This window comes from Heterodontus francisci, chromosome 31 (genome assembly GCF_036365525.1).
Source record: "Heterodontus francisci isolate sHetFra1 chromosome 31, sHetFra1.hap1, whole genome shotgun sequence".
Classification (NCBI taxonomy): Eukaryota; Metazoa; Chordata; class Chondrichthyes; order Heterodontiformes; family Heterodontidae; genus Heterodontus; species Heterodontus francisci.
In genome coordinates, this window is record NC_090401.1 from 54,140,372 (window position 1) to 54,284,550 (window position 144,179).

The 144,179-nt window shown below is 42.9% G+C and overlaps 3 protein-coding genes across 9 annotated transcripts; 1 reads left to right on the forward strand and 2 right to left on the reverse strand.

Annotated features, from left to right (window-relative positions):
* Positions 1–4,190: 4,190 nt before the first annotated feature.
* Positions 4,191–26,508, reverse strand: znf593 (zinc finger protein 593). 3 transcript variants are annotated; one of them, XM_068011646.1, is made up of 4 exons: positions 26,271–26,508; positions 6,719–6,931; positions 5,372–5,434; positions 4,191–4,482 (listed from the first exon to the last, which is right to left on the reverse strand). In XM_068011646.1, exons 2-4 carry the CDS (start codon positions 6,916–6,918, stop codon positions 4,350–4,352), a joined length of 396 nt encoding a protein of 131 aa, XP_067867747.1. In that variant the 5' UTR covers positions 6,919–6,931; positions 26,271–26,508; the 3' UTR covers positions 4,191–4,349. The 3 variants fall into 3 exon arrangements, with proteins under 3 accessions (XP_067867747.1, XP_067867746.1, XP_067867745.1); XM_068011645.1 differs by lacking the exon at positions 26,271–26,508 and adding an exon at positions 8,202–8,284; XM_068011644.1 differs by lacking the exon at positions 26,271–26,508 and adding an exon at positions 7,584–7,899.
* On the forward strand, positions 26,286–100,482 carry rlf (RLF zinc finger). Its single transcript, XM_068011643.1, has 8 exons — positions 26,286–26,435; positions 75,885–76,039; positions 77,963–78,044; positions 81,666–81,801; positions 85,409–85,611; positions 86,399–86,535; positions 89,214–89,355; positions 92,511–100,482. Exons 1-8 carry the CDS (start codon positions 26,307–26,309, stop codon positions 98,196–98,198), a joined length of 6,672 nt encoding a protein of 2,223 aa, XP_067867744.1. The 5' UTR covers positions 26,286–26,306; the 3' UTR covers positions 98,199–100,482.
* A 7,105-nt stretch (positions 100,483–107,587) lies between these two features.
* LOC137347284 (dynein light chain Tctex-type 1) lies at positions 107,588–121,788 on the reverse strand. Of its 5 annotated transcripts, none has more exons than XM_068011648.1 (5): positions 121,690–121,788; positions 112,970–113,011; positions 112,760–112,883; positions 110,135–110,283; positions 107,588–107,786 (listed from the first exon to the last, which is right to left on the reverse strand). In XM_068011648.1, the coding sequence occupies exons 1-5, from the start codon at positions 121,714–121,716 to the stop codon at positions 107,619–107,621; spliced, it is 510 nt and encodes a 169-aa protein (XP_067867749.1). In that variant the 5' UTR covers positions 121,717–121,788; the 3' UTR covers positions 107,588–107,618. The 5 variants fall into 5 exon arrangements, with proteins under 5 accessions (XP_067867749.1, XP_067867748.1, XP_067867753.1 ...); XM_068011647.1 differs by lacking the exon at positions 121,690–121,788 and adding an exon at positions 121,107–121,420; XM_068011652.1 differs by having other exon boundaries at positions 107,631–107,786; positions 110,206–110,283; positions 121,690–121,775.
* Positions 121,789–144,179: the final 22,391 nt, after the last annotated feature.

A 144,179-nucleotide genomic window follows, 5' to 3' on the forward strand; every position in this document is an offset into this window, starting at 1 on the left:
ACACTGTCCTGAGGAACTACTGCAGTGATGTCCTGGGACTGAGATGATTGACCTCCAACAACCACAACCATCTTCCTTTGCTTTAGGTATGACTCCAGCCAGCAGAGAATTTTCTCCAATTCCCATTGATTCCAGTTTTGCTAGGGCACCTTGATGCCATACTTGGTCAAATGCTGCCTTGATGTCAAGGGCAGTCACTCTCACCTCACCATGTTTGGACCAAGGCTGTAATGAGGTCAGGAGCTGAGTGACCCTGGCAGAACCCAAACTGAGCATCAGTGAGCAGGTTATTGCGAAGCAAGTGCTGCTTAATAGCACTGTCGACTGCCCCTTCTATCACTTTACTGATGATCGGTAATAGACTGATGGGATGGTATTTGGCCGGGTTGGATTTGTCCTGCTTTTTGTGCATAGGACATACCTGGGCAATTTTCCACATTGCTGGGTAGATGCCAGTGTTGTAGCTGTATTGGAACAACTTGTTCTGGAGCACAAGTCTTCAGTACTATTGCTGGAATGTTGTCAGAGCCCATAGCCTTTGCAGTATGCAATGCCTTCAGCCGTTTCTTGACATCATGTGATTGTCAAACAAGAGATGCAATAGCAATCATCAGAGCTATTATGGTGATCCATTGTGTTGAGGACGGCTGGATCAAGTTTCTGAGGTCCTCCCACATGTTCACCGTTGAGCAATAAGTCTGATACAGAACCTGTATAGGACAATAGAACACAGTGTAGGACAATGCACTTGGAGTTATTTGGTTGTCCAGCCATCACGTGTTTTTGCAGTTTTCTACTCCCAGCTCATGCAGGGAATAATTTTTGAAGTGGAACACTAGCACAGAATGCAGTAGCCCACTGCATGCTATATCCTTCCATTTAGATGCAATATGACAATTTGTTATCTTTGGCTTGTTTTGGTTTGGTGTCCATAACAAAATGATCCAGAGATTTTTACAGCCTCATTTATGAGGTGTTGTTGCCAGGGAAATACCAAAGTCTAATTTGGTGATACTGCAAATAAAATGTCAGGCTTTTGGTATTCCCTTGAACATTTGGACTGGATTTTAAAACGTGGAAGAGAATACAGCAAAGCATGCAACTGTCTCATCGAAGTGCAGCAGCAGGGATGCTTGGCTGATTTTAACAGCTGAGACTCATCAACATGCAGCTTGCTGACTTTCTGCTTATGTAGTTAAATACAAACCACCTATGCACAAGGTCTCACAAACCGCGAATGGGGTAATTGACCAGCTGATCTGGGTTTTATTAGGCATTGTTTGTTGATTTGAATATTGGCCAGAACAAAGCAAAATCACTCATGTTCTTCAAGTACTGCCACTGAGTCGTTTACACCCATATGACAGGCAGACAGGGCTTCAGTTTAGCATCCAGCCAAAAGACTGCACTGCTGACATGCAGCAGGCCCTCCAAATGGCATTGAAGTGTCAGTCTAGCTTATGTGCTCAAAACCTGGAGAGGTCCTGTAACCCAAAATCTCCGTACCCAAGCTGACACTGCAGGGCACAGATCAGGAGAATTTGGTTTCAATCAGGGACACTTGCATACAGAAAAGGGGGCTTTTGGTAGTTAGGTTCAATACTGGTAAGTACTATTTGCAGTTTGTGGGAAAGATGACCATTATTGCTAAGTAGCGCAAATTAAGATTCATAAGGATTCTGGAAAATACTTTACGACAAAGGATTCCACCTAAAATACTAACCAATTTTCTATGTAAGTTGGAACTTCAATGAAACTGGTATGTAAACCCCCATTAAAACTGTTGCATTTATATTGCCTCTCCTCATGCTTCCTACGACTTCATTGCACTAAATTTCATCCAGCATGCATCTGCCTATTTCACCAGTGTCTATGTCCTTCTGAAGTCTGCTACTATCTACATTTCCAAGTTTTGTACTATCTGCAAAGGTGAAATTTTGCCCTATCTTGGTCACTAATATAAATCAAAAACAGCAGTGCTCCTCATACTGACACCTCTGGGGGACAACACTGTATTCTTTCCTCCAGTCTAATAAACCACTATTCAACATTACTCTCTACTTCTGTCTCTTAGCCAATTTCATATTCATATTGCCAAGCTCCTTTGATTTTGCCAAGTCTATTACATCACCTCATCAAGTGCCTTTTGAAAGTCCGTATACACATCAACCACGCTACTTTTATAAATCCTCTCATTTTATTGAAGAACTCCATCAAGTTGTCAAACACTATTTGCTTATAATAAATCTGTGTTGACTGTCATTTCAGCATTTCAGCCAAGAGCGACGTCTCAATTCATTCCATCTTCGCTGCCTCCGGAGAATACCTGGCATCAGGTGGCAGGACCGTATCTTCAACACAGAAGTCCTCGAGGCGGCCAACATCCCCAGCTTGTACACACTACTGAGTCAGCGGCGCTTGAGATGGCTTGGCCATGTGAGCCGCATGGAAAATGGCAGGATCCTCAAAGACACATTGTACAGCGAGCTCGCCACTGGTATCAGACCCACCGGCCGTCCATGTCTCCGCTTTAAAGACGTCTGCAAACGCGACACGAAACCCTGTGACATTGATCACAAGTCGTGGGAGTCAGTTGCCAGCGTTTGCCAGAGCTGGCGGGCAGCCATAAAGACGGGGCTAAAATGTGGCGAGTCAAAGAGACTTAGCAGTTGGCAGGAAAAAAGACAGAGGCGCAAGGGGAGAGCCAACTGTGCAACAGCCCCGACAAACAAATTTCTCTGCAGCACCTGTGGAAGAGCCTGTCACTCTAGAATTGGCCTTTATAGCCACTCCAGGCGCTGCTTCACAAACCACTGACCACCTCCAGGCGCGTATCCATTGTCTCTCGAGATAAGGAGGCCAAAGAAGAACTGTCATTTATTAACCCATGTTCTTTCAAGTGACAATTAATGCTTATAGTCTGCAAGTTTCCACAGCACCAATGTTAGGCTGACTGGTCTGTTTCCAGGGTTATCCCTCTCCCTTTTTTACATTTGCAATCCTCCAGTGCTGACACTACTCCCATATCCAAGGAGGACTGAAAGATTGTGGGTAGATACACCGCTATTTTCACTCTTACTTCCCTCAGCAACCTGTTGTGCAACCCATCTGAACCAGGTGACTTTTCTACTTTGAGCACCATCAACCTTTCTCGTACCTCTATTTTTATCCTATCCAATTTCTCTACTTTATTTTGACATTAGCAGGATCCTTCTCTTTTGTGAAGCCAGATGCAAAGTTCTAATTTAGTACCTTAGCCACGTGCTAACCCTCCACAAGATTTCATTTTTGATCCTTACTCAGTCCCACCTTTCCTTTGACTATCCTTTTACTCTTTGTTTATAAGACTCGGGGTTTCCTACTAATCTTTTCACTCTCTCTCCCCTCATTTCAGATTTCTTCACTTTCTGTATTCTGCTTGAATCTCCATTGTATTAACCTGACATTCATTTCAGCTATAATTTCTTCCGTCATCCAGAGTACTAGTTTTGATTGCCCTTCCTGTCCCTCTTGTGGGAAAGCTTTTAGTCCATACCGAATTACCTCCTTGATGAAAGATTCCCATTGCTCATTTACTGGTCAATCTTTGTTTCCAACCCACCTGGGCCAGATACCTTGAAGGCGGCCAAGTGAAAAGTATCTTCACCTGTAAATGTTCCTCGTCTTTTTCCATTCACTGCTCTAAACTCAAAATATTCATTATCACTTTTGCACAAATGCTCTACCACGGAAACATGCACCACTTTACTTTCCAGAACTAGATCTAGCACTGCTTTTTTCTCTCTTTGGGCTGGAAACATTCTCATCAAGAATGTTCTCCTATACACATTTCAAGAATTCCTCACCCTGTTTGCCCTTTACAGTCTTTTTCCCACTCTAAGTGCCCCCCATTAGCACTAGGCTATTGTTTTTACATCTTACTGAAATTTGATTACAGATTTTCTCCACCATCTCCTTCCCACTAACTGGTGTTCTAGAAGTATACACCCAGCAGCGTAACAGCCCCTCTTCTGTTATCAATTGACACTCATGCATTACAAATCATAATGAACAGCAAATCCAATTGGGCTTCCACCAATTTAAAGAAATAGCAAAATACTGTATTTAGTTTTTCATTGGAATTTTGTATTGTTCTGTAGCCAGTTTACACAACCAATACAGTCCTATGAAAGAATAAGACACAAGTCACCTTTAAGTTACCAGCTTTAGGTATATTTTTACTAACATGCTGCTGTTATTTAGGATGGTCAGCTAAATCAATAAGATCAAAGCCAGCAAGTCTTAATAGGGAAAAATATACAAGCACTGAACAATATTTGGAAAAAAGTCTCATCTTTTTAAAAGATCAATTATGATAGTTTCATTTCTTCCTCTATTGTCTGTGTCTCGACTTTGACTTTCTTTGCTGGTATATAGGATCCCATTCCAGCTGCTCGTTCTGCTTCTTTCTGAGTGTATGGCTCTTCGCTCAGCTGTTTTAGTCTATAAATACATACAAATTCACAAAAAATAATACAAGAATTGATTTTATAAATGAACAAAGACCATCTGATAGGTTTCTTTCATGTCCTGTTGTCAATGGGCTCATTTCTTCCAACTCAGATATTAAGTTAAACATCTTAAACTGATGCAGACTTGCCCAATAGCTCAGCAAGTTTATCCAGTGAGCAGCAGACACAGACCAGGCTAGATCCCTGGTCTGTGCTCAGGCACTATAACAGGCCTCAGCAGGACCAAGCTTTGGGAAAGGAAAGCTGGTCTGGGTTTTCATGACTGACCATTAACTAGTGACCTCTGTCAGAAGTGCGCACACATGGGCATCAGAAAAGGATAAAATCAAACTCTGCTTTGAAGCCCCCCGCCACAGTTCAATAACGTCAGCGCTCATGGTCAAGGCTCATGTGAATCAACATCATAGGGGGTTGTATAATTGGCCTTCATGTCCCCCCACTGAATTGCAGGAGGTGAGGGACAAGAGGAAACAAGTGAACCTGGGTTTCTACTCCTAATTGCTAGCCAGTGACCCCCTGCTGAAATGTGAACTTATATTGTCAATGGGAATAGTAAGACTCAGGCAGTCTGTGATTCCCCCGTAGGTTTTGCACATCCACTTGTCCAATTTAATGGGTGCTAGCAACCCTCTGGCACTTTGTCCATCAGTATTAGTCACTGACTGTAATCAAAATTAAATGAAATATAATATCCCCTATCATGCTGATTTAACAGTTTATGACTCCATCTCAATAATAAAGCAGTCTTCTCTTTGGCACACCCAAAATAATGCATATTTTGTAGGGTTCCCAAAGATGTATAGAATATGTCTACTATTCACAATGATTAGTCCTGGATTGAGTTTTAGAACAATTATTACCTTCGTTTGTGAACTTTTGTCTTAAAATGCTCTTTGAGACTTCGCTGGTCAATGAAGTATCGCCTACAAATGAAGCAAAAAAAAAAGTGACTAAAAAGAAAAGGGAAGGATTTTAAATCCTGTGTGGCTGCCCAGGAAACCATATTCATTAATTAATTCACGTGACGTGAGCGGCACTGGCCAGGCCAACATTTATTGCCCATCCCAATAGGTGATGGCGAGCTGCATTCTTGATTACAACTTAGTGTCTTCCTAGGCCAATTCAGAGGGCAGTTAAAAGTCAACCACATTGCTGTGGGTCTGGAATTACATTTAGGCCAGACCGAGCAAGAACAGCAGATTTCCCTTGTGAAAGGACAATAGACAACTAGATGGGTTTTTATGATAATCCGATAGTTTCATGGTCACCAATACTGACCTAGCTTTTTATTCCATATTTATTTAACTGAAATTAAATTCCCTCAGTTGCCATAGTGAGATTTGAACTCATGTTTCCAGATCATTAGCCCAGTCCTCTAGATTACTAGTCTAACATAACTCCCATGCTACCCTACCTATATTTTTCTCCTCCTCCCCCATTCAAACTTCTTGTTAATGGTCTCCTCTCACTTCTGTAGGCACAATAAAGCCACTCTTGTTTTGGTCATTACACTACATCAGAGAAAACAGCTCTACTTTCCCCTTTGAACCAGCATCTCACCAGGTGGATCAAGCTGTTGTCCAGGAAATGCCCAACATAAAGGTAAGCTGTGACTGAGGTTCAAAACTGGGGTGTAATATCCACATTGGAAACTGGTGTAAACTCCCAGTGTTTTGAACGTGTAGACATAAGCTGGATTTAATGTTCCTGATTCTTGTTTTAAGATTTGCTCCTTTTGACCTCATTAGCAAATTCACTTTTCGAACTGCAATTCTAAATGAGACGTTGCCAGAACATTTCACAGTAGTGCAGTGATGGGAGCTGAGTCTTTTTAAGGCAGCTCATATTTCTAATTGTAGAAAAAATTTGAATTATGAAAATGTTTGTAAATGACTCCTTGTAACCATATTTGGTTTTTCACAGATGGAAAATTGTAGACAGCACACCCTCGATTTCTCAATATATACCAGTGGGTGAGATTTCTTGTCCTCGCATATTCCCTCCCTTTTGTAAACTCGGCCCAATTGCGTTCACAGAAATTCTAAGCCAAGACATATGGAGAAAGGGCTGAAGAGACGCAGCAGCACAATACACCTGTAGCGGCAAAGGGGTGCAACAATCAAATCTAACACACCACAGGAAATAAATTATACCCTCCTTCCCATGATTATTAATAATCCAAAACGTAGAACTCGGTGTTCACTTACGCGCAGTGTAAGCAATAGAATTGTGCACTTCCAATGGCGTCGTAATCTATTTCCTGGTGCAGTAATTTGTCTGCATTTTCAGGTTTCATATCTTCATGAATCTGGTCCAAATCTTTTGTTCGCCGTTTCGTTTTCCATAGCTTTGATACACTCTTCTTTTTGTCGCTGTTGTGATTGCGTATCCTCTTCGACCGAGTCATTTCCGCCAATGGCCTTGAAATGAAAACCCATAGAAATACCCTTTTACACTTCAAATATTTACCCACTTTAAAAACCATTATGTTTCCATCACGGTTTCTGGTAGGACACTCCATGTACTTACAATGCTGTGCAAAAAATGCAAAAATCCACACACTTTTTTTGATGAGCTTAAATTGATGCCTTTTGGTTGCTGATTCACAGACCAGTATCCCAATGTTGAGTTATTTTGACTGAACTGTCTTTGTAACCTCGATTATTAATTCCATCAGTTTAGCAATAAAAACCAAATAGTTAGTACTTTAATATTCAAATGTTTCTATTTGTGTTATAAGTGTTAAATTCGGGTGCTTACCTATATTTTAAATAGGGACTTAGTGTAAGTACTAATGGAACTTGGACTGGATGATGAAAGATGCTGCAAGCGAGCCAAGTTTAGGCATCCAATACCTCCCTTGATGTAGACTGTGCAGTAAGGCCCAGACAGTTCCTTGGAATGGAGTTATATCTTTGCCTGGTGCCTTCTGATTAATCTAATAGTTCATAATTCCAGTGTTCTTATAGGAGCCCAAGCTCCTTCTGTACTCTAGGCTCATATTTATAAAGCCTAGGATCCCATACACTCAACCTGTCCTTCCATTTTAAAGATTTGTGTTTCAGAACTTACAACTCTCTGTTTGTGCACCCCATTTGAAGTGCACCTCCTCTCCGCATCCTTCCTTTCAAAATTTCTCAATTAAATTTCACCGAGCTCTGGAATCTTCTAGTTTTTTTAGTTCTCCTGAAGTTGGTCACAGTATAGATCATGCGCCCTATCTTGCCAGGTCTGCTAATTTTGCCACGTATACCAATAGGAACCCAACTTGAAAATTTCCAATAATATCTAGACATGGGTTGAACTATTTAGACCACTTTGCAACAAGTATCTAAGCAGTGACTTAGAAAGAATAGAACAGACTTGTAGTTAAACATGACAATCATGGTCCAGATGCCAGACAACTAACAAGCAAAGGAACTGGACATCAGATACTTAAAAAAAAAATCAGGGGATTGGGGCGGGGGGGGGGGGGGGGGGTGAGAGAGAGAGAGAGAGCAGGGGGGGGGGGGGGAGGGAAACACGAGAAAATATGCCGCTGGCCCTGGTCGAATTGCCCGCACGCACTCTTCAGGCTGACACGGGAAGACCTGCGGAACCGCAGCCAGAAAAAGCGGCGAGGAGGGAATTCGAGACCTGGTAACTCAGCCACAAACTCTGGAGTGAAGCGGCCTCCAAATAGACACTCACCCTCACCGCCTCCCGCCCGGAAACAGAGAGGAACTACTTCCGGGGTCAACGCGCTCCCGGGTGAAGTTCTAAAGGTCACCGAGCAGCACGCGCAACCCACTGGATGTTGCATTTTCACTGAGCCCCAGGGTCATCCAACCAAATAACACCTAGCCAAAACTAACCTCCCCTTCTTTATAGAGTGCACAGCTAATAGAAAAATAAACCGTAAGTTTGCAAATACTTATAATTCAGGAATATTTAGTTACGGGGGGAAAAAAACTACTTCGTCTGCAAAAAATAAGTCTTGCATTTATATATCGCCTTCCACAACTACCGGAACTCCCAAAATGCTTTACAGCTAGTGAAGGACTTTTGAAGTGTAGGCACTGTTGTATTGTAGCAAAATGCAACAACTAATTCGTGCATAGCAAGCTCCCACAAATTGCAATGTGATAATGACCAGATAACCTGTTTTTTGTGATGTTGATTGAGGGATAAATATTGGCCAGGACACCTGGGATAACTCCCTTGCTTTTCTTGGAATTAGTTCCCTGGGATCTTTTACATCCACTTGAGAGGTCAGATGAGGCCTCAGTTTAACCTCCGACAGTGCAGCACTCCCTCAGTACTGCACTGGAGTGTCAGCCTTGAATTTTGTGCTCAAGTCCTGCAAGGGTGAACCCGCAACTTCCTGACTCAAAGGTAAGAGTGCTACCAACTGAACCACTGTAAAAAAAAATTTAAGTGTTTTTAAAGTATTTTAAAAAAAAATTAGTTGCAAACAAATTTATGTAATTGTAGCCCGTACATTTTTGTTGTGCAAAGAGATGGCCCTGTATCACTAGAAAATGTTGAATTTGTTCCTCCTTGTTTTCCTTTTTATTAAAATTTTTTAAAATTCAATTGAATTTACAGTTTGTCTCCCTCCCTGGTAGCTGTAGGTACTGTGCGTGCACACAAAATGTTACTTCAGTTTGTGATTGCATCCATCAATCTTTTTTGTGAAGGTTGTAACAATACAGTTTGTTCAGGAGCAGCTCCAGTCTTGGGTCTTGTGGTGTAGTGTCTCAGGTGGCTCATTACACTCCAAAGTGACAACTTGTGAAATGGCAAATGCCTTAATGTTGCTGCTGGAGTTTATCATATATACATTTTTAAAATTTTAGAAGTGCAGACTTCTCTCATTTTAAACAAAGGTGTTGCATTGACAACCCTCGAGTTCTCTCCAACAATAGAGAATCTAACCACCTCCCCTTGACATTCAACGGCATTGCTATCGCTGAATCCCCATACCATTAACATTCTGGGGTTACCATTGACCAGAAACTTAACTGGACCAGTCATATAAATACTGTGTCTACAAGAGTGGGTCAGAGACTGGGAATTCTGCAGCAAGAACTCACCTTCTGATTTCCCAGAGCATTTCTTCCAATGACAAGGCACAAGTCAGGAGTGTGATGGAATACTCTCCACTTGTCTGGATGGGTGCAGCTCCAACAACACTCAAGAAGCTCAACACCATCCAGGACAAAGCAGCCCACTTGATTGACACCCCATCCACCACCTTCAACATTCACTCCCTCCACCACTGACGCACAGTGGCAGCAGTGTGTACCATCGACATGATGCACTGCAGCAACTTGCTAAGTCTCCTTTGACAGCACCGTCCAAACCTGTGACGACTTCCACCTAGAAGTACTAACGTCATAGGCAGGAAGAGAGATGAGGTTCTGCAAAGTGAATATAGGGAGTTAGGCAGAAGGTTAAAAAGCGGGATCTCTAGGGTTGTAATCTCAGGATTACTTGCTGTGCCACATGCTAGTGAGGGTAGGAATAGGAGGATTAGGCAAATGAATGCGTGGCGGGAGGGCTTCAGCTACTTGGATCATTGGGATCTCTTCTGGTGCAGAGGTGACCTGTACAAGAAGGACGGGTTGCATCTAAACTGGAGGGGGACCAATATCCTTGCAGGGAGGTTTGCTAGCACTACTCGGGAGGGTTTAAGCTAGTCTTGCAGGGGGGTGGGACCCAAAATAGTAGTCTCTCCGATGAGATAGTTGAGGCAAATGTAGAGGTTAAAGCAAACAAGTCCAGTAGACAGGCCGGCAGGGGCAGGACAGGGAGCGTGGAAGGTCTGGTAGGCTAAACTGCATTTACTTTAATGCAAGAAGCCTTACAGGTAAGGCAGATGAACTCAGAGCATGGATCAGTACATGGGATTGTGATATTATAGCTATTACGGAAACATGGTTGAGGGATGGGCAGGACTGGCAACTCAATGTTCCGGGGTACCGATCCTTCCGGCATGACAGAGGTGGAGGTAAGAGAGGAGGGGGAGTTGCACTATTGATTAGGGAGGACATCACGGCAGTACTTAGAGAGGATATCCCTAGGGAAATGTCCAGCAAGGCCATATGGGTAGAACGTAGAAATAAGAAAGGGGTGATCACTTTGAATGCATTATATTATAGGCCCCCCAATAGTCAGAGGGAAGTGCAGGAGCATATATGTAGGGAAATCATAGATAGGTGTAGGAATTACAGGGTTGTATTAGTAGGTAATTTTAACTTCCCTAATATTGACTGGGACTGCCTTAGTGCTAAGGGATCAGATGGGGAAGAATTTGTCAAGTGTGTCCAGGATAGTTTTCTGAAGCAGTATATGGATGGCCCTACTAGAGAAGGGGCTACACTCGACCTCCTCTTAGGAAATGAGGATGGGCAGGTGGTTGATGTGTCAGTGGGGGAGCACTTTGGGACCAGTGACCATAACTCTATTAGCTTCAAGATAGTTATGGAAAAGGAAAGGACTGGTCCTCAGGTTGAAGTCCTAAATTGGGGGAAGGCTAATTTCGATGGCATCAGACAGGAACTCTCAAAAGTTGAATGGGAGAGGCTGTTTACGGGTAAAGGGACATCTAGCAAGTGGGAGGCTTTTAAAAGTGAGATAGGAAGAGTTCGGGGCCAGCATGTTCCGGTTAGATGGAAGGGCAAGTTTAGGGAACCTTGGTTGACGAGGGATATTGAGGGTCTGGTCAGGACAAGGAAGGAGGCATATGTCAGGTATAGACAGCTGGGATCGAGTGAGTCCCTCGAGGAGTATAGGGGATGTAGGACTACACTTAAGAAGGAAATTAGGAGGGCGAAAAGGGGCCATGAGATTTCCCTGGCGGATAAGATAAAGGAGAATCCTAAAAGATTCTATAAGTATATTAAGAGTAAAAGGGTAGCTAGGGAGAGAGTCCCCTTAAGGATCAGTGTGGCAATCTATGTATGCAGCCACGGGAAATGGGATAAGTCTTAAATGAATATTTCTCGTCCGTATTTACCATGGGGAAGGTCATGGAAGCTAGTGAGTTCAAGGGAGGGAACACCGTTATCCTGGAGCAAATCAACATTACAAAGGAGGAGATGTTGGAGGTTTTGAAGCACATTATGGTGGATAAATCCCCAGGGCCTGACCAGGTGTATCCTAGGATGCTATGGGAAGCAAGGGAGGAGATTGTTGGGGCCCTGGCAGAGATTTTTGTATCATCGTTAGCCACGGGTGAGATACCGGAAGACTGGAGGATAGCTAATGTTGTGCCTTTATTAAAGAAGGGCGGCAGGGATAAGCCAGGGAACTACAGGCCGGTGAGCCTTACATCAGTGGTGGGAAAGTTATTGGAAGGGATTCTGAGAGACAGGATTTATATGTATCTGGAAAGGCTCTGATTAGGGATAGTCAGCATGGCTTTGTGCGTGGGAAATCATGTCTCACGAATTTGATTGAGTTTTTCGAGGAGGTGACCAAGAGGATTGACGAGGGCAGGGCGATGGACGTTGTCTACATGGACTTTAGCAAGGCCATTGACAAGGTCCCGCATGGTAGGCTGGTCCAGAAGGTTCGAACACATGGGATCCAGTGGTGTGCCGCGGGTATTGGCGCTGGGCCCTCTGTTGTTTGTCATATATATTAATAACTTGGATGTGAATGTACGGGGCATGATTGGTAAGTTTGCAGATGACACCAAAATTGGTGGTATAGAGGACAGTGAAGAAGGTTGTCTAAGGTTACAACAGGATATAGATCAACTGGGAAAGTGGGCAAGGGATTGGCAAATGTAATTTAACGCAGGCAAGTGTGAAGTGATGCAGTGAACCAGGGCAGGACATATACAGTGAATGGCAGGGCCCTGGGGAGTGTTGTTGAGCGGAGAGACCTTGGGGTGCAAGTACATAGTTCCCTGAAAGTGGCAACACAGGTAGACAGGGTGGTGAAGAAGACGTATGGCATGCTTGCCTTCATCGGCCGAGGCATTGAGTACAAGAGTTGGGACGTAATGTTACAGTTGTACATAACGTTGGTTAGGCCGCATTTGGAGTACTGTGTACAGTTCTGGTCGCCGCACTACAGGAAAGATGTGATTAAGCTAGAGAGGGTGCAGAAAAGATTCACAAGGATGTTGCCTGGTTTGGAGGGCCTGAGTTATAAAGAGAGATTGGATAGGCTGGGTCTGTTTTCCCTGGAGCGAAGGAGGCTGAGAGGGGACATGATAGAGGTATATAAAATTATGAGAGGCATAGATAGGGTAGATAGCCAGAGGCTGTTTCCCATGGTAGGGGTGACTAAAACTAGAGGGCATAGATTTAAGGTGAGAGGGGAGGAGGTTTAAAGGGGATCAAAGGGGTAAATTTTTCACACAAAGAATAGTGGGTATCTGGAATGAACTGTCAGAGGAGGTGGTGGAGGCAGGAACAGTAACGACATTTAAGAGGCATCTGGACAGGTACTTGAATGAGCAAGGCATAGAGGGATATGGAATTAATGCAGGCAGGTGGGATTAGTATAGCTAGGCATTATGGTCGGCATGGACGCAGTGGGCCGAAGGGCCTGTTACTGTGCTGTACGACTCTATGACTCTAAGGACAAGGGCAGCAGACGCATGGGAATACCACTATCTGCATGTTCCCCTCCAAGTCATACACCAGCCTGGCTTGCTGTTCCTTCACTGTCGCTGGGTTAAAAACCTGGAACCCCCTTCCTAACAGCACTTTGGGTGTGCTTACATCACATGGGCTGCAGTGGTTCAAGAAGGCAGCTCACCGCCACCTTCTCAAGGGCAATTAGAGTCGGGCAATAAATGCTGGCCTAGCCAGCGACTCCCACATCCCATGAAAAAATAAAAAAACTTAATGTTCATTTGCATTATTAGCCCTAGATATGCCATATATTTTTTTCTTTAAGTCCTATTTTAAATTTTAATTTCTCTCCAGCTTTTACTGCTCACCTTCAGTTTCCTTTTTTATTTTAATTTTCCCCTCTCTACTCCACCACCCGCCCCCCCGGAGTGGTGACCTTATTTGCAGCAACCCAACAAAACAACTGTCCCTGCTCACCACAGACCTTGGAAAGAACCTGAGATATTTCTGCTCTGCAGGCTTAGTGATGTTACCCACTAGGTCACCAGGAATTTTCAAGTGTGCCACATGCTTAAGACCAGCTCTGCTCCTATGTTCCACAGTGGTAGGAACATAGGAAAAGGAGGAGACCATTTAGCTCCCTCAAGCCCCTTTCATTCAATGGCTGATCTGTGACCTAAGTCCATATACCCACCGTTCCTCCATATCCCTTAATACCTTTGGTTAAAAACATTCAGTCTCAGATTTAAAAATTAGCAATTGATCATGCATCAATCAACATTTGCCAAAGAGTGTTCCGAACATCTACCAGCCTTTCTGTGAAGCAGTATTTCCAAATTTGCTGCGGAAAAGTCTGGCTCTAATTTTTAGATTACTCCGCCTGGTCCTAGACTCCGCAACCGGTGGAAATAATTTCTCTTTATCTATCTTAGCTGTTCCCCATAACATCTTGGAAACGTCAATCAAATCACCCCTTAACCTTCTAAATTCCAGGGAATACAGCCCTAGTTGTGTAATCACTCCATATAATTTAGTCCTTGGAGTCCAGGTATCATTCTGGTAAATCTTTGCTGCACTCCCTCCAAGGCTAATATATCCTTGCTAGGGTGTGGTGCTGAGAACTGCTCACAGTAACTCCAGGTGTGGTCTAACAAGATTTGACAGGGTAGATGCAGGAAGGATGTTCCCAATGGTGGGGGAGTCCAGAACCAGGGGTCATAGTCTAAGGATATGGGGTAAACCTTTCAGGACTGAGATGAGGAGAAATTTCTTCACCCAGAGAGTGGTGAGCCTGTAGAATTCGCTACCACAGAAAGCAGTTGAACGGCGGAGCAGGCTCGAAGGGCCGAATGGCCTACTCCTGCTCCTATTTTCTATGTTTCTAACCAGGGCTTTGTATAGCTCTAACCTAACTTCTACCCCCTTGTATTCTGGTCCTATTCTGGTCCATTAATCTTTTGGATTATTTTATGTAGCTATTTATGTTATTTTATTGATTTATGTACTTGGACCCCTCCCCACCCCCACCCAAGTCTCTTTGAAATTCCATTTGGTCTCGAGCTTTTCACCAATCTCTACCCGTCAGGAGGGACTCCTGTGACAGTCTCATTCTGACCCCATTTACATGTTGCGTGTTATTAGTGGGTGCGCATCTGTTTTCTACTTAGCAATAAAATGTCAAAATTGTAATGGGATTTCTTTTTTCTTTTGGGCCTCCTTATCTCGAGAGACAATGGATACGCGCCTGGAGGTGGTCAGTGGTTTGTGAAGCAGCGCCTGGAGTGGCTATAAAGGCCAATTCTGGAGTGACAGGCTCTTCCACAGGTGCTGCAGAGAAATTTGTTTGTTGGGGCTGTTGCACAGTTGGCTCTCCCCTTGCGCCTCTGTCTTTTTTCCTGCCAACTACTAAGTCTCTTCGACTCGCCACAATTTAGCCCTGTCTTTATGGCTGCCAATGGATGTAATGGGATGGATAATAAAAATGTATTGCTCAATAAATCTGTAGTGTAACACAGGCCATCCTGGCAGCCATAAAGCGAATACAGTTTGGTTTGGCAGGTGCTTGGGAATGCACAGATCTGGAAAAGACCATGACACTTCATCAGGTCTGTCCCAAGGTACGGACTGATGTCATTCAGTGCTTACTCTGTTGCATCCTTTGTAAAATATCCAAAAATAAAAGTGTTAAAGTGGTACATGATGTGAAGCTGAATCATGAGACTGGGAGGGTCTCAATTCTCAGCAAGAAAACAAGAAGTTCAGAAAAGGAAGAGGGGAGCAGTGAATTTTGGAAATTACATTAAATACGTTTTGTATTTGGTCGAATTGATATATCTATAACAGAATTAATATTCAATGAGATCAATTATAGTGGCAACTCCATAGTGACATATTTTGAAAGCCTCAGAGGTAAAAAAAAAAGAATTCTCTAATGATTAAATTAAGCTAGGAAACATTTAATGTCACCTAACAATTCACCAGTTAAATTATACCACAGGGCATAAAATTATTCATTTATCAATTCAAGCTGCAAATTAGATTCTGTACTGGAGGTAAAATCATAATCCTTTTGATACAATAAATGCAGCTTGCAGCTTATGCTCATGAGGGAGTTTCAGCCATTACTGAAATCTCCTGAGGTCGGGTGGAGACCAAATAGATTGAGTGAAGAAACTCTAGTGGCGGAAAATGCTATAGACCAGAATAAAATAATGCAGTCATGTGTCCAAAAGCCAGATTGCTGGGTTATTCTCTGATGGTTTAGTTGGTAAAACACGGCTGACTTACTATTCAGCCTTTCAGATAACGATGGTTCCCAGGTTCAATTCCTGGTCTGCACTGAGTTTGTTGAATTAAGAGAGTAATTATGTCTTACAATTGGCCACATTCCCAATGGACGAGGAAAGGGGGGGAAGAAAGACTCTACCAGGATTACTGATTATCCAATGACTGCTGTTGGAAAGTGGATGCTGGGTGGGGGCAGAATTGGGCTCAGAAATGATAATCCCTTTGGCAGATTAAGTGCCAACTGTGACTGTAACAATGCATTCAGGAAACGTGTGGCAAAAAATAATTAAAAAGTACACACAACGCCAGGTTGCCAATTACAGTGGGTTAAATCTGAACATTTCTGAAGCTGTTTTATCAGACAGTCCTTCACTTCAAAGGGGGGGGTTTGCAAACAAGTTTTGTCGGAGACATCTAAAGTCAATGAAAACTCAATTTGCATAATTATTTCTTTCCTTTTGAATTGTCATTAGTTTTTCTTTCTCAGTTGCATTCTTCATTTCTTTTATCTTTTTTTGTTATCTTTTATCACCCTCATGCATTAATTTTATCTCTCCTTCCCTTTCTCTTTGCTTCTTTACAAATCCACAATAATTTCCTTTAAATTTTATATTTGGATTTGAGGAAAATAAATTTCACCCAGAGGGTGGTTGGAATGTGGAACGCACTGCCTGAAGAGGTGGTAGAGGCAGGAACCCTCACAACATTTAAGAAGTATTTAGATGAGCAATTGAAACGTCATAGAATACTATGCTGTGGGCCACGTGCTAGAAAACGGGATTAGAATAGATAGGTGCTTGGTGGCCGGCACAGACATAATGGGCTGTATAACTCTATGACTCTATATTCCTTATATGTCATATTTTAATGACATATATCAATAGCATTTCAATTTTATACTTCAAAAATACTTTATTGGCTGTAAAGTGCTTTTTGAAACAACCTGAGGTTGTGAAAGGTAAAATATAAATTCAAGTCTTTCTTTCAACGTTTTTGGATGAATTTGATCTGAAATAGCCCTTTGTGAAGTGCTGGTTCTTTAAAGTTTATTTAATTAAAAAATTGAATTTGTCCTTTTTGCCAATGTCCTTTCCTGAATGTCCTGACTCCTGCTGTGATGTGCTAGTACATGGGGAATTGACAATATGTTTGCAATAATGCACACTCTTTCCAAATGCTGCCCCCACCATCCCTGTAAATACCTGGAAATGGGGCAGCAAATCTAATCATAAATCACACATTCAAATTACACTGAGCTTGAAATAGTGTAAGGGTAGATACACTCATTCGAATAGCCATATAAGCATTTAGACTTAGTATACTAATTATATGGCATTGTTCGGGTCAAACAGGACAAGATCAGTGACAGAGTACCGTAACAGGCTGGATTCAGTAACAGTCTGTGAAAAATAATGTAAAAGCATGTTAATTAATTTAGGGCAGCACAGTGGCGCAGTGGTTAGTACCGCAGCCTCGCAGCTCCAGCGACCCGGGTTCAGTTCTGGGTGCTGCCTACACGGAGTTTGCAAGTGCTCTCTGTGTCTGTGTGGGTTTCCGCCGGGTGCTCCGGTTTCCTCCCACCTCCAAAAGACTTGCAGGTTGATAGGTAAATTGGCCATTGTAAATTGCCCCTAGTGTGGGTAAGTGGTAGGAGAATGGTGGGGATGTGGCAGAGAATATGGGATTAATGTAGGATTAGTATAAATGGTTGGTTGTTGGTCGGCACAGACTCGGTGGGCCGAAGGGCCTGTTTCAGTGCTGTATCTCTAAATAAAAAATTAAAAAAATAAAAATAGGCAGGATGCCAGATAATCAAGAGTGACATGTTAGGAAAATGTACTCATGTATATTAGACATAGTTATTGCTGATGTAATAGCACCACATTAGGAAGGTGCAATTGACCTTATAAAGATGCAACAGCAGAGTCCCTCAGAGATGTTTATCTAGTCTTGCTTAGACTATAGTGAGCAGACAAGACATCACCTGATAAGCCCATTGCCTGTGAGTTACTTTTGGTATCAGCCGCATGGGCACTGCATATAATAGATCAGATCAATGAATTGATGAAGAATACAAGATATTAATCAGATGTCTCGGTATTTCCTAGTCCTTGAAATTGTATTAAGGGTAAGGACAACTGATTATTCCCATAAACTCAACAATAGAATTGTCACAAAAGGTAAAGTATTACAATGTGCCAATGCAAAATTCTTTACTCTCTCTCTCTCTCCCCCCAAGTTTTCTGATACATATATTGCACTTTATTCAACTTAGTCAGATGTGCAAATCTCTGCACATAAAAACAGAATTTTAAAAATCTACAGACGTTTTTTCTTAGAAACAGAAAATAGCTTGCTAATTGACCTCAGAAATCAAAGATCTCCCTAGAAATAAGTAGCCTCTAATTAATTCAAGGATTGGATTCAGAGTATCCAATGTGCCTTATTTGTATTATATTTCTTATTTGTTCTCTTAGCACTTTATGAGCCAGGAGGTTTGGAAAGGGCTGCTGCACTGCTGCCTCGTTAATTAATAAATCTGAATCAAAACAAGACTTCTTTGTGTCATCAACTTGAGAGATAGAGAAAATAATAGTAACTTTCTTTTTAGCCATTGTTCTGTTGCTAGCACTCTTGCCTCTGAGTCAGAGGTTGTGGGTTCAAGTCCCACTCCAGGATTTGAGAACAAAAGTCAAGGTTGACAGAGAACAAAAGTCAAGGTTGACACTCCTGTGCTGAGGGAGTGCTGCACTGTTGGATGAGATGTTAAATCAAGGTCCTGTATGTCCTTCCAGGTGGACGTAAAAGATCCCATGGCACTATTTGTCCCTCAATCAACATCACAAAAAACAGATTATCTGGTTGTTATCACGTTGTTTGTGGGAGCTTGCTGTGCACAGATTGGCTGCCACATTTCCTACATTACAACAGTGACTACACTTCAAAAGTACTTAATTGGCTGTAAAGCACTTTGGGATGACCCGTGGTTGTGAAAGGCACTATATAAATGCGAGTCTTTCTTTCTTTAACTGTACATGTGGCCTAAGATACTTACACAACCAACAAAGACAAAAGTCTTAATTATATCTTAGTCAGATCTTAATTATAGAAGTTATGATCTTAAAGGGAACACAGAATAATCCAGTATAGTACACATTTTTATAACATTCGCAGTGAACCATGTAAAGTAACGGGATTACTGCAGCATTAAAGTAACATCAATCAGAAAATCTGGTTGCAGAATTCGTTGACATTGTACTCCTGTACTTATAAACCAGCACATCCTCTAACCTACTGTGAACAATGCCATGGGAGGTCTATTAATATGTATAGAACATGACATAAATGTTTGAAGACTGGGACATTGTGATTTTACTGTAAATTACCTGAGGACTCATCTGAAACTTGCCTTTATATACAATATAATTTCCTATGTTCAAATTGCATGTAACAATGTTTTTCATTTTTACTGATTTTTCACTGTGGTCTGTTGAGAAGCTTGTAGCTTAAGTTCATGGAAATTCCTGAAACCACCAATATCAGCTTATAAGAATCAAAGTAGTGGACTACAATTCACAGCATTCATCGATGACAACAACTCCCTTAAAATGTTAAGATTGACAGCAGGACTGACCATTCACAGAACATGCTGGGATTTGTTGTTTGTAAGCCTTTCCGCATCCTCCACTCCTGTACATCTTTGAAAAATTACTCTTCAGATGGATGTAAAGGATCCCTTGACTATTTGAACAAGAACTGGGAATTCTCCTTGGTCAATATTCCTCCTTTAACCAACACCACCGAAACAGATAATTGGTTATTTATCTCATTTACTGACCTATGTTGTGTACAAATTGTCTGTTGTGGTTCTCCACACACCAAGAGTGACTGCAATTTCCAAACTGGTGAAGTGCTTTGGGACTCCCTGAGGACATGATAAGTGCGATATAAATACAAATTCTTTCCTTCTTCCTGAGAACATAAACCTCCCAAGGAACCTATTTTAAGGAGCAACGAAAGTAGCCAGATTTTGTTTCATAGTAGACGTCAAAACACCTTGAAACACAAACGTTTCCTACATTACACCAGTGACTACACTTCAAAAGTACTTCATTGGCCTTGAGATGTCTGGTGGTCGTGAAAGGCGCTATATAAAAGCAGGTCTTTCTTTCTCTTCAACCTTTCCCCAGTTAACTTTCCTAAAAGCACAATGTTGGTTACTATATTCCAGAAGATATTTATTTAGAATATACAGTATGTAGCATTTGTATCAAATGAAATACATTACTTTAAAATTTGGCATTGTTTAATCTTTATATTTTGTTACACCAGTTGCATTTCTTGCATCTCAAAGGTCAAAAACAAACAAAAGAGATTAATACAGATTGCAGAAATTCTGGGATTGTGGGATTTATTTAAGTTTGAAAGGAGGTTCTGGATGGAGGTCCTGCTTTGACTAAGCTTTTGGTAATCTGCCCTAACACCTCGTGTGCCTCAGTGTCAAATTTTGTTTGATAATGTTCCTGTGAAGCATCTTGGAATTTGTATTACGCTAAAGGCGCTATATAGATACAAGTTGTTGTTGAACTTAAACAGGCTTCTTCAAGTAGAATTGTTTATGGACACTGAGTACTTGTTACAAAGAGTACTTGTTACAAAGGTAAAGGACAAAAGAGTGACATCCTAGATAAAGTAGCAATTTCTCCAAGAAATATATTTGGCAACTGTGGTACATCATGGAACAAGTGTATTTATTTATCTATCTGCCTTTAGTGGGGAATGAAACCACTGTTTATTTTCCAAGGGCAAATCAAAGAACGCTTACTTCGCTGTTTCTGTGCTGATCTCTTTAAAAACTACTTTCCAAATCCAATTCTTTTCAGTAGAGGCATGAACCATTCTACGCCCCCACCCTCTGCAATTGTGTAACCATATGCTATATCATGGGAAATTACTAATTAACCTCCCATGGCATTGCACATCTGGAGTCAAGATCAGGTGTAGCTTTCAGGTGGAGAGAGCTCAGAGGGCAAAGGGCATGCAAGGGTAATTCATTCCTCATCTTTAATGTCATACCTTCTATACTTATTTTTATATGATGCTTTGATTTTATATTATTTACAGTTAGAAAGTAAAATTGTCCTGGCCAATATTTACCTCTCAACTAACATCACGAGAAACAGATTACCTCGTCATTATTACGTTGGAATGTTCTGTGAAAGGTGCAAATTGTGTTTCGATAATGCTCCTGTTAAGTGCTTTGGGATGTTTTACTATGTTAAGGGCACTGTATAAATTACTAGATATTGTAAATAAATGCAAGAGTTCCTTTTTTCTTTCTGTGTTTTCTCTCTGGAACTTGTTCTCTAAATCTTTCCGTTTTCAAAAGCTTTCTGATTTTTTTTTTTTTAACCATAATTCCCCTAGACTCAATTTGTTTCCCTTTTTTTTATCTCCTCAATGTTTAACCTTTTACTTCCAGTGTGTAAAGTGCTCTGAGACACTCAGATATTTTCTATATATTGTATAAATGTAATTTTGTTGTTCTCAATATCCATTTTGAGGGTAGTAATTTTAAAACTAAAATAGGGCTGTATAATTTGCTACATACAGCCTCCAAATGTTGTATTTTTCTGATGATCAACTGGCAAAGACCTGAAAGTTGACTTGGTTGCATAACAGATGTGTCCTTGCCAATCTTTGTTGTACTTACTGTGTCCATCAAGAATAGTTTGCTGATAAATGAATAATTGTGCCTCTCCCAGAAGATTAAATTGTAGCGATGGGGTAGGAGGTGTCTAGTCACAATGCTTTAGGCATCATGAGTGTGGATAAGTATGATGGACCAATTGCTAAACACTTCAGTGGCACTGAAAAGCCCTGCACTTGCCCATCAGGGGAATTCTATATTTTTAATTTTACTTACTCTATAATGAGAGGTTAGTTGTCCTGCCCCCAAGCAAGCGTAGTAGCTTTTTTAACACTTTGACCTTCATCTTGGGTTGTGTGTGGCACAATAACAGCTGGAAATAGATAGATTAAGGGATCACAACTATTTAAATATGAGAACATTGACATGCCATTGCTCATTGAAAGACAGATGATATAAAAAGGTTTGAATTGATATAACATCTTTCGTGACCTCAGGATGTCTCAATGTACTTTACAGCCAATGAAGTATTTTTGAAGTGTGGTCACTGCTCTAATGTAAGAAACCCGACAGCCAGTTTGTGCAGAGTAAGGTCCCGCAAACAGCAATGTGATAACCAGATAATCTGTTTTTGTGATGTTGATTGAGGGATAAGTATTGGCCAGGACACCGGTGATACTCCCCTGCTCTTCAGAATAGTGCCATGGGATCTTTTACGTCCACCTGAGAAGGCAGATGGGGCCTCAGTCTGACGGCACCTCCAACAGTGCAGCACTCCCTCAGTACCGCAGTGAAGTGCCAGCCTTGATTATGTGCTCCAGTTCTTGGAGTGGGATTTGAACCTACAACTTTTAGGATTGTAATTACAGGCACTGATTGTGGAACAGATGGAGTGAGAACAAGAAGTAATTTGGTGTTGGAGGACAGGAGGGTGGATGCAGAAATGTGTGGCTGCAGAAGAGTTTGAAAATGAGATGAACAATCATAAATTCAACTTTCTGGGATACGGAGAGGCAGCAAACCTTGCTTAGGATTGGGTAATGGGAATGGAGAACTTCTGCAGAGAGAATACAGGCAACAATGTTCTGAACAATACATTAATTTTTATTTTTATTTATTTAGAGATACAGCACTGAAACAGACCCTTCGGCCCACCAAGTCTGTGCCGACCAACAACCACCCATTTATACTAATCCTACATTAATCTCATATTCCCGACCACATCCCCACCATTCTCCTACCACCTACCTACACTCGGGCAATTTACAAAGGCCAATTTACCTATCAACCTGCAAGTCTTTGGCTGTGGGAGGAAACCGGAGCACCCGGCGGAAACCCACGCGGTCACAGGGAGAACTTGCAAACTCCGCGCAGGCAGTACCCAGAATCGAACCCGGGTCGCTGGAGCTGTGAGGCTGCGGTGCTAACCACTGCGCCACTGATAATTTTAAAAAAGTTATGTCTTAAAGAAAAAGTAAAATTAAAACAAAGTTTATACAGAACAAAAGCAAGTAAACAAAAAAAGAAAGGAAATGAATGAGTGATCATATTTAACTAATTGATGTAGGGGTGGTGTTGGATGATACAGAAGTGGAAATACATTGTCTTAGTGATGGCACAGATATGTGATTGGAAACTCATCTCGGGGTCAAATATAACACCAAGGTTGTGAACAGTCTGGTTCAGCTGCCGACATTTGCAGGGAGAGGGATGGAGTTGGTGGCCAGGGAACAGAGTTTGTACCGGCGACCAAAGGCAATGGATCCGATCTTCCCAATATTTAGTTGGAAGAAGTATCTGCTTGTCCAGTACTAGATGTCTAACAAGCATTCTGGCAATTTAGAGACAGTAGAGGGGTCGAGAAAGGTGGTGGTGAGGCAGAGCAAGGTGTAGTTAGCGCCAAGGGCGCTATATAAAGACCACACCTAGAGTACTGTGAAAGTTCTGGGCACCACGCTTTAGGAAGGATGTATTGCCCTTGGAGGGAGTGCATCATAGGTTTACCAGAATATACCTGGACTCCAAGGGTTAAATTACGAGCAGAGATTATACAAACTAGGGTTGTATTCCCTGGAGTTTAGAAAGTGACGTTTTTAAGATATTATGGGGTTAGGGTAGAATGAGAGAAACTATGGGGGGGGGGGGAATTTTATCCTGGGGGCGGTGGTCTTGACATCGGGAGAAACCAAAGCCAATATTCCCGTGTCGCCTCTTTTCCGTAAGGCCTGCCGAATTTAGTGCCAATCAGGCACTTAAGTGGACAGCGACCATAGGATTCCATAGGATTCAGGACCCTGTCTTAGGAAGTCCTGCCCATGGATAGCTGCTGGCCAATCAGAGGCTGGCAGCTGCACCATCATCACAGAAGAGCGTTGTTGGAGCCAGGCATCAGGTAGGTTAAGGCGGGAGGGGTCTTATGGGGTGGGGCCATGGAGTAAGGGGAGAGGGCCCGCCTCTTGCTGATGCTGGATGCCTTGTTCAGGCCTTTTAATGATGACCCCCCACACCCCCGAGCTGGGAAGCAGCCCGCACAGTTTTTCCTCTGGTGCTTCATGTGCGACGACAGGGCCACCTGCCACACAGGTAATTGTGGCTATGGTGGGAAGAGGCCCTTAATTAGGAGTTAATTGTCCAGTTAAGGGCCTCAATTGGCGGTTCACAGGTCTTCCCGCCCCGGACTAAATTTTAACAAAGGTGGGATGATGGCGGCAACCCCCCCTGCCACCATCCCACCCAATCTTATGCTCTTCCTGCCTCCAAACCCACCACAGAGGAGAGCATAAAATTCCACCCTATTTCTCCTGGTTGGGGAGTCTCGGACTTGGGGGGCATAGTCAAAAAATTAGAGCCAGACCTTTCAGGAGTGAAATTAGGAAATACATGTGCGCACAAAGGGTGGTAGAAGTTTGGAACTCTCTTCTGCAAATGGCAATTAATGCTAGATCAAATGTTAATTTTAAATCCGAGATTGATAGATTTTTTGTTAACCAAAGATATTAAGGGATCTGGGGTAAAGGCCCCAGAAATGGAGCTAGGTTGCACATCAGTCATGATTTCATTGAATGGCGGAACAGACTCAAGGGGCTAAATGCTCCTGTTCCTGTGTTTTATGTTCCTATGACCAAGAAGTCCATGAACTCCTCTCACTTGTTGGAGGTAAGGATGGAAGAGACAGGGGTGAAGAGTGGAGAAATCTTTGCATTCCAGGATGATCTTGGAATAGTGAGTAGTTTTGACAGATGAGAGCAGTGTTTTATGTGCTTTGTGTTCCAGCCAGATCCTGAGGGATCTTGACAGGGTGGATGTGACAAGGATGTTTCCCCTTGTGGGAGAATCTAGAACTAGGGGTCACTGTTTAAAAATAAGGGTCGCCCATTTAAGTTGGAGATGAGGAGAAATTTTTTCTGAGGGTCGGAAGTCTGTGGAACTCTCTTCCTCAAAGGCAGTGGAAGCAGCGTCTTGAAATATTTTTAAGGCAGAGATGAATAGTGGGCGAAAGGTTAACAGGGGTAGGCGGGAAATGTGGAGTTGAGGTTATTATCAGATCAGCCATGATCTTGTTGAATGGTGGAGCAGGCTTGAGGGGCCAAGTGGCCTACTCCTGCTCCTCATTCGTATGTTTGTATCTGGTGGTGAATGACTAAACCAGTTGTCTGCCACGTCCATTCAAGTCTGCATCCCTTAGACTTTAGAGAGTGAAGATGAAGGCCTTACCAGGGTGAATAGCCAGGGTGAAAGAGAAATGGTTTTAATGGGGACCAGGGCATTGAAGGTGTGGTTGAACAGATTAGTAGCTACAGAGGTGTTGTGGTGAACAGAGGACCAAAGTCTAGAAAGTTGGGAATTTGAAAGTGCAGTTGTCAGTGAACTGAGAAGAGTTTTTTCCCCATCTAATTCATAATAAGCAGGCTGTTCAAAGAAAAGACTTGCATTTATATAGCACCTTTCACTTCCTCAGGATGTCCCAAAGCGCATTATGGCCAATTAAGTACTTTTGAAGTGTAGTCACTGTTGTAGAAAACGCCAATTTGCACACACAAATTTCCCACAAACAGCAATGTAATAATGAGCATGTAATATGTTTTACTGATGTTGATTGAGGGATTAATATTGGCCAGGACACTGGGGATAACTACTCTGCACTTTGAAATAGTGCCGTGGGATGTTTTACATTCACCTGAGAGTGCAGGCAAAGCCTTGGTTTAACATCTGATTGGAAAGATGGCACCTTGGACTGAACAGCACTCCCTTGGTACTGCACTGCAGTGTTAGCCTTGATTTTTTTTTGTACCAGGGAGTGAGACTGGAACCCACAACTTTCTGACTCAAGAAACAAGAGGGCAACCCACTGAAACATGGCGAGTGGGGGAGGCAGTGGAAGGCAGGACAGCAGAGTTAAGGTCACATTAAGATCAAACATGATCTTATTGAATGGCGGAGCAGGTTCGAGGGGCCGAACAGCCTAGTCCTGCTCCTATTTCTCACGTTCTGACTACATAAAACAGATGTGCCTGTAAAGATTGCGATAAGAATTTGGTTTGGAATGGAGAGTGCACTGATTCACGATAAGACAATGTGATTTTGTTTCTATCTATGTAAACATGAGGAGTGTCACAGGCCTGCTTGAGCGTCAAGCCAGGGGAGGGGTTGTTGTGACGTCATAAGAAGGCGCGAGCGAGCGTGCCCTCTGCGTTGTGACGTCACAAAGGGGCGCTTCCTTCCGCGGAGGGGGGGGGCGGGGCTACTCACGTGACCGGTGTCTACGCGCAACAGTGGAGAGCGAAGATGGCGGACGGCGAGAGCGAGCAGGCCCTCGAGCCTTTAACCGAGCGACTGAGGAGCGTCCTGGGCGACTTGCGGAGGGGCGGCCGCTCCGAGGAGTCCTCGTCGCAGTACTGCCAGCGTTTCTGCGAGGTGAAGTGATAGCTTTCGAGCGGCACCCGAGCGAGTGGCGTTGGGGGTGTTTGTGGGGAAGCTCGGACCCGGGGACGGCCGGGCAGGGAGAGGGAGGAGGAGGGAAGGGGGATGTACTCTAGCGGGGGGCACCCTCTCGGGCCTCGCCCACTCTGGGCTCGAGTGTGAAAGGGCAAATCCGCATAAACGGCCTTCCCCTCTCATCCCTCATTATTTTGATTGGCTTCTTTTCAGACAGTATAATGTGTAGGAAGCATTGCGGTTCAAAAGTTAACCGTTCAGCCAGTGCTTGTTTTCTTTGCTGAGCGCACGCACTCTAGTCCCTAATAGTTAAACGTGTTTCTCCCCCCCCACCCCCCTAGTGTTGCCTCAGCACCGAACAATAGCCTGAGTAACCTTGCAACCACTGATCAGGGCAAATGAGGGTTACAAATAATAGTTTCTGAAAAAAAATATAGACTTTCCCCTCCCGAGAAAAAGGTGCAATCTCGAATCTTAACATCTGATGGTGAAGGCTAGTATTTTATAAAGTATCTCTGATGTAAGTAAATCTAGTGGTGCTGCAGTGTCTGATTTCCATGGTTTACCCTTCGACTGCCGTCTGTTTAGGTCGTCAGTTCCTGATTTGATTAACACTCGCCTCGAGAAATGCTAAGTTTTGTGGGTTTTGTTTTGCATAATTGAACTTTTAAAAAGTTAATATTTACTAAAGTCATTTTTTTAAAAAAGCCTTCATTAAAAAAGTGAATAGCCGCAGTTATTTGTTTATATTGCATTGGAAAAATTGTGTTTAATTTTATTGGTTGTGTATATATCGCAGTTCACGCGTGTATGCTGTATTTATTTAGATGCGTTACAAGACTTGGTTAAATATGTCAGTGTCCTAATCTGTCAAAGGAAAATGCAAATGGTAATTTCATAATTATTACACCTTATTGTATTATTTTATTTAGGCTCTTTGGGATAATCCTGTTCAATATTTGTCTAATCTTAGACACTGTACGTTATTACCACAGTGCCATTTTTATTGTTTATGATTGATTTTGGTTTTCTTCATTGGTTTGTCATGTTTCTTCTGACATCCTATTCTTAATGTGTTTGAGTTTGCCCTAGTTTGTAAGAAATGATGGATACAATATTGAATGTAGTTTAGTGTAATTTGGTAGAAATGGGAAATTAGTTATTTTATTACTAAGGCTTAATCTTATTTCAATTTACAAGTGCAAAGCGATGCATTTGCACTGTGGGTATGTGTGCATATATAATGAATATAGGAGCAGTGTGTTATCCTGAGTGCTACAGAATTCCAAATGTGGTACAGGGAGCTGTGCATCTTAATTCTTCATGTTTAACCCTATTTTGTGTGCCAAAAATATTTGGGAGAAGCCATGGAGGCAAACATTTTGTGCAGAATTCTGCCACTGTAACATTTTGAAGTTCCACTCTGATATAATGAAGAGGATTGTGCACTCCACATTCTGGAGCTTTCAGGAGTAGAATTTAGTAAGGTCACAATAGGGGGAGTGTGACACAAGATCTGATCTTGTCTGCAGTAGAAGTCGTAAAATGTGAAGCACATTGAGGGGTGATACTCTGATTCTTGAAAACATTGTCCTGAATTCCTTAGATAAGCTCATTTGGATGCTTGAACTGTGAACTTGTCGCTCACTCTTTTCTTCCCATTACCTTCTGCTCCACTCTGTTATCCAAAAGAGAATTTGTGTGGTTAATATTGCTTACCCGATACAATGATCTAAACTGCAGGGCTTGACTTAAGCATGTATGTTTTCCTTTCTACCATTAAACAAACAAACCAGATTGAACTGATGGGAGTGATAGGTGTTTTTAGATCTATGTGGAAATATATTGATCCCAGACAATTAATGAAGGATATCTGAAACAAAAATGATTCATTACAGTTCTGGATTAAACATGGCTCTCTAAAAGGTTAGAAACTGGAATGCTTGAGAATAGTATGCAAGTGTACAATATAATTTAGTAGAGTTAAAATTTAATGAACTCTGCAAACAGCCCTGTTCACATGGCAGTTTTGGTTGAAGGCTCAGTTCCATAATAAAACCTGAAGTGTACATCATCTGGGGTGTCTATTGACCAGAAAATTCCCCATAGGTCCAAGCATGCTGCCCCCCCCCCCCCCCCCCAAAAAAGATTGTTTATGCTTGGGTCAATACAAATCAATGCTCAAATTATGCTGATTATATCAGTTCTGAAGAAGGGTCACTGACCTGAAACGTTAACTCTGCTTCTCTCTCCACAGTTGCTGCCAGACCTGCTGAGTATTTCCAGCATTTCTTGTTTTTATTTCTTGAATTATGCTTGTGTATTTATGAGGTTGCTTGGAATATTAACATTGATGAAATGGAATGTGATATCACCCTGGTTATCATACTTCTTGGTGAATTGGAGGAGTAGTTAGTTGGGCAGAAGAGTATAGTTTATTAGATGTTTAAAGTTAGTGTAATGCATGGTGATGGGATGTATTTGGGCACAATTTCCTGACTGTGTTCAGAGAGAAAGTTGCACCAGAATCTCTACCGAGTTGCTGTTATGTTGTACGTTACTTAATATCGGCGACATTGTAAACACGTCACATTCCATGTGTTCACCGATGACACCCAGCTTTATCTCGCCACCACCTCAATGGGTGAGCAGAAATTTTCTCCAACTAAATACTCGGAAGACCAACGCCATTCTCTTAAGTCTCTGCTGCAAACTCCGTTCCATGGCCACCAACTTCATCACTTTCTCTGGCCACCATATGAGACTGAACCAGACCATTTGCAACTGTATGGTCTTTTTTGTCCCTGAGGTGAACTTTTGGATCCATATCTGCTCCATCACCAAGGCTACTTCCACTTCCGTAACATCCCCCTCTCCGTCCCTGCTTCTGCATTGGCTAATCTGCTGAAATCCTCATCCATGCTTTTGTTACCTGTAGAATTGACGTTGAGTGCTGACCTTCCACTTGTTCACAAAACTGCCCATATCCTAACTTGCGCCAAAACCAATTCACTCGTCACTCCTGTTCTTACAAGCCTATATTAACTCCTGGTCAATTTTAAAATTATCCTTGTTTTCAGATCCCTCCGTGGCCTTGCCCCTCCTATCTCCATAACCTCCTCCAGCCATACAGCCCTCCGCGCTTTCTGCATTCCTCTGATTCTGACCTCTTGAACATCTCTGATTTTAATCATCTACATTCGCAGGTCATGTCCTTTAGCTCTGGAATTCTCTTCCTAAACCCCTCTACCTTTCACCTCCTTTATGATGCTCCTTAAAGCATGCCTTTTTGACCCTGTTTGGTCACCTGACCTAATAGCTCCTTATGTGATTCAGCATCTAGTGTTTGATCCTGTGAAGCCCCTTGGGACTTTTTACAATTTTAAAGGTACTATATAAATGCAAGTTATTTTTTTTGTGTCAGGCTAGTGGTGCTGGCTCTGAATGGATGCAGCCAATGGCAACACAAGAATAAAAATGTCTGCCTTGCTAAGACAGGTAGTTGACCTTTGCGATCTGGCAATTTTTATCTCTGCTGACTCTCTCAGGCATCTGGTTGATGTCAGTGGGTACTGAAGCAAGAGATGCTTGTTTTGCTTTGAAATTACATGATTCTAATGATTGGAGAGATTTTGGTCATGGTAAATTTGTAAGTTTATAGTTCATAGACAGGAACAAATTGTAATATGGTTGATTGACTGGTGCAAAAAGATATGTAGTGAGAATAATAGGTATAATGTGGACAGTCCTGGAAAGTTACCTTCATATCGAGATAGACCTGCTTCAAGGTCTTGTCTAATGACGGTTTAAAATAACAACTATGCAAATATTAGAGTCCCTCATGTAAACACAACTAAATTTCCCATTTGCTGTATGAGCTTGCATCCTCATGTAACACTCGATGGGACTATCTTAAGTAGAAATAATTCTCCTAGGAAATATTTTTCCTTCTCCCACTAGAGAGGAATTTTTACTGCACTACTCTCAGTGGGTAATGGTTCACCGAGCACGTGTGTATTGTGGCAACATATGGCACTTGTCATTTAATTGTCAGAAGTTAATTGATATAGTTATGTGAAGAGGTTTGTTTCTTTATAAGACAGATATAAAATAGGAGGCAAACTAAAATCCTGAGCAGATTCCTCATAATGCGGCAAGTTTATCCAGTAAGCAGTGGAGCCAGGCATTACTGGAGGTCCTAGGTTTAATCCCAGAAAGGTGCTTGGTTCAGTTTCCCAGTTTGTACTGTACTGACTGATTTCAGTCAGTAGGGAAATTGGCTAGGATTCCTGGTTTTGATTTCTATTCAGCCTCTGCTGGAAGTGTGGGTGTTTGGATGTCAGAAGAGCACAATGCTGGACGTTGGCTGCCATGCCATCCATTTAAGCATAGACGTGAAGACTGGCCAGTTTTTCCTGTTCCTTCCCACACCGCAAAGTGACTTGCACTGGGATACAAACCAGCTTGTATAGGCAGCCATCCAGTACTTTTTCCAGGAGGTCATTCTTCAGGTATGAGCGGAGAAAGTGGAAGTTCCTGTGGACATCATAGTCAAGACTGATTTCTTTTTTTATTATATTTTTATTATATCCTCATATTAGGAAGGCCAGTTAGCTCATCTTATTCACCCAGAACACTAAAATAGTTCCCCACTCTTTTTCCCCCCCCACCCCCATAACACATTATCCAAAGTTTAATTTATTTTATTTCTCTCTTGCCCAACCTACCCAGAGGTCCCTTTTCCTGCCTGGTCAATATGTGAAATCCTTTGAGAATGTTTGTTTTTTTTTTAAATGTTTTTTTGGACCCATTTTAGCTATGCCACCTTGTCCTAAAGTCAGGCTGTAGTTTGAAGCAGTGTTCCCAATGTTCCTTTGCAGTCATGTTAATCTTGTATACTCTCACCTCTTATCACCTCCTTTCAAGGCTGAAATGACTAAGTTTGCTCTGTTTTTCCTCAACTCAGTCAGTCATCTGACACTAGGGATCAGTCCTTTTAACTCTTCTTTGGACTGCCTCCAGAATTTGCATTCCTGTCCAGTATCTTGGTGACTGGAACTAGGGCACAGTAATAGAGACTTGGTTTGATTAGAGCACTGTTCTGGTAAAGCATAATTCTACTGTCAACTCTAGCATTGAATAATCTATTTGCTTTGATTGTTGGCTTGTAGCAACTGGAGACATGTTGAACATGGAGCCTACTAAAACGTGGCTATCTTAACCTCATCCGTGGCTATCTTCACACATTTCATGTATTTATATTGTCTTCCTACATGCAGTATTTTACACTTGTCTTTATTAAATTTAGCTGTCACTCTTCTGCCACTTAAATATTTGTCAAACCTGTTTTATAGTTCCTGTGCGCCACCCCAGATTCATTCACATGTCCTTCGTGGCTAAGTAGTGAATTTGACCCATTTGCTATGAATGTCTCTGAATCAAAGTCAATAATGTTGATTGCTAACAGTGGACGTCTACTACCAATCCTTGGAGAAATCCACTCGGCAGTCTCTCTTTTCCCTCTTCCTTTCACCCACAGCATAACTCATCTAAAAGTATCTGCTGCTTCAAACCTTCAGCCATTTTTTATTATCTGTTCCCATGGTGTCGCTTGAATCTCCTTTAATCTTTAGAAGCTATTGTGTGTAATTTTGGCATTCCTTAAAAGAAGTCACAAGATTAGAGCCAGATAGCAGAGACCTGACCCTAGTCTAGAAGTGATCCGTTCAAGCAGAGATTGGCTCAATACAGATCTAGAACTTTCTAGCCCGTACACTGAAGGATCTTTTTAACATAAGAAATAGGAGCAAGAGTCGGCCCTTCGACTGTGTGCCACCATTCAGTAAGATGAACGCTGACCTACCTCAACTTCTCTGTCCTGCACTATCCCAATAACCTTGATTCCCTTATTATTTAAAAATCTGTGGATTTCGTCTTGAATATACTCACCCGTTACTATCACAGTTCCAGGCTAGAATGTTAGATCTACATATAGGGCATCACTGGAAGGGAAACAAAGATAAGGGAACAGATTCTGGGCCATGGATGGGGAGATTAGGAGGGAAAACTGAGAGCTTTGTGAAAAACATGTTTTGAGACTGTTTTCAAAGAGGAGGAGGCAGAGGGAGTTCGAGAGAAGGTCTGAGGTTGCTGAAGGCACTGTCGCCAATGGTGGGGTGAAAGAAATGGTGCACATAGGGCCAGAGTCAAATGTTGCTGGAGGGGATATAAAACTGGAGGAGGTTGTAGAGGTGGGGTGGGTTGAGGTTGCAGAGGGGCTTGGAGACGAGGATTTTAAATTTTATAACATTGGGGGTGAATGGAGCCACTGCAGGTTAGTGAGGAAATTGGGTGAATCATCCATAGATCTTCATGCAGAACTAAATATAGATGGGAGGTCACCAAAGGAGACCTGGTAAAATTGATTCTGAAGATAACCATTTTCCTGATTTCTGTTCTCGTGTAGTAGGCTCACTTTGTATTTGGCAATAGATCCTGGATGGCATTGAATTTTCTCTCGCCCACTTGGTATAAAGGATGCACTGTTTAATCTCTGTACAAGTTAGGCAATGAAAAATATCTACAGTATTTTAAACCCAAGCAAACAGTGGCTTGGGTTGTTTGAAAGAGTGGCATGACGTTGAGACTGGAGCTTGATCTCAAACTTCTATTAATTTCTGAATAATGGCATTTGATAGAAATGTTAATATTGTCACTAGGATATCAGTAAAACATAATGGTGAGTTTGTGAAATCTTAATATTACATACACTTGAACCATGGAGAAAGATTTGACAGAATAATTGTGCATCTGGCTTTCCAAAATTGTTATCTAAAAACATTTTAAGCTATATAACACAGTGGTGGAGCCCAATTCTTGTAGGTCTGTTGGTTATGGGAATGATTTGAGGTAATAAATTAAGAATATCTCACAGCAATGAAGTGTATTGGCTGAGTCTTTATTTGTGCTATTTTAAGGCTGGTGTTTTCTTTTTAGCTTTGATGTCTGGCTTCTAAAACTAATACTTCCAGGAATTGGCAAGATTTATTTTGAAGGGCCCATTTTCCTTAGTTTGTAATCCTTCACAGATCATAATGGAGGGTAGTATGTTTTTGGTTCCAGCTACTATCTTGTACCATCTTCACCTGCGGTAAAAGTATTGATCTGAATTGGCTTCAGTTTGCTTACCGCTGCTTTTCGTAACAGTATTCCTTGTAGTTGTGAGGGATCCATTGAATGACTGGATGCATTAGTGTGCTTGTTCTTTATTGCATGAATGGTTGCAATTTTTGGAATTTTTACGTTCCAATATATTAGCATTCTTGGGTAGGGACAGGATTATGTAGATATCTCGGTTTATGTAGACACTAACTTGCCATCTTGATAACTTCAGTTGAACAAGGTTTACAGATAAGTAAAGAATTGAATCTGAACTTTCCATGTGCTTTCTTCTAACCCTCCAATCTACATGTATTTAAGATGATGCAAAAAATGTGTTTGGAAGGGTGGGGGGGGATGAAAGAAACAGCACATGAAAACTAAATATTAATAATTTTTTGGAAGGGTACAGTTGGAAATTAAATGTAGTGCCACTGCAAAGCTACCAGGATTTTAGTAACATCAAGTGTAATGGACAATGAAAAGCACCAGATAGTACTGTTAGATTGTGAATTTTGTTTTTCCAAATGTCAGTTTTATCTGGAATCAGAACTCTGGAATCAGAACTCTGAACTATCACTTGGGTGAAATACCAGAGGTTATAGGTCTTACAGGTGGTGGCTGTGATCTTAAAGTGGAGTTAGATGTAATAAACTAAAACTACTTTGGCACACAATTAAAGCTTTTAATGTATTTGTTGTTTTGCATTCCATGACTGTTTTGCCACTGTCCTATATTGGATAACCATGAGCACCTTCTTTTCTGTAAGTGCATTTTGTCCTACAAGGGGATGCAGGAACAGTCTTTGAAGGTGGCAGGGCACAGTGAGATGTGGGATCTTTGGCTTTATGAGCAGAGGCACAGAGGACAAAAGCAAAGAAGTTATGCTAATGTTACGAGCAGGTGAGAAAGAGGTCTAGGGCTCCCTTTTCAGCCTTCACCTGGTCTTGCTATAACAAGTTTTAATTTTTAAACACACTGCTTTTAGCTCTCCCTTGGTGAATCCTTGTTCACTGCTTTCCAGTTATAAGACAAAAAAAAGCACAAACGGGCTTTCTTAGGTTTAAAGAAGAAAAGTTGAAATTTATTAAACTTAAACTCTAATTTGGTTGATGCTTACCGATACACGACGCGCCCATGCTAGCATGCATATGCGATACATACGTGCAAATAGAGACAGAAAAGAGCAGAAGAAAAGTAAAGTGGAAAAGTTTGAGGCAATATCTGAAGAGTTTTTGTTACGGTTCTTCGAGCTCACTGTAGAGTCCTTGATTGTAGGTAGATCTTGTTTTTCGTTGGGGCCCAGTATTATTCTTAAACCTTAAAAATCAAACCCTATTACAATAAGACCAGGTGAAGACAGTAAAAGACTCCTAGACACCTTTCTCACCTGGTTGTAACAATGCCAAAATTGATGTCCCTCATTCTTGGCAGGTGAGGGCCCAGCATGACACCTCCACACCCAGCAGAATGAAATGCAGTTTGAGAAAAGGTGCATTTCATTAAAAGGGTAGAAAGAAAAATATAAGATACAGGAAAAAAAAACATGCATTTCTCTCATTCATTCATTCACAAATCCTAAAACTTATTAAAATTGCCCCATTTTTGGCATCCTAATAAACATGTTCCTTTTTGGGGAAGTTTCTCTTCCGTTTGCCCATTTCCATGGCTGCCTAGGGTCTTCATTCATGCTGAAGTAATTTTATTTTCAGGAGAGTCAGTAGTGGGCGTGCAAAGGCTTTTGACTTTAGGGGGATGGGTGTTTTTCTTTTTTCTGACTGCGGGGGAGGATTCTTTGCTAATCTCCCCTTTATCCCAGAGGACACTCCTGCCTGCAGGTATTTGTGCAGACTCTACTGCACTCCCCTTTGGCACCTTGACTAGGTGAGGCATCACCCTCACTAATTCTGTGCCCCCTCGAGGTCTGTCTTTGTCTCTGCAGGTTCCTGTAAATGCTGTTAGCAACTCTGGTGGGGTGCTTCTAGTGTCTGCATTTATGTCGGGGGATGTGGGGTCTACCTTTTCACATTTTCTGGAGCTGGCTGACCGGGCAGTAGGGGCTTTCACCCAGAATTCTTCCCGGACTTCCTTTAACCTGCCCTGTTGGTCACTTTTTCCCCTCCCCTGTCTAACCTTTTGCCAGCCTTATACCTGCCTGTCCCTTTTGTTCTCGGCAGGGGTCCCTTATAGTTCACCAGCCCTCTGCTGGAGGGTCCTCCTAACACCAGTACAGGACTTAGTGGTGCAGGTTTTACTGTAGGTTGGGGTTTCCCCTCAACCTGGCACATGTGGCAACTCCATCAGTACTCAACCACAGCTTTGTGGAGCTTTGGCCAGTCAAGCTGCTGTCTTACGTGGGCTTTGGTCTTTCACATATATGCATGTACAGCCACTGTAGTCCTGTGGGCTCTTAATATTTCTTTCTGGTCCTCTGCGGCACCACTAACTGCTGAACTACTGTCCACCCCTTGCTCTCAGGTCTGTGAGGAGAACTCCATTTCCTCATCAGAACCTCATTCTTTAAATAGTAGCAATCAGGGACTCCCTCTGCTTCACTTTCATACTGGGCAGCCTGTGCTAACTCTTGCAATACTGGGTTGGTTTGCTGAGCCTCAGCTAGGGAAAATCCATTTAATTCATTCCCTGGGTCTCCTAACTTTCCAAAGAAAGCCTCAGATAGACAGGCCTGGTCATCTGCCTGCAGTGCTAATTCAGGCTCCTTTGGGGGAGCTGGTTTGATCATGGCCTGATCCACTACACGTTCAGGGAAACTGCAGGGGTCAGTCCACTGCCCTGTCTGACCTCCTGTGGTCTTTCTTTCACTACTGGGGGTGGGGGGGGCTACCACCTTCACCCCCGCCAGATCATTACCTAGGAGCAGGTCAACCCCAGGTAAACTGGGGACAATTCCTACGGTCACCAGTCCCGAAACTAGGTTGCTGTACAGGTACAGGCATGCACTGCCCTCCAATACCATTCACCACCATTCTGGTGTTCGCTGCATTCTGGGGAGGAAAGGTCAGGCCTTTTCCCAGTAAAAAGGATTTAGTGGTCCCTGAGAATTACTATGGGCTTGCTTGCCCCACTCGAGGGGTATGGGGCTACTTTCCCTTCAGACACAAAATCTTGATAACCCTCAGGAATCCTATTAAATTTTCCTGCACTTGCAGTCGTAAGCTTCCTGGGTCTCACTCTTACTGCAGTTAAAGCCACAGCTTGTTCTGCTGTGCTTTCCATCAGGTACCTGTCTTCAATGAGCAGGTGTGCCCTGATTAAACCTACAGGTTTTCCCTTTATTTTCCAGCAGTCAGCTTTAAAATGCCCTGCTTTATTGCAATGGAAGCACACAGGTCTCTGGGTCTCATTCTTGCTCACAGCACCTTCCTTTCTGATTAGAGGAAAGCCCCCTGTGTCTCCTGCTTTCCTTTCTCTCCCAGGACTGTTTAGGCTCCTATCACCTTCTCACCCTTTGTTCTTTTCGGATTTGTGGGGGCTGACTAGGAAAGGTTTTCCCCAGGAAACCAACTTAGAAATTAAAGCAAACTCATAGGCCAGAACTGCTACTTTCCGGCTCTCTGGATCCGCTGCTCCTCTACGTGGGTCTTTATGGAGAGTGGGAGAGAGTGTTTAAATTCCACTGACAGAATTACTTCTGAGATAAAAATTAGCAAGTCATGTTGCAGCTGTACAGAACCTTAGTTGGGCCACACTTAGAATACTGCGTGCAATTCTGGTCGCCACACTACCAGAAGGACGTGGAGGCTTTGGAGAGGGTACAGAGGAGGTTTACCAGGATATTGCCTGGTCTGGAGGGCATTAGCTATGAGGAGAGGTTGGAAAAACTCGGATTGTTTTCACTGGAAGGACGGAGGTGGAGGGGCGACATGATAGAGGTTTACAAAGTTATGAGCGGCATGGACAGAGTGGATAGTCAGAAGCATTTTCCCAGGGTGGAAGAGTCAGTTACTAGGGGACATAGGTTTATGGTGCGAGGGGCAAAGTTCAGAGGGGATGTGCCAGGCAAGTTTTTTACACTGAGGCTGGTGAGTGCCTGGAACTTGCTGCCAGGGGAGGTGGTGGAAGCAGATACGATAGCGACGTTTAAGAGACATCTTGACAAATATATGAATAGGAAGGGGATAGATATGGGCCCCGGAAGTGCAGAAGGTGTTAGTTTAGGCAGGCATCAAGATCGGCGCAGGCTTGGAGGGCCGAATGGCCTGTTCCTGTGCTGTACTGTTCTTTGTTCTTCTTCTCATAGCTGAGTTGTACTTTACAGTGGCTGAGTCCTCAGCCACTGGTCAAAAGCTTACTTCTTTCAAACTGCAGATAAGGTTGATTAGCTTGCTTCTTGAGGGTTCTAAACTTTTGACAATAGGCTTCGGGTACTAATTCATATGCCCCAAAAATAGCATTTTTCGTCTGATGAACTCTCATCTGGCAATAGGCAATAAACCATGTGGTATTTTCCAGTTAGCTTGCTTTGTAGTAAAAGAGGCCATGTCTCAGCTGGCCATTTTAGCTGCCTTGCCAGTTTCTCAAAGGACTCAAAAAAAATCTTCTACATCATCCTCATTGAATTTTGGAATTAGTTTTAACAATTTTGTACCCAGCACTGAATTATGCTCCTCCATATTGGCCATGCTTTCTACTGGGGTTACTCTGTCGCCCCCTAGTTAACTCAAGCCGCTTCAGCTCTCTGCACATTCCTTCTGGAATATTCTTTCTCCCTCTCCTGCCTTTCATTTTCTTCACCTTCCTTCTGGAAGGCTCTCTCTTTCCCCCTGTCTTCTAATTCAAGTTTCCTTTGTTGCAATTGTGTCTTTGCTAACAATACCCTGTCGGACTCTGCTTCTAACCCTGTTTCTACTTCAGATTCAAGGGAAGAATGGTTGGCGACTAGTCTTGGGAGTTCAGATTTCCTAGCCTTGCCACATGCAGTGATTCCACACTGCTCAGCCATTTTTCTCAGCTCCTCCATAGACCGTGCTTTTAACTTATCACAAGTTACTTCACCGTGGGTTGGGAAGCCACTTGCTTCAGTTACAGACATGTTAGTATTCAAGCACGCGCAACCACAAGAGAGCCTGTATTGAAATCTTGCTCTTTTTGATTGGGAACAATTTGGCTTCCCGCTTCCAGTTTCTCTTGCTTGTCTGTGGGTAAAATCCCAGACGAGCTCCCAAATTTCTGTTACGACCAGGTGAGAGAGAGGTCTCGGGTTCCCTTTCAGCCTTCACCTGGTCTTACCGTAACAGGGTTTTATTTTTAAACCATGTTTTTAGCTCCCCCTTGGTGAATCCTTGTTCATCGCTTTCTGATAATAAGGCAAAGAAACCAGCACAAACAGCCGCCTTAGGTTTAAAGAAGAAAAGTTGAAATTTATTAAACTTAAACCTAATTCGGTTAACGCCTATGGATACGTGCCCATGCTAACCTGCATACGGTGATACACATATGAAAATAGAGACAGAAAAGAGCAGAAGAAAGATAAAGTATAAAAGTTTGAGGCAATATCTGAAGAGTTGTTGTTACGGTTCTTCGAGCTCACTGTAGTGCCCTTGGTTGGAGGTAGGTCTTGCTTTTCGTTGGGGCTCAGTATTCTTAAACCTTGTTCTCTTTAGGAGACTTTTCTCTCTAGCGGTTTATGTGTCTTCAGTGGATTCAGAGGCCTGTGAAAAAGAGATGGGAGCAGATAGAGATCTCAGTCCAGGAGCAAACAGACACTACCTTCAAACTCTTTGTGGCCAGTTAAAAAGAAAACCTTGGAACAGCCAGGTAGTCATGTGACTAGCTGGTCCAACCAATCCTGGTCCCTGTGGATTGCACCCTCCCCAGCAGGCCCCGGAACGTGCTCCCTCACCCTCGACGTCTGTCAGCATGTAAATGTTTTTTTCCAGCCACAGCTGATCTGTTTAACAAGTCATTTCCTCGCTCCAACAACAGTTGAAAATCAATGTTTATGACAAAATTAATGTGCCTCATTCTTGGCAGGTGGGGGCCTTGCATGACACTAAGCATTTATCAAACACTGGTTAGGCCCCCTGTGGAATATTGTGGCCACTTCTGGACATCACACTTTAGGAAGGATGTTAAGGCCTTAAAGAGGGTGCAGTGGAGATTTACCTGAAGGATATCCGAAATGAAAGACCTCCGTTACATGGAGAATCTAGGAAAATAGGGATTGTTCTCAGAGCAGAAAAGCAAAACTGAAGATTTAATAAAACTATTCAATATTTAGAGGGGTTTTGATAGTGTAAATAAGGAGAATTTGCTTCCAGTGGCAGAAGGGCTGATAACCACATAAAGCAGTTGAGGCCAAAACATTGCATGTTTTCAAGAAGAGGGTAGATATAGCTCTTGGGTCTAAAGGGATCAAAGGGTATGAGGCAAAAGCGGGAACAGGCTACTGAATTGGATGATCATAATGAATGGCAGAGCAAGCTCGAAGGGCCGAATGGCCTACTCCTGCTCCTATTTTCTATGTTTCTAGCCAGAGGGTAAGTTTTAGGAAATTGACAAAAGAGCTAGAGGCGAGAGGAGAAGTTCCTTTATGCAGTGAGCTGTGATCTTGAATGTGCTGCCGGAAAGAGTGATACAGCAGATTCAGTGACAACTTTCAAAGAGGTATTGAAGAAATACTTGAAGGGGAAACATTTACAATGCTGTGGGGAATGGGCAGGAGAATGGGATTAATTGGATAGCTCTTTCAAAGAGCTGGCACAGACACCATGGCCTCTTCCTGTGCTGCATCATTCTATGATTTTACAAATTGCTGTCATCCAATGGAGCAGTGTCACATTAGCAGCTGTGCTGTGTTTGGTTTTTCCCTCATCTGCCTATATACGCACTTTTACAGCCTGTGTTCTTGGGTCTCTTCCTCCAACATGTGCAGCAGTTGTATGCTGCTATTGCTTGAAGCAAAGTTCCTCTTTGACCCTTCAGAAAACAGGTGTAGTTGCTTTGCAAATGAATTTGTATTGAAGTCTACTATAATTTAGTTGTACTGGCTAGTGTGTGTTTCTAACATGCCTTCTCATAGTAGCTTTACTGTAACCAGATCATCAGTTGATGCCAATACCCTGCTTCAAGATATTTGTGAATGTGATGGATCGTTTCTATTTAGTAACGCCCTAACACCTGTCTTTGTTTATCAACATTGAACAATTTCTAACACTGCTGGGCTTGTACAAAGTTCAACAGAAGGATTCATTGCTGCTAATCGTGGCTTGTCACCTAGTTTATTTAAGCTGAAAGGATTGCCATGTAACTTATCATACTGTTGGAGATTTTACTGGAGAGTAGCCTGTGGACTTTAAAAGCTCACAAAAAGTAGACTGTTCAAATTTTACACAGAAGTTGAAAAATGAATTCAGTTCTGAGCAAAGTAATTTTAGATTGTTTTTAACTTGCACCTTCTCGCGAGCTCAAGTTTCTTGCACTTAAGCACTCACTTGTGCATGTAGGATTAGTGAACTTCATACTTTGGCTGACCCACCTTATCCTGTTTGGTATATGGTCAGGTGATGTCTGATTATTGCCAAAACCTGTATCTGTGTTTTATTTATCTTGAAGTTATAGTGTCACTTTTGGCAAGGCTGTGGATTTTGAGTCATTGAGTACATTTGAGACTGAGACCGGTAGATTTTTGGACACGAAGGGAACTGAGGGATATGGGGAAAAACAGTAAAGTGGAGTTGTGCTAGAAGATCAGCCATGATTTGATTGAATGGGAGAGCAGGTTGGAGGGGCTGTGTGATCTTCTCCTATTTCTTAGGTTCTTAAGTGCCGGATGGTGCTTTATTACTAAACTTGCCTCTTGATTTCTTCCCCTTTCTGAGCCCAGGGCTGTACTGAGTTAAATTGATGCCATTTGCTGCTGCCTTGTCTGAGATGGGTCTTTTTGCTATTGGAAGGCTGTTTCCAGTGATGTTCCACAGGGCTCAGTACTAGGTCCCCTGCTTTTTGTGGTATATATTTATTAACGATTTGTACGTAAATGTAGGGGGCACGATCAAGAAGTTTGCAGATGACACAAAAATTGGCTGTGTGGTTGATGGCGAGGGGGATAGCTATAGGCTGCAGGAAGATAGCGATGGACTGGTGAGGTGTGCAGAAAAGTGGCAAATGGAATTCAACTTGGAGAATTGTGAGATGATGCATTTGGGGAGGTCAAACAAGGCAAAAGAATACACGATTAATGGGAGAATACTGAGGTGTAGAGGAAGTGAGGGACCTTGGAGTGAATGTCCACAGATCCCTGAAGATAGCAGGACAGATCGATTTAGTATAGAATATAAGGGCAGGGAGGTTCTGCTGGAACTGTATAAAACATTAGTTAGGCCACAAATTGAGTACTGTGTGCAGTTTTGGTCACCTCATGACAAAAAGGATGTAATTGCACTAGAGAGGGTACAGAGGAGATTTACGAGGATGTTGCCAGGACTACAAAAATGCAGCTATGAGGAAAGATTGGATAGGCTGGGGTGCTTCTCCTTGGAATAGAAAAGGCTCGGGAAAATTTGATTGAAATGCACAAAATTGTGAGGGGCCTAGATAGAGTGGATGTGAGGGCCTATTTAGCTTAGCGCAGGGGTCAATGCCTAGTGGGTATAGATTTAAAGTGATTGGTAGAAAGAATAGAGGAGAGATGAGGAAAAAAATTTTCACCCAGAGGTTGGTGGGGGTCTGGAACTCACTGCCTGAAATGGCAGAGGCAGAAACCCTCAAGTCATTTAAAAGCTGTCTTGATATGCACCTCAAATGTCTTAACCAGCAGAGCAACAGAGCAAATGCTGGAAGGTGGTATTAGGCTGGGTGGCTTGTTTTTCAGCGGCACAGACGTGATGGGCCAAGTGGCCTCTTTCCGTGCCGTTAAATTTCTCTGATTTTATGATTTCTAATTTTACACAAACTGGTCTGTATTGCTCAACTGACCAGCGAAACCAAGCCACTGTGATGCCTGAATTTTTTTGAAGATATATTCAGTTTGTTTTGAATATATGGGATTTGCTAGTAGTTCTGATTCCTTGTGTATGCTAACTGGGTTACATTCACCTCTGTGTTTTGGTTTTTAGTATGAAAACAAAGGTTGGAATGAGATTAAGTGAATTGAGTTTTTCAAATTGATTTTTGTATCAAGTGGATGTCATTGAATATACATGTCAACAAGGACCGTTTTATATCCTGTTCTGTGGTTGTCTTGACCTAAATAGGGTTAGGTTTTTCTTTTTGATAGTCTTGCATTGGAAGCAAGTTAATTGACTGTCTTCTCACAGTACCTTCACCCAAAAATCCAGCTGATAGGAAAGTACCTAATTCTCAATTCCTGGTTGTAAAGATTGCTGATAATTTACTTTCTGAATGTTTTTGTTTAAACAAAAACAATGTGGATCAATCCCTATAATTTAATGTTGCTATCAGCCTGAAAATGTTTAGGAGGAAACTTGTTGCATGACTTTTTCTAAAGTCAGTGTAATCCAGCTTTGGTGAATCCAGTGATGCATATTTCATTTTGGTTGGTAACTGTAATGATACTTAATCAGTATGAATTTTCCATGCAGGGGTAATATTGTGTTTTTGTCTTTGCTTTCAGCCTTTATAGATTATCGAGCTTGCCATCTGACCTAGTGTGCTTCTTCCCTATCTGCAGTGAATACAAAGGGTAGGAACACAGAAGATTCCAAACAGAGTGGGGGATAGGACACAACCCTGTTCCACGCCATTTTTTCACTCCAAAACTGTCGGAGGTGGAGCCATTAAACTGTATAGTACAGTGCATGTTGTCATGGAAGGAGCAGATGAGACTCTGGAGCTTTGGTGTACAGCCAATTTTTCCCAAAACCTTGTAGAGCCCTGCTCTGCTGACGGTGTTGAATGCCTTGGTGAGATCTACGAAAGTAAGGCAAAGGGGTATACTCTGTTCCCTACATTTTCTCTTGTAGCTGACATAGAGTGAAAATCATGTCCTTGGTGGATCGGCCGGCACGGAAACTGCACTGTGCTTCCGAGTAGGCTCAGTCTGCAAGTAAATGGAGTCCTGTAAGTATGACCCGAGCAAAGACCTTCCCCGTGGTGCTAAGGAGTGAGATGCCCCCTGTAGTTGTTGCAGTCTCCTCTGTCGCCTTTGTGTTAGTACCATGTGATTTTGGCATCATGCATCTCCTGTGAAACAGAGCCTGCTTTCCAGCAGAGAAGGAGGTCATAAAGGTGTGGCAACAGATGGGACTTAACATGCTGAGCAGTTTGGCTGGAATTCCGTCTGTGGCCTTTTCGAGCTCCACTAATGAAGGTTCTTCATCTAACTCATCCATGAGGGGAAGTTGCAGGAGAGCGTCAAGTGCAGACTGGGAGATGTCCAACTCGGGAGTACAGCTCAGTGTTCAGCCCAACAGGACATCTGTTTACTTCTGTTGGTGGATGCTTCACCATCTGCTGACTTCAGGGGAGCAACTTTGTTGATGGCATAGCTCGTAGATTTTCTAATCCGAGAATTCCTCTATGCTGATGCTGCGCTAGTTGCTCACATAGAAGCTCAGTTACAAAGACGTCTGGGCTGTCTCTCCCATGCCTGTAACTTGTTCTCCTTAACTATAAACTTCAGGAAAACTGGTCATGGCACAAGGTATTGCATCTCCACCCCTGATCACACTAAATAGCACCCTACTGGAAGTGGTTAGCAAATTGTGCTACCTTGGGTCCACGGTAACAGACATTCTGTCCCTTGTTGCAGAGCTCGGTACAGGCATGGGGAAAGCAGCTACTGTCTTTGGCCAAAACGCCCATGGGATAACACCAAGCTGACCCTTGGGACCAAGCTGATAGTTTATAAGGCCTGTGTTCTCAGCACCTTGCTGTATGGCTGTGAAACATGGGTGACTTACAGCTACCAGGAACAAAAACTCAATTTCCATCTTTGCTGTCTGGGGCACATTATGGGTATATCCTGGCAGGACAAAATCACTAATTGCTGCCGACCCCAAGGTTCTGCAAGGTTTTCTAAGATGGCTTCTCAGTGGAACTAGATCCCTTATCCTCTTGGCCATCCTTGAAAAAAAATTTAAAAAGGGGTAATCAAAAATGAAGGTACCTTGTCAAAACAAATCAATTATCAACTCTACCATAAGAAACAACCAGCAAGTAGCCCAGTCCTTTAATCAAATAGCATACGGTCAAGGTTCCTCCTGCTACAACATCAGGCAGTTTTAATGTCAGGGAGCGTTGTTGACCGAGACACAGAGGCTGGAATTTTACCAGCGCTCTGAAGACGGCTTCCTGCCTCCACAGGATATTGTCAACATTGGGATCGACAGCGGCTTGTGAGGCACTTAATTACCTATTAATGGGCACTTTAAACCCCCGCTGGCATTTTATCCGCCACGTGGGGAAACCACCAGGTACTTAGAGGTGGCCCCCATGGCTCTGATGCCACCACTGCTTTCAGCCCTCCGATCGCTGGGACCTGCCTGCCTGGCCCATTAAAAAATTTCTTACCCACCCTTCGAGGGCACCTCAACATGGCACCTCAACCTTTTCCTCCCTGCAGCTTCAGCAGCGGCCATCATTATCAGTGACGCTGCCGAGTTGCCAGCCCTCTGTTTGGGCTGCCAGTTTGAAGAGGCAGGCCACCGTCCTTAATTGGATGGCAGTCCTGGCGACGGCCTTTTAATTGGCCATTGCCGGTAAAATAGCTTATGTGGTCCTGTTGCCCACCGGCACAAGTTCAGGCCACGCATTTTGTCCTGACGTTGGGACTTCACTCTTGCTTGTAAAATTCTGGTTACAGTCCCCCCATCGAAGGGCCTTACAGTCATGTGTTCTGATCTGTGGAGACCCAACATTATAAACCCAAATTTTTTTTGTGTTCTGCCATTGAATTGAATGCCTCCTTCTGTTTTCCTAAATGCACAAACTTTGTGCCCTTGTATCTCACTATTTCATAGAACAGCAATGACTCAGCATTAGAATCACAGAATAGTTACAGCAGAGAAGGCGGTCATTTGGCCTGTCGAGTCCTTGCCAGCGCTCTGCAAGAGCAATTTAACTGGTCCCTCTCCTCCATCCATTGAATCAGATCTCCTTTGACTGCTTCAAAGAGAATTGTTGGAAGGATTCTGGTTAAACTATTGACACTGCCATTAACGTTAATTCAGACCTATGCCTATTTAGAAAGATTTTTTTTCCTCTCTTTACTCGCCTTCTCATTCCAACTTCCCAGCCCTGACCAGCATACGTTACAACATACAACTATTGTGACATGATTTTCAAGCCCCATTTGAAACAGCCTCCAATGGATCTGCAGCAAAAGTGGCAGTATGAACACTGCTGGCCCAAGACCCAAGCATAAAGGTAAAAATCCTATAAGGAGGTCACCTTTATGTTGAAGACCTACATAACAAAAAAAATTAAAGCTCAGAAAAGCTCAATTTCTCATTATAAACCATTATTCTTTATCTAAATGTAAACTATTACTGAAAGATTTACATCCATTGTCATATAGGATCTAATTTAAATCATGTTATAATGGTTTATTGCAAGTCTCTATGGCTTTAATCCTTCCAGTAGGTGAACATTTAAGAAAAGCTGGTACTTCAGTTTGCTGAAGATGGTGATAAAATGTCAAAATAGAGGTCCTTCGCATAACTCGAGCAGTTCTATGCTGGTGCTACACCAGAATTGTAGAATCATCATCCAGAGTTCCTTACACCACATCATATAGATATTGAAAGAGAAATATCTAGAAACTCGTTCTTATTCAAAGTTAACCTTCTATTGCATTTTGAAAAATATATTGCCACAATAATACTTTGGTGTCATTTTCTCACCTCTGTGGAGATCCATGAGGCCATGGCTCTTCACTGGAAGGTGCTCTAGTGATGTCACTAATGGGAAGACTCTTGTGCATTAGAACAGGTCCACTGCTTGAACAATCATGATCAGGTGCTGTTGGACCCCCACTGAAATAGGCTTTAAAGCTTGTTTTGCATTATATAGCATTGGCAGGGAAATGAATGGCTCAGGATGATCTCAAGGTGCAGTTACCAAAGGAGTTGTTTCTGTGGATGTCTTCCTTTTCTCTCACTCAAGGATTCTCCTCTGCTGTGATTGACAGGGCCGTCAACTGTATCTGTTCCATTTCCTGTAGTCTTCTCAGCCCTTTCCCCTCCCTGCCAGAACCATACTAGTGGTCCCCTTGTCCTCACCTTACATCCCACACCAGTCTCCATATTCAATGGATCATCCTCCTCCATTTCCTCCACCTCCTGCAAGACGCCATCACCAAATACACCCTCCCCGCTCCCCAATAAGTATTCCGAAGGTACTGTTCCTATCCCAAACGCCCAGGTCCACTCCTCAGTCACCTCCAACAGGCCCTCCTCTTCCCATTGCACCTTCCCATGCAAGTGGAGGAGATGTAACACCTGGCCCTTGACCTCCTCCCTTTCCACCATCCAGAGCCCCAAACACACCTTCCATGTAAAACAGCAACTCACCTCCTCTAGACCCATCTTTTTGTTTCTTTACCATTACAATCTCCTTTTGCTTTGCACCATTATCCCTTTTGTCATTTAATCTCTCCTGCCTTACACCCCATCACAGACCTTCCCTTTTGATCTCCGCAACTCTCCCTTCCCTGCCTCCGTACTTGCTTAAAACCTGTTACATCTCTAACTTTTTCCAGTTCTGCGAAAACTCATTGACCTGAAACATTAACTGTTTTTCTCTTCACAGATGCTGCCTCACCTGCTGAGTACTTCCAGTGTTTTCTGTTTTTATTTCAGGTTTCCAGCATCCACAATATTTTGCTTTTGCTTCAATATTTTCCTACATTATCTTGTCAAGAGGGAATAAATCCAGAAGCTGGTCTGTCCCCATTCCCTGGAAACTTGCATTCTCTTCGCTAATGACAGTATTTGCAATGCTCATTTTAAATTTCTGTAATCCCATGATCTTTTCTTCCAACGTTCCTCTTGTTATTAATCTGTAAACATTAACAACTCGTTCCTGAAAAATAAAGAAAAAATGTTTAAATGTTCAAATGAATGACTTTTCACCTTGGTTCCTGGACTGCTAGATCCTGCACCAACTTGTCAGTTTTCCATTCTTCTATTTCTACATGTTTTATAACCCCCTCCTCCTCCCACCCACCTATTCAAAACTTCCATGTCTCATAAATGTCTAATTTCTTATGCTTCATATTGTCTCATGCTTATTTCACTTCAGCCATTAAGCTAATTCCTGTTTTCTATTTAAGCACTTTACAGGTCATTCTATTCTCTTTTTTGTGTGCAACTACGTGCACAGCCTTTCCTTCCCTTCCCTTTATTTTCCTTTTTAAATGCCGTTCATCTGTAATATCTTCCAATGCAGATGAAGGGTCCACATCTGAAATGTTAACTTATGTTAACTTGCCTGTTTTCTTCACAGATGCCGACTGATCTGAGTGTTCCTTTGCTAGCCATTGATTCTTTCCTGTTGGGTTCTTGTGTCTTCGAAGAATGTATGTTTGTTGTAGACCATGTAATACTACTTTAAAGACTAGCCATTGCCCAGATTTTTGTGTATTTTCCCAGTCTGCCATAGCCAACTTTCCCCTCATACCTTCATAGTTTTCTTTGTTCAGATTTAAGACCCTAGTTTCAGAATGAACTATATCAGTTTCAAACTTAATGTAAGATTCTATCATATTCTAATTACTATTTCCCAAAGGCTCCTTTACAGCATGGCTATTAATTAGCCCTTTCCCATTACATAAATCTAAAGTAGCCTGATCCCTAGTCGGTTCTTCAACATACTGCTCCAGAAACCCATCTCGTACACACTCCAGGAATTCATCCTCCACAACATTAGTGCTGATTAGGTTTACCCAGTCTATGTAAATAATGCTGTTCTCTTCTGTAAGCTTCATAAATCCATTCAATTTCATACTAATTGGAAAGGAATTTACCTATATTCCTTCACAAGAAACCTGTCTATACTCTCTGTACTTGAATGGTTTGTTCTCACCTGAGGAGCATGAATGAGTTCTTCTCATTTGCATGAAACAGTAATAGCAGCCATGTTCGTTGACTTTGAAGTTATAAGTCTAAGAAGGTTAATGAACTGACTGTCAACTATGCTGACTAAAATATAAATTATATACAGTGCTTACAAACTCTTGGTATTCAATGTTTCCCTAGATGATTATAAAGTGAAGGATGCACTAAATGTTAAATAGAAACATTCATTACGGGGGCGGGGAAGAATCCTGCATCTTGGGTGTATATGCCCATCCTGCTAGGTGCTTGTAATGCTTATAGAACTTTCTCACGGAATATGAGTTGAAAAATTATATGTTAATAAGGGTGGCATTCTCCGTAATCTTAAAGCTGTAATTCCTTCAAAATGTGCATAACTGCTTATTGGCCCTTGGCACAATAAACATCTGGAATCGGGAACCACTAGATATTTCCAATTGGCAATAAAATTCTTTTGCAATGGACCGCCCAACAGTTACAAATTTTGCAGCAGTAACCATTGGTGAAAATAGATATTACATGCATGAGGAAGAATCAGTGAACTAATTGCATCTGAGTGACAAAATGGCTCACTGCAGTAAGGGTGTTTTAGAATTGTTCACAAAATCAACAGATCTCAAAATACCTAAACTGCAATGGATGAAAAGTGAAATCCAGTGCATTTTTGTTTGGGTTTCTGTTTCTTAAGATAGAAAATAATTGGGTTCATTCTGTGAATCAGTTGAAGTTTCCCAGATTTTCAAGTACTTCTGCTGGTACTGAGCCTGATGCAGGAACTTCAGACGTGGATAGGTCTGATGAAGTGAGTTTTCTTGCTTTCTGTTCTGTGTGGGTATTTGTTTTCAAAGTGAGAAATGGTAATTGAAGGATAGTGTCCCATCGCAGCATGTTAATTGGTGTGTCTTCCTATTAGGTGCATTTGTTACATCCCCTGAAAATAGTTTCTCAAGGTGTCCTAATACCACTTCTGCCCACCATAGGAATGTTCATCATCTTTTCAGCTCACAGTAAAACGCTTGCTTTCAAAGCCTGAAGTCATTCCAGTTGTACTGTTTTATGACTGGACTTATGCATTAGTGACCTTGCCTTACTATTTGATGTGCTGCATCAATTGTAGGTGATGCACATGGAATTTGTTCAGTCCCTTTTACAAGAAGCCTATCGCAGATTTGCAGCCTTGCAGTTTAGAAGAGATCTGGGAGTATTAGCCCATTATAGACACAGCTTTTTTTAAGGTGATGTCACACACAACTCTACTCGACCATGTCGACAACTTTATGGTGAACGTTTATCCTTGATGCATATTCATGCTTCCTGATCAATGAAGGCTTTGTTAGCATATGTTGCAGATAGTTGAATTGAGCTGTGTGGACAGCTCAGCCGTCTAAGGGCTATGGTTGGAATATAACGTTTCCTGTTGTGAGCTGGTGCATAGAAACAGGAATAGGCAATTCAGCCAATTTGGCTTCCTCCACCATTTTGGTTGGCCATGGTGGCTCTACCTACTCAGTCTTGGCTCTACCTGTTGAATCTGAATTCCCTGCATTTTCTTTGTATCCCTCAATACCCTCACTTAAGAATTGGGTATCTGGTATCAATTCAAATGCTTCCATTGCCTTTCAAATCATGGCTTACTGGGACAATGCATTCTGCCTTCTCCTTACCCTTTGTGGACTTGATTTTAACTGTTCCACTTTGAATTCTAAGGTTATGTTCAGAAGCAAAATAATTTGGATGCTTGGAATCTGAAAAATATATTTGTAGAGAAAGAGTTCACGTTTCAGATCAATGACCTGACTAATGGCGTTCCCCTTGTCACTACTTGGCAATCTGAGAATGTTCCTGCTGTCCCAACTCGACCACCTACTTCCCAACCAGTTTCATATCCATGTTACAAGACTATCTTCCAATTCCAGGGAGATCAATTTTAGCTGGAAAACACTTGTAAGGCTTTTGATAAGATTCCACACAATTCGTATACACAACCTTCATTGAGCCTCTTCTATTCACCACTTCCATGGCACAGACCTCTGATAACATTCCCCCCAAAAAATCAGCTATTTGCTTGTACCTTTTCAGATGCTGACTTACTAGGTCCCTGATGATTTTCCCACTGACATGGTTATTTGTTTTTTTTTGATAAAGTTGCAGTGGTTCCAGTTCTCTGATATTCCCAAATCCATCAAACTTCAGAAGATTCTAACTAATGCATCTCCAATTTCCTCTCTCATTTCTTTTATTACCTTTGGGCCAAAGCTATCTGGTTCTGGAAATTAGTTTGGCTTCAATCCTGTTTTATCTTTTATCATTAACTCTCCTTCACTAAACTTTGGTAGTGCATTTTTTTCTCTCTCATGATACAATGGAATAGATTTACTTAACTCTTTTGCCATGACTTCTGTTTTCTTAGGGCAGCTGTCAGAAGCATGTCTGCATCAGCTGGTTTTCTGTGTGTGAATATAGTACTTCCAGATAACTGAAAAGTAAGACTTGTATTGGTGTCATCCCTTATCAGGTCTGAAATTTCTCAAGGCGTTTCACATGTATGAAATATAAAGTTGAAATATAGTGACTTATTTAGGTAAACACAGCATCTGCTTTGTGCACTGTGGATCTTTCTTTTGGGCCTCCTTATCTCGAGAGACAATGGATATGCGCCTGGAGGTGGTCAGTGGTTTGTGAAGCAGCGCCTGGAGTGGCTATAAAGGCCAATTCTGGAGTGACAGGCTCTTCCACAGGTGCTGCAGAGAAATTTGTTTGTTGGGGCTGTTGCACAGTTGGCTCTCCCCTTGCGCCTCTGTCTTTTTTCCTGCCAACTACTAAGTCTCTTCGACTCGCCACAATTTAGCCCTGTCTTTATGGCTGCCCGCCAGCTCTGGCGAATGCTGGCAACTGACTCCCACGACTTGTGATCAATGTCACACGATTTCATGTCGCGTTTGCAGACGTCTTTATAACGGAGACATGGACGGCCGGTGGGTCTGATACCAGTGGCGAGCTCGCTGTACAATGTGTCTTTGGGGATCCTGCCATCTTCCATGCGGCTCACATGGCCAAGCCATCTCAAGCGCCGCTGACTCAGTAGTGTGTATAAGCTGGGGGTGTTGGCCGCTTCGAGGACTTCTGTGTTGGAGATATAGTCCTGCCACCTGATGCCAAGTATTCTCCGAAGGCAGCGAAGATGGAATGAATTGAGACGTCGCTCTTGGCTGGCATACGTTGTCCAGGCCTCGCTGCCGTAGAGCAAGGTACTGAGGACACAGGCCTGATACTGTGGATCCCACACACAGCAATAAGGTAAATGACCAGTTAACTTTTTTGTTGGCTGAAGGAAGAATGCTGATCAGGACACTATGGGCATTTACTGCTTTGGGATCTTTTCATGCCCATCTGAACTGGCAGAACAGGCTAATTGGGATTTTAATTTAACAACTAATTCACAAAATGACACTTCTGACAATGCAGAATTCCACATGTATAAAAACATGCACCTGTGATTAGCCGCCTTGTGGAATTGATCACAGCACAGAAATAACCTGATTTATTGTCATTCAATGTGTAGTGGTGTGGGACAAGACTTTGAAATCCTTTGGCGGAATTTAGTCCAAATATATATTTTTTAAAATAACTAAAAGTTGACTTTGGTGCAAATATGCATCAAAAGCATTTAGTTTAATGAAGACTGAGCACATCGTTAAGTCAAGAAATTTTGGTTAATTCTTCAGTTCGTTCTTTGTGTCCATATAGATAAAACTTCACATGGTTTAACGTGTGGAAGTCAAGCATAGTCATACAAAAGTTGGCATGTTTTTATTTTGAGTGATCTATGCAAAGTTTTTTTTGTAGAAAGAACTTTTGTGCTTCTGTTGTGAATTAGAAATGTGGAGGTTACTAAGAATTGACTTGTAAGCTACTGAATTTCAAATGAATATACAAGTAAGTTTACACTAATCTGTTCCAATTTTCAGGCTTCATTATTAAGACAGTTGATCCGAGCAACCTCGTAAGCAGAGTCCAAAACCTTGACAGTAACCTTAACATTAGCAGCCTAAAGAAGCTGTTAAACATGCCTATTTTGTTAGGTCCCAGATATAGTACATACACACACACAAACCTATAAAATATATGTGCACCTGCCCCCTAAATATAACGAGGCCTTTACATTTGTTGCTTTAATGCCGTTCTGTTTAGTGAATGGCATTTTAGTGATTCTTGCAAATTAAAAATAGTTGATTTAGTGACCGCCATAACATGTTAAACATAAAACTCTCTCCATATACATATTTAAATCAGAGTAGCATTGCTTAACTGCTGTCAGAATCATAATGCTCGCAGTTTATTACCAACACTCAATTTGAAAAAAATAATTGAAGCAGTCCTCATTAGGGCTGCCATTGTTAATGTGGGTGGGCTGCACAGACTGCATCTGCAAGTTTCTACCCACCTGCCATCTGAATCTGTTTCACAGGATGCCCTTGAGACAGTGATCTGTATTCTTGGCGCATTCACTGCATTTATGATTCCAGCTGATGGAGATAGAGCCAGCTGCGTTACAAATTTGAGGCTATGACACATCCCCCCCCCTCCCCCCCCCCCATATATTACCCCAGTTACACTGTACTTCCAGAGGTAGAATTGCTCCAAAATGAGCTGATTTCTGTTCAGAATGTTCTACAGTGAGCTCACTTCGTTCCATAAGGAACCTGTTGCCGTTTTAGTTCCAGTTTCATGGTGATCCAGCTGTAGTGCAGACAAGCCTGTTGGCTTATACATTCCATGCCCCAAAATGTTTACTTAGTGGTACACATAATTAAGATAAATTCTGGGGCAGTATGTAGGTGTGTTAAATATTTAAGGGATTTCACCCTTAACTGGTCTGAATTGTAATATCTATTTTGTGGGTTTGGAAATCTTGTTATAGAGAGTCCATTGGTGTAGCTTTGAGCTGAATTTAGTGATGCAGAGTTCTCGGTCCTGTGGGCAAGTACTGCCATCTTTTGTATTCATCACAAGTATTCTATCTCTTCTGCAGAAACTCTAGAACTATGTTATATCAGGAACATGGTGTGATCAAAGCATCTCAATCTCTGGTGCAAAGTGATGTTAGCTCTTCGCAGTTATTACCATCATCTCTGCAACCCAAATGCATAGTAGGAGGAGCTAAGTCAGAAAAATTATAGCTCCCACACGTTTCTTGCAAACAGGAGCAAGCCGTTGACAGTAATACCCATTCGATATTTCAGAATGTTTCTCTTGATGTTCCCCCTCAGTGAGTGTCTCAGCATATGGCAGGATTTGACCAGATGGCTATCAAAGCATCATTTACAGTTCTAGTACCAACTCGCATGGTACTAATGCTGACATTCATATGGGCCATAGGTCTCTCATTCATTGTTCGTATTGTGGCACATGAACCCGCAGGTCTCACATGGAAATATAAGACCAGTATACAATTGTCTGAGTAAGGGGGGGGGGGGGGGTTGTAGTACTTTGGTGAGCATCAGCAGATTGTGAACTGTTATTCTTCTGCTTATTCATCTTTTTATTCAATAAATTTAATTTCTAATTTAGAAGTTAAATTATGGTTTGATGTTTTTTTTTGAAGATCAAAAATTTCTCGGTACAGATTTTTCTGAATATTTATGGCAAATTGTCTATGAAAATTTACTTGGAAATCAAGATCATATTCTCATGGTCATAAGGAGTTGGGGCACATCAACAAATAATCCAAGAAACTGAAAAAGCTCGAGTAAGGGGATTAGAACAGACCCAAAAGGAAGCGGTAACGATGGGATATAGTTCATAAGTTCCAAAAATGAAACCTAAAACATGTAAAATATTAACATTGCTAGTACAAAGAAAAGTTAACTTGTATATAATTGCAGAGAGAAAGCAAGAGAATTAATTTCAACTAGAGATGCTCAAAATTGGAGAGCAGATACCAAATTAAAAAAAAAACTTTTGATTCCAACTTTTGATTTGTATTGACAAAGCACAATAGTTGGAGCAAAGAAACTTTGAAAGGAACATCTCGTGTTGCTGGATGCTAAAATGCTTGCAGCTTTTTCTGGCTTCAATCTGGTGGACAGTATGAACAATGAAACAATAAAATGTGCTATTCATACTTAATGCCTGAAGCAAGCACACAGAAATTCAAGATTTTACATCCTAAGTTTACAGAATTAGTCAACAAAATCTTTCATAGTGTCTAAGGTAGAAAAAGGTTCCAGAGTGCTTCACAAGTGTAATCAGACAAAAACACATTTGAAATTATGACCCTAAGAATATGATTGCTTGACTAGAAATCTATGCCCCTGAAGCATTTATGCTAATGAGTAGGCCACTGTTACCTTGTGTCAGGGTCCCAGAGGTCAGCTGGGGAGAGTTGCACTCAGCTGGTGTACATCTAAAACCCTGAGGGGGTTGATTCCGATGTGGTGCCAGCTATCAATTGGGAAGACCAAACCCAGCCACAAGAAATGAGCTTCCAGGGCATGCAAGCGATATGTCATCATTTTTCCACCTATTTTTAGTTGCTGTCAAGCAACCCATTGACGCTCTCTTACCTCTGGTGTAACCATACTGGTGCAGGATGATCATTAGGTAGGTAGGTAGGCTGACATTTCTGGTCTTGCTGGGTCAGTTGCTGTACCAGTAGGTGAGGTTTGACAGGAATACCACTCCTGCTCGAGCGAAATAGTAGCATTTGTTCATATTGTTCCCTTTTACTGGGGAATGATTTGAATGATAACTTAGGCAAGGAGAGGGAAAGTTTTGGTGGTGAAGATGGACTTTGGTCCAATATGGCAAATCCAACCTTTTGAGGGACAAGAACTAGAAGGGTTGGCCATATAAAGTCAGTCATTTAAGGCACAGGATGAGACCATTCGGCCCATTGAATCTATGCCAGCTGTCCGCCAAGGAATCCAGTCTATCCTCTTGGCCCTGCAATTTTATTTCCTCCAAGTACCATCCAATTTCCTTTTGAAATCATTGATCATCCCTGCTTCCACCACCCTTGTAGGCAGCGAGTTCTGGGTTATCACCACTCATTACATTAAAAAAGAAGTTTTTTTTTCTCTCATACCCTTGCATCTCTTGCCCAAAACCTTTAAATCTGTGGCCCCTAGTCCTTGTATCATCAGCTAAAGGGAACAGTTTTTCTTTGTCTACATTATATAAACCTGTCATAATCTTATACACCTCTAACAAATCTCCCCTCAATCTCAGCTCCAAGGAAAACAACCTCCGATTCTCCATTCTAACTTCGTAGCTAAAATCCCTCATTCCTGGAATTATTCTGGTAAATCTCCTCTTGTGCACCCTCTCATGGACCCTCACATCCTTCCTAAAGTGTAGTGACCAGAACTGGATGCAATACTTTGAATATGTTTAAGGCAGAGGGAGATAAATGCTTGATAAGTAAGGAGGTGAAAGGTTATCAGGGGTAGGTGGTAATGTGGAGAAATCAGTTCAGCTATGAAATTATTGAATGGCTCGAAGGGCCGAGTAGCCTGGCCTACTCTTCCTAATTCGTATGTTCTTATGTTTAGGGGGGATATGCGTGGAAAGTTCTTTACGCAGAGGGTGTTGGGCACCTGGAACGCGTTGCCAGCGGAGGTGGTAGACGCGGGCACGATGGAGTCTTTTAAGATGTATCTAGACAGATACATGAATGGGCAGGAAGAAAAGAGATACAGAACCTTAGAAAATAGGCGACATGTTTAGAGAGAGGATCTGGATCGGCGCAGGCTTGGAGGGCCGAAGGGCCTGTTCCTGTGCTGTAATTATCTTTGTTCTATGTCCATATTTACTGTGATTTGGTGCTGTAGACCTAACAGAGGTTTAGATCAGCTATAATCTAGTTGAATGATGGAGCAGGCTCAAGGAGTCGAATGGCCTACTCCTGCTCCTGTTTCCTACGTTACTAAGTAACGGCACCTTGAGGAGGTGGTGGTGAGCCACATTCTTGAAGCGCTGCTGTCTTTGTGGTCTGGGTACACCCACAGTGCTGTTAAGAAGCGAGTTCCAAGATTTTGATCCCGTGACAGTGAAGGAGCAGTGATATAGTTCCAAGTCAGGATGGCGTGTGGTTTGGAGGGAAGCTTGCAGATGGTGGTGTTGCCCTGCTGCCCTTGTCCTTCCAGGTGGTAGAGGTTGCAGGTTTGGAAGTTGCTGTCAAAGGAGCCTTGGTTAGTTGCTGCATTGCGTCTTATGTATAGTACACTGCTGCCACTGTGCATCCGGGGTGGAAGGAGTGAGTGTTTAAGTTGGTGGATGGGGTGCTAATCAAACAGGCTGCGTTGTCTTGGATTGTGTTGAGCTTCCTGAGTGTTATTGGAGCTGCACCCATTCAGGCAAGTGATCACACTCCTGACTTGTGCCTTGTAGATGGCGGACAGAATTTGGAGAGTCAGGAGGTAAATTACCCACCTCAGAATTCCCAGCCTCTGACCTGCTCTTGTAGCCACGGTAGTTATATGGCCGGTCCAGTTCACTTTCCGATCACTGGTAACCCCCTGGATGATAGTGGAGGATTCAGCGCTGGTAATGCCATTGAACATCAAGGGCAGATGGTTAGATTCACTCTTGTTGGAGAAGGTCCTTGCCCGCCACTTGTGTGGCGTGAATGTTACTTGAGCAGTTAAGTGGAGCAGGACAGTAAAAACTGAGGTATTCCATTTAGGTCACTTGCGGGGGCAGGGGGGATGGTAGTGATGGTGGGGGTCAGGGTGCAGTGATAGAGATGTGACCAGATAAAGGGATTCATCATGCGTGTGACTGCCCTACAGACAAGAAACCAGTTAACATTGGTCAGCTTTGTAGATTTATTGACCATTATAGTAAAATGGCCATGCCATTAGTTGACAACCTGTAAGGTGACAACTGGTCTTGATGTCATGGGGAGTAAGGAGGGTAGCAAAGACCCTAAAACGTAACCTGATTCCCAAGGCAACTAATGGCCATTTATTTGGGATGGAGAAGGCATTTTAAAGATGTTGATTTAGTATGGAGAAATTCCTGTACAGGATAAAATGTCTGTCCATTGAGTCAGATAAGCTGGGTTGCTGTCCTAATAATTGCATGGTCATCTTTGATTGCTGTGTACTCATTGAGCCAAGTTTATACATCAATTAACAGCAGAAATCCTGTTTTTTTTTTCCTATGGGCGTTATAAATGATGTTTGGTCTAATGCTAAATTTGTGCAAAAGTCTATTGATGCCCTGATGAAGGCGCAAGCTGAAGGTATTCTGATCAAATGTGCAAGGCTATTAATTTCAGCAATTTGTGTGAACCTCAAACAAAATCTAAGACAAAACTTTACTAGAAATCTGATGGCCTTCCATGTTACTTCTGTCTTTTGTCTGAGCTTGCAAACCATAGATGTGATGAAACCTAGTGAGGACACTACCTCTTTCAAAGCTTTGTCAGAAAAATGTGAATGACCTTCAGTGGAACTCAAGGTGACTACAAATATGAGAGTTTGTGCTCTATTGAGTCTGACTTTACTATTTTATTAGCACGGTATTTGAGTTTGCCTTAAAATTATTCGGAATCAGATTCCAAATCCTGACTTTACATTCCAGGTATGGAAGTGTTCTGTGTTGGTAGTGAATATATATTGAATATATGGGCATTTCAAGGAAGTTATAACAAAAGCATGGATGACTTATTGATTTGTCTCCATCTGTAACTTAACACAAGCATGTCCTGTGAAACCACAGCACGTCCTACTTCAGTTGCTTTTTAACTAAGCTGAATGGAAGTGGAAAGATGGGAAAAGCAGTTTTTGATCTCTTAAACCCTACTAATGCCCACCCTAGATGACCCTTCAGATTTGTATGCTTTAGAGGCTAGCTGCACTTGGGGGTCTGTTCTTGTGCAGTGGCAGCGGTGATGTAGTTTGATTTGCTGGTTGTGGGCAAATCAAGCTGAATGTGAGGATATGATCTGATAACTGGTCCATTCTAGCAAAATTTAGTTCAGAAAAAAAATCATGATCTGTGTACATTCACTTCCAAAACTGTCTCTGTTCGTCATAGATTTTTTGCTTTGAAATCTTACCTCTGACTGCCCAGATAAAGCGAGTCTATTTTCATCAGCTGTCAACATTTAAAATGGGTGAACTGAAAAGGACTAATGCAACAATAGCAGAAACCTCTTTCACTGATGAATGACCCTGCAATTTTCATGGATTCAAAATGTTTTTTTCCAGTTTTCCTCAAAGGTAGTTCCAATTTTCTTAAATTCTGAGCCACAGTGAATGTAATTTAAGCCAGTTCACACTGCCCGTAACCCCCCCCATACCTAAAAAGGAAAGAGCTCCAATGAAAATTATGATGCTTTTCAGTCTAAAGATTGGGCCTGATTCTTGTGTGCTGCTTGTCTACGTCATTTTCTAGGGCACTTCTTGACTGGATCAAATTTTTGGTTGGATGTTCTTGTCTTGTGCCACATAGGGAATATTTACGTAAATCTAAAAGTGGGAAGAGAGAGGAAAAAAGAATGGACCAGAAAGACAATGAAAATTTTTGTTAGAAAAAACTACAACTATTGACATTCATGCAACATATTGGTAAACTCCTTCTGGATGACAGCTTAGAAAGCAAAACCTTAGGTTCAGGAGCTGCATATCAGGTATTCATAAAAGTGTTGTTCATGACACTCCCAGAAAGAGCCTGCTTAAACATTTTCCAAATACTTTGCCTTGCTGGAGCATACAAGCATTTCAGCGATGTTGCTTTAACTCAGGAGAATGACAGGCAGTAGTAGAAATAAATCGTAACCCAGCATCAACACGGTACAAGTAGTCCTAAAAGCAGTTTCGTACAAATATATTGACAGTAAAAAGAAAAGCTTTATTCTTCAGGAAGCTGATTCTTTGGGATTTATAGCTCATTAATATTTTGCAACATGGGGCTATAGATCTTAATGCACACCCAGGAGTCCATAACTAATAGCTAACATATGGTAAAATCATCTTTTTGCACCAATGTCACCTTTTTCCATTCTACATTATAATATCTCTATTTATAATGTAAAATTGTCACCCTGTAATTACACCCTTAAGACAATTGGCCACACTGACGCACCTAGAATTTAAGTCCCGTAAAAGGATACAAGACATAAATGTATTCAAATTCAGAAATAAAAACAAATGCTGGAACCACTCAGGTCTGGCAGCATCTGTGGAAAGAGAAGCAGAGTTAACATTTTGGGTCAGTGACCCTTCTTCGGAACTCCTTGTAAAAATCTGCAGTGCAGATCTTTGCTAATTCTGGTTGAATTCTAGAACATATACAGCCAATGGTGAGTTGGAAGCAGAGCACATTGTCAGTTTATAAGAAATAAATTTCAGATTCCTCCTGCTCGTGGCCAAAAGTATGTGGGTGTATAGAATGAAAATTCAAATCTTTGGCCCTGAAAAATCTTTGGGCTGTATATGTAGGCACATTACAAAAACTGCAAACTTGAACAAATATTAAATCAATGGGCACCTGCAAAGATCAAGACCCATTTTAACATGATATTGATGGAGAGAAATTCTTAATGGCTGTTTTAAAACTAAGGGAAGCATTAATGAATGGGCAATTGATTTGGAAATGCATCTTTTGGAAGTCCAATCTCTGGAGCTATTTCATTGTGGGATTTCTACAGGACTGTTACGACCAGGTGAGAAAGGTATCTAGGGGTCTCTTTCAACCTTCACCTGGTCTTAATGTAACAGGATTTAATTTTTAAACACACTGTTTTGCGCTCCACCTTTGGTGAATCCTTGTTCACTGTCTTCCAATTATAAGGCAAAGATATGAGCACAAACAGGCTTTCTTAGGGTTAAAGAAGAAAAGTGAAATTTATTAAAATTTAAACTTAAACTCTAATTCGGTTAACGCCTATGGATACACGGCGCACCCCATGCTAGCATGCATACGTGATACGCACATGCACCTAGGGACAGAAAAGAGCAGAAGAAAACAAAGTGGAAAGGTTTGAGGCAGAATCTAAAGAGTTGTTGCGGTTCTTCGAGCTCACTGTAAAGTCCTTGCTCGTAGGTAATTCTTGTTTTTCATTGGGGCACAGTATTATTAGTTTAGTTTAGAGATACAGCACTGAAACAGGCCCTTCGGCCCACCCCGAGTCTGCCGACCATCAACCACCCATTTATACTAATCCTACACTAATTCCATATTCCTACCACATCCCCACCTGTCCCTACATTTCCCTACCACCTACCTATACTAGGGGTATTTATAATGGCCAATTAACCTATCAACCAGCAAGTCTTTGGCATGTGGGAGGAAACCGGAGCACCCGGAGGAAACCCACGCAGACACAGGGAGAACTTGCAAACTCCACACAGGCAGTACCCAGAATTGAACCCGGGTCGCTGGAGCTGTGAGGCTGCGGTGCTAACCACTGCGCCACTGTGCCGCCCTATTCTTAAACCTTGTTCACTGTAGGAAACTTTTCTCTCTTCGGTGGATTCCAAAGCTGGTGAGAAAGAGATGGGAGCAGACAGGAGAGAGATGCTCCTCTTCCAGGAGCCAAACTGCATTCTGCCAGTTCAAAAACGCTCTCCAATTTAAAACTCCCCAAGTTGGCCAGCAGGTGGTCACGTGACCAACTGGTTTGACCAGGTCTCTTCTGTGTATTGTTTTGGAGCAGAGGACAGCTCCTTTGTTCCAACACTGTAAAAGTGTCTTTCCGGGGTGGGGGTGCAATTCCTTGTAACAGGCTTTCTCCTCTTCCCAGCAACTATTTGAAGTTTAATGTCCATGTGGCAAAATTATTGTGCCTCATTTTTGGCCGGTGGGGGCCTGCATGACCAGGACAAAGTGAAATTGTTCTCTGGCTTCTTCAGAGTTAACAAATACTTCACTAGTTGCAAGTATTTTCCCAGTTGCATGGCTGTTTTTCCATTAGTTCACACTTCTCAAATAAAAACAGTGGTGTTCCTATGGTAGTTGTCTCAATCAAAGCTAATCACCAAATGCAGTTCCCTTGAAATGGAATCACAACAAGATAACTTCATCATATGGTGAATGTCCTAAGGTTTTACTCGCAGTCCAAATAACTTTCCACTATTGAATATTTTTTGTGACTTCGTTATTCCTGACTTTAGGTAATGTGTATGTACTGGAGGTCAGTTAATTGGCGTCCTTTCACATGCGTAGAATGGAGCTGAAATTTTGCCTATTTGCTACTTGGTGTATGGTCTAATTTCTCGCAAAACATTTCAATCCCATTATGCTATATTCAGTGCAGTAGTGCTTGGTGAGGGAGCAAAATCCTTGTTTCTAAACTTATACAACTATATACATCACTCTGCAATCTTCAACAGATCCTAGTAAATTGGGGACAGTAATTATTTTCAACTCCTGCCTGACAAAGCAACTACACAATTTGAAACAAAACTAAATTGAGAATTAGACCTTGTTTAACCTGAATGTGGCAGCTGCCTGATCCCATTTTGTGCTAAGACTTTTGCCTTTTGAACATCGCCAGGATCTCTGTGCAGTTGAAACCGCTGAGTACCGGAGGCACCGCTTTGTGTAAAGAATGCATTGTTGGGTAAATGCAATATGAATACCATTTTCAGGACAATGTGAATATTAAGTTCTGCTAAGTTTATTACTAACTCCAGATTTCATGGGTTCCTCAGACTGGGGTTGCTATTTCATGGGGATAAAGCTGGCTGTGAAGAAGTTTCCACTCTTGTGTTGCAGCATTTATAGATTTGTACCACTCTTCCAAATGTGAGCCAGCATTTGGATCAGTGATCGTTCCTGAGCATGGTAATGCAGTGTAGATTCCCCCTTGTGGAATTTATTTTTAAAATGTTGCTGGTACTGCCAGTCTCACTGCTTAGGCTTGATGTGGGCCATCTGAGTTAGTTGATCCTTTACCATGTTGTACTTTACCAGTGCTATAAACCCAAATACTGGTAATTTTTTTGATTTCTTACCTGTATAGTGAACACTGCATTTGGTTGAAATACATTAACTCAGTTGGAGTTGTAAGCGTTCTATCACCTAAATTAGAAAGATCAGTCACTGGGATAGAGAAGATGTGCTGCGGTCTTGCCTAACATGCATTTGAAAGAACAGCCACAGTGAGTTTGATAATATAGTGTTTAAATAGGAATCATGCAATTTTCATGCTCTGATTCATATGCCACGAGAGTGTGGGAAAATGGCGCACTGACACGGAACACAAAAGTCCGAGTGTATCAAGCCTGTGTCCTCAGTACCTTGTTCTATGGCAGCGAGGCCTGGACAACGTATGTCAGCCAAGAGCGACATCTCAATTCATTCCATCTTCGCTGCCTCCGGAGAATACTTGGCATCAGGTGGCAGGACCGTATCTTCAACACAGAAGTCCTCGAGGCGGCCAACATCCCCAGCTTATACACCCTACTGAGTCAGTGGCGCTTGAGATGGCTTGGCTGTGTGAGCCGCATGGAAGATGGCAGGATCCCCAAAGACACATTGTACAGCGAGCTCGCCACTGGTATCAGACCCACTGGCCGTCCATGTCTCCGCTTTAAAGACGTCTGCAAACGCGACATGAAGTCCTGTGACATTGATCACAAGTCGTGGGAGTGAGTTGCCAGTGTTCGCCAGAGCTGGCGGGCAGCCATAAAGTCGGGGCTAAAGTGTGGCGAGTCGAAGAGACTTAGCAGTTGGCAGGAAAAAAGACGGAGGCGCAAGGGGAGAGCCAACTGTGTAACAGCCCCGAAAAGCAAATTTTTCTGCAGCACCTGTGGAAGAGCCTGTCACTCTAGAATTGGCCTTTATAGCCACTCCAGGCGCTGCTCCACACACCACTGACCACCTCCAGGCGCTTACCCATTGTCTCTCGAGATAAGGAGGCCAAAGAAGGTGATTCATATTACACTTTTTAACTATAATAATGTAAATGTGAAAGTTTGCAAATTTTATACTTGAGTTTTGTAATAAGTATTTACATCAAGTATTGTCCAGGCAGAAAATTGTCAACATGTTCACTGAGTTGTAGTTCTTCTTTGGCCTCCTTGTCTCGAGAGACAATGGGTAAGCGCCTGGATGGGGTCAGTGGTTTGTGTAGCAGCGCCTAGAGTGGCTATAAAGGCCAAAATGAGAGTGACTGACTCTTGCTCAGGTGCTGCAGAAAAAATTGGTTGTCGGGGCTGTTACACAGTTGGCTCTCTCCTTGCGCTTCTACCTTTTCTCCTGCCAACTGCTAAGTCTCTTCGACACACCACACTTTAGCCCCGCCTTTATGGCTGCCCGCCAGCTCTGGCGATCGCTAACAACTGACTCCCGCGACTTGTGATCAATGTTACAGGACTTCATGTCGAGTTTGCAGACGTCTTTAAAGCGGAGACATGGACGGCCGGTAGGTCTGATACCAGTGGCGGGCTCGCTGTACAATGTGTCCTTGGGGATCCTGCCATCTTCCATGCGCCTCACATGGCCAAGCCATCTCAAGCGCCGCTGACTCAGTAGTGTGTATAAGCTGGGGATGTTGGCTGCCTCGAGGACTACTGTGTTGGAGATGCGGTCCTGCCACCTGATGCCAAGTATTCTCCGGAGGCAGCGAAGATGGAATGAATTGAAACGTCGCTCTTGTCTGACATACATTATCCAGGCCTCGCTGCCATAGAGCAAGGTACTGAGGACACAGGCTTGATACACTCGGACTTTTGTGTTCCGTGTCAGTATGCCATTTTCCCACACCCTCTTCGCCAGTCTGGACATAGCAGTGGAAGCCTTTCCCATGCGCTTGTTGATTTCTGCATCGAGAGACAGGTTACTGGTGATAGTTGAGCCTAGGTAGGTAAACTCTTGAACCACTTCCAGAGCGTGGTCACCGATATTGATGGACAGAGCATTTCTGACGTCCTGTCCCATGATGTTCATTTTCTTGAGGCTGGTGGTTAGGCCAAATTCGTTGCAGGCAGCCGCAAACCTGTCGATGAGACTCTGCAGACACTCTTCAGTGTGAGATGTTAATGCAGCATCGTCAGCAAACTGAGATGTAGTATTTGATGTAAAATTTGGTTCATATGGTAATTGTAATTTGAGCTTATTTTTATCATGGTCAGTTTCTGACGTAAATGGCTTCAGTACTCATTCTGGTATTCCTGTGGGCAACTCGTACACTCTATTAAATTCTGGTCGGGTGCAGGTGGAAATTTTTTTTTTTCAATATTTAGATTCTTGGCCTTGGTTGTTGGGCTTCTTTCTTGGCTCTGTAACTGGGAGAGGAAGTGCTTCTACAGATGTACGAAATATCTGACACAGCTGTTGACCCTGTAGTTGATGTGGTTGAACAAAATAAAACTTCACTGCTCAAAGCTTGCCAGCAGTCAGACAGACCGCCCAGTGCCTGATCGGCTTTCTATCCTAATTGCAACTGGATGAAGTTGCCATGTGGTTACAGAAGAGAAGGCCCATTTCATTCTGATGTTTGTGAAATTTGCTGTTCAGCGCCTGCTTTAGTAGAACTTTGGGCCATAAAGCACAGTCCTTTTTTGGTACTTTGTCCAACTCCCAAAGCTTCCGCAGAATCTTTGGCTCTTGGGGAACAGCATGGACCTTCTGTTGTAGGCATTGTTTTGACATTCAGTAAATCTCCCAAATTTAAAGCATGTAATACATAATGAGAGAAATTTAGTTTTCTGTTAAATGGAAGCCTTTGAAGAGCATGTGAAAAGTTGCATATTTAACTTTTATTTCAATACTTTAAATAAGCACTGTACTTTGATTGTAGATTTGCTATAGTCAGTGATCTACAGCAATGGGGATCAACATCATATGGCTGCAGAAATGTAGCTGCGAGAACATATGGTGTCAGTTACCATTGGGACTGCCACTCATGCATTGATCTCCCTTTACTGTTTAATTATGTTAGGCACTGGCACTTAGGCAGTTTCCCAGAAATAGTTAAATTGGCGCTACTATTCCAACATACATTTCTGAAACTGAGCTGCTGAAAAAAGTGAAGCTAACATAGCTATGGTAATGGTTGGGATGTTTGGACAGTTGCTGCCAGACAGGCATGCCGTTAGTCTAACTGAACACATAAGTTGACACTTTACTGTATTCATTTAGGGCTGTTATTGTTTTTAACTCATTCTTTTAAGATTTTAGTTTATCCCAGCTGCACGAATCCCTGGATAAACTTGTTGAGCCAATGGAGAGGAGTCAGGAGATGGTTTTCAACTTCAGCCAGAAGGAATACAATAGTACTTCCTTCTCCAACCACCAAAACTGATAGGAATTTTTCCCCACTGCTGTATTTTTGGTAACTTAAATGTTTCACTCAATGTATTCAGTGAGCTTGCGTATTTATGTTGACAGTCCCAAAGGAGTGTGTCATTATTGATTTTTTTTTTTATTTGGTAATGCAGCTTCAGATCACTCCATGTCCAAAAATCCCTAAACAAATAGTTCAATTTACCAACTAGTTGAAGGGGAACTGTCATGCAAAGTAAGACTTTCTTTTTGGTCTATGGCCACCTTCATGCACCAGTGATGCCCATTCGCAATATCCTGTTGGTAAAGATAATATCCATATCTTCATTACAGTTTTAGTCCAGAAGAAGGATTCTTGCAACATCAGCTTCTTGTAAATCATAAAATTGCTCAATTTCCCTTCATCTTGCTTTGGAGTGTATGTGAGCGATCATTGGTTATGGTTTTATTCGATGGCGATCATTCATCTGTATCTTGTCCTTTTCTTTCCGTCTCACCCCTCCAGTCTCAGTGGCCACCATTCCTTGCCTGATATGCCGAGTGTTTCCAGCATTTTCTGTTTGTTTCTGATTTGGTGCTGTGGGAGTTTGCTGATTCAGTTGAAAATGAATATATGACCCTGGTCTATGCTGGTGTAGGTTGTCTTCATGAGAACTAAGTCACACTTTGAATTTCAGGATACTGATAGAGTTGGGAACAATGCCTCTGCCTGGTACTGATGCCAGATATAACACTCTGTCATTGCCCCAGTTGTGATAGCTAACAATGAGGAATGCATTTAGTGGATAGAATCTAACCTAATTTTCTTAATTTTTTGAATGCAGTTTATCCTTTGCATCACAGTTTCTGCTCCACTGTGTTTCTTTAATTCTGAGGGATTGTCTTCTTGAAGAAAATATTTATGTAGGCATGTTCTACTGTATTGGTTCCGTGTTTAAATTGAATCAGTTGGTGCCACTTCAGATGGTTTCAAGTTTGAATAATGTGAAACCAGGTGCCTTTTTATACAGACATGCAAAACAATGCTATGAATAAGTTTTACGTTAATAAGTAATTCAGTACCTTTTTAAACTCAAAGGCCACGTTAAACTGTAGAACTTGCATGTGTTGGGTAGTGGGGGAGCTAAAGAGGTCTCAGGAGGAACATGGCAGCAAATTAGTAAGGCTTTTTAAAAATTCAGATTAGAGCCAGGCAAGACCATGTAGAGTTGGCTTTTGGCAAGCTTCCCAAGTAAAGCAAGCAGGTTAGTCACTTATTCAGGCTTGTCCTTTAGTGTTTATCCACATCCTGATTTCATTGGAACAGCAGCATCAGAGAGTAGATTAGAGAACGACATTAGTCCGAGTACAGATCACCCAGTTTAAAAAAAACTAGTTTTTTGACACACGAAGAGTGAAAATTGGACAAAGTGTATTTGATGTAAAGTGAATGGAGCCTGTAGAATAACTTGAGTGATTGCAGTTAGAACCAGTAACCTTTTTACTAACCTGATCAATAATTAAAACAACCTGCTCTGTTAACATCCACTTTTCAAGTTCTTAGCCAGAAGCACGATCACTTTGATTTTTATTACGTACTGCCACTCAGGCCTGCCTTTATCTCAGGTAAGATTCTCTGTGGCAATTAAACAACTATTTTGGTGTTAGATGTTTTCTTTCTATGAGTTGATGAAGTCGTTTGTGTACTTAGCTAAGTGGCTTATCAAAAGCAAATCGGTGGCAAGTTTGGGTGTTTCCTTCATTAAAATCTCTTTCTCTGAAAAAAGCTAAACTGAAAAATTAACTCTTTCAGCAGTTGCCTAACATTTAAAAAATTTTTTGGAAACCAATTGCATCATGACTAGGTTCCACATCTTGGTGTAAGCTTTCACTGTAAAACATTCTAAATTCATTTTGTCACAGGTAGTGTAAACCCTTTTCAGTTTATATTTATAGAATTGTAGAATGGTTACTGCATGGAAGGAGGCCATTTGGCCCATTGTGTCCATTCCAGCTCTTTGCATGAATAACTCATCTAGGTCCACTCCGCCACCCTTTCCCAGTATTCCATCAAATGTGTTTCCTCTTCAGATAATTATCTAATTCCCTTTTGAAAGCCACAATTGAATCTGCTTTCACCACGCTCTCAGGCAGTGCATTCAAGATTCTAACCATTCGCTGCATAAAAATTTTTTTTCCTTATGTTACCTTCGGTTCTTTTTGCCATTTGCTTTAAATTGGTGTTCTAATTCCACCAATGGGAGCAGTCTTTCCTTATCTGCTCTGTCCAGATCCCTCATAATTTTGAGCACCTAATTTTAATTCTCCTCAACCTTCTCTTTAAGAAAAACAGCTCTAGCTTCTCCAATCTGTCCATGTAACTGAAATATCTCATCCCTGGAACCATTTTCGGAAATCTTTTCTGCACTCTCTCTAATGCCTTCACATCCTTCCTAAAGTGGGGTGCTCAGAATTGGACACCATACTCCAGTTGAGGCCGAACCATTGCTTTATGAAGGTTCATCATAACGTCCTTATTTTTGTATGCTATGCCTCTATTTATAAAGCCCAAAATCTGGTATGTCTTATGTTTTCTATGTCACTTTCTCAACCTGCCCTACCAACTTCAATTATTTGTGCACATATACCCAGGTCCCTCTTCTCCTGCACCCCCTTTAGAATTGTATCCTTTATATTGTCTCTCCTTGTTCTGCCTATGAAGATGCAACACTTCACACTTCTCTGCATTAAATTTCATCTGCCGCGCCCATTACACCAGCCTGTTTATGTCCTCTTGAAGTAGATCACTATCCTCCTTGTAGTTCACAATACTTCCAAGTTCTGCATCATGTGTTGAAGTTGTGCCCTGCACATCCAAGTCTAGGTCCATAATATAGATCAAGAAAAGCAGTAGTCCTACTACTGTACCCTGGGGTACTCCACTGTATGCCTTCCTCCAGTCCGATAAACAACCGTTCGCTGCTGCACTCTCTTTCTTGTCACTCAGCCATCTTCGTATTTCCCATTTTGTTGCATTTGGTGAGTCAAGATGAAGGTGCAGAAATTGCCCTTCTGCACCAGTATGCTTTTGTCTACACTTCCATTAAAATTCAACTGTCCGTACTTATAATGGAAACTGCTTATGTAATTGTATCACGCTGATTATGCTTCCCTGTAATGTTCCTATAATTATACTGCAGATAAATACATGAGATACTTCCTATTTCCTATTGAACTAGTTACACTTCAGATGTCTTCAATTTAGCATTAGTTTGTGCATCTCAGATGGTGCTCAGGTTTTAGAATTAAAATGCCTTCCCTGTAGCAAGCTTCAATTTTACTCATTGAAAATGATGAGATTTTAGGAACTGCATTACTAAGAGTGTATGTGGCTTGTTTGCATTTTAGATATCTTGAGTTCATTTTTTAACCTTATTTGAGAAGGAAATCGCTGAACATAAAAGAAAATAACATCTCAAGGTTTCTGTCCACACTTTTGAAAGGAAGTATGATTATGTGGCCTTGAACCACATTTTAAACAAGTTGCTCAATATGCACAGAAACACTAATGCAACAAGGAAATGTTGTACCATAAATGAGTACTGAAGAGTTCAGATTGTAGCGACATAAGGAAAATGTTGAGTCAACTCTGGTGCTTTATGATGAACTGAACAGAAAAAAGCTTTGATAAGCATCAATTGTACTTAATCCTAACAGCTAGCCTCTGCTGAAGGTTAAGTAAATCTCTATATGCTTGTTGTCTGCAACTGTGGAAACCTATATAAAGTAGTTGCTTGTTATTAACACCATCTTTTACTGTTAACCTGGAGGCTGTTCAACAGATTTTGGGCTGAATGTCACATATTCATGCCATCACTAAGACCATAATATAAAAAGCAAAATACTGCTGATGCTGTAAGGTTTCAGGTCTGTGACCTTTCATCAGAACTGGCAACGGTTAGAAAATAATTTAATATAACCCCCCCCTATTCAAGAAGGGAAGGCTGAAAACCTGTAACTATAGGCCAGTTAGCTTGACGTCTGTCATGGGGAAGGTGTTGGCATCGTTCATTAAGGAGGTTATAGATGGGCACTTAGAAAAACTCAAGGTAATCGGGAATAGTCAGCATGTTGTTGTGAAAGGAAAATCACAACCAATTTATTGGAGTTCTTTGAAGAAGTAACATACACTGTGGATAAAGGGGAGCCCATTGAAGTACTGTACTTTGATTTCCAGAAGGCATTTGACAAGGTGTCACAGTAAAGGTGATTGTGCAAAGTAGGAGCTCATGGTGTAGGGGGTAACATATTAGCATGGATAGAAGATTGGCTGGCAGAATACAGAGTGGCGGGATGTGACGAGTGGAGTCCTGCAGGGGTCTGTGCTGGCACCTCAACTTTTTACAATTTATATCAATGACTTAGATGAGGGGAGTGATTGCATAGTAGCTAAATTTGCAGATGAGACAAAGTTAGGTAGGAAAGTATGTTGTGAAGAGGACATAAGGAGCTTGCAGACCGATATAGGTAGGTTGAGTGAGTGGGCAAAAATCTGTCAGATGGAGTATAAATGTGGGAAAAATGTGAAGTTGTGCACTTTGGCAGGAAGAATAAAAAAGCAGAGTATTACTTAAACGGAGAACAACTGCAGAATTCCGGGGTGCAGAGGGATCTAGGTGATCTAGTGCTTGAGTCACTAAAAGTTTGTGTGCAGGTGCAGCAAGTAATAAAGAAGGCTAATGAAATGCTATCCTTTATTACGAGAGGAATTGAAAATAAAAGTAAGGATGTTAAACTTCAGTTATACAGGGCATTTGTGAGACCACATCTTGAATACTGTATGCAGTTTTGGCCTTATTTAAGGTAGGATGTGAATACGTTGGAGCCGATTCAGAGGAGGTTTACTAGATTGATACCTGGAATGATGGGTTGTCTTATGAGGAAAGGTTAGACAGACTGGGCTTGTGTTCACTGGAGTTTAGAAGCGTGAGAGGAGACTTGATTGAAGTTTATAAGATCTTGAATGGTCTTGACCTGGTGGATGTGGAAAGGATGTTGCCTCATGTGGGTGAGTCCAGAGCTCAGGGGCACTATTTAAAAATTAGGGGTCGCCCTTTTAGGACAGATGAGAATTTTTTCTCTCAGGGTTGTACGACTTTGGAACTCTCTGCCTCAGGAGGTGGCGGAGGTGGGGTCATTGAATGTTTTTAAGGTGGGAGTAGATAGATTCTTGTTAGGCAAGGGAATCAAAGGTTATCGGGGGTGGATGGGAGTGTGGAATTCGAGACACAAACAGATCAGCCATGATCTTACTGAATGGCGGAGCAGGCTCGAGGGGCTGAATGGCCTCCTAATTCCTATCTTCATACGTATGTAATTCGGTTTTAATCAAGTGGGGAAGGGGGGGGGTGTTTGGTGGGCAAGAGAACAAAAGGGAAGGTGCGTGATAGGGCAGAGGGCAGGAAAGAATAAATAACAAAGCTCTCATGGGACAAAGGCAAAGAGCATGTTGACACTTGTGATGAAAGACAAAGCATTAGTCCGGAGAGTGTTAATGGCAGAATGATGAGCAGCTTTGTCCGCATGGTTATAAAATAAAATAAATACATTTTTTTTAAAAAGCCAGTCATGCTCTGAAATTGTTGATCTCAAGGTTGAGTCCACAAGGCTGTAGAGTGCCTAATCGAACAATCGGGGGCTGCTCCTCGAGTTTGCATTGATGTTCACTGGAACACTAGCAGGCCAAGGCCAGAAATGTGAGCATGAGAGCAGGATGATGTGTTAAAATTGCAAGCAACCAGAAGTTCAGGGTCATGTTTTTGGACTGAGCGGAGGTGTTGTGCAAAGCCATCACCCAATCTGCGTTTGGTCTGCCCAATGTAGAGGCGACTGCATTGTGAGCAGCAAATATTAAATTGAAGGAAGTACAAGTTAAATCGCTGCTTCACCTGGAAGGATTGTTTGGGGCCTTGGATGGTGAGGAGAGAAGGGGTAAAAGGGTGGGTCTTACACCTCTTGCGATTGCCTGGGAAGGGGTCGAGGTGCCTGGGATGATAGTGGAGTGGACCAGGGTGTTGTGGAGGGAACGACCCCTTTGAAATGCTGACTGGGAGGGGAAGGGTTGTTTGGTGGCATCATGCTGGAGGTGGTGGAAATGGCGGAGGATGATCCTTTGGATGTAGAGGCTGGTGAGGTGGAAAATGAGGACAAGGGGAGCCCTGTCGCGGTTCTGGGAGTGAGGGGAAGGGGTGAGGGTAGAGGTGCGAGAAATAGGTCAACCACAGTGGGGGAGAATCCTCGGTTGAGGAAAAATGAAGACATGTCGAGCGCTGTTGTGGAGGTTGCATCATCAGAATAGATGCATCAGAGACGGAGAAACTGGGAGAATGGAATGGAGTCCTTACAGGAAGCAGGGTGTGAGGAAGTGTAGTCAAGGTAACTGTGGGAGTTGGTGGGCCTATAATGAATATTAGTGGACAGCCTATACCCAGAGATGGAGACAGAGAAGTCGAGGAAGGGAAGTGTCAGAGATAGACCATGTAAAGGTGAGAGAAGGGTGGAAATTGGAAGCAAAGTTGAAGTTTTCCAGTTCGGGGCGGGAGCAGAAAGAGGCACTGATACAGTCGTCATTGTACCGGAAAAAGAGGTGAGGGAGGGGGCCTGAATAGGACTGGGACAAGGCATGTTCAACATATCCCACAAAAATACAGGCATAACTAGGCCCCATGCGGGTACCCATAGTAACAATTTGAAGGAAGTGAGTGGAGTTGAAGGAGAAGTTGTTCAATGCAAGAATAAGTTCAGCCAGACGGAGGAGGGTGGTGGTGGATAGGAACTGGTTGGGCCTCTGTTCAAGGAAGAAGCGCAGAGCCCCAAGACCGTCACCATCACTAAGACATTCTATTAACACCTCCGTAACATTGTCCAACTCCGCCCCTGCTTTAGCTCATCTGTTGAAACCCACATCCATGTGTTTGTTACCTCTAGACTTGACTATTCCAATGCACTCCTAATCGGCCTCCCACATTCTATCCTTCATAAATTTGAATTCATGCATTTGCATGTGCACTAACTTGCATCAAGTCCCGTTCATCCATCTGACCAGTGCTAGTTAACCTTTTATATGGCACATTTGATGCAGTGAAATGTCACAACACACTTTCCCTGGAGTGTTAGAAAAAAATTGACACAGCTACACAAGTAAATACTTAGAGGTGACCAACATCTTTGTCAATGAAATAAGTTTTAAGGAGAGTCTTAAGGGAGGAAACATCGGTTTAACGGTGCCTCAATTTAAAAATTCTTATCCTTGTTTTCAAATCCCTTCATAACCTCAACCCTCCCTATCACTGTGATTTCCAGCCCCACAACTCTCCACGATATTTACACTGTCCCAATTCTGGCCTCTTGAACATCCTTTGAGCAGTCTTTGGCTGCCAAAGCCCCAAGCTCTGGAGTTTGCTCTCTAAACTCTCCTCATCTCTACCTCTTTCCTTCTTTATGACTCTCCTTAAAATCTATTTCGTTGTTGGTCACCTCTCCTAATATTTACTTGTGTAGCTCGGTGTCAGATTTTGTTTAACACTGCTGTGAAGTGCCTTGTGACAGTTTACTGCATCAAATGTGCTGTATAAATAGAGTTGCTGCTTGAAATAATCACTACTTGTAAAATCTAGTTCTAGGTTAGTTGTGCACTTCAAGATAGAACCTGAAATGCAAAAATCATTGCATTGAAAACATTTATGCTGTGTGGTGGACTTGCAAGTAACTACTGCTGGGAATGTCTAGAAATATGAATTCTTTTGTTATGCACTAAGATCTGTAAATGGTTGGATAGGAGCATCACTGCAAATTTAGGGACATAGTTAAGCAAAGAATCAAAGAAGTTTCATTCATCTGGAAATAAGTATCGATATTTGAAGTGGACTTTTCCACAGGTTATGCCGAAAAGAGGAAACTGCATTTTACACTGAATAGTTTCTCGCCCCATTGGGAGGGGAATTTTATTGTGGGTTTCCACCATGAGTTTCACTGGATGTAAATACCATACAGAAAATTCTGAATTGTTGAGCAATGAATGCCAGAATATTTTGTCTCATGCCTCAGTTATGCTGCAGTTGCTATCCAGGAATTGATTTGGTGGTTTTAATTGCACCTTAAGTACATTTCAGTAGTTTGACGAGTTGCTGACTCCACTGAAAACATAATGGTGACTCTAGGTTTTGGTCAAAACTGTGCGCAACAGTCTGATTATGTGCATAGTCCCTATCTCTGGCAATTGCCTGAGACTAAAACAGTCTGTTTGCAACTTTGGTGTCATATTTGACCACATATTTGTGCCTCACTAAGACCACCTATTTCAACCTCTGTAACATCGCCCGAACCCCTCATTGATGCCATTGTTAACGCTAGACCTAACTATTCAGTGCAGTGTTGGCTGGTTTCTCGCATTCTACCTTCTGTAAACTGGTCATCCAAAACTGTGCCCATGTCCTAATTCGCACCAAGTCCTGTTGACGTATCGCCCATGTGCTCACTAACCTACATTGCCTCCCAGTCAAGAAGTGACTTGATTTTAAAATTCTCCTTGTAGTTTTCAAATTCCTCCATGGCTTTGCCCCTCCCTATCTCTGCAGTCTCCTCCATCCCCACAACTGTCATGCATCTGTGCTCATCCAATGCTGGCCTCTTGAGCATCCCCAATTTTAATCACTCCACCATTGGTGATGTGCTTCCTGATGATGCCCGAAGCTCTGGAATTCCCTCCTTGCAATTCTCTGCTCCTCTCTCCTCCTTTAAGGCACTCCTTAAACCTACCTCTTTGACCAGCTTTTGGTCATCTGATCTAATATCTCCTTATGCAGTTCAGTGTCATATTTTGTTTTCCAAAGTTTCTGTTACGTGCCTTGGGACATTTTAGAAAGTTGAAGGTGCTATATTAAATACAAGTTGTTGTCTGATGAAGCATTCTGGGATGTGGAAATTGCAATAAATTAAGTTAGCACTTCTGCAGTTTAAAGCTGAGCCTTGGGAGTGATGCCAAGTCAATTTCAGTACACAACTCTGTTTGTTTCATTCTTTGCTTTTGGTCTTCATGTGCCAGAGGCCATTTCAGACCTTATTTTTCTGAAGTTACTGTACGTGGGCATGCAAGAGATTAGAAACAGAGAAATACATGGGGTGTTTTTCCTTACTGAGAATTGGGGAAGTTTGAGAAAATTATATGCAGTAGACTTGAAAACTGTCAAGTTGATTTCTTGCATCACTTGTGATGGCATGGTACTATTTTGCATCTTGACCCAAGTGTACTGAACCCAATCTGCACCTTGAGCAGGCAGTAGAGGTGATTGATTTTTCCATTGGTGGGATAAGGAGCCACTAAAGTGAGCCTTTACTGCCATTGGTTGTGATGCTAGATTTCTGGTCGTCAGCAGCACAGGTTCTGTGGACTGATGGTCAGCACTGTAGTAATGTAGAAACAACTTCAGATCGTGTTGTGGCATTTATTTTAGTTTTGGGATGTTTGGTAAACATGGGTAGTTTGGTGCACTTTCAGTGGCAGAATTGAGAACTACTTTGAAAATGTAATATGACTAGGATGTAACAGCTTTCTCAATTAGAAGAATAGCTCTATTCTGTTATTGGGGAGTTGCTGGAAGAATCAGTCCTTTAACGTAGAATCTAATGTTTCAATCTATAAATAGGAGGGTGCAGTATTTGGAAACTAAATGGAGATGTCAACTCTGAACCACTGCTATCCTGTTTAAATGAGCTTGTATTGATGTACTGAAATATCTTGTGCTGGGTTCTTCAATTATAAATGCCATGTGTTTCAGTTCTTGCCCATGCTGTTCTGAATCTGAGGCGATGCAACACATTAGCTGCCTAGAGATTTTCTAACTTTGTAGACTTGTGACACACTTTAAAATACTGCTTTATCTGCACTTGTAGATTGGAGAAATGCCCTATAATTTGGGCAGCTATAATTTGATTGTTGGAGCCTGTAATAACCAGTTATCTCTTTTCACTGCAGATCTTGGTACAATATGGTGAGAAGTGTAAAACTTCTGAAGAGCCCCTGCCTTTATTGGAGGTCTATCAGATTTCTATCCAGAGCTACACAAGTGCAAGGCCTTACCTGACTGCAGATTGTGCTCATATTAATTATGTACTTAATCGATTAGCAGTGTAAGTGTCTCAGCAATTTACAGCATTTTTTTGAAGAAGATTGCAGCTATAAGTATCATAAGCATAGTAAATCTGCTTGGGATAATTTATGTTCTTTACCTCTTGACTGAATAGCTAATTTTGTGGCCCATAATGAGTTTTGATCTCTTGCAGAAGGATTTGTGCAGTACTACTTGTGTGTCATTAGTAACACTGCTAAATGGATGTCGGATGATTTACAGATTTATGCATCCTGACGCAAGTTTGAGGAACTAACTAACTGCATTATTGTTACTGAAATATATAAAACCATCTAAATTGCCGTTAAAAAAGCATTAGGTCTGTGATATTTTGATACAAACAGGATACAGCTCAGAGGTTCAGTTGCTTGCTCACACATCTATCAAAATCAGTTTTTGCTCATTTGTTAGTTAGTTAGTTAGCGATACAGCACTGAAACAGGCCCTTCGGCCCACCGAGTCTGTGCCGACCATCAACCACCCATTTAAACTAATCCTACACTAATCCCATATTCCTACCACATCCCCACCTGTCCCTATATTTCCCTACCACCTACCTATACTAGGGGCAATTTGTAATGGCCAATTTACCTATCAACCTGCAAGTCTTTTGGGATGTTGTTGGAATATCTGGTGGTAACAGGTACCTTCCAATTATATTATAAAGTAAATTACCCTTGTAAGCTTCCTAGTTTAATTGGTGTTACGACCAAGGTGTGAGTAATGCACTGTTAATTCAGTCCCACTACTGCACAGGTCATAGTATATCAAAATAAAGTTTCCCACCTACTGGAAAATAGCCAAATTAAATACTCTTTGTCCCCCAGAATAAAGCATAGCAAACCAGGTTTCGTTAAACATCAACAAAATTAGCTATTAATAAACTAAATCTTAATGAAATAAATCTATATATGAAAAGATTTTATAACTTATTCTTCCTACCCTCATGCGCCGTATTCTTAGGAATAATAAAATAATTACGATGTAACATTCTGGTAGGATATTTCTGGGTTGGTGAGGTGTCCCAGAGTCGAATAGTTGGATGCTACTCGAAGTCTCTCCAGGTGAGGTTGATGAATAGTCTGTGGGTAGGCATTCGTTGCACTTTGTCAGCAGCAGGCGTCACACAGATCTTTCAGCAAAGGATGTAGCAACAGGTCTATTTGGGTTTTGAAATAGCAGTCTAGCAATAGGAGCTTTCTTGAGCTTTCAGGATCTCCCAAAACATGAGGCAACAAGAATCACTCCTGAGGCAGAGATTTTTCAGAGACTGGAGGAATAGGTATTTGCTACCTTTTAAAATGCAGGGCTTCCTCTCCACAAAGGAGCCTTTCTCCAGAGAGGAGTCACTCCCTTTTTCCTGGGTCTTTTTCTCTCAAGGGGTCTTATCTCTCTCCAGGCAGACCACAGCCACCACCTCAAATGTAGAGTTTCTTTTTACAAGAAAGGCAACCCGCCTTTTTCAGAGAATAGGCTTTTTTCTCTGGTCTGCAAGCACAGGTCGCAGCCAGCTCACTGCTAGTTGCTCCTAGCTCCCTGGTCTTTTTTGCACTCAAAACTGAAACTATATCCTGCAATCAAGTCATGTGATAGTCATAAATCTTCCTGTCCTTTCCCTGTTGAGCTGCTTGGAAGTAGGTGGCTTGCAGTCTGCACTCAATTCAAACACTAAGATCCAACACAGAAAATCCTCTTTCTCAGTTTTCTAAAAACACACAGAATTCCAAGCTTTCAAATAAAAAAAACAAAGCTCTTGTGACATTGGCAACAAGATAACTATGCTTAATTTCAGAAGGAATGCATAGAACCATAAGGTTTTTGGTTTCTGTCAACAGATGTAACCGCCTCTTCAGTAGAAGAATTCTGAAGCTTTCAAATGCAGCTAGCTCACTCATGTTTCTTAATCCTGTTTAAAAAATTTTAGGAGTTGTTTTGAACTACTGCTATCACTGTCTGAAAAAGAAGTTCCACAAGATGTATGGCAACAGCTGCAACAGACATTGCAGGTGAGTGTTCCTGAAACAATCTGTTTGAAGTGGTAGTTTTCTTGTTGAAACTGTAATGTTTGGGATTTGAACTATTCTAAGTGAGGCTCTAATTTGTTGGTGATGATCTAAAAAGTGATCTTAATTGGTGTGCTCAAATATCTGTTCCTTTATTGTATGCTCATTTTCAGAAGAAACTTTGCATTTCTAAGTCTTAATGAAGTTTGGTTAATGTCTTCTGAAGCTTATTAGTTGAAATGATTGAAAGGCCAGCATGAATAAAAAAAAATTATGCTTGTATAGCTACTTGTTATTCAGAACTTTGGTGTAGTCACTTGCTGTGTGGGCAAATGCAGCAATATCCCACACACCACAATGAGCTGAATTGACCAGCTATCCTATCTTGCTGGTGTTGGTTGAAGGAGAATTCTTGGGCAGAATATTCCCTGCTCTTTGAATAGGGGCTATCCTCCTGAACAGGCAGATAGGACCTCAGTCTAACTGCTGATCTAAAGGACGACAACTCCAAGAATGTAGCACTATTATCAGTACTGCATTGTGCCAGCTTAGGTTGTGTACTCAAATCCTAAAATATGCTTGAACCCATAATCTTCTGACTTTTGCATATAGTGCATATTGTGCCACATGGAGATGCAAACTACAACATAGATTTGAGTTCCACATATATCTATGTGGAGCTTTTTTTTTATATAAAAAATTTGCCCCAAGGGAAGTGATTCTCTGAGTTACTTGTTGGCTTGATCTGCTGAGCATCTTTGCATACGGTCTGAAAGCAGAATAAAATTGGGGGATGTAGCAAGAAATTTTTTTTCCATTTATTTCTTTTGACAAAAGTTGTAAACTATCTCCTGCTGCATCTGTTAATTCAGTAGACTAACTATTATGCAAAGAGTACCTAAGTGATGAGGAACAATTTTCCCAGGTTTGATCCCCAGCTGTAATCTCGGCCAAGGCAGCAGCAGGAGAACTGCAATTGGATTTGGCGTAAGGATCACATTCCTGATGGCAACCCAGAAGCTTGAAATGCAAATGTGAGGAGAGGACCTGGCTCAGCTGTGATGCTTCCCACTGTCAAGTAACCTATTAGCACTGTGCTGCTAAATGTTGCACACAGATAATGGGTGACATAGCAGAGGCCGATCAATACCTATGTAACTGTATCGCAGCATCTTCAGGAGGAGTGAAAATTGCTGATAGAAACTGACTGGAAAAGAGTGGAAAAATATTTCCCCCAGAAATACTTTGTCTCACAAAATGTCATGGCTGAGCAGTTTGAACTTTTATGTGGAATGCTTCCATTGATGACTCAGATTGTGTACATTTCGTTTAAGATTGAGAGGTGATCATTCTCCAAAACTTCTCTTCAGTTGACAGTCTGCCCCAGAAGATCATTCTTCGTTATGGCATGGAACTTGGGTGTGTTACCTGGAATAAGTACTTCTACTTAAGAGTATTATTTTTGGTATGAGTGAAAGTTGTTTTGGATCATGCATACTGCTAATGGAGTTGAAATAACCGTCCAGCCATAGAAAATTGCCAAAAAGGATTAATGAGCCACCCTCTACAGCACATTGTCATGCATTTTATTATGCAGCTTCTCCGTCTGGCAGTTCCTGCGTTTGCTGTGAAGCACTTTTTTTTGTTCTTGGAATGTGGGCATCACTGGCTAGGACAACATTTATTGCCTATCCCTAATTGCCCTTGAGAAGGTGGTGAGCTGCCTTCTTGAACTGCTGCAGTCCATGTGGAGTAGGTACACCTACAGTACTGTTAGGAAGGGAGTTCCAGGATTTTGACACTGTGACAATGAAGGAACGGCGATATAATTCCAAGTCAGGATGCTGTGTGGCTTGGAGGGGAACTTGCAGGTGGTGCTGCCCTTGTCCTAGATGGAAGAGGTCGTGGGTTTGGAAGGTGCTGTTTAAGGAGCCTTGGTGCATTGCCACAGTGCATCTTGTAGATCGTACACACTGCTCCCACTGTGCGCCAGTGGTGGAGGGAGTGAATGTTTGTGGATGGGGTGTCAATCCTGGAATAGTGTCAAGCTTCTTGAGTGTTGTTGGAGCTGCACCCATCCAGGCAAGTGGAGAGTATTCCATCACACTCCTGACTTGTGCCTTGTAGATGGTGGAGAGGCTTTGGGGAGTCAGGAGGTGAGCTACTCGCCTCAGGATTCCTAGCATCTGACCTGCTCTTATAGCCACGGTATTGATATGGCTACTCCAGTTCAGTTTCTGGCCAATGGTAACCCCCAGGAGGATGATTGTGGGGGATTCAGCGATCTTAATGCCATTGAATGCCAAGGGGAACTGGTTAGATTCTCTCTTGTTGGAGATGGTCATTGCCTGGCATTTGTGTGGCGTGAATGTTACTTGCCATTTATCAGCCCAAGTCTGGATATTGTCCAGCTTTTGCTGCATTTCTACACAAATGGTGCTGAACATTGTGCAATCATCAATGAACATCCCCACTTCTGACCTTATGATGGAAGGAAAGTCATTGATAAAGCAGTTGAAGATGTTTGGGCCTAGGACACTACCCTGAGGAACTCCAGTGATGTCCTGGAGTTGAGATGATTGATCTCCAACAACCACTACCATCTTTGAGCTAGGTACGACTCCAACCAGCGGAGAGCCTTCCCCCTGATTCCCATTGACCCCAGTTTTGCTTGGGTTGCTTGATGCCATACTCGGTCAAATGCTGCCTTGATGTCAGGGCAGTCACTCTCACCTCACCTCTTGAGTTCAGCTCTTTTGTCCATGTTTGAACCAAGGCTGTAATGAGGTCAGGAGCTGAATGGCCCTGGCTAAACCCAAACTGAGCGTCACTGAGCAGGTTATTGTTCAGCAAGTGCCGCTTGATGGCACTGTTGATGACACCTTCCGTCACTTTACTGATAATTGAGAGTAGACTGATGGGCGGTAATTGGCGGGGTTGGACTTGTCCTTTTTGCGTACAGTACATACCTGGGCAAATTTGCCACATTGCCAGGTAAATGCCAGTGTTGTAGCTGTACTGGAACAGCTTGGCTAGGGGCATGGCAACTTCTGGAGCACAGATCTTCAGTACTATTGCCAGAATGTTGTCAGGGCCCATAGCCTTTGCAGTATCCAGTGCCTTCAGTCGTTTCTTGGTGTCACGTGGAGTGAATTGAATTGGCTGAAGACAGATCTCTGTGATGCTGGGGACTTCAGGAGGAGGCCTAAAATAGTCTGTGTGGAATAGTTCCTGTGATTTACATCTTGATGGATTTATTTTGTGAAGCTAATTTTATTTCAGTTACATTTGTAGCACAATGTACAGAATTGTAACACTTGCATGCTTCAGAGCTGTGAAAATCGGCATGGAAATTCAATGTGGTCTAGCAGAAAGCACTGGTGCCGCTATAATATTGCTGTTGGTTTCAAGCCTAATAAAGTTGTTGAAAATAACCGTCAAATGAAAGGCAGCGTGAATTCTAAAAATAGAATGTCCATTGTTGTGTTCGACTCTTGGGATTTAGTTCTAATTCACTTGTGAATAAGTTTCCAAGTGACTTTGCTTTCCAGGTAATGTCAAGCAGCGCACACCTATTCAGCATCTTGAGTCTGTACTCTTGAATTATCTCTCTCTCTTTGACAGGATTCTCACACTGCATTGCTGGAATTTGGAAATAATGAACTGCAGGCACTTGTTGCTATCGCTAGAGAGGGTGGTGCTTGGAAAAATCCAGTCCTACAATGCATTCTTTCCAAGCAGCCAGCAGAGACTGAAGAAGGTAAGCATGATGTAGCTTCACAATTATTTTTTTTTTTACATGGCTATCCTTTTACAAATAATTGACAGTACATGCAGATTTAAATTGCGTTCATCTAAATACCATAGGCATACCAAGGTAGTGTGCACACTTGATCTGAAACACATCCATATTGTGGGAATTCACTCTAATATACTGGGCTATATTCAGTAAATATTTTATAGCAAGATAAATAAAGTTACTGTAATGATAATTAAATATGTATGTGATGACCTAAGGTTTACTTGCCCAATCTGGCATACAAAATCTGAACTGCGAGAAAGTTAATCTTGGACTGGTAGTTTCAGTACCTTACCATATACAACTTCACAGCCTGAATTCTGCAACAGGTTTTAATGAGAGTCCACAACATAAAGCAGAATGGCTGTTCAAGCCTTTACTGCTTTTTCTTTTACTCACAATTTGTATGGATAACCATTTGGACAAAGGATTGGGGATTCATCGTCAAAGATAACTTTTGACAATTGTAAGGTTCATAATATAGTCGAGACTCAAGCTGAATATAAAAAGTACAGAAGAGATTTTTGAAAAAGGAAGTAAAAGATACAAACAGCTAACATAAAAGATCCAAAAGTGTCTAAAACAGGCTAATGGAAGGGTGGAGCTGATTCGGGATCAAACAGAAAATCTGTGGAGGCAGAAGGTGTGGCTGAGGTGCTAATGAGGGCTTTGCATCTGTCTTTAGTGGAGAAGAGGGTGCTACCTAAGCAGCAGTAAAGGAGGAGGCAGTTTAATGACATTGGGTAGGATAAAAATAAAGGGATACTGAAGAGGTTGGGAGGGCTCAAAGTAAAAAGTCACGCAGTCGGCATAGGATGCATCCTAGGTTACTGAGGGAAGTAAGGGTGGAAATTGCAGCGGCTCTGGCCACAATCCTGCTTGGATATTGGGGTAGTGTTGGAGGATTGCAAATATTACATCCTTGTTTTTAAAAACAAAAGGGATGATGACAAACACGACAACTACAGGCCAGTCAAGCTAGCGTCGGTGCTGGGCCTTGGAGAGAGAGTATAAGAGATGTACTAGAAAGGTACCAGGGATGAGGGTCTTCACTTAGATGGAGAGACTGGAGAAGCTGGTGATGGTCTCCTTAGAGTAGAGAGTTGAGATTTGATAGAGGTGCTTAAAATCATGAATGGTTTTATAGATTAAATAAACAACTGTTTCCGCTGTCAGGAGGGTCGTTACCAGAGGGCACAGATTTCAAGTGATTTGTAAAAGAACAAGAGGTGGCATGAGGAAAAATGTTTTTCAATGCAGTGATGTGTTGTGCTCTGGAATGCATTGCATGAAAGGGTGGCAAAAGCTAGAGTAACATTCAAAAGAGAAATTGCTAAAGACTGGAAAGGAAAAATTTACAGGGCTATGAGGAAAGATCAGGGAAGTGGATTTAATTGGATAGCTCTCCTAAAGAGCCAGCAAAGGCACCATGTGCTGAATGGTCTATGATTCTGTGGCCATGGATTAGTGTTAGTTGAAAATGGCTTGTCTAAATAAATTGGAGTCAAAGTACTTATTTTCTAATATATAGGTTAACTTTATTTCCTTAACTTTTTACTACTTCCTTTTCTGACTTTATATTTACTTTCCATTTGAAAATTTGGGTGTGCTGTAATAGTGCACCTTAAAATAGCAGAATCCCTTTTGCTCTCTTTCAAGCACTGACCACTGCTGAATGATCACATGGATGCCAGGTACCCTCTGGTACTGCCGAAGTGGCCTTCCTTTGTTAGTGTAGACGGCAATCAGTTTGACCATGGGAGTTTCACAACTTATCTGGATACAACCTTGTCAGCAGGAGTCACTAAATAGCAAGTACCTGGCTGATTTTTTATCTCTCTCTCTCTTTCCTGCCCCTCCCACCCCCTCAAACCCATGGCCTGAGGGCATATAGTCCAGTTGCAGCACCCCAACCTCCTTCCGTAGTTAAAATTAACTAACTCAGCAGAGACAGAGAATTGATTCTGCGACATTCTGGGTTTGTAATATAATTGCATGTTAACTTCAGGAACTGAGCTACTAGGGAAACTGCTGAATAGTCTTTAATTTGTAAGCAGTTCTGTAGCAGATTTGTAAGCAGATGCAGGATACCAGGAAGGCACATCTGCCCTGTATTGTAGACCAAAAAAAAAGCCTAATTGCACACAGGTGCCTATTCATCCTTTATGTGTTCAGTAGACCGTATCCTTCTAGGGGTTTTATACTGTCTGAAGTTGTGAATCCTGGGATCTTTTCTCCTCCAGAATCCCACAGATATTCTTCTGGCCAGGAAAACAATTGAAAGCAACTTTGAATGATGGTCAAAACAAGACACCTGCACCCTTCTCCTGGAGGACTCTCCTGTTGAGATTCTAGCTGTAGTACTACATAAAAGACCATCCATAGATCTGTCCTGAAAAGTAATTTATCTCAAAAGTTGGATGATTCTGATACAACTACCTTTTTTGGTGTTCATATGTGTTGGGGTATTTTTTCCAATACCAATCAAAGAAATTAGTGTTTGAGCAAAATACCTATTAATTTTATATACAGAATAAAACCACTTGAACACTTCAAAGGGAACAAAAGTCTTCTGGTACAATTTTAGCACTTTGTGTAGATGTTACAGTAAATGGTTTATAGAAACAATGCAAACTTGTTTTTCTCTGAGTGAAGTAAAGCTATCAGTTGATTAGATTTTGCTTAACCTCTTGGGTATGCAAGCACAGTATGAAACTAACTGGAACGCTTGGAAAACAAATCATTCAAATTATCCAAGAACAGTTCCCTTTAAGAAACATAGAGTATTGTGCATGTGCCAAATGGTGATGCTGGAATAGGTTGTTAGTATAAAGGACAATTTAGAGACTAGTAAAGGTGTCTTGGGAAAAGGATGCAGAGAGATGAAATGGGATTGATAATGTAGGGGGAGTCAGAAATAAAACCCAGGTCAGGAATTGGCTTTCAGGAAGATTTAGCCAATAGATGGAAACATCCAGGTAATATGTGTACTGCAGAATCAGAAAGCATACAGTGGAATAATTATATGGAAATTATCTTCTACCAGTAGTCAGTATCACATGTATGGAATAAGGGCTGACCTTTCTCTCAATTACAAACCTTACTGTTCATATTTCGTTCAACATTTTTTTTTTAATGCCAACAGAAACTTTGCAACTAAGATTTTTTTTTAAATTAGTGTGAAATGTAAGTTACTGACAAAGCTTGTTGTGTTGCAGTTGATATTTCTGAACTATCTTTGTTCTGATTTCTAGCTGCAGTCCCTCAAATTTTATGTTACTTAATCCAGTTCATGTCTACATAGGACTGAAAGTTAATTCAAGCCAGAAAAGGTGGTTTAATCATGTTTCATGATACCCATAAGGATTTGATGGGTTGCAGAACATAAACTACTCTGGTAGACTTCATTTCCTCACATCTCAGGCGCTATGTTTAATTTTATAAATTAGTTTCTGATGAGTGTCATCTTTGTTTCTTCTAATGCCAAGAGGCAGCAGTCAAGGATGCATCGTCCAAGGTATATCTGTCTTTGTAGATTACAGCCTGACAATCTCTTTTATTCATATAGTGAACAATTACTTGATCCAGGAGGGGCCTATGTTCCTTGAGATACGCATTAAACATCTGATGAAGACAGATCGCAAGTTTGATGCAACACTGCTTGCTAAGTGTTGTGCAGAAAATTCAGAAATTAACAGTAAAGGTGCTTTTCGACAAATCTACCTCACTTGTCTCTGCACTATGGGACCCAATGAGGAGGCAGCAAAAGAGGTAAATAATCTTTTATGTAATCCCATCTACCAGCTCTATGGAATAAACAATTATGCAACCAGAAAGCAATTGGTTTTAAAATTGGGGCCTTCCTGTTCTGTGTGATGCAGCACTATGCCAGGGAAAGTAGGACCCTGCTATAATTATTTTCATAAGAACTGGGCACAAAAAATAATAGATTCTTTATTTACATATGTATAATCACATCGTGAGTACCATATTCTGGTTGCCGTGGCACGAAGGAGCCCTGATAGCAGTTCAGAAAAGACTGACCTCTGGTCTCAGTACTGAGTTATAAGAAAGACGAAAGAACCTTGTGTTTTTTAGGTTTGAGAGATCTCCTGATACAGATGTGTCAACTAAATAGAATGTAGAAAGGGCAAGTCTGGAGCTTGACTTCAAACTAAATCATGATAGTTGGAAAAATTCACACAGGTTCACATGAAAGGCAACTTTAGGACAGATGACAGGATGTTCTCAAAGGTAATCAACATAAAGTAAAGTAGTGGAGGCAAAAACCCTGGAATCATTTTAGAAACTCTTTTAATGTCTGGGATTGAATGGGCTTCATCTATACCTGTCTTGTGATCTTGCAATATCGTGGTGTAAAAAATTCAAAATGTATTTGGAGAATGACACACTTATTGATGCTGGAACTTCTTCAAATTGGGAAGGGCTGCGTGTTTTGGTTGCCTACTAGGGTTTTGTAATCATTTGAGTTAGTATGTTCAAGTTGGTGTTGCAAAGATTATCCATTCTAATATCTGAAAAATTCTGTTTCTGATAGATTGCACATATTGATTGCAAGGAAGTACTGGATATCATTTGTAATTTGGAGTCTGATGGCCAGGAAAATGCTGCCTTTGTCCTGTGTACAACATTCCTTACCCATCAACTGCAACAGGAAAGTGTCTATTGCTCTTGGTAAGTTTTAGTGTATTAATGCTTTACATATTCAAGTTAGCAGCTTCTTGTGTGTGTATATATGTTCAAACTTGGTCAGGATTGTTACTGAGATTTTGATATGGTGTAATGGCATGTGAAGTGCTTGTTTCTATTGCCTTTGTTTTTTCAGTCATTTCAGTCTTGCATTTTTGGGGTTGCTGGGGGCTGGGTGGGGGTGGTTGCAGATTACAAGTGTTGACTGCAACAACTACCGTGGAATCTCCCTGCTTAGCATAGTGGGGAAAGTCTTTGCTCGAGTCGCTCTAAACAGGCTCCAGAAGCTGGCTGAGTGCGTCTACCCTGAGGCACAGTGTGGCTTTCCTGCAGAGAGATCGACTGTTGACATGCTGTTCTCCCTTCGTCAGATACAGGAGAAATGCCGCGAACAACAGATGCCCCTCTACATTGCTTTCATTGATCTCACCAAAGCCGTTGACCTCGTCAGCAGACGTGGTCTCTTCAGACAACTAGAAAAGATTGGATGTCCACCAAAGCTACTAAGTATCATCACCTCATTCCATGACCATATGAAAGGCACAATTCAACATGGTGGCTCCTCATCAGACCCCTTTCCTATCCTGAGTGGCGTGAAACAGGGCTGTGTTCTCACACCCACACTTTTTGGGATTTTCTTCTCCCTGCTGCTTTCACATGCGTTCAAGTCCTCTGAAGAAGGAATTTTCCTCCACACAAGATCAGGGGGCAGGTTGTTCAACCTTGCCCGTCTAAGAGCGAAGTCCAAAGTACGGAAAGTCCTCATCAGGGAACTCTTCTTTGCTGACGATGCTGCTTTAACATCTCACACTGAAGAGTGCCTGCAGAGTCTCATCGACAGGTTTGCGGCTGCCTGCAATGAATTTGGCCTAACCATCAGCCTCAAGAAAATGAACATCATGGGGCAGGACGTCAGAAATGCTCCATCCATCAATATTGGCGATCACGCTCTGGAAGTGGTTCAAGAGTTCAACTAGGCTCAACTATCACCAGTAACCTGTCTCTAGATGCAGAAATCAACAAGCGCATGGGAAAGGCTTCCACTGCTATGTCCAGACTGGCCAAGAGTGTGGGAAAATGGCGCACTGACACTGAACACAAAAGTCCAAGTGTATCAAGCCTGTGTCCTCAGTACCTTGCTCTGGGGCAGCGAGGCCTGGACAACGTATGTCAGCCAAGAGCGATGTCTCAATTCACTCCATCTTCGCTCCCTCCGGAGAATACTTGACATCCGGTGGCAGGACCGTATCTCCAACACAGAAGTCCTCGAGGCGGCCAACATCCCCAGCTTATACACACTACTGAGTCAGCGGCGCTTGAGATGGCTTGGCCACGTGAGCTGCATGGAAGATGGCAGGATCCCCAAAGACACATTGTACAGCGAGCTCGCCACTGGTATCAGACCCACCGGCCGTCCATGTCTCCGCTTTAAAGACGTCTGCAAAAGCGACATGCAGTCCTGCGACATTGATCACAAGTCGTGGGAGTCAGTTGCCAGCGTTCGCCAGTGCTGGCTGGCAGCCATAAAGGCGGGGCTAAAGTGTGGCGAGTCGAAGAGACTTAGCAGTTGGCAGGAAAAAAGACAAAGGCGCAACGGGAGAGCCAACTGTGTAACAGCCCCGACAAACAAATTTTTCTGCAGCACCTGTGGAAGAGCCTGTCACTCTAGAATTGGCCTTTATAGCCACTCCAGGCGCTGCTCCACACACTACTGACCACCTCCAGGCGCTTACCCATTGTCTCTCGAGATAAGGAGGCCAAAGAAGAAGAAGAATTCAAGTTAGCAGCTTCTTGTGTGTATATATGTTCAAACTTGTTGGTCAGGATTGTTACTGAGATTTTGATATGGTGTAATGGCATGTGAAGTGCTTGTTTCTATTGCCTTTGTTTTTTCAGTCATTTCAGTCTTGCATTTTTGGGGTTGCTGGGTGGGGGTGGTTGCAGTTTGCAAGCTGATTAAATGAAGTACTTATGTTTTGTCTCTGCTTTAAAACAGTAACTGTAGATTATTGTTTCTCTGACATTCCCTCCCCTCTTGAAGGTGTAAATTCTTTACTGGGCTTTTGTTTTATGGTGCCCTCTAGTTCTTCACCCAGCTAGCCATAATTCACCTGTGTGAAGACTGGCACAGGGTCAATGGAGTATTAGCCATGCATAGCATCACAGCTCAGTCTCATCCTATTCTCAGCTGATGTTTGCTATCCAAAGACAGCTGCAGGAACTTGAGTTGATCTTCCTTTTCCTTAACCCAGGGAAGCTAAAGCCAAATGTGACTTGATCGCGGCCATGGTTGAGATTAGTTATCTCGGTACAGGTCAGAAACCAAATCTGGTGTAATTTGATCTGTTTGCTAAGCTTCTCTCTGGGGCAGTTTTATTAAATCATCAGGTGAGTTAACATGGCTTGTTTTGCCATGTTACATTTTATGTTTGTATATTTTGACTCCTGATCAAAATTTGTAACAGTTGAACAAATGCCCTCTATAGTCACATGTGGGTTTATTTCTGTGCATAATGTAGTAGGAGGCAATCACAGGAGAGGCACTGCATGCAATCTTTGTGAGAATGGAATCTAGTTATACTGTCACTTTTGAAATCCAAGTGGTTTCAAATCTGTGAAGATGTACTTGAACAGAAAATGTTTTATTTTCCTTTACCCTAAAGGGAACTCACTCTATTTTGGAGCAAGTTGCAGCGGAGAATGGATCCCTCTTTGGATTCCTTCCTAGAGCGCTGTCGGCAGCTTGGTATTATTGCAAGAACAGTGTACCACATATTCTTCCTTATAAAAGTTATTCAATCTGAAGTAAGTACCCAAAATTGAAAATTTTATTGGAAAACTGATCATGCTTTTTCTTGTAATACTAGTAGTGCCTGCACTTTTAACTGTTGGCGTGAAAACTAACTCCGTATAGTCCTTGCTATTCACCTTACTTCATAAAGTTATGAAGGCTCTTAATCATTTGTATCAATATAGTTTTAGTATATTTCTGTAGCCAATGTTGCTCTTCTTTGATTATATGAACTTGAAATTAGATATGGATTTGTGATAATCTGCCTTTACCCAAAACCTTTCAAATATCATTTACTACATTTGATATTCGAACACAACTGGTAAATTAGTCCAATGATGAGTCGCTTATATAAAATCTAGAGGCTTGTACTCCTAGCTGGCTACCTTATCCTGTCACTTAATTGAAGCTAGATGGGCTTGAGTTGGCTGAAGAAGTTGTGAAGGTATTCTGTAGTCAATGTTTGAGTAAGACTGTCAGAAATGCTTTTTTAGTCAATAGATGACTTTTATCACAACCTGTATGTTCTATGCGAAAAAGTTCCAGCAACTGTCTGTCGTTACGTCAAGGTGGGTGTAATGCACTGTCAATTCAGTCCCATTACTCCACAGGTCATAGCATATTAAAGTTTTCCCACCTACTGGAAATTAGCCAAATTAAACACTTTATTAAACCCCAGAATAAAACCGACCAAATTAGGTATCTTTACACAACAACAAATTAACAATTTATTAATAAACTAAATCTTAAACACTATTGAGATAAACCTATTTCTAAAAGACTTTATAACTACCTACTTCTCTTAACCCTAATGCGTGCGCAAACAAAAACCAACCGTTAACCAGTTTTAAAAATGATGTTTCTTAGGAATAAATAAGTAGATGTGTTGTAAGTCATGGTGACTTTACATTCCCGGTTGGTGAGATGTCCCAGAATAATCAGATGCCACTTGAAGTCTCCAGGAGAATTCGACAAGCAGTCTTTACGGGTTAGGCGTTCAAAGCACTTCGGTTGCAGCGGGTATCACAGTTCTTTCAGCAAGGAGTATAATAACAGGTCTATTTGGATTTTAAAATTGGTAGTCTTTCAGTAGAAACTTTACTGAGAATTCCAGCAAACACAAACAAACAGAGTTACTTCTGAGGCAAAGACCTCTCAGACTTTGGAAGTTTAAAAAAAAAAGGAATCAGCTAGTCCCAACAATACAGAAGTTCTTTTCCCGGGTTTTTCTCTCCTTGGGCAATACAGAGCCTGAAGATAAATATGGATTTTTTTTTTTTCTGCTGAGAGAGAGAGAGAGAGATCCTGAGTATTTCCATCGCTTTCTGTTTTATTTTCAGAGAACCTTCCTTCCGTAAGAACACTTTGCTGGACTCCAGATTAGACTGGTTTTAACCAGTCTTTACACACAGTCAAAAGTTACAATATACCATGTGACCTCTCTCTCCTGCTGTTGTCTAGGAAACAGGTGCAGCTGCTGGCACACTGTGCCCCTTAGTTTTTAAAGGCATACTGTCTTTAAAGAGTCTTAAAGGCACACTGTTTTTAAACAGAGGAGAAAAAAATAGTTCCATGATATTGTCAATACTGTTTGTTTTGGGAAAATACTTTCTGTAACAACTGAGATGGGAGGAATGCACTATTTATTCCAGTCCCACTTCTCCACAGGTCACAACATATATTTAAATTTTCCCACTTACCGATAAGGTAAATCATATACTCTATTTTTCCCAATACTTACATACCGGTTAACCGGGAAAAATAAAGGGATTTGCATTTTAGAGCTCTATTACAAAAGAAAGACAAAAAAACGCAGGTTAAGTACTTGCTAATTCTTGAAGAAAGAGAAGATATGGAAAGATGTCCTTTGTTTTAGTTTGGTGTCCCAAATGCGTATAGATGGCTGTCACTGGGATCGTCCTAGAACAGTTCTTTCCAGGCGATGTTGAAGATCAGATTGGGTAGGCTTTCCAAGAAATGTAGCAACGGAGGTGCCAGATAGGCCTTACAGCAGAAATGCAGCAACGGGGGTTTTAATTCCCTCATATACAATACACAGGGTTTCATCAAATTACAGGAGGAAAGAGGAGACTGACATACTGGATATGCAGGGTTTCTTTTCGAGAGAAAGAAAGAGATGAGCTGGGTTTCATTGGCAGGCATAAACCAACTGCTTTCCAAGCAATTTACACTTCAACTCGCCGGCCAAAACGAAACCATAAACAATGTCACAAGAGACAAGCCTCCTGACCTCAAAATTGTGACCTGTTACTTCTCTGTAAACATCTTCTCCAAGTCAAAACAAGCTCCCCGCTGGTATTTTATCTGAAAACAGGTGCCTTCCAGTAAGGGCTTGTTTACAAGCCATGAAACTTTCTGTTGATCTCTTTTTTAAAAAAAAACACTAAGTTCAGCATCTCTCCAAGTTTCCAGATGAATTAATGTCCATAATTCAACTGTAAGTCCTTAAAAACATATTTTACAAAAATTAGAATCACTCTCTCGTAACATTTCCTTCTGAGTTTTTTTTTTCACTTCATGGATTCTGTCCCCTTCAGTTCCGCCTGGATGCTTGCACATTCACCAATCTTGCTCCCGTTCCTACCATTGCCCCTCTTTCTCTTCCCCCTTCCTCACCAAAAACACCTTAAATTACCTGCTCTGCCTTAAAAATGTACATAATCTAGGTCTTTTCTTCCTCTGGAGAGTTGCTTCCCAGGTAGACTGGATAATTTCCTAGGCTGTGATTTCAGGATGTATAGTACTGGTGTACCGATATGTTTAACAGTCCCCCTCACTGGGATTTTAAATGCTGTACTTAAGAAAATTATACTTTAAAAAAAAAACAGCTGTAGCCTATAAGACATCACAAGCATCTGCCGAGAAGGAGGCCAACAGGTTATCTGCTCTTCGTACTGTTCTGTAATGCATTTTCGGAAACCAGATTGACTAGTTTATGCTGTGCCTCCAAATGAAGCGCTCTTTTTTCTCTTAATGACAGTCTCGTATTTTGGCAAACGTGGGAAATTAGTGGTGAGATATATTCTTGACTCATGCACAATATGGTCTTTTAAATGCATTTTGGTTGAAGTATTATCAGGAGACCCTAAAGTGGTACATTTTTCTTAAGTTAGAAAAGAAATAAACTTTTTTTCTGTTCGTTTCACAGGCAGAAGGAGCTGGTCTCCCCGTTTCCATTGAACTGTGTGTTGGAGCCCTTCGTATTCAATCGAATGACAATGCAGAGATGAAGATTTCCATTTGTAAAACCATTGCGTGCTTGATGCCAGATGACCTTGAAGTCAGGCGTGCTTGTCAACTCACTCAGTTCCTGTTGGAACCCACAGTGGATGCATATCGTGAAGTGGAAAAGCTTTATAAGCAGCCTGATCAAAAATATGATGAGGAAAATGGCCCTATTCCTAATTCATTACACTGTGAACTTTTGTTGGTTTTGAAATCTCACTGGCCTTTTGATCCAGAGTTTTGGGATTGGAAAACTCTAAAACGTCATTGTCGGGGGCATCTGGGAGACCAGGCTGGTGCCATTTCAGAAGATGAACTTAGTGAAGATGAATTGGATGGTAATGAACTTTTTGATCAGATGAGTAAAATCCCACAGACAATAAATGATGGAAGAGAGAAAGATGGAGAAAGTCTTAACAAAAAGAAAGAAAAGGTGATGTCTGAGAGATATTATAGATGGCTTCAAAATATGTTCTTCTGTGTGCTGTGCAAGAAAGATTATGTTGTAGCTAGAATGGTACATCATGCAAAGACTCATATTAGAGATGGAATATTTTCTTGCCCTGTTTGTGCAAAGAAGTTTAAGAAAAAAGAACAGTTTACCCCACACGTAAAGGAACACATAAAGAAACCGAAGAGAGAGAAAAAACAGAAAAAGAAACCAGAAGCAGCTGAAAAATCTTTGCTACCTGCATTAAATGTGAGTGTACCTCCTAAGCAACTTCTTGCCATTGAAGAAGCGAAAGGGTTGGTTAAAAAAGAGGTTGAAGAAAATGATTACATAATCTTCTGCGGAACTGACTCAGTGGAGGAAGAACAAGGTGATGTGTCCAAACCTGAAGTGGATGAAACTGTTGTATCACAGTGGACAGAAAGTTATCCGTGCCCGGGTACGGATTGCTCGAGGTCATTTAAATACTACAAAAACCTCACTGCCCATTTGAAAAATGATCACTTGGACAATGATGAAAATGTAAAGCACTTCCTTGAAATGAATAACAGGAAGGCATTGTGTAAATACTGCCGGCGCCATTTTGTCAGTGACTACCACCTTAAAGCCCATTTAAAGGTACACACGGGATTGCAGCCCTACAACTGCATTCAAATGGACTGTGATGCAAGCTTTCAGGCCTTTGCTGACCTTGTGAAGCACCGAAAACAACATAAAGAATTCCGATCCAAATGTACATTTAAAGGTTGCAACAAGGTTTTCAGTGGGTCTTGCTTGTTGTATCACCACGAAGCTCAGCATTACAGGGAAGCAGCCTATTCCTGCAATTTATCTGGCTGTAAGAAATTTTACTTTTCCAAAAGTGAATTTCAAAATCATCTGCAAACACACGGTATAGTGAGACTGGAAGATTTTGAGGCCAAATTTCTGAAAAAAGAGAGTGACACCGCAGAAGGTCTGGTTGATGATGGTCCTAAGCTTGTGACTGCAGAGGAGAAACTCCGTCCCGTGACTGACAGTTCAGCAGAAAATGCAAATGAGAAGTTGAATGAAATTGCGGAACGATCTTCACAAGGTTGCAGCTATTCTCTGCCCCAAGAAATGGTAAAAAGGGAAAACAAAGTACAGTACAACCCTGATGGTTATTACCCAGCAGTACGAGGTACCAGTGGTACAGATTCAAGTTTTGTCAGCAAGAGTAAATCTGGAAATAGTAATCTGCAGAGTGTTTATTCTGAAAATTTGCTGGTGCCTTTGGAAAAGTTGGCATCATTTAAAGAGCTGAGTGACATTGAGGATATGATGAAAGCAGCTACCCTTCATCCAGAAATTAACAGGAGCCTGGCGAAGCACAAGATCACAACTGGTGGAGGTAGCTTGGCAGACTTAAATAAGCTTGCTTGTGAGATAGATGGCTGTATGATGATGTATGCCTTGCCAAAGGATCTGAAAAAACACATTAAGATCGCTCATCCAAACTACTACAAGGCTAAGAAGCGAATCAGTAAACACAGCAGAGAAGTTCTTAAAGGTTCTGCAGCAAATCAAGTCAAAGTTAAAACTGAAGTGGGACAGCAGGCCTTTGCACCATCGCTGTCGTCATTGCAGGGACAGGAAGGTGAGTCTGTTGTACCTGTGATTGATGAACTTTGTGGAAATAAAAATGTGTTGCTAAAAACTCAGAGAGCCAAGAAGCCCAAGAACAACAGGAATGCCAAGTGGCCTGCTATTTTTAAGGATAATAAGTTTGTATGCTCTCGGTGCTTCAAGGAGTTTTCGAACCCCAAATCACTTGGTGGCCACCTGGCTCGCAAAATAAAATGCCCTTTACTTGCTGAGAATAGTGCAGAGACCACTCCTTTAAAGAGGTATGAGGGCCAGCCTCCAACTGGTGTAAGTTGTGTTGCTGTAGTGCCAACTCTGGAAGAACTTGTAAGGGCTCTGCAGAAGCTGCAGTTAGATGCATCTGAAGTGTTTAGAAATGAAGTGATGGTGTGTGCTTCCACTTTATCCTCACCACCTTCAGTAATGCCTCAGTCTACACCGATCTCTACCAACGATGCTTCTGGTTCCACACCTTCAGGTAATGATTCCCAGTTGCAGCCACCTTCTCAAGAGCTCTTCCAAAGTGATTCATCTCAAGAGGACTCTGGACTCATTAAGCCATTTGTCTGTGACCATGAAGGATGTGCCTTTAAGGCAATGACCAAAGATGGCCTCATCAACCATTATGTTAAAACTCACAAGTACTCTAAGGAGAAGGTTCTTCAGTTAAGCAGGTTTCAACTCAGGTTTGCACCATTCAAATGCCACATCTGCCTAAGAACATTTACAAGAAAAACAAATCTTAGAACTCACTATAAACAAATGCATAGGTTCAGTAAAGAGGACATGCAGAAAGGAAAGTTTTCCTATATAAACTGTGTTTCTGTTCCTAGCAATACAAATCCACAGCTGAATGTGCCAAATATACTAATTAAAACTGAGAATGACAGTCCGCACCTGACTGAAGATAATTTGTGTAGTGCTCAGAATGTCACTGAAAGGCTGTGTTTGCCTGAGAATGCTGGACCTATTAAGACAGAAGAGGGTTGCCTTTGCCCAATGAGTGTTTCTTACCAAACGAAAGACTATAATTTATTTGGGGATGATGAACATGCACACCTTGGCACAGTGAGTGGAAGTTGGCGCCAGACTGGAAGTGATTCAGAGAATACAATGAATGAGTCCTTCACTACTGAAAGAGAATGTTCTGAATCCACAGAATCGTTAAAATCTGAGGAGATACATTTGAACGGTAGTATGGAATCCAGTATGATGCCAGATAGTGCAGATGATTCAGAATCTAAGGAAGAAGGTAGAGGAAGCCGAAGAATTGGTGCTAAAAGTAACTTGTGCTACATCTTGAATAAATACCACAAACCTTATCACTGCATTCTTAAGGGCTGTTCTGCGGCTTTCACTGGCCAGCCGAATTTGATACGCCATTATCAGACTGTGCATCAGTACAACCGGGAACAGATGTGTTTAGAAGATCAAGGGAATGCCAAGAAAGACAATACCAAAGTGAAGAAAATCTTCAAATGCAAATTTGAGGGTTGCACCAAACGCTTCCAATATCCTAGAGTGCTTTTGAGACACTACACTGAAATTCATAAGCTCGCGGGTGGTGAAACTGGGAAGTATGCTTGTAACCAGCCAGACTGTCTAGCCTCCTTTAATGTATATAGCAACCTTAGGCGCCACCTGCAACAAGCTCATGAGATTAATCTTGAAGTCAAAAGAGAGGCTCCAGGTGGCTTAGAGTTTAAGTGCAGTATAGATGGTTGCAGCCGTACTTACACGATCCGCTCCAGCTACTTGCGTCATGTCCAAAGACAGCACAAAGCCCACTATAAGTCGATATTACTTAGGCCGCGCAAGAACTTTCAGTATGACTATACACCTGATTTGGAAAGATGCGACCACAGTCATCTTATTGACGGAGACGCCCATGGGTCAGCATCTACAGTTAAACCTGATTTGAAACTATTTGGGCAGCGACATCTCGCTGATGAAGACAGCTGTGGCTCTGCACTATTGAATGAGCCTAACTTAGAACAAATCAATGCAGAGCATCATACTGATGCAGACAGCAGTGATTTTGAATCAGAGGTTGAGGCTGATTTGGGAAGATACCAAAAGCATCTTGACTCATGCAGTTCAACATTAAAGCTGGAGTCTAACTTTGAAGGTCACAACAGTGGAGATCTTGAAGACAAAGCATACAGAAAAACAGCAGAATTGGAGTCTGGCTTGGAAAAGGGTGTTACTGAACATCACTCTGATGACACAAATGACTCGGCACCACAGGAGGAAGACTCTCAGAGAAATGAATCTTGTGTGGCCTTTGATGGTTCCCTAGTGGATGAGGGTGAAAAGGACCCCAGAAAATTGGGCAGGTGTCATGATTATTTGCTGAAGGGTAAAGACCATGGATTAGCAATGTGCAAAACAGAGGTTTTGAGGGATCAGTTTCCATGTATGGTCGATGACTGTCAAACAGTTGTCCTGAGCCGGCGCAGTGTTTTGAGACACTACAAGATACAGCACAAAATAAGTGCTAAATATATTGAGCAGAATCTTAGCACTCTTCTAGTGTGCAAGAAATACTCTGAGCCATCACACAGTGAAAAATTGGGATCTGATTCACCAAAGCTTCCCAAAAAGGTGATCGCTGAGCAATCAGAGGAAACTCCAGGTTGCAGTGTTCTTAGGCAACAAAATGGAGAAACTGCTTTGAAAACAGAGTTTAAAATTGAACCTGAGCAAGTTGGAGCAGGACAGCAATTGCATAGTTGCAGTGTGGGAAATGGAAACAATGCTATTTCTGATAGTGGCAATATTATGTTTCCTGGGAAATCTGTAAGTAGCAATCCCGCCACAGGGATGACGAACAGAGGTCCAAGCTTCAAAGAAAATGATGCAAATCAGGCTTTCCTACCTAAAAATGGAGGGGTAATTACAAATTTAGCAAAACAAAGTGGGAGCCAAAATGGTTCACTTTTCACTAAATTGAAGCAGCCTTTGAAAAGAAAATCTGAAATGGAGAGACAGTCGCACAGAACAAATTCCACATATTCCACTTTAACACAGGGCTCACTCTTTGGCACCAAAGATGGCCAACAGAGCCAGAATGCGCAGCAGAAACCATTTGACTTAACCACGTATAAGCCTATAGGCTTTGAAGCCTCATTTCTGAAGTTTATTCAAGAAAGTGAAGACACTGAAAACGATGTTGATGAAACATGGCATTGGGAACCGCCTAAACGCTGCAAAAAGTATACTTCACAAAGGAGAGAGCCAGCAATTAACACTGGATCAAAAGAATCGGCAGTGGAAAACTATAAAGAGTACATGGCAGACTGTGACAAAAATGACTCTGCTGTGCATAACAGTTTTGCAGCAATTGAACCTCTAATTTCACCAGGGCCATCTCCATCTTTGGAGAACTTACGAACAATACTGGATAAGGCGCTCACAGACTGTGGAGACCTTGCCTTAAAGCAACTTCATTTTCTTCGCCCAGTAGTGGTCCTGGAAAGGTCTGAGTTTTCCACTCCCCTATTAGAACTGTTTCCAACAAAAAAGAGTGATGAACTCTGTGTGGGAAGTTCATAGAACTATGTGTATCTATTTTGCAAACTGAAATCACTATACTGTAACCTATATAGACTGATGAAAGCAGTGCTGCAGAGAATAAAAAGCGAATACACCTGGAACTTCCATTTGAGAAACGAAACCTTGGTTTGTTCTGGTTTTGTGCATGATTGTGTGTGTATATGGAACAAGTATTAGGGTACTTATCGGGGATTAGTAGTTCTTACTAAAAGAACTTGACTTGAATGTGCACATACTGGTGCTCTTCTGTAATATATTGTACACTACATCTCCTTTATGTATGGGTTTTGAAATAGTACAGTGTCAATTAAATGGCAATTTTTCACAAAAACATTGTACTGATGGGTTTGTACTATAAATTGAATTGTACTGATGCTTTTAGAAAAAACACATTGGTCACCTAATTGATTTATGGGGATCAATATAGTCTTGACAGTTAAGTTATCAATAAAGAAAAGATATTTCTTATGCTGCAACAGAGCTTTGGTTCACCCAATTTTAAGTTACATGTATAGTTTTCACTGGAATATTCTTGCAATCATGTAGGAAATCTATAAATTGGGACAAATACTGTAGCTGATTTTATTTTTGAAGATTTCCACCTGTTTCACTTTTACATGACTTTCTACACAAAAGTTGACTCCAATTTGATCTAAAATGGTCTCCAAAGCTTTATTGCTGTAAATGGAATTCTCCCTTTAGTTTACTACTGTGTAGCATTTCTTTTGTTGTGGGTTCCATTTTCTTTTTTAAATGGATCAAATAGTATTATTGTGTATGTTTTAACGATTTCATCCCAATATTAATAGGTCTTGATATGCAAGGTAAAGTGATACCTTGAAGAAAATGATTGTTTGTTGGGGGTGGTAAGATAACAGGAGGTAAAGTTCTTCCTGTTTTTTGAAGTATTTTGAAGTACTGCATTAATCATTCAACATGAAGTTTTTAGTACGGAATTTCAAATGTTTATCTCAGTCAGGTTTAAGCCTAGAGTGATTTGGCCAGTGCACTGTATTAACCTTCTAGGAAGGTCTGTCAGAAGGCATTTGATGGCATACACTAATTTGAATAAATCAAATGCATTGCAAAACCGACTTTTGAGTGACTTCTGAAGAAGCCATGGTAACTTGGAGTTATTGGGTAGATAATTGTTTCTACTGTGCAAGTTATTTTAGAACATTATGCCATAGATTTTACAACAGAGCTCTTTAAAAATCCATTTCTATTTAAATATTTTTCATGTACTAAATTGGACTAATCTTGTGTACCCCCTGAAGCATAATGAAATTTACTGCATCACTTAGTGACTGCAAATTCTTTGCAGATCATATTGCACCATTCGGTGTTTTGTGATTCCAAAAAAAATACAAAAGCTACATCTTAAAGCAATAGAATTGCGTGTAGTTTTTTTTAAACTTAAGCGTTGCATTTGAGTATAGACTTTCCCATGTGTACGCAGGAGCTTTCATCCAGCAATTCTGGGGAGGAGGGAGAATCCTTAAATGAGAGTGTCTTGGTTTCATTGTTTTTTTTTTAAGTATGAGGTCTCTTGGACTATACTGCTGGGAATTCTAAGCAGTTATAGGTATAAGACACATGGGTCATGGTTAATCCTAATAGTTGGGACTGAAAAGTAATGATTAACTTCAAAAGGATTAAGTAAACTGTGAAGACTTGTACTAGTTAGTTTTTTTTAATTTCCTGATTACAAATGTGATCTTCATGTATATTACACTTTACAGTTGTAAAAACTTACTGTTCCTTTGTACAAATTTGCATGTAGATTTCTATTTTTATCCTGGTTTGTGATAGCTGATAGTATTACCTGAGCTATTAATTTTCCATTGAGTTCATGAGACTACTATTACAGTGTTGAATTGACTCATGCTTTGAAATCCATTAAACTAATGGGATGCAGCCTCGTAAGTTCACAGTATTAAGTTTTGATGGGCAGTCCCAGCAAACCGGGCAGTATTTGTCCTAACATACAGTTCTGTTTACAGTTGTATAGCTTATCTGTTTATGTAACTGTTTTTTAAGTACTACAGCACCAGCTTTAACCAAATGTATTCCAAGTTTCAACCAAAATGTAAGTAGAAATTTTAAGCTTCCCAATGAAGATTGATACACTTAACAAGCATTTTACTTTTGACGTGAAACTGAGCTGAGCGCTTTATTTTACAGCACCTTAAATAATAATGCAACAAATTTCAGGCAGACCTTTTCTCTGTTGAACTTCCCCATCTAATTATCTCCTTACTGTAAGATGCCAGAATCATCATGTCTCCGTTTTCTTGCTGATTTCACTGCTAATAAAGTTGCCTAACATACAAGGTTAATGAAATCCAGGTTCTGCTATTGTATATAATATGACAATGCAACAGTTGGATTTTCTGTTAACCCATTCTGCTTAAATAAGCCACAGATGCTTTGTTTAAAATGGATAACTTAATCTTGGGGGCAGGACAGGGGGAAAAGATTGAAATTGTTCCTTAATTTTGACAAAACATGATCACAAAATAGGAAAACTTGTTTTGTTCAAATTATTTCTCTTTTCCCCCCCCCCCAAAACATAAAACTATCAAAAGGAAGAAAAGGTGATATTTCAACAATTAGGACCTTATGTTTTAATTACTATCATATTGGTATGTGATTGCAAATTAACAGGTAAATTTAAATGGGTGTAGTGTTGCACACAGTAAGTCAGAGAATGTGATCATTCTGCCCTTATGGCTCTTCTCTTCCCTCCCTCCCTTTTGTCTTCTCTCCTTAAGTCTTTAACTTCTCTCTCTGTCCTCTTCTACTTTTTTGCCTTTACTTTTTGTAGTGGGTGGCATGGCGGTGGTGGAAGAAGCCAGCCATAGCTGTCAACTACATATGGGGTGCAGAATGTATGCTCAGCGACTCCTTTTCCGTCAGTTTCCTCAATCACTTGCAATTTCCACTACTCATTCCTTTTCCTGCCACTTTTGTTGTTGTTGACATAATTAAATCAAGAAAGCATTCTTTCTCTCCATCACACTCTTATGTTGGCCTTTGTATGGGTGTTGCGTTCTGATTTGTCTCCTTTATTTCCTTCCCCCACACGTCTTGTATAAAACCTTTCAAAGTAGAATCTAAAACCAAAGCTATAACAGGTATATAATCAAATGTCATTTTTCCTCTCGCGCTCCACCTTTTTTTAAAAAAAAAGGGAAGCAACTGGAATAAGTCACAGTAATACCTGGTGTCTTCAAAATATTTTTCACACAGAAATGTGATCATTCCCCCTGTGTTGTAGAAGGTAACAAACTGAAGGAAATTATTACTTCCTCTGTTGCTAGACTATCTATCTTTGTGAGAAGCCTATAAATTATAATACCAAGCTATTCTCAAACACTATTCAACTCTAAAATTAACAAAATAAAACATTGACATTTTTGCATTTTGTAACTTTCTGAATTTTGCATTTAATGTAAAAATCCCATCTGCATGGTATCTAATATCTTAACTGAGATTTGTCAGCTTCAGGGACACAGTGGAGAGTAAAAGCTTCAACAATTGCCTTTCATCCTTCTGGTTAAACCAATACACTATTGTTCATTCTTGCCTCAAACTATAGGTGAACGCAATTATCTCCGCAGTCTGGCCATACTGGGTTTTTATTTGAAGGGAGGATGGGTGGGGATGTTCGAATTTGGAGCATAATCATGTGAGATTGCTACAGCCCTTCATAGTTTGTGGAGCATTGTTCTTGATAATTCTGTCTTGGATGCCCAGTCTGAATGTTGGAAGTTGCCTCTGATCAGGAGTTAAAGTGTAACTGATTTTCGAATATCAGTTATTGACATCAGTTTGGATCCCAGGCATGGGAAAGACATTTGGGAGCAGAGTTCATGACCCATTCAACAAGCTGTTTTCCAGGACTACCAAAGCAGCTGAAAATGTGTAAAACGAACCTAACCTCCTGACTGACCTTGTTCCATTGTCCTTCAAGATAGTTCAAATAGATAAACAAGTACTCAGCAACAACTTAAAACAGAACATGCTGGAAATACTAGCAGGTCTACTAGCATCTGCAGAGGGAGAAACAGAGTTAATGTTTCAGGCCAATGACCTTTCCTCAATGATTATTGACCTGAAATGTTAACTCTGTTTCTGTCTCTACAGATGCTGCCTGACCTGCTAAGGATTTCCAGCATTTTCTGTTATTTCAGATTCCCAGGATCTGCAGTATTTTGCTTTTGTACTCAGAGTTGATTATCTCAAGGTGTCTGGAAGGAACATTATCCTAAACTGCTGACCACCCAAACTTCCTTTCCTGGTTCCCATGTTATCTGATATCGTTAACAGGTTCTGTTCTTCTCTCCTTCAAATCTGCCATCCTCACCCCTTCAAAAAAAAAGCTCTTGACCCCACCAGCCCATCTCCAACCTCTTCAAAGTTCTTGAATATGTTGCTTCTGAAATCTATACCCATCTTTCCAGGAGCACCATGTTTGAATCCCTCCAATCAGGCTTCTGCACAGCCACAGTACTGAAAAGACTCTCATCAGTCATAAATAGCAACTGTGTGATTGTGACAAAGTTCTCTCCTCTTCCTTTTCGATCTGTCTGCAGCCTTTGACATGGTTGATCACACCATCCTCCTCCAATACCTCTCCAGTGTCATCCAACTGGGTGGGACTGCACTCACCTGGTTCCTTCCTTGTCTGTCTAATCGTAGCCAGAGTATCACCTGCAACGGCTTCTCTTCCTGCTCCCGCACAGTTACCTTGGGTGTCCCCCAAGGATCTATCCTTGGCCCCCTCCTATTTTTCATTTACATGCGATCCCTCAAAGACATCATCTGAAGAAACAGCGTCAGTTTGCATGATACCCCGCTCTGCCCCTCTCGATCCTTTTACTGTCTCTAAAGTATCAGACTGCTTGTTCAACATCCAGAATTGGATGAGCTGAAATTTCCTCCAATTAAATAATTTATTTGGAAGACCAAAGCCATTGTCCCCACAACAAAATCATTCCCTAGCCACCAACTCCATCCCTTTCCCTGGCAGCTGTCTGAGGCTGAATCCAACTGTTTGCAAACTTGGTGACATATTTGACGCTGTGATGAGCTTCCAACCATTCCTCATGCCATCACCTAAGACTGTCTATTTCCACATCTAACATCGTCCGACATCACCCCTGCCTCAGCTACTGAAATTCTCATCTGTGCCTTTGTTACCTCTAGACGTGACTATTCCAATGCACTCTTGGGTGGTCTCCTATATTCTTTCATCTGTAAACTTTACCTCATCCAGAACTCTGCTGCCAGAGTCTTAACTCTCACCAGTCCCATTCATCCATCATCCCTGTGCTCGCTGACCTCCACAAGCTCTTGGTTAAGCAACATCTCAATTTTAAAATTCTCATCCCTGCATGGCCCCACCCTTCTCTGTCTTTCTCTAGCCTCCTTCAGCCACCCAATCCTCCAAGATAATTGCGCTCCACTAATTCTGGCTTCTTAATCACCCCCAATTTTAATTGCTTCACCATTGGTGACTGTGCCTTCAGCTGCTAAGGTCTGAAGCTGTGGAATTCCTTCCGTAAACATTTCCACTTCTCCCTCTCTCTGCCTTTTTGAAAAGCTCCTTTAAAACATGCCACTTTGACCAAGCTTCTGGTCACTTTCCCTCATACCTCCTTATGTGGCTGTGTCAAATTCTGTTTTATAACACTCCTGTGAAGCACCTTCAGATATTTTATTGTGTTAACGGTGCTATATAAATATAAGTTGTTTATTGGCATATTTGTGCCTGGAGCAAAGTGGATGTCCATACAATTGATGGTGTGTGGCTGTGTCATGAAGTCTGCACATTTACATTGCACGATGCATGTACATTGCTGCCGTCAAATTGATCGGTTGCTAAGCATATGACAAGAGAATATTCAGGTAATTGAAATACAACTACAGGCATCAGCTAGTGTCAGCTGGTCAGCACTATCTAAAGAACCACAAGGGTAAATGGCGAATCTATTTATGGCCCAACTGAAAACCTTGGAGTCATTTGGCTTTTTGCAGAATGAGTCTTTTCAAGGCCTTTTAAAAGGCTTCAATTGTTCTTCTAACTTGGGGGGTTTTCCAGGGATTCTGTTTTAAAGAAAAAAGCTTTAACAACCAAAACCTTGTACAGTGACTCTGGATGCTTATGTCTACAGAAGTATTAAGGCTGAACTCATGCACTTCCTCTGGCAAGGAGAAGGCAACAGCCAAAGCTAGCATTGAATGATCAGTTTGAAGAAGTATAGTAACAGGAGGAGGTCATTCAGCCTCTCAAGATGTTTTGCTATTCACTTAGATCATAGCTGATCTGTATCTTAACTCTGTCTATGTGCTTTGGTTACGTAAACCCTTAATAACCCACGCCTAACAAAAATCTATCCATGACCATTTTTAAGTTTTCAATCGACCTAGCCTCAACAGCTTTTGGAGGAGAGAGTTACAGATTTCCATTGCTCTTTGTGTGGAGAAGTGCTTTCACATCACAACTTGAATAGCACAGCTCTAATTTCAAGGTTATGGCCCCTTGTTCTGGACTCTTCCACCAGAGGAAATAGTTTCTCTGTCTACCCTATCAATTCCTTTAATCTTAGACACTAATTAGATCTCCCCCCAGCCCCCTTAGCATTCTACACACCATCCTGACTTGGAACTATGTCACTGTTCCTTCACAGTTGCTGGGTCAAAATCCTGGAACTCCCTTCCTAACAGCACTGTGGGTATACCTACCCCAAATGGACTGCAGAGATTCAAGAAGGCAGCTCACCACCACCTTCTCAAGGGCAATTAGGGATGGGCAATAAATGCTGGCCTGGCCAGCGACGCCCACATCCCATGAATGAATAAAAAAAAATATTCAAGGGAAAGAAGCCTAGATTGTGCAATATGACCTCATCATTTTAGCCCATCATTCTTGCAAATTTGTGCTGCACCCCTTCCAAAACCCAGTATATCCTTCTTGAGCTGCGGTGCCCCAAACAGAATGCATATGGTGTGTTAGCTTTTATTAGTAGGGGGATCGAGTTTCGGAGCCACGAGGTCATGCTGCAGCTATACAAAACTCTGGTGAGACCGCACCTGGAGTATTGCGTGCAGTTCTGGTCACCGCATTATAGGAAGGATGTGGAAGCTATGGAAAGGGTGCAGAGGAGATTTACTAGGATGTTGCCTGGTATGGAAGGAAGGTCTTACGAGGAAAGGCTGAGGGACTTGAGGTTGTTTTCGTTGGAGAGAAGGAGGAGGAGAGGTGACTTAATAGAGACATATAAGATAATCAGAGGGTTAGATAGGGTGGATAGTGAGCGTCTTTTTCCTCGGATGGTGATGGCAAACACGAGGGGACATAGCTTCAAGTTGAGGGGTGATAGATATAGGACAGATGTGAGAGGTAGTTTCTTTACTCAGAGAGTAGTAGGGGCGTGGAACGCCCTGCCTGCAGCAGTAGTAGATTCGCCAACTTTAAGGGCATTTAAGTGGACATTGGATAGACATATGGATGAAAATGGAATAGTGTAGGTCAGATGGTTTCACAGGTCGGCGCAACATCGAGGGCCAAAGGGCCTGTACTGCGCTGTAATGTTCTTAAAAAAAAACTAACATTGGGGTTGATTTATTTTTTAAAATTTGGATCACAGCCTTTTAGTCTTTGACATGCCTGTTGAAATTGCCTCCACGAAGATTGCTGCCAATGGAACAGAGACACTTGATTATCAACCAAAAATCTTTTAAATGGGCAAGTATTGATTTCATTCTCTTCATTAGGTGATATTATTCATGGTAAGTAGAGTCAGAACTGATGACATCTTTAAAGCTGGTATTAATCTACCTCTTCGTGGGAATTGGCTAAGTGAAGGCCAGGTACCTTGGTTTATGATCTTAAGGTTATAGGCTTATAGGAATAGAGCTGCACAAAGTAGTCTTAACGATACTATTGAAAAATTTTAATGGAGATCATTGTGATTCCTGTTCAAGAAATTCTGATTAAGCTGCCCTTTATTTTCTCACTCGTATATTGCAGAATAAATAACTGGATTCAGAACTGCTAAAAGTAATTAGGATTATTTCTGCAAGAAACATTTCCATGGTAATCTTTCTTGTTTGCTTTTCTTTTGTTGGTCCCCACTTTTCTGAAGCCATTTATTGCTTGCTGCAGTGCAGTCCCATGTGTAACGCTCTGGTACCTTGCCCATATGCCTGTTACTTCCAAGTGAAATTTGGCAGATTATTCCTTGCAACCAAGCTCAATCTTTTTCTTACTGGATGCCCCCACATACATGCCTCCAGTAATAAATCACTAGACAACAGTCGAGCAGAACCATGGCTGATTTCCACCAACCCCCATTCCGATCACCCTCTTAAAACAAAAGATGCAGGGGTCAGTTGTTGCATCCTTACTACTGTCCTCTCTCAGATCATGTGCCATATGAAATATGCAATACCCTAAAATGACCTCTGATGAATTGGTCTTGCTGTGTCTACTGATTAGTTTTTTTCTTCTTCCTCATGCCAAAGTCTGTTCCACAGTTGCCCAGCTGAATTTCTGTGGCTCACTCAAACAATCATTCTTTTATGGGTGAGCTCAGATGCTGAGTATTGGCAGACTACTTGTCCTTGGGCAGCAGAGCCGAGCCTTACTTGCACCTCCTGCCCCCTCATTCGTCATCTATTCATATGCACCATACAGAACTAGTCACTGGACAGTGATTAACACTTAGAATAATTGTTTTCTCTTTCTCCTTCCACCTCAGCCCCCAGGCGCTCTGTCCAAGCTTGGAATGCTGTGGCTAACTGCAAGTAGTTTGCTGTTAGCTGAGATCAGTTCAGCTGAGGTATTGATCCTGGAACCTTGTCTGTGTAGCAGAGTACCCCTGAATGGCGCATTAATCTAGGGAGTTGTCCCTAGGCAGCATGTACGAGTTACTACTAATTGTACTTCTGTTTCTCTTCCAATGTCAACATAAAATATGCTGGTTTATAAATGTATTATACTTCATATAAAATAATTCTAGGTTATAGCATTAGCCTAGGGTTCAGAGCATTCTACACTGCTTTGAGTTTTGTTTTCACAGCTTCATTTCTATGCCTTAATGGACCATACATAGAAAGAGAACTGAAAACATCCTATTTGGGTAAATCAGTTTTAAACAAAATCTCAAACTGAGCAACACAGCTGTTGCCCCGAGCGTCTGGTAGTAGCTTCAGTTTGGGTGATGCAAATTGTTAGAGATAGTGAGGAAATGTTACACAAGGCACCAAATATTACACCCAGTAAGTTATATAAATAGAACACCACCCCTGCTCTGACATTATGTAACAGAAATGAATCCCAATGCTTTAAAATGCAAGTAATTTCCAATAAGTCATTCTTTGAGTAAGATCCACTCTTTATTAACATTAATTTCAGTTAGTTATTGATAAAAAAATCAGCATGTAGTGCAAATAAAAGAGAATTTTAAAATGCTCCCCAGACAAAATGCAGTAATAACTGAAGGAGGGTCTAGACACCAAGGCCAAAGATGCTAACAATACAGTACATGGTCTTGTTCTCCCATCTGACAGTGCAGCTTCCTAAAAGCAAAAAGAGCAGTCAGTAATGGCAGTTACAAGAATAGGCTAAGAAGTGCAAACCTTTTTTTATTATTCAGTAGCAACACATTTCCCATACATTAATGTCTATTTCCTTCAGGACAATTTTCTGTATGAATGTTAATTTGGCCCACTGAAACTGACAGCAACTTCTGAGTCCACACAAGCGTGAAAATCCATAAGTTGCTGTCGGGGAGTCTATGCTCCACAGAGAGTGTGTTGAGGCTCCCCTGCCGCAACCCCACCCAATGGAAATCAATTGAATTGATGAACTTCCACTCTTGGCTATTGATCTCGCTGTAAAAACCCCTTGTAAAAGTTACACCTTGTTGAATGAGATGTCACTGGCATACCAACTTCATACTGACTGCTAAGCACCTTCACTGTCCCTGAAAGGCTGATTTTATATTTGTGGAATGTCATTAAAGTTCTCCATAACACATTCCACATATTAATTTTTTTTTTAAAGTTTATCTTTTTATTTTCACTTCTAATCCAATCATTTATTTCACTATCTGAAAATTTAATTTAAAAGTGAAGGCTATTGCATGCTTTTAACTTCCTGGTTTACTCTGTGTGAAGATTTCAATGTGATTGGCTGCTTACCTGCTTGCTGACATCACTGCTGCACGCCAAGACATCCCATTGGCTTGACACCAGATTTAAACTGCAGCCAGGAAAGGGGGAAAATCACGGCAAAGGGATCATGAGATCTTTGGGCAGTTTTCTTTGAGGTCAGTGGTGTGTGTCATTGCTTTGTCACTAACCACAAAATCTGGCCTTACATTTTCTCCCTTTTGGCATATTCACACTGGCAACCTACTTGCTAGACTTTGTACAAATGCCCAATCTGCACTCATGCATTCAAGAGTGAACTGAATATTGACGGCATGCAGCACTATTATGTGCCACACAAAATTGGTCTCAGAAGCTGTTTCTATTGGCTTAGTGAGTAAGTGCACTGTTCAGTGCAGTATAAACCACAAGATCCCAAATTTAATATCCGCTCTAACGAGTTAGATGCAATCACTCTATAATCCTACAGAGAGGAGGGGACCCAAGTCAACCAGGTTTCTAGCTCTTATCTATAAAGTGCCCCCTGTTGAACAGTGTAATGTCTGCTGAGGATATGACCACGCTGAGTATTAGAAGTTGTGCCCAATTAAGTAGCCTGCTGATCCTCACATTCTTAGGCTTCCTTATGAAGAATGGCCATTTGGAGTGGTCGTGTGGGACTGACATCCCCTGCATGTACTTAATGAATTGCTACCAAAACAGGAGATAAAACTAAGAAAAGGAGCCTGATTTGTCAAGTTCAGTGAGAGCAAAGTCTCTCACTTGACTTGATGCTAAATTCTGTAGCTCTGGAAAATATGTAATACAAATGCGATGAATGAGTGAAAATCTTGTTTGTTCTTGTTTTGTTTTTGTAAACTTGGCCCATTCACTGCTACTTTGAAGTCAGCTATTAAGAGCCCATGTTTACTCCTCCTGACTGTATTAGTATTGTCTGATATTAACTGTGGACAGCAGTCTGTATTAGTTGAAATAGTAGCCTGGATTTTACAGCTGTGTGACGTTGCTCGACACTGACCTTGAAGAAAGCTGCCAGCAAGGATCGAACGATCTCTGGTGTGGATTTTCCCCTTTCCCGACATTAATTTAAATCTGGCGCCAAGTCAAAGGGATCTCCAGGTGTCCAATAAGATATGTCATCAAGCAGGCTCTGCAGCCAATCCTATTGAACAATTCTCACACAGCAAACTAGGAAGTAAAATGCACTGATTATCCTTCACTATTTGAGAGGAAAATAAAGATTGGGACATACACATTAGAAGTGGAAATTTATCATGGGAAAAAATTGACATTACTAAAATAGGAAATTAATTTTCCAGGGCCAGAGAGGTGGTTCAGCAGTAGCTACGGCTTAATATGCCATTAAAGCCCAGTTACAATTCATCAAGGCATAACTTTTTTTAACAGCAATATTGCAGTGTTAAAAGGGGAAGTTCTCAGTAATTCAGTGATTTCTAAAGATTGCCACTTGTGGGGATTTCAATGGTGCACCCTGTGGTGGAACAGGGAATCACACTGCAAATTCTGGATTCCCGCATTTAATGGCAAATATGCAGATGCCAGCAGTTGCTGTCTGTTTCATAGAGCAATGACCGTAAGCATTGGCAGTTTCGCTGTCATTACAGTTGCAAATTCCAGGTCACGATCTCAGCGGAATTCTGTTTAAACTGTATTGGGCTTTTTCACGAACACTACTAGGCAGTTACCAGAACAAGCTGTAAATTTAAAACTCAACTTCTGCACCTACAACTCACCCTATGTGCAATTAATTGCAACAATGTACCAACTCTCCCAATAGCAAGGACTCTGCTCTGTTTTTTCTTACCATCGACAGAATTGTCCCAGAAGCATGAACTAGCAGTGTGCAAGCCTGCTCCATTCTTTTGCATTATCACACAGGTCACTGAAATTGGGAGAAAAAAAAAATTGAGTCCAGCAGGAACTTTGAGCGGTTGCCAATTGCCATTTAGAAAGTGAAAATATTGTATTTTCATTGTCCACATGAAATACTCCCTAGCGGTTGCTAACTGGTGCTCAGGCTGTATGTATATCATATACCTAGTGATGGCACAAAGACATTTCTCAAATGTTTCCTCATCTTTCTAAACACTTCAATTTTTGTGTGTTTAAGCTGCTTTGTCGCATTCACTTTGTTACGTATTTACTCCATATCTCAAACATTGCACCCATGTATTTCAATTGCAACTAGTTCTGACTGCTGCAGTTGTGCACAAAATGGAAAGAGGGTCCAAACTGGGTCAATGTAGAATGTATTAATGAGCTAACACAGTCTTTAAGTTCTGTTTCAGTAAGGGAGGGGAGCGGATGATTGTAAATTCTACCCAAATAGTGATATTTTGTTAAAATCAGCTCATCAGTTTTCAAATTTACAAATTGGGATTTTCCACGTTGAGATCACTTTGAAGTGTGTTGGTTGTATATTCTGAAAAGATGCTTTTGCTAGAGGAGGGGGAGCTAGTCACCTACACTTGGTTTGGGCCTCTTGGTACTTAGCTGCAGATATTTTAAAAATACAATTTTGAAGGTGGCATTTGATGGAATTGAAGCATTAAGCTATCTTGATTTGAAACAATGTGGAGACCTTGCCTTCAAGTAAAAGGTGTTGCAATGGGTACCCGCATGGGTCCTAGTTATGCCTGTCTTTTTGTGGGATATGTCAAACATTCCTTGTTCTAGTCCTACTCTGGCCCCCTCCCCCAACTCTTTTTTTCCGGTACATTGATGACTCTATTGGTGCCGTTTCCTGCTCCCGCCCGAACTGGAAAACTTCATCAACTTTACTTCTAATTTCCACCCTTCTCTCACCTTTACATGGTCCATCTCTGACACTTCCCTTCCCTTCCTCGACTTCTCTATCTCCATCTCTGGGGATAGGCTGTCTACTAATATCCAATGTAAGCCCACTGACTCCCACAGCTACCTTGACTCCACTTCACAACCTGCCTCCCTTAAGGACTCCATTCCATTCTCCCAGTTTCTCCGTCTCCGACGCATCCGCTCTGATGATGCTACCTTCCATGACCGCGCTTCTGATATGTTTTCCTTTTTCTTCAACCGAGGATTCCCCCCACTGTGGTTGACAGGGCCCTTAACCGTGTCCAGCCCATTTCTCGCACCTCTACCCTCACCCCTTCCCCTCCCTCCCAGAACCGTGACAGGGTTCCCCTTGTCCTCACTTTCCACCCCATCAGCCTCCATATCCAAAGGATCATCCTCCGCCATTTCCGCCACCTCCAGCGTGATGCCACTACCAAAGGCATCTTCCCCACCCTTCCCCTGTCAGCATTCCGAAGGGATCATTCCCTCCATGACACCCTGGTCCACTCCTCCATTACCCCCACCACCTTGTCCCTTCTCATGGCACCTTCCCCTGCAATCACCGGAGGTGTAATACCTGCCCATTTACCTCCTCTCTCCTCACTATCCCAGGCTCCAAACACTCCTTTCAAGTGAAGCAGCGATTTACTTGTACTTCCAATTTAGTATACTGTATTCACTGCTCACAATGTGGTCTCCTCTACATTGGGGAGACCAGACGCAGACTGGGTGATCGCTTTGCGGAACACCTCCGCTCAGTCCGCAAGCAGGACCCCGAGCTTCTGGTTGTTACCATTTCAACACTCCCCCCTGCTCTCATGCTCACATCTCTGTCCTGGGATTGCTGCAGTGTTCCAGTGAACATCAACACAGGCTTGAGGAACAGCATCTCCGGACTGAACATTGAGTTCAATAATTTCAGAGCACGACGGACTCCCCATTTTACTTTTATTTTCAGTTATTTTTTTCTTTTTCTTTTTTTTATGTATTTTCTCTTGTGTTTGTTTAATTTTATTTCATCTTAGTTTGTTCAGTTTGCTCACCCACTTTTTTTTTCACGTTTGTACTTGCAGCTGTTCAATTTTCAATCCGTTAACACCCTACTAATGCTTTGTCTTTCAACACACCATTAACATATTCTTTGCCTTTGCTCCACGACCTTCTGGTCAGCTATTCTGTGACCTTGTCCTATTTACACCACCTCCTTTGTTATCTCTTGCCCCGCCCCTGCTTTACTTGCTTATAACCTTTTACATTTCTAATATTTGCTAGTTCTGAAGAAGGGTCACTGACCTAAAACGTTAACTCTGCTTCTCTCTCCACAGATGCTGCCAGATCTCCAGCATTTCTTGCTTTTATTTCAGATTTCCAGCATCCGCAGTATTTTGCTTTTATTATATGGAGATCTTACCACCTAGCTAGTTCATCTTTCCAGTGAGAGCACTCACTACAATATACTTGCAGTGTTTTTGTTTAATACTTCACTTAGAAGTTTTTTTAAAAATTAAGCTTCATTAAATATTTAACCCTTAGTCACTCACCGATGTATTTAAAAGGCTTGGCCAACTTGGTGAGTTGGTTCAGACATTGCTCCACCACCATGGATGTCCATTGATTCACTTTGTTGTGCTGGTAGGCATTCCCTCCAATTGTGTTTTCCACTGCCTGAAATTTTAAGAGGGACAAGTATCAACAAGCCAAAACTGATCAGTCTAGCATATAAAATGTTATAAAAATATAATAGCACTCACTTCTTTGATGATGGTGCTTACATCATCAACCACAAAAGCAGTCTGGAAGAGAAATGAGAAATGGGTGAGGCCAAGGTGACCATCATAGTCTGTGTTTAATGAGTTCAAAAATAAAGCAACTGTATTTTCCAGTAGCATAAAATGAATACTTACTGACTTATCTACAGTCATGCTTAATAAATGTATGTTTCAATTAGTTTGCAAACTTGAGATGAATTTAAACAGTTGCAGCACCATGCTAATTGCGGCTAAGTTTCTAATAAGTCCTGTATCCTAACCAACTAAGGGATGCTCTATGAATATAAGAATGTGCAGACCGCTTGACTTGTCCCATTCACCCATTGAACCCTTCAACCTGTCCAATTCAAATATTTCAGTTTCTTGGTGAGGGTACACATTTAAAGTTGTGAATTCTGATTCTTTTTTATTTTTATTTATTTAGAGATACAGCAATGAAACAGGCCCTTCAGCCCACCGAGTCTGTGCCGACCAACAACCACCCATTTATACCAATCCTATGTTAATCCCATATTCCCTATCACGTCCCCACCATTCTCCTACCACCTACCTACATTGGGGGCAATTTTTTAAACCGTTAACTTCATTGACAAGATGTGAATTTGTAGCAATCAAGGAATGACGTCCAATGAGATTGAATCAGAGCTGGATGTCTCTGTTCACACAGGTTTTGACTGAAGTGGAGCAAAACGGAAAAAAATACAGGCTGATCCAAGCGTGAGCCAGTGGCGGTACTTGGTATTTGGACAGTGAGTAGAGGAAACCCCAGATGGGGGGAGGGAGTGGGTAGGACAAGGAGATAAGACATTGAGTCTACTTGGTGAACAGCACTGAGAATCCATGTCAGAAAGAGAGGTCATGCCTGAAAGCTTCATCTCTTGTTCCCCCAGTGGCATGATAATGTGCATCAAATCAGTTGGCAAGATTCTCTTTTCAATTTGCACTTGATTAATCCTTAGTTCTACCCCACATGTTATTTCTCTGATCTTCCCCTGCACCCCTCCCCCACCCCCCCCCCCCCCCCACCGAATTAATGTCTGCTGTACTGTTGAGAATTAGAGTTATAGAATCATTGGTTACAACTCGGAAGGTCATTTGGCCCATTGTCTCTATGCTGGCTCTGCAAGAACAACACAGCTAGTCCTACTCCACTGCCCTTTCCCTGTAGCCCTCCAAATTTTTTCTCTTCAGATAATTATCCAATTCCTTTTTGAAAGACATGATTGAATCTGTTTCCACCACACATTCAGGCAATGCATTGCAGATCTTAATCACACACTGCATGAAAAGGTTTTTCCTCATGTCGCCTTTGGTTCTTTTGCCATTTGCCTTAAATTGGTGTCCTCTGGTTCTCAACCCTTCTGCTAAAGGGAGCAGTTTCCATCTACTCTGTCCAGACCCCTCATGATTTTAAACACCTCAATCAAATCTCCTCTCAACTTTCTTTAAGGAGAACAGCCCCACCTTCTCCAGTCTATCCACATTAATGAAGTCCCTCATTCCTGGAACCATTCTCACAAATCTTTTCTGCACCCTCTCTAATGCCTTCACATCCTTCCTAAAGAGTGGTGCCCAGAATTGGATACAATTCTCAAGTTGAGGCCAAACCAGTGTTTTATAAGGTTCATAGTAACTTCCTTGCTTTTGCACTCTATGCCTCTGTTTATAAAGCCCAAGATCCCGTATATCTTATTAACCACTTTCTCAACATGCCCTGCCACCTTCAACAATCTGTGCACATGTACACCCAGGTCCCTCTGCTCCTGCACCCCCTTTAGAGTTGTATCCTATATTTTGTATTGCCTCTCCTTGCTCTTCCTACCAAAATGTATTACTTCATACTTCTTTACATTAAATTTTATCTGCCACATTCCAGCCCATTCCACCAGCCTGTCCGTGCCCTCTTAAAGTCTATCACTAATCACCTCACAGTTCACAATACTTCCAAGTTTTGTGTCATCTGCAAATTTTGAAATTGTGCTCTGCACACACAAGTCTAGATCATTAATATAATCAAGAAAAGAAGTGATCCTAATACTGACCCCTGGGGAACAACACTGTATATCTTCCTCCACTCTGGGGCCGACCATGACTCATGGCCCTCCTGCCTTGGGCGCTATGGCATTGGAAGGATGAATGAGAATGGACAGAGACTGCTTGAGTTGTGTACCTATCACAACCTCCATCAGCAACTCGTTCTTTCATACTAAACCCTGTCACCAGGTTTCATGGAGGCACCCAAGATCACGTCATTGGCACCAGCTGGACCTCATCGTCACAAGGCGAGCCTCTATAAACAGTGTCCAAATCATACACAGCTTCCATAGTGCGGACTGCGACATCGACCACTCCCTGGTGTGCAGCAAAGTTAGACTCAAACCAAAGAAGCTACATCACTCCAAGCAGAAGGGACGCGCATCAACACTAACAATTTTTTATCCACAGCTGTTACATAAGTTTCTAAATTCACTTGAAAAAGCCCTTCAAAACACTCCTGCAGGGGATACGGAGACTAAGTGGGCCCACAGCAGAGACGCCATCTATGACTCAGCAATGACCACCTTTGGCAAACGTGAGAAGCAGAATGCAGACCGGTTTCAATCTCAATTTGAAGAGCTGGAACCTGTCATGGCCGCTAAGCGCATTGCACTGCTGAACTACAAGAAACCACTGTTGAACCCAGCGAGTTAGCATCTGTAGCACTTAAAGCAGCCAGAAGCACTGTACAAAAAACAGCCAGGCGCTGTGTAAATGACTACTGGCAACACCTATGCAGTCGTATTCAGCTGGCCTCTGACACCGGAAACATCAGAGGAATGTATGATAGCATCAAAAGAGCTTTCGAGCCAACCATCAAGAAGATCGCCCCCCTCAAATCTAAATCAGGGGACACAATCACTGACCAATGCAAGCAAATGGACTGCTGGGATGAGCACTACTTAGAACTGTACTCCAAGAGAAATATTGTAACTGATTCTGCTCTCAATGCAGCCCAGTCTCTGCCAGTCATGGATGAGCTGGACAAACAGCCAACAAAATCAGAACTCAGTGATGCCATTGATTCTCTAGCCTGTGGAAAAACCCCTGGAAAGGATGGCATTACCCCTGAAATAATCAAGAGTGCCAAACCTGCTATACTCTCAGCACTCCATGAACTGCTTTGTCTGTGCTGGGATGAAGGAGCAGTACCACAGGACATGCGCAATGCCAATATCATCACCCTCTATAAGAACAAGGATGACTGTAGTGACTGCAACAATTACCGTGGAATCTCCCTGCTCCGCATAGTGGGGAAAGTCTTCGCTCGAGTCATTTTAAACAGACTCCAGAAGCTGGCTAAGCGTGTCTACCCTGAGGCACAGTGTGGCTTTCGAGCAGAGAGATCCACCATCGACATGCTGTTCTCCCTTCGCCAGCTACAGGAGAAATGCCACGAACAACAGATGCCCCTCTACGTTGCTTTCATAGATCTCACCAAAGCCTTTGACCTTGTCAGCAGATGTGGTCTCTTCAGACTACCAGAAAAGATCGATGTCCACCAAAGCTACTAAGTATCATCACCTCATTCTATGATAATATGAAAGGCACAATTCAGCATAGTGGTGCCTCATCAGACCCCTATCCTATCCTGAGTGGTGTGAAACAGGGCTGTGTTCTCGCACCGACACTGTTTGGGATCATCTTTCTCCCTGCTGCTCTCACATGCGTTCAAGTCTTAAGAAGGAATTTTCCTCCACACAAGATCACATGGCAAGTTGTTCAACCTTGCCCGTCTAAGAGCGAAGACCAAAGTACGGAAAGTCCTCATCAGGGAACTCCTCTTTGCTGAAGGTGCTGCATTAACATCCCACACAGAAGAGTGTCTGCAGAGTCTCATCGACAGGATTACGGCTGCCTGCAACGAATTTGGCCTAACCATCAGCCTCAAGAAAACTAACATGGGACAGGAAGTAAGAAATGCTCCATCCATCAATATTGGTGACCACGCTCTGGAAGTGGTTCAAGAGTTCACCTACCTAGGCTCAACTATCACCAGTAACCTGTCTCTCTATGCAGAAATCAACAAGCGCATGGGAAAGGCTTCCACTGCTATGTCCAGACTGGCCAAGAGGGTGTGGGAAAATGGCGCACTGACACGGAATACAAAAGTCCGAGTGTATCAAGCCTGTGTCCTCAGTACCTTACTCTACGGCAGCGAGGCCTGGACAATGTATGTCAGCCAAGAGCGATGTCTCAATTCATTCCATCTTTGCTGCCTCCGGAGAATCCTTGGCATCAGGTGGCAGGACCGTATCTCCAACACAGATGTCCTCGAGGTGGCCAACATCCCCAGCGTATATACCCTACTGAGCCAGCGGCCATGTGAGCCGCATGGAAGATGGCAGGATCCCTCAGGACACATTGTACAGCGAGCTCGTCACTGGTATCAAACCCACCGACCGTCCATATCTCCGCTTTAAAGACGTCTGCAAAGGCAACATGAAGTCCTGTGACATTGATCACAAGTCGTGGGAGTCAGTGATCGCCAGAGCTGGCGGACAGCCATAAAGGCAAGGCTAAAGAGTGGCGTATCGAAGAGACTTAGCAGTTGGCAAGAAGAAAGACAGAAGCGCAAGGAGAGAGCCAACTGTGTAACAGCCCCGACAATCAATTTTATCTGCAGCGCCTGTGGAAGAGTCTGTCACTCTAGAACTGGCCTTTACAGCCACTCCAGGCGCTGCTCCACAAACCACTGACCACCTCTAGGCGCTTACCCATTGTCTCTCGAGACAAGGAGGCCAAAGAAGAAGAAAAACTCTGGAAGAACAACCATCCACCAACACATCTGGTGCCTCTCACTCAACCAGCTTCGTATCCATGCTGCCACTGTACCTTTTATTGCATGGGCTTTAACTTTGCTGATGAGCCTGTTATGAGGCACTTTATCAAATGCCCTTGGAAGTCTACATGAACCGCATTACCCTCATTAACTCTGATACTTCATCAAAAAACTCAATCCAGTTAGTTAATCACAATTTGCCTTTAACAAATCTGCGCTGGCTTTCCTTAATTAATCTGCATTTTTCCAAGTGACTTAATTTTGTCCCGGATTATCATTTCTAAAAGCTTTCCCACCTCAAGTTAAACTGACTGGTTTGCAGTTGTTGGCTTATCCTGAAACACTTTTTGAACTAGGATGTAATTTTTTCAGCCAGAGGGTGGGAGATGTCTGGAATTCACTGCCTCGATCAGTGGTGGAGGCAGAACCCCTCAACTCAATTAAAAGGTACCTGTACCTGCACCTGAAGTGCTGTAACCTGCAAGGCTACGGACCATGTGCTGGAAGGTGGGATTAGATTGGGCGACTAGTTTTTTCAGCCAGTACAGACATGATGGGCTGAATGGCCTCTTTCTGTGCCGTAACTTTTCTAAGGCTTGTACGGTTCTATTTGCAATTCTCCAATCCTCTGGCACTGCCCCTGTATCTAAGGAAGATTATGGCCAGTGCCTCTGCAATTTCCATGCTTGCTTCCCTGCAGTACCATATTTGTGCAGTATTTATATTTTTTTAAAATGCTTCTTAAGGTCCAAAGAGCTGGCAAACTGAAGAATAATTGAGTTTTTCTGGTCAATTGGATTGCAGAAAAAAAGAGGAAATCTAAGCCCAAGATGGAGAAAGACTGGAGGATAGCAGTTGAGTTGTAAGTAAAACAAAAATAATTAAATTCTATAACTAATTATACAGTAAAAATACTTGTGTTACAGGGGGTCCATGGAATTTTTATAACACAGGATGGGGGGGGGGGGGGGGGGGCGGTCTCGGAAACAACAAGGTTGGGAATCCCTGTTCTAAACTCTCCAGCCAGGAAAATAATCTCTCAACTTCTATCCTGTCAGGCCCTCCAAAAAAAATGTACATGTTTCAATGAGATCATCTCTCGTTCTTCTAAACTCCACAAAACATCAGCCCATTCCACTCAATTTCTCCTCATAGGAGTTATTCTGACTATGTCCAATATCTCTCTGAAGGATCGTTTAACCCTGAGCTGTAACAATAGTTTGTCATCTGGATTGGATCTGGTCTTTTGCAGATGTAATTTTGTGATGTCTCTAAAAGCAGACCAAGCAAACACGTGCTTGGCTTCACTTAATTCAAGCCATGTAACTTCATTGGTATAAAATAATATGCCACACTTGACCACCTCAATGGGTCTTCCTTAACTTGATATAACTGCTAAATGTTCATGACCTATTAATCACATTAAAAGCCCACCTCAATGTCCCTCTCAAAAACCCTGTACATGGATGACGTCACCGTCTTCTGCTCGGACCCGCTGTCTGTGCACAGACCGATGAGCATCTGCGACCAGTTCGAACTGGCCTCGGGAGCCAAAGTTAACCACGGCAAGAGCGAGGCCATGTTCTTTGGGAACTGGGCTGACCGATCCTTTGTCCCCTTCACAGTCAGGTCAGACTACCTGAAGGTGCTAGGGATATGGTTCGGAAGGGCCGGGGCGTGCACCAAAACCTGGGAGGGGCGAGTAGCCAGGGTACAACACAAGCTGAGAATGTGGGGGCAGCGATCTCTCTCCATTGTGGGCAAGAACCTGGTCATCAGGTGCGAGGCGCTCACTGTGTTGCTGTACGTGGCGCAGGTCTGGCCCATACCCCACTCCTGCGCCGTGGCGGTCACTCGAGCCATTTTCCGCTTCATCTGGGGATCTAAAATGGACCGGGTCCGGAGGGACACTATGTTCAAACCTCTGGATAAGGGCGGGAAAAATGTACCCAACATGGCCCTCAGCCTGATGACTACCTTCGTGTGTGGCTGCATCAAGCTGTGTGTAGACCTCCAGTACGCAAACTCCAAGTGTCACTAGGTGCTGAGGTTCTATCTGTCCCCAGTGTTGTGAAGGATGGGCCTGGTCACATTGGCGCGGAACGCTCCATCCAGTTGGACTGTGCCGTACTACCTATCCTTCGTGGAGCAGTTACTGCGGGAAAACACCTTTTAGCACCGATCCATCAGGCAGTGGTCTGCACTGAATGTCCTCAAGGCCCTACGGGAGAAGGAGACGGTGGATCCTGTTGGATGGTTCCCCGAGCAGACCGTCAGTCATTTGGCGAAATGCCTCATCACCAGAACTTTCAAACAAGCACCAAGACGTAGCTTGGCTGGTGGTGAGAAGAGCCCTCCCCGTCAGATCCTTCCTGCACGCCCGAAATCTCACCCCCTCCGCACAATGCCCCCGCGGTGGCTGTGGTGGGGAAGAGACGGTCGCCCACCTCCTCCTGGAATGTGTCTTTGCAAAGCAGGTGTGGAAAGAGATGCAGTGGTTTTTGTCGAGGTTCATCCCAAGCAGCTCTGTAACACAGGAGTCTGTGCTCTACGGGCTGTTCCCAGGGACGCACACCAAGACAAACATCAACTGCTGCTGGAGGACCATCAATTCGGTGAAAGACGCCCTTTGGTCTGTCCGAAACTTGCTGGTCTTCCAGCGAAAAGAGTTGTCCACGACCGAATGTTGCAGACTGGCACATTCCAAGGTCCAGGACTACGTGCTGAGGGACGCACTAAAGCTTGGGGCAGTCGCAGCAAAGGCTCAATGGGGAAAGACCACTGTGTAAGGTCCCCCCACCAAGCTGGACTGAGGGGCTGGATTCATGGGAAACCCCTCGACCTGTATCGGGAAAATGTTGTCTGCTGTAAATGTAAAAATGTATCTGGCATGACAATGAAATGGAAGGGTTGTGAGGCAACTCATGATTGTATTGAAGGAAACGGACCTCCTTTGCACTGTTTGTAATTTTTGACTTGGTGCTGTTTGAAACCGTTTGGTAATGTAATTTTTACAGATTTTTATGAATAAAGTATATTTTGGAAATTTAAAAAAGCCTGATTGTCCTGGTCACCACCTTGTTTCGCCTCTACCTTGTATTTCTCCTTACAAACACACAAAGACATCAATTCACTCTCCCCTACAACAGTTGAGTTTTTGCCTCGACAAATTCTTTGTTCACCGCCTCCGGGGAACAAATATCAAAGCTAGCTCGGTCGGTATCTTAACTCCATATGGTCCCAGCTATTGTTAAAAGGGAAAAACTTGTCTAAATTAGACAATGATTTTAAAAGCCTGACCTTAAAAGTAATTTCTCTGAAGAGCGTCACATGCCAACCATTTCTTATGGAAAAACGACGAGCGTGACATTTGGGATGTTTTCCCCCACAGTCGTCTCCTCGCCCTCCCAGGTCATTGTCTTCTTTCTCTTGCTTTGTTCTGGAACAGGACCCGGGCACAAGTGGGAGATAATACACCCGGTCCATCCGCAGACCAGGCGTAACTCCAAGCCAACACAACAGGGGTCAGTCAGCTCGGCCTATCTCGACCCCAGGGCGTTAACACATGAACAAGTGAACGTACGCCAAGCTTTGCCGTGCCTTCCCCCCCCCCCCCCCTCGCCCTAAAACAATGAGCCTTCCTTTTTAGGACTTTTATACTTCGCATCTCGTACACAAGAGCCCCAATTCTCCAGGGCAGGATCCGCAATTTGGCATTTCCGCTTGCATGAAACTGACATCAGATAAATCTAAAGAGGAAGAAAAGATACAAAGGGAAGGAAGTCCCTGGAACAACCCTCTCCTCCTAAACTTCAAAAAAAAACAAAGCAAAGTGGTTTCGAATCGGACGCGTGCTTTTTGTTATTCAACTAGAAAATGTTACCTCGTCTGCCGGCTGAAAGTCATCCATGGTTCCCCCTCGCCCAGTGTTTGTAACTACAACAAGGCGGATCACTAGGGAGGGAGAGGATCTCTGCAGGAGCATGCTGGGTGGGGATTAGCTGTGTTTACTGAAATGTTTAAGTACTGCATCTCCCCTTCCAGCTGCTTTCCTGAGCAAGTCCGACAGAACAGGACATGCGAATTATAAATAACCCCTCCCTAATGCCCCTGACCACTTGCCTTATAAAAATGAAATCGCTGTACATTCTTAGATAAAAACCTCACCAACTTGTATCTTTCACGCAGTAAAATGCTTCACGGGACCGTTCACCACCAAATTTTGGAACCCAGCCCCATAAGGACAGTTTTTCAAAAGTTTAGTCAAAGTTCAAATGGATGTGTTGACTCCGAAGACAGTCTGTCCCCAAAACGCTTGATTAGACTTGGTGCCATTTGGAATTGTGATGTAATTCAACGCCTTAAATTTTCTTTCTCAATTATCCTTTCCTCCTGCTATGCATCCAACAGCTCTTCGAGAAACAGGAGTAAGTCAGTCAATCTCTCCAGCCTACTCCGCCATTCAGTTAGATCAGTATTTTGATGCAAATAGTGAATGAAAATTGTCTGTTCCTCATTTTGAGTTTTTTTTTTCATAGGATGTGGGCATCGCTGGCTAGGACAGCATTTATTGCCCATCCCGAATTGCCCTTGAGAAGCTGGTGGTGAGCTGCCTCCTTGAACCACTACTATCCACATATCCCCTGATGTCATTTGTATTTAGAAATCTGTCAATCTCTGCTTCAAACATACTCAATGACTGAGCTTCCACAGCCCTCTGGGCTAGAGAATTCCAAAGACTCACAACCCTCTGAGTAAAGAAATTTTTCCTCATCTCTGTCCTAAGTGGCTTCCCCCTTATTTTGAAATTGTGGTTCCAGACTCCCCAACCAGGGGACACATCTTCCTTTCTTCCTTTTTTTTCCTTTCAGATATTAAGGAACGCAAGCTCCAGCAGCTGATGGGACTGATGCCCCTCCAGATCCTTTTTCCCCTTCACTTCCCTCTGACCCCACCCCTTCTGATCTGACCCCTTGCCGTCTATTCACTATACCCTCTGACCTTCCCCTCTCTGACGCTGAATGTTCTGTACTCAGCAAAGGACTCAGTTTTATCTCCTTACGCCCCCACCTCAATGAATTTCGCGCTCGGCATGACGTTGAGCTCTTCTTCCGTTGCCTCTGCCTCCGAGCTCGCTTCTTTGAGCAGGAGTCCTCCCCCCGACCAGTAGACCCATTCACCTGCCTCCAGCATTCTTCCTCTACCTGGACCCCTCCCCCTGGCCTCTTACCCGCTCTTGATCTTTTCATTGAAAACTGTCGGCAAGACATTGGTCATCTCAATTTCTCTGCCCCCCTCACTCACTCTAACCTGTCCCCCTCTGAACTTGCTGCACTCCATACTCTCAGGTCTAACCCCGACATTGTGATCAAACCTGCAGACAAGGGTGGTGCTGATGTTGTATGGCGTACCGACCTCTACCTTGCAGAGGCTCAGCAACAACTCTCAGACACTTCTTCCTACCTTCCCCTGGACCATGACCCCACCACCGAACATCAAGCTACTGTCCACAGGACTGTCACTGACCTCATCTCCTCTGGAGATCTTCCCTCTAGAGCTTCAAACCTCATAATGCCGCAACCCTGGATGGCCCGTTTCTACCTCCTTCCCAAAATCCACAAACAGGACTGTCCCGGCAGACTCATTGTGTCAGCCTGCTCCTGCCCCACTGAACTTATTTCTTCCTATCTTGACTCTATCTTTTCTCCCCCGGTCCCGTCTCTTCCCACCGACATCCGTGACTCTTCTGACATTCTACGTCATTTTGACAATTTCCAGTTTCCTGGCCCCAACCGCCGCCTCTTCACTATGGATGTCCAATCTCTCTACACCTCCATCCCCCACTAGGACAGTTGGAGGGCTCTCCGCTTCTTCCTTGAGCAGAGGCCCAACCAGTTCCCATCCACTGTCACCCTCCTCTGCCTGGCTGAACTTGTTCTCACATTGAACAACTTCTCCTTCAACTCCACTCACTTCCTTCAAATAAAAGATGTTGCAATGGGTACCCGCATGGGCCCTAGTTATGCCTGTCTTTTTGTGGGATATGTCGAACATTCCTTGTTCCAGTCCTACTCTGGCTCCCTCCCCCCAACTCTCTTTCCAGTACATTGATGACTGTATCGGTGCCGTTTCCTGCTCCCGCCCGGAACTGGAAAACGTTATCAACTTTGCTTCTAATTTCCACCCTTCTCTCGCCTTTACATGGTCCATCTCCGACACTTCCCTTCCCTTCCTTGACTTCTCTATCTCCATCTCTGGGGATAGGTTGTCTACTAATATCCATTATAAGCCCACCGACTCACACAGCTACCTCGACTGCACTTATTCACACCCTGCCTCCTGTAAGGACTCCACTCCATTCTCCCAGTTTCTCCATCTCCGAAGCATCTGCTCTGATGATGCTACCTTCCATGACCGTGCTTCTGATATGTCTTCCTTTTTCCTCAACTGAGGATTCCTGTCCCCACCACCCCCCCGCCCCCGGTTGTTGACAGAGCCCTCAACCATGTCCGGCCAATTTCCCACACCTCTACCCTCACCACTTCCCCTCCCTCCCAGAACTGTGACAGGGTTCCCCTTGTCCTCACTTTCCACCCCATCAGCCTTCATATCCAAAGGATCATCCTCCGCCATTTCCGCCACCTCCAGCGTGATGTCACTACCAAAGGCATCTTCCCCTCCCTTCCCCTGTCAGCATTCTGAAGGGATCATTCCCTCTGTGCCACCCTGGTTCACTCTTCCATTACCCCCACCACCTCATCCCCTTCCCACGGTACCTTCCCCTGCAAGCGCAGGAGGAGTAATACCTGCCCATTTACCTCCTCTCTCCTCACTATCCCAGGCCCCAAACACTCCTTTCAAGTGTAGTAGCGATTTACTTGTACTACTTTCAATGTAGTATACTGTATTCACTGCTCACAACGTGGTCTCTACATTGGGGAGACCAAACGCAGACTGGGTGACCGCTTTGCGGAACACCTCCACTCAGTCCGTAAGCATGACACCGAGCTTCCGGTTGCTTGCCATTTCAACACTCCCCCCTCCTCTCATGCTCACATCTCTGTCCTGGGATTGCTGCAGTGTTCCAGTGAACATCAACGCAAGCTCGAGGAACAGCATCTCATTTACCAATTAGGCACACTACAGCCTGCTGGACTGAACATTGAGTTCAATAATTTCAGGGCATGACGGGCCCCCCGTTTTACTTTTATCTTTAGTTTTTTTTAAATATATTTTTTGTGTTTATTTTATTTTAGTTTGTTCAGTTTGTTTCTACTGTGCCTACCCACTCTTTTTTCATGTTTGTGCTTGTGGCTGTTCAGTTTTCAGTCCATTAACACCCGATCTGTACTAATGCTTTGTCTTTCAGCACACCATTAACATACCGTTTGCCTTTGCTCCATGACCTTCTGGTCAGTTATTCTGTGACCTTGTCCTATTTACACCTCTTTTGTTATCTCTTGCCCCACCCCTGCTTTACTTGCTTAAAATCTTTTACATTTCTAATATTTGCTAGTTCTGATGAAGGGTCACTGACCTGAAACGTTAACTCTACTTCTCTCTCTCTCCACAGATGCTGCCAGACCTGCTGTGTATTTCCAGCGCTTTCTGTTTTTATTTCAGGGGAAACATCTTACCTGCATCTACCTTGCCTATCCCTTTAATTATTTCGTAGGTTTCAATGAGATCACCTCTTATTCTTAAATCTGTAAACCCCCTGAAAAAGTCAAACCTTTATTATGATCAGTTGAGGAGGGGTCGAATTCCCCCTCCTTGTTTGACCACAACAGGTTTATTTCTTTTTGAAGTGGATATACTTGCCAATGCAGTGTGTTTAATTGTTTAGGTATGTGATCATAAAAAGAACTAATCAATCAGGTTTTCTCGAGCTGAACAAGGAAAGAGGTTAGATTTATTGTACTTAAACCGATCTAAGTGAAATAATAAACTACACTCCAACTTTCACTCTCTCTCTCTCACACACACACACACACACACACACACAAATAGGTTACAGAGTGGGGAAGGATAGATTGGTTGAATTGGAATCCAAATCAATAAAAGGCGTATACAGTCTGTGGATGTTGGTGACTAGGCTGGCTTCAAGCTGAATTTGGTGGTCGTGAGGCTTCCAGTTTGAAGATGTGGATGGCTGATTTGGTGGTTCCCTGGGAGACAGAAGTGTGGCTAATTTCCTTCAAGGAGTCTCTGTCTGCAGCAGGGATATGCCTCAGTGGTCACGGTCAACAGGCAGGATTTGAAGCTTGCAAGATGGATTGGAGAGAGAGGACGGAGGGTCCTCAATGGGTCTTCTCTTGTCAGTATGTAGCTGCAGAGAAAACACCAGCTTAAGCACACAGTTGGTGGGCCTGTCACATGACTGTCACCCAGTGATTCGAGCATGGTGGTTACCAGTGTGTATTCCCTCTTGCAACTTAATCAGTCCATGTCTAGGCCTTCCCTTCTCACAACCAGGGTCCCATTGTTCAAGTGATTAGATTTGAGTGGTTCATTTCCAAGTGATGGCCTTGATGCCTTGCTAATGGGAACAGGATAGGTAGTTCACTCAGATTCCCCAGGTCATTGTTCTTGATGGGTCTGTGCAGACTGTTCATCTCCACCTCAATGCATTGGAATGTGGAGTACAGTGATGCAAATTGGGGTGGTCATCTTTAACTGCTAGTATAGTTACCTTTTCTCTGTTTCTTTTCAATATTTAATTCAAGTTTCCAGTTGGTGGATTAAAAATCATCATTCGATATAGCATGCTTTCATGGCACCTTGTTGAATGAAATGTAACTGGCTTTTTAACAATATTCTTCTTTGGCCTCCTTATCTCGGGAGACAATGGATACGCGCCTGGAGGTGGTCAGTGGTTTGTGGAGCAGCGCCTGGAGTGGCTATAAAGGCCAATACGAGAGTGACAGACTCTTCCACAGGTGCTGCAGATAAAATTGGTTGTCGCGGCTGTTACACAGTTGGCTCTCCCCTTGCGCTTCGGTCTTTTTTCCTGCCAACTGCTAAGTCTCTTCGACTCGCCACACTTTAGCCCCGCCTTTATGGCTGCCCGCCAGCTCTGGCGATCGCTGGCAACTGACTCCCATGACTTATGATCAATGTCACAGGACTTCATGTTGCATAGAACATAGAACATAGAACATAGAACATACAGCACAGAACAGGCCCTTCGGCCCACAATGTTGTGCCGATCCTTTGTCCTCTGTCAAGGACAATTTAATCTGTACCCCATCATTCTCCTTTATCCATATACCTATCCAAAAGCCTTTTGAAAGTCCCTAAAGTTTCTGACTCAACAACTTCCCCGGGCAAGGCATTCCATGCCTCGACCACTCTCTGGGTAAAGAACCTTCCCCTGACATCCCCCTTATATCTCCCACCCTTCACCTTAAATTTATGACCCCTTGTAACGCTTTGCTCCACCCGGGGAAAAAGTTTCTGACTGTCTACCCTATCTATTCCCCTGATCATCTTATAAACCTCTATCATGTCACCCCTCATCCTTCTCCTTTCTAATGAGAAGAGGCCTAGAATGTTCAGCCTTTCCTCGTAAGACTTATTCTCCATTCCAGGCAACATCCTGGTAAATCTCCTCTGCACCCTCTCCAAGGCTTCCACATCCTTCCTAAAATGAGGCGACCAGAACTGCACACAGTACTCCAAATGAGGCCTTACCAAGGTCCTGTACAGCTGCATCATCACCTCACGGCTCTTAAATTCAATCCCTCTGCTAATGAACGCTAACACCCCATATGCCTTCTTCACAGCCCTATCCACTTGAGTTGCAACTTTCAATGATCTATGCACATAGACCCCAAGGTCTCTCTGCTCCTCCACATGCCCAAGAACCCTACCGTTAACCCAGTATTTTGCATTCATGTTTGTCCTTCCAAAATGGACGACCTCACACTTTTCAGGGTTAAACTCCATCTGCCACTTTTCAGCCCAGCACTGCAACCTATCCAAGTCCCTTTGCAGACGACAATAGCCCTCCTCGGTATCCACAACTCCACCAACCTTTGTATCATCTGCAAATTTACTGACCCACCCTTCGACTTCCTCATCCAAGTCGTTAATAAAAATCACAAACAGGAGAGGACCCAGAACTGATCCCTGCGGCACGCCACTGGTAACTGGGCTCCAGGCTGAGTATTTACCATCTAAGACCACTCTCTGCCTTCTATCAGTTAGCCAATTCTTAATCCAACTGGCCACATTCCCCACTATCCCATGCCTCCTGACTTTCTCCATAAGTCTACCATGGGGGACCTTATCAAATGCCTTACTAAAATCCATGTACACCACATCCACTGGTTTACCCTCATCCACTTGCTTGGTCACCTGCTCAAAGAATTCAATCAGGCTTGTGAGACAAGACCTACCCCTCACAAAACCGTGCTGACTGTCCCGAATCAAGCAGTGTCTTTCCAGATGCTCAGAAATCCTATCCCTCAGCACCTTTTCCATCAACTTGCCTACCACCGAAGTAAGACTAACTGGCCTGTAATTGCCAGGGTTGTTCCTATTCCCTTTCTTGAACAGGGGCACAACATTTGCCACCCTCCAATCACCTGGTACCACCCCCGTCAGCAGAGAAGATGAAAAGATCATTGCCAGCGGCTCTGCAATTTCATCCCTTGCTTCCCATAACATCCTTGGATATACCCCGTCAGGCCCGGGAGACTTGTCTATCTTCAAGTTATTCAAAAACCCCAACACATCTTCCCTCCTAACGAGCACTTCCTCGAGCTTACCAGTCTGCTTCCCACCGTCCTCTTCAGTAATACACCCCTTCTCATTCGTAAATACCGAAGAGAAGTACTCATTCAAAACCTCACTTATCTCTTCCGGCTCAAAACACAGTCTCCCGCTATTGTCCTTGACCGGACCTATGGTCCCCCTAGTCATCCTCATATTTCTGACATACGCGTAAAAGGCCTTGGGGTTTTCTTTTATCCTACCCGCCAAGCATTTTTCATGCCCTCTCTTAGCTCTCCTAATCCCTTTCTTCAGATCCTTCCTGGCCATCTTGTATCCCTCCAGAGCTATGCCTGTGCCCTTTTTCCTCAACTTTATATACGCATCCTTCTTCTTCCTAACAAGACTCTCAACCTCTCTTGTCAACCACGGTTCCCTCACATGACCATCCCTTCCCTGTCTGACAGGGACATGCTTATCAATGGCCCCTACTATCTGCTCCTTGAAAAAGTTCCACATTTCGACCGTGCCCTTCCCTGCCAGCATATGCTCCCAACTTATGCTCCTCAGTTCCTGCCTGACAGCATCATATCTACCCTTCCCCCAATTGTAAACCTTGCCCTGTTGCACATACCTATCCCTCTCCATTACCACAGTGAATGCTACAGAATTGTGATCACTATCTCCAAAGTGCTCGCCCACCAACAGCTCTATCACTTGCCCTGGTTCATTACCTAGTACCAAATCCAATATTGCCTCCCCTCTGGTCGGGCAGTCTACATACTGAGTCAGAAAAGCTTCTTGGACATACTGCACAAACACTACCCCATCCAAACTATTCGATCTAAAGAGTTGCCAATCAATATTTGGGAAGTTGAAATCCCCCATAATTACTACCCTGTGACTTCTGCTCCTTTCCAAAATCTGTTTCCCAATCTGCTCTTCCACCTCCCTGCTGCTATTGGGGGGCCTATAGAAAACTCCCATCAAGGTGACTGCTCCTTTCCTGTTCCTGACCTCAACCCACAGTGCCTCAGTCGGCAGATCCTCCTCGAAAATTCTTTCAGCAGTTGTTACACTATTTCTAACTAACAATGCCACCCCCCCACCTCTTTTACCACCATTCCTAATCTTATGAAAACATCTATAACCAGGTACCTCCAAAAACCATTCCTCCCCCTCACCTATCCACGTTTCAGTGATGGCCACAACATCGTAGTCCCAAGTGCCCATCCACGCCTTCAATTCACTCACCTTATTCCTGATGCTTCTTGCGTTGAAGTATACGCACTTTAACCCTTCTCCGTGCCCATCTGTCCTCTGTGACAGTGCTACCTTCCCCAATACCTCACTACACTCTTTGTCTTTCTGAGTGGACCCACTGGTCCCTGGATTACAAGTCCGGTTCCCATCCCCCTCGCAAACTAGTTTAAACCCTCCCGAACAGTACTAGCAAACCTCCCTCCCAGGATATTGGTGCCCCTCTGGTTCAGCGTTTGCAGACGTCTTTAAAGCGGAGACATGGACGGCCGGTGGGTCTGATACCAGTGGCAAGCTCGCTGTACAATGTGTTCTTGGGGATCCTGCCATCTTCCGTGCGGCTCACATGGCCAAGCCAGCTCAAGCGCCGCTGACTCAGTAGTGTGTTTCAGCTGGGGATGTTGGCCACCTCGAGGACTTCTGTGTTGGAGACAAGGTCCTGCCACCTGATGCCAAGGATTCTCCGGAGGCAGCAAAGATGGAATAAATTGAGACATCGCTCTTGGCTGACATACATTGTCCAGGCCTCGCTGCCGTAGAGTAAGGTACTGAGGACACAGGCTTGATACACTCGGACTTTTGTGTTCCGTGTAAGTGCGCCATTTTCCCACACTCTCTTGGTCAGTCTGGACATAGCAGTGGAAGCCTTTCCCATGCGCTTGTTGATTTCTGCATCGAGAGACAGGTTACTGGTGATAGTTTAGCCGAGGTAGGTGAACTCTTGAACCACTTCCAGAGCGTGGTCACCGATATAAATGGATGGAGCATTTCTGACTTCCTGTCCCATGATGATCGTTTTCTTGAGGCTGATGGTTAGGCCAAATTCATTGCAGGCAGCCGCAAACCTGTTGATGAGACTCTGCAGACACTCTTCTGTGTGAGATGTTAATGCAGCATCGTCAGCAAAGAGGAGTTCCCTGATGAGGACTTTCCGTACTGTGGTCTTCGCTCTTTGACAGGCAAGGTTGAACAACCTGCCACCTGATCTTGTGTGGAGGAAAATTCCTTCTTCTGAAGACTTGAACGCATGTGAGAGCAGCAGGGAGAAGAAGATCCCGAACAGTGTAGGTGCAAGAACATAGCCCTGTTTCACGCCACTCAGGATAGGAAAGGAATCTGATGAGGTGCCGCTATGTTGAATTGTGCCTTTCATATTGTCATGGAATGAGGTGATGATACTTAGTAGCTTTGGTGGACATCGATCTTTTCTAGTAGTCTGAAGAGACCACGTCTGCTGACAAGGTCAAAGGCTTTGGTGAAATCAATGGAAGCAATGTAGAGGGGCAGCTGTTGTTCGTGGCATTTCTCCTGTATCTGATGAAGGGAGAGCAGCATGTCAGTGGTCGATCTCTCTGCTCGGAAGCCACACTGTGCCTCAGGGTAGACACGCTCGGCCAGCTTCTGGAGCCTGTTTAAAGCGACTCGAGCAAAGACTTTCCCCACTATGCTGAGCAGGGAGATTCCACGGTAGTTGTTGCAGTCACCGCGGTCACCTTTGTTTTTATAGAGGGTGATGATATTGGCATCGCGCATGTCCTGTGGTACTGCTCCCTCGTCCCAGCACAGGCAAAGCAGTTCATGTAGTGCTGAAAGCATAGCAGGCTTGGCTCTCTTGATTATTTCAGGGGTAATGCTGTCCTTCCCAGGGGCTTTTCCGCTGGCTAGAGAATCAATGGCATCACTGAGTTCCGATTTTGTTGGCTGTATGTCCAGCTCATCCATGACTGGCAGAGGCTGAGCTGCATTGAGGGCGGTCTCAGTAACAACATTCTCCCTGGAGATCTAGGTAGTGGTCCACCCAGCGGTCCATTTGCTTGCATTGGTCAGTAATTGTGTCCCCTGATTTAGATTTGAGGGGGCGATCTTCTTGATGGTTGGCCCAAAAGCGCTTTCACTGCCATCATACATTCCTCTGATGTTTCCGGTGTCTGAGGCCAGCTGAATATGACTGCATTGGTGTTGCCAGTAGTCATTTACACAGCGCCTGGCTGTTCTTTGCGCTTCTGGCTGTTTTAAGTGCTATGGATGTTAACTCGCTGGGGGCTTTTTTGTAGTTCAACAGTGCGATGCGCTTAGCGGCTATGACAGGTTCCAGCTCTTCAAAGTGAGATTGAAACCAGTCTGCATTCTGCTTCACACGTTTGCCATAGGTGGTCATAGATGGCGTCTCTGATGTGGGCCCACTTGGTCTCAGCATCCCCTGTAAGAGTGTTTTGAAGGGCTTTTTCAAGTGAATTTAGAAACTTATGTAACAGCTGTGGATAAGAAATTCTGTTCGTGTTGATGCGCGGGTGGCCCTTCTGCTTGGAATGATGAAACTTCTTTGGTCTGAGTCTAACCTTGCTGCACACCAGGGAGTGGTCGGTGTCGCAGTCTGCATTGTGGAAGCTGCGTGTGATTTGAACACTGTTTAAAGAGGCTCGCCTTGTAACGATGAGGTCTAGCTGGTGCCAACGACGTGATCTTGGGTTCCTCCAAGAAACCGGGTGACAGGGTTTAGTGTGAAAGAACGAGTTGGTGATGCAGAGGTTATGATAGGTACACAACTCAAGCAGTCTCTGCCATTCTCATTCATCCTTCCAGTGCCAAAGCGCCCAAGGCAGGGAGGTCATGAGTCATGGTCGGCCCCAACCCTGGCATTAAAGTCCCCCAGCAGGAATAGGTGTTCGGTGTTGGGGATGCTACTAATGATATTATGGAGTTCCTCGTAGAACTGGTCTTTGTCTTCTGGTGTGGAGCAGAGTGTTGGAGCATAGATGCTGAATAGGTGTGCTGGACCAGAGGCGGTGAACAGTCGGATGGACAGTATGCGTTCTGAGCCATTTGAAGGTGGCTCTATCATGCTGAGCAAAGAGTTTCTGATGGCGAAGCCCACTCCATGCTGTCTTGGTTCTTCAGGATCCCTACCCTGCCAGAAGAAGGTGTAGTCTTGCTCTGTTAGAGATCCGCGCGCAGGGAGGCGTGTCTCCTGAAGTGCTGCAATGTCCACATGGAGTCTACTGAGCTCGTTGTTAATGATGGCGGTCTTCCGAGAATCGTTGATTTGTGTAATATTAACACAATTACTGCTGAAAGCCTCACTGGCTCTGAAAAACTAATGTTATATTTGTGGAATGTCAATTTTTTCCATGTGATAAAGGTCTGCATTCTTTATTTTTTTAAAAACATCTTATGATATTTCAGCTTCTACCTTAATCCCATGTGTATGTCGCAATCATTTATTTTTTTCACTGTAAAATTTAATTAAGTGGAGGATAATAAGTGCATTTTACTTCCTGATTTGTTGTCTTTGAGAATACTTCAATGTGATTGGCTGTTTACTCTGCTTGATGACATCACTGTTGCTGGACATCTGGAAATTTCCTTGACTTGGTGCCAGACTCAAATTAACATTGGGGAAGGGGTGATCCACATCAAAGAGATTGCTAGAACTTTGTGGAGAACTTCCTTCGAGGTCAGTGGTGAGTGCCATTGCTTCACTGCTGACTGAAATCTGGGCCAATATCAGCTATTGCTGGTGCGACCAAACCAGGAAGGACAAAGGAATGGGAGGGGGCAACTGAGAAATTGCAGAATTAATTGAGCAAAATATGTAAGTGGGGCAAACAATGGCAGTTAAATTAAATGCAGACAAGTGTAAACTACTACATATTGGAAGGCGAAATGGGTAGCATAGGTACTGGATGAAGAGTGTTTGGAATAACTAAGCGTGAAATTGAAAGAAGCCTTGAGAGTCTTGGGTAAACTCAATATACCCAACCAAATAGGATTGAAGTGACACGTGTTAGTGATACAGAAACATCCAAGGAAACTAACAAAAAAAAGACTTCACAGAAGAAGATTTTAGTGAGGAACTGAAAATAACTTGGGTTAATGCCGGTTCAGCATTTGATACATGAATCAAATTTGCTGAAAGGCAGACTTGTTATTCCGCACAAGAGGTTATGTAGCTACATATGTTGCACTCCACTTTCATGTGAAAAAGACAGGAGGCAAGTAAACAAACTGATATCTGAAATCTTTTCAAAAAAGCTTCCAGGGCTTGCCATAGGCTCAAGATAGGTTCTGTTCCATCACCATCGACATCTACACTTGATAACCTCAAAGAACTGCCAGAGCCCCCAGTGCCTCCTGAATCTCCAAAGAAGCAATAAATTACTGTATGCTACTGTAAATTTGCTTTATGTGCAGTCTAGGTTATGTGGGTGTATGCCCTGTGCTACCCATATGGTAGTGACAATATCTTAGTGTTTTAGTGTAATTTATACATTAAATTTACTGTACCTCAAGATTTCTGTATTTTACATCTTGTACATTGTATGTAATTCTTTCTCTTTTGGGCCTCCTTATCTCGAGAGACAATGGATACGCGCCTGGAGGTGGTCAGTGGTTTGTGAAGCAGCGCCTGGAGTGGCTATAAAGGCCAATTCTGGAGTGACAGGCTCTTCCACAGGTGCTGCAGAGAAATTTGTTTGTTGGGGCTGTTGCACAGTTGGCTCTCCCCTTGCGCCTCTGTCTTTTTTCCTGCCAACTACTAAGTCTCTTCGACTCGCCACAATTTAGCCCTGTCTTTATGGCTGCCCACCAGCTCTGGCGAATGCTGGCAACTGACTCCCACGACTTGTGATCAATGTCACACGATTTCATGTCACGTTTGCAGACGTCTTTATAACGGAGACATGGACGGCCGGTGGGTCTGATACCAGTGGCGAGCTCGCTGTACAATGTGTCTTTGGGGATCCTGCCATCTTCCATGCGGCTCACATGGCCAAGCCATCTCAAGCGCCGCTGACTCAGTAGTGTGTATAAGCTGGGGGTGTTGGCCGCTTCAAGGACTTCTGTGTTGGAGATATAGTCCTGCCACCTGATGCCAAGTATTCTCCGAAGGCAGCGAAGATGGAATAAATTGAGACGTCGCTCTTGGCTGGCATACGTTGTCCAGGCCTCGCTGCCGTAGAGCAAGGTACTGAGGACACAGGCCTGATACACTCGGACTTTTGTGTTCCGTGTCAGTGCGCCATTTTCCCACACTCTCTTGGCCAGTCTGGACATAGCAGTGGAAGCCTTACCCATGCGCTTGTTGATTTCTGCATCTAGAGACAGGTTACTGGTGATAGTTGAGCCTAGGTAGGTGAACTCTTGAACCACTTCCAGAGCGTGGTCGCCAATATTGATGGATGGAGCATTTCTGACATCCTGCCCCATGATGTTCGTTTTCTTGAGGCTGATGGTTAGGCCAAATTCATTGCAGGCAGACGCAAACCTGTCGATGAGACTCTGCAGGCATTCTTCAGTGTGAGATGTTAAAGCAGCAGCGTCAGCAAAGAGGAGTTCCCTGATGAGGACTTTCCGTACTTTGGACTTTGCTCTTAGACGGGCAAGGTTGAACAACCTGCCCCCTGATCTTGTGTGGAGGAAAATTCCTTCTTCAGAGGATTTGAACGCATGTGAAAGCAGCAGGGAGAAGAAAATCCCAAAAAGTGTGGGTGCGAGAACACAGCCCTGTTTCACACCACTCAGGATAGGAAAGGGCTCTGATGAGGAGCCACCATGTTGAATTGTGCCTTTCATATTGTCATGGAATGAGGTGATGATACTTAGTAGCTTTGGTGGACATCCGATCTTTTCTAGTTGTCTGAAGAGACCACGTCTGCTGACGAGGTCAAAGGCTTTGGTGAGATCAATGAAAGCAATGTAGAGGGGCATCTGTTGTTCACGGCATTTCTCCTGTATCTGACGAAGGGAGAACAGCATGTCAATAGTCGATCTCTCTGCACGAAAGCCACACTGTGCCTCAGGGTAGACGCGCTCGGCCAGCTTCTGGAGCCTGTTCAGAGCGACTCGAGCAAAGACTTTCCCCACTATGCTGAGCAGGGAGATTCCACGGTAGTTGTTGCAGTCACCGCGGTCACCTTTGTTTTTATAGAGGGTGATGATGTTGGCATCGCGCATGTCCTGGGGTACTGCTCCCTCGTCCCAGCACAGGCATAGCAGTTCATGTAGTGCTGAGAGTATAGCAGGCTTGGCACTCTTGATTATTTCAGGGGTAATGCTGTCCTTCCCAGGGGCTTTTCCGCTGGCTAGGGAATCAATGGCATCACTGAGTTCCGATTTGGTTGGCTGTATGTCCAGCTCATCCATGACTGGTAGAGGCTGGGCTGCATTGAGGGCAGTCTCAGTGACAGCATTCTCCCTGGAGTACAGTTCTAGGTAGTGCTCAACCCAGCGGTCCATCTGTTTGCGTTGGTCAGTGATTATGTCCCCCGATTTAGATTTGAGGGGGGTGATCTTCTTGATGGTTGGCCCAAGAGCTCTCTTCATGCCATCATACATTCCTCTGATGTTTCCAGTGTCTGAGGCCAGCTGAATATGACTGCATAGGTGTTGCCAGTAGTCGTTTGCGCAACGCCTAGCTGTTCTTTGTGCAGTACTTCTGGCTGCTTTAAGTGCTGCGGATGTTAAATCGCTGGGGGCTTTCTTGTAGTTCAAAAGTGCAATGCGCTTAGCGGCTATGACAGGTTCCAGCTCTTCATTATGAGATTGAAACCAGTCTGCATTTCTCTTCGCACTTTTGCCGTAGGTGGTGAAAGCTGACTCATAGATGGCGTCTCTGATGTGGGCCCACTTGGTCTCAGCATCCCCTGTGGGAGTGTTTTGAAGGGCTGTTACAAGTGAATTTAGAAATTTTTGTAACAGCTGTGGGTGAGAAATTCTGCTCGTGTTGATGCGCGGGTGGCCCTTCTGCTTGGAATGATGCAACTTCTCTCTTAAAAATGCAAACTGTTATATTGTGTTGTCTTGGTAAGTATAACTCCTGATTAACTGGAATTTTCTATTATCTGGCACCTCTCAGGTCCGGTACCTGCTGGATAATAAAGTTTTTACAGTAGTTACATAACATTAACAGCACAGAAACAGACCATTCAACCCAACAGCTCTCAGCTGGTGTTTATACTCTAAATGAGCCTCCTCCCACCCTACTTCACCCAACTCGAACAGTATAAACCTCTATTCCCTTCTCCCTCATATCCTTATCTAGCTTCTCCTTAAATGCCATTTGCCTCAACTGCTCCATGTGGTAGCGAGTTTCACATTCTTGCCACTCTTTTGGTAACATGAGGAAGCACTTTTTTATGCAGCAGGTGCTAATGACCTGGAACTCGCCGCCCGCAAGGGCGGTGGAAGCGGAGACGATTAATGACTTCAAGAGGAAGTTGGATGGCCACCTGCAAGAAATAGACTTGCAGGGATATGGGGATTGAGCCGGAGCGTGGGACTGACTACAGAAGATCCATGGAGAGCCGGCATAGATCCAGTGGGCTGAATGGCCTCCTTCTGTGCCACAAATGACATTATGACTCTACGACTAAATTTTTCCTCATTTCCTTGTTGTATATTTATATGCTTATATCTATGGCCCCTCAAGTTTCCTAATTCACAACAGTGACTACCCTTCAAAAGTTCTTTTTTGTTTGGTTGTAAAATGCTTTGCGATGACCTGAGGTCCTGAAAGGTGAATATAAATGCAAATTCTTTCTATTTATGCTTGATGTCAGACACTGGTCTCCACAGTCTGTTGCAGAGGTCATTTATTCAGCCTCCTCATTTGAGGACGGTGATATGCACACAAATTGCCATCAATAATTACAGGAACATCTCCATTAAATCAACAATATTAAACTACATGGCCAAAGTTGCGGTCACTGAGCCACAAATGAGACACTCAGATGTGTGAGGCAGTGCAGTGAAAAGCAGACAAAACTAGAGAAACCTAGGCTTTTCATTCTTGAAAAGAGAAATCCAAGTGAGATTTTATTGAGACCCATTAAATATTAGATGGTTTTGAAAAGTTAACTGTGGAAAATTACATGAAATTAATTTGCAAGAGCAGAACAAGGGAGCACAGGTTCAAATTAGTAAAATTCAAATTTAGAACTCGTACTGGGAGGTTCCTCACACAAGGTGAGATTAACACGTGGAATAGATTCTCAGATATGGTAATGAGGCCGAAAACTGTGAAATCATGTAAGGACCAATTGGTTGCAGCAATGGAGGGTGTTTAAGGTCATTCTGGGTGGATAAATGAAGAATTATCTTGCAATCCTGTGGTTTGAGGTGCAAAGCCTAATGCTAACATGGTTACCCTACTACACGATGAAACTGAAGCCCTAGGCACCAGGCAAGAACAATTATCCAGGATTTTCAGTGTGAGCCAGTAACCATTGCTGGAAAATAGTGCGTCGTAAGAAAGCATAAGATTGGGGTCAATAGGAAATCTCTCATGGTCAAATTGTCCGCCACTGCTCTACATCAGACAAACAGCTGATTGAGTGAAGTTCCAGAAGGCTATTGGCACCATTTGAACTCTACCCGAACAGGTGTCAATAACATCAAAAGCAAAAATCAAGGGGCTTGGGGTGGGGGGTGGGTGCGTGGAGGGGAAGTAGAAAAACTCATGCAAAGTTGATGTCTGTGCTATTTTTGGTTTACTTGCACAACTTTTTTGTTTGTGCCTGTAGTATTCAAATTCTCTGTCTTTAACTGAAGAGAATTAAAGCTAGTATTAGATTTCTGCTATGGTGCTACCCCAGATTGTATAAATTATGAATTAATGCAAGACTACACCTTCTCTGGCAGGGCAGGGATCCTGAAGAACCAAGACAGCATGGAGTGGGCTTCGCCATCAGAAACTCCTTGCTCAGCATGATAGAGCCTCCCTCAAATGGCTCGAAACGCATACTGTCCATCCGACTGCTCACCACCTCTGGTCCCTTACACCTACTCAGCATCTATGCTCCAACACTCTGCTCCCCACCTGAAGCTAAAGACCAGTTCTACGAGGAACTCCATAATATCATTAGCAGCATCCCCAACACCGAACACCTGTTCCTGCTGGGGGACTTTAATGCCAGGGTTGGGGCCGACCATGACTCATGGCCCTCCTGCCTTGGGCGTTATGGCGTTAAAAGGATGAATGAGAACGGGCAGAGACTGCTTGAGTTGTGTAACTATCATAACCTCTGCATCACCAACTCGTTCTTTCACACTAAACCCTGTCACCAGGTTTCATGGAGGCACCCAAGATCGCGTCGTTGGCACCAGCTGGACCTCATCGTCACAAGGCGAGCCATCTTAAACAGTGTTCAAATCACACGCAGCTTCCACAGTGTGGACTGCGACACCGACCACTCCCTGGTGTGCAGCAAGGTTAGACTCAGACCAAAGAAGTTTCATCATTCCAAGCAGAAGGGCCACCCGCGCATCAACACGAGCAGAATTTCTCACCCACAGCTGTTACAAAAATTTCTAAATTCACTTGTAACAGCCCTTCAAAACACTTCCACAGGGGATGCTGAGACCAAGTGGGCCCACATCAGAGACGCCATCTATGAGTCAGCTTTCACCACCTACGGCAAAAGTGCGAAGAGAAATGCAGACTGGTTTCAATCTCATAATGAAGAGCTGGAACCTGTCATAGCCGCTAAGCACATTGCACTGTTGAACTACAAAAAAGCCCCCAGCGAGTTAACATCCGTCGCACTCAAAGCAGCCAGAAGCACTGCACAAAGAACAGCCAGACGCTGCGCAAAGGACTACTGGCAACACCTATGCAGTCATATTCAGCTGGCCTCAGACACCGGAAACATCAGAGGAATGTATGATGGCATGAAGAGAGCTTTTGGGCCAACCATCAAGAAGATCGCCCCCCCTCAAATCTAAATCAGGGGACACAATCACTGACCAACGCAAACAAATGGACCGCTGGGTTGAGCACTACCTAGAACTGTACTCCATGCAGCCCAGCCTCTACCAGGCATGGATGAGCTGGACATACAGCCAACAAAATCGGAACTCAGTGATGCCATTGATTCTCTAGCCAGCGGAAAAGCCCCTGGGAAGGACAGCATTACTCCTGAAATAATCAAGAGTGCTTTGCCTGTGCTGGGACGAGGGAGCAGTACCCCAGGACATGCGCGAAGCCAATATCATCACCCTCTATAAAAGCAAAGGTGACCACGGTGACTGCAACAACTACCGTGGAATCTCCCTGCTCAGCATAGTGGGGAAAGTCTTTGCTCGAGTCGCTCTAAACAGGTTCCAGAAGCTGGCCGAGCACGTCTACCCTGAGGCACAGTGTGGCTTCCGTGCAGAGAAATTGACCGTTGACATGCTGTTCTCCCTTCGTCAGATACAGGAGAAATGCCGCGAACAACAGATGCCCCTCTACATTGCTTTCATTGATTTCACCAAAGCCTTTGACCTCGTCAGCAGACGTGGTCTCTTCAGACTACTAGAAAAGATTGGATGTCCACCAAAGCTACTAAGTATCATCACCTCATTCCATGACAATATGAAAGGCACAATTCAACATGGCGGCACCTCATCAGACCCCTTTCCTATCCTGAGCGGCGTGAAACAGGGCTGTGTTCTCGCACCCACACTTTTTGGGATTTTCTTCTCCCAGCTGCTTTCACATGCGTTCAAGTCCTCTGAAGAAGGAATTTTCCTCCACACAAGATCAGGGGGCAGGTTGTTCAACCTTGCCCGTCTAAGAGCAAAGTCCAAAGTACGGAAAGTCCTCATCAGGGAACTCCTCTTTGCTGACGATGCTGCTTTAACATCTCACACTGAAGAGTGCCTGCAGAGTCTCATCGACAAGTTTGCGGCTGCCTGCAATGAATTTGGCCTAACCATCAGCCTCAAGAAAATGAACATCATGGGGCAGGATGTCAGAAATGCTCCATCCATCAATATTGGCGACCACTCTCTGGAAGTGGTTCAAGAGTTCACCTACCTAGGCTCAACTATCACCAGTAACATGTCTCTAGATGCAGAAATCAACAAGCGCATGGGAAAGGCTTCCACTGCTATGTCCAGACTGGCCAAGAGAGTGTGGGAAAATGGCGCACTGACACGGAACACAAAAGTCCGAGTGTATCAAGCCTGTGTCCTCAGTACCTTGCTCTATGGCAGCGAGGCCTGGACAACGTATGCCAGCCAAGTGCGACGTCTCAATTCTTTCCATCTTCGCTGCCTCCGGAGAATCCTTGGCATCAGGTGGCAGGACCGCATCTCCAACACAGAAGTCCTCGAGGCGGCCAACATCCCCAGCTTATACACACTACTGAGTCAGCAGCGCTTGAGATGGCTTGGCCATGTGAGCCGCATGGAAGATGGCAGGATCCCCAAAGACACATTGTACAGCGAGCCCGCCACTGGTATCAGACCCACCGGCCGTCCATGTCTCCGTTTTAAAGACGTCTGCAAACGCGACATGAAGTCCTGCGACATTGATCACAAGTCGTGGGAGTCAGTTGCCAGCGTTCGCCAGAGCTGGCGGGCAGCCATAAAGGCAGGGCTAAAGTGTGGCGAGTCGAAGAGACTTAGCAGCTGGGAGGAAAAAAGACAGAGGCGCAAGGGGAGAGCCAACTGTGTAACAGCCCCGACAAACAAATTTTTCTGCAGCACCTGTGGAAGAGCCTGTCACTCTAGAATTGGCCTTTATAGCCACTCCAGCCGCTGCTCCACACACCACTGACCACCTCCAGGCGCTTACCCATTGTCTCTCGAGATAAGGAGGCCAAAGAAGAAGATGTAGGTTATCTTGTATGCTTATCTGATGTATTGAGTGAAGATAGACTGTGTAACCTGTGCCCGATCCACAGTACTTTAAATCATTTATGCATTATATAAAAGACATCTCAATTCCAAATATAATATAAGTTATCTGACTAATTGGGGACATATAGGAAACACTGAACAGAGTTGTACTGTCTGTTTTTAATGACCTAAACACAAAGCTAAGATCAATATATCAATTTTTATCCATCGACATCTATTTATTAAGTTCTGATGAAAGGTCACAGACCTGAAACGTGAACTCTAAATCTCTCTTCACAGATGCTGCCTGACCTGCTGAGTACTTCCAGCATTTTCTGTTTTTATTACAGATTTACAGCATCTGCTGTATTTTGCTTTTATATCTGTTTAAGAAGATCCTGCACACAGTCTAAAATAGCTATCCAATCATAGGTTAAAATAGTTCCACGAGCTGCTCCATGGGGCTTTGTTGGTAAGTACACTGTGCAATGTGGAGCTGAACCATGAGAACTAGTAAGGGTTGTTTTCCTTAGAGAAGAGAAGGTTGAGTGGAGATTTGATAGAGGAGTCTAGACAGAGTAGATAGGGAGAAACTGTTCCCATTGACGGAAGTGTCAAGAACCAGAGGACATTGAGATGATTGGCAAAAGAACCAAATGCAACATGAGGAAAACCTTCTTACGCAGTGAGTTGGTTTGGATCTAGAATGCACTGCCTGAGAGTGTGGTGGAGACAGATTCAATTATGGCTTTCAAAAGGGAATTGGATAAGAACCTGAAAGAAATAAAATTGCAGGGCTATGGGGAAAGGGCAGGGAGTGGGGCTAGCTAAATTGCCCGTGCAGTGAGCCAGCGCGGACTCGACAGGCATGGAGTGCTTTGCCACAGGGAAAAAAAATGAGGTAGAAACTCAACCTTCGAAGGGAAAAATGGATAAATGCTTGAAGCAGAGAAAGGTACAGGGATATTGATGGAAAGCAGAGCTGTGGGCTTAGTTTCCGGTCTCCCTAGCAAAGAACCAACACAGACATGATGGGCCAAATGGCCTATTCTATTGTATGTGATGATTAGTGCCTGATGAACTACTGCAGCATGGATCAGGAACAGGGGGAGAAAATCATGCATTTTTAAATCTTAAATTTTTTGGTTTTGAACATGTCAAAAAATTTGATCTCTTATATAACAAACAGACTTACATGCGATTGAATCCAATATGGCACCATTGGAATTATATTGTCAAGACACCTTCAATTAAGCTGTACCATCAGCAAATCAGAAGTCAGTATTCAAATAAGGTGTAAATGAATATATAATAAGGGAACATCACAAAGATGTGATGACTGTGGTTTACCTCATAATCCATCTATTGTGTGGTGCAGGGTTATTGGGTCAGTGCATGCTGGTGTTTTTGTAACACTATTTGTCAAATTATTGCTTAATTATTTTCAACTTAAATGGCTAGATTAGCCTCCGATTTCTTTACTTCCAAGTGTACCTCTAAACCTAGTCAATGCAAGACCACTGATTCCACAACCTGGTCTCGAATTCGCATGGAAAATATCCCAAATGACTTCACGAGCACCATCTGCAACACTTCTCCACCATCTTCCGATGCATGCTTGGCAAACAAACCATATTCTGAGTTTGTCAACAATTTCCCAGGAACGGCCTTGCTGATTGCTAGCTTAATAATCCTGGTTTCCATCATCCTCTTTATTTTCAAGAGAAACAGTATTCACTCTGTATTGAAGGTTAGTTTTTTTTTCTTTCATTCATGGGATGTGGGCGTTGCTGGCTCGACCAGCATTTATTGCCCATCCCTAATTGCCCTTGAGAAGGTGGTGGTGAGCTGCCTTCTTGAACCGCTGCAGTCCATGTGGGGTAGGTACACCCACAGTGCTGCTGGAAGGGAGTTACAGGATTTTGACCCAGCAACAGTGAAGGAACAGCAATGTAGTTCCAGGTCAGGATGGTGTGTGGCTTGAGGGGAACTTGCAAATGGCAGTGTTCCCATGTCTTTCTAGGTGGTGGAGGTCTAGGGTTTGGAAGGTGCTGTTGAAGGAGGCTTGACAAGTTGCTGCAGTGCATCTTGTAGCTGGTCCACACTGCTGCCACTGTGCGTCGATGGTGGAAGGGATGAATGTTTAAGGTGGTGGAGGGGATGTCAATCAAGCGGGCTTTTTTGTCCTGGATGGTGTCGAGCTTCTCGAGTGTTGGAGCTGCACCCATCCAGGCCAGTGGAGAATGTTCCATCACACTCTTGACTTGCGCCTTGTAGATGGCGGACAGACTTTGGGGAGTCAGGAGGTAAGTTACTCGCCGCAAAATTCCCAGCTTGTGACCTGCTCTTGCAACCACAGCATTTATGTGGCTGGTCCAGTTCAGTTCCTGGTCAGTGGTGACCCCCAGGTTGTTAATGGTGTGGTATTCAGTGACGTTAAGACCATTGACTGTCAAGGGGAGGTGATTAGACTCTCTTGTTAGAGATGGTCATTGCCTGGCACTTGTGTGGCACGAATGTTACTTGCCGCTTATCAGCCCAAGCCTGGATGTTGTCCAGGTCTTGCTGAACACGGACTGCTTCGGTATCTGAGGAGTCGCAAATCGTGCTGAACGTTGTGCAATCATCAGCGAATATCCCCACTTCTGACTTTATGATGGAGGAAAGGTCATTGATGAAGCAGCTGGAGATGGTTAGGCCTAGGACAATACCCTGCGGTACTCCTGCAGTGATGTCTTGGGGCTGAGATGATTGGCCTCCAACAATCATAACCATTTTTGTGCTAGGTGTGACTCC

Bases quoted from the DNA above. Each gene is read 5' to 3' on its own strand.
- znf593 (XM_068011644.1), bottom strand. From the start codon at position 7,630: ATGCGGAGAGGAGGTGCACTTCAAATGGGGTGCACAAACAGAGAGTT. The intron at 6,932-7,583 runs GTAAGTTCTGAA...TTTCATTTCAAG, and splicing joins GGGTGCACAAACAGAGAGTT to GCCATTGGCGGAAATGACTC. The intron at 4,483-5,371 runs GTAATAATTGTT...ATGTATTTATAG, and splicing joins ACAAAAGTTCACAAACGAAG to ACTAAAACAGCTGAGCGAAG.
- rlf (XM_068011643.1), top strand. From the start codon at position 26,307: ATGGCGGACGGCGAGAGCGAGCAGGCCCTCGAGCCTTTAACCGAGCGA. The intron at 78,045-81,665 runs GTGAGTGTTCCT...TCTCTTTGACAG, and splicing joins AGCTGCAACAGACATTGCAG to GATTCTCACACTGCATTGCT. The intron at 89,356-92,510 runs GTAAGTACCCAA...TTCGTTTCACAG, and splicing joins TAAAAGTTATTCAATCTGAA to GCAGAAGGAGCTGGTCTCCC.
- LOC137347284 (XM_068011647.1), bottom strand. From the start codon at position 121,292: ATGGACCGGGTGTATTATCTCCCACTTGTGCCCGGGTCCTGTTCCAGA. The intron at 112,884-112,969 runs GTGAGTGCTATT...TTAAAATTTCAG, and splicing joins TAAGCACCATCATCAAAGAA to GCAGTGGAAAACACAATTGG. The intron at 107,787-110,134 runs GTGAGTTGTAGG...TTTTGCTTTTAG, and splicing joins TGCAATTAATTGCACATAGG to GAAGCTGCACTGTCAGATGG.